The following is a 140,719-nucleotide window of genomic DNA, read 5'->3' as shown; positions in this document are numbered from 1 at the left end:
TAATCCATTCAATAGTTGTTGTGATATTACAGTCTGGACCCAAAGTGGTGGACCCACCACCGACTGACATGGCCATCCCTAGAGCCATGGTAGCACTAGTATGGCTAAAAATATCAAATAAATGTTGCACAACAATGACCAAACAACAAGGAATCGGCTACACTGTACATCAATTATACAAAGATTTACATATGATTGCACATGCACATGAGTACTGAGCATGAGCCAACTTAGCCAGACAGTCAGGAAGTTTGAACATGACAGGATGTGTCAGCCATGATGGTCTTTCCATCAGAGAGAGGGGAAACACCTGGAGGGGGTGACATCACTGCCAGCGGACACAAACAGCAGAACTGGAAAGTCCAGACTGGACTCCAGTTGTGGCCGGGATGGTGCAATGTTACCCTCTAATAACAACCATGTCATCTGGGACTATTATCTGCCCCCTACATAACCTGGACTACCACCACCTGTCCCCACCAGAACAGATGACATGTACGACATTGTCAGTTACAACTTGTCTGGGAATGAGACGGGACATTTGGGATTACAGCAGTCCCGGATGAGGTTGACCTGGTCTTGTAGTTATGTTCACGGCTCAGGGTATGACCTTCCTCTCAGCAGTCAGAGCCAAGGCCAAACATCCCTCAGCTATCTGTCCTTCCCGAATGGAACACAACAGTGGAATAGAGACATCTGCCTCCAATGATAACCACACAGATAGATAGCAATGCCAGGGAAAGTCCCACACTATGACAACTGTGTACCATATTGAAGAACGTGGGGGTTGAGGACGCAGCTCCTCACAACTAACTTTCACTTGAATGTCTTTGCTGCATTTACATGACAATGAAAGTGTTTTAAAAAAAAGGATGCCTAGAAATCAATAGTTCGCCTGTGCTCCCGACGAATTTAGCCTGTCAGACAGCCCATGTTTCACCCTTTGTAGGATCTGTCCTGTTGATCTAAGCAGCTCAGCACCATCAATTAGAGGAGAGTGAGTACAGTTCAGTGCATTGGTACACATGCCACGACTCTACTACAAGGCGCTCATTGTGCACTCCGCCTCTTTAAGTGGTATGTGCTGTACAGTGTTGGTGCCCTGAAACAAAACGCCCACCTCCATTAGCAGTCAGCCTGCTTTTAGCGAGACAAAAAATGTCTCTGGGCATTAGTCACTGTTGCACCCGGGAGGAGAAGAATAACATGGTGTTTTATTGGAGGAAAGCTAACAATGGGAGGAAAGCCCTCACTACATAGTTAGGACGGACCAGCACGTTTCTGTTCAGGTTCCCAAGGCAGAAAAAAGTGGTAGTGACAGGGATAGTGTTTTGAAGAACAAGTACTCAAAACATGGCAGAGACTCGAGCTCAATGATAAATAAAATGCTATTCAACCTGTTGCACAGGGGTGGCTGTCCATGTAATCCTATGCCACACAAAAAAACTGCACTTCTGAGCAAAAGCTGCATAAAACAATGTTTACATTCAGAGCAGTGGCAAATATACATTACGTCATCAACGTGTCGATAATATCTTACATAAGGTACAACATATATAGCTTTCCATTGTCAGGGAGCATTTGCAGCTTTTCAAAAAGTGTCACCTGGCTAATGGGAGACATATCTGCATGTCTCAGCAGAACGACCGAGCTTAGCCACCAGAGCCGAGCTTCCCATCCGCTCTGAGCCACAGAGGAATGCGGTGTGTATGGTTGTGTATGTCTAGCCTCAGACCAGGACAGGAGCAGATTGGGAAGTCCCACCCTTTTCTGATGCCAGGTCTTTGTAAGCGGCCGCCTGTGTGATGGAGGACTGAGGTGGTAATTAATGGCCTCGAGCTCCAGGTAGGACACTTCTGTCTGCGGCGTCAGTAAACCAGCTGTTCAGAAGGCGCACAGAGCCAGTAAGCAGACTAAACGATGGGGGTTTTGTCTCCCAATAAAACAGGAAAACGCAGATGCTTGATTCTCTTTAATATTAAGGTATGGCTGAGTTTGAAATAAATATTGCAATGCAAGTGAAAGTTTTTAAGCCACTAAAACGCTGTTATGTTTTAGGTTTTTTTGTAGCTTTTCCAAATCATATGAGACATGAAATATTCCATGGGCAAATGTTTCATTCACTCGTAACTCTAAAAGTACAGCACCTTTTAAAGCATGTGTCAGACTGCAAAATGGAAGAAGAAAAGAATCAAAGTCAGAGGGATAGAAAAAGAGAAGGGGTGCATCACAGAGAAAGAAAGAGTGAGAGACCTACAGAGACAGAGAGAGAGTGAGCAAGAGGTGGTCACTGACACATTTAGTGGGTCAGGGACACAAAAGGCGCTGCCTACCAGGCCTCCAGTGGAGCATGAAGCCACCAGGGGAGTGTAACAGGAGAGCACTGGAGCCCCCATACAGGCTGCTCACTAACCAACCTGCTAACAGCCTCAAAGGCAGCGAGCTGACAAAGGCCACAGGTTGCTCAGACCTGCCCCGCTGCCAGGTGCCAAGACACCAACAAAAGAGCCCAGTGAGACCTTACCATTGAACCTGCAGTTTGATTCAGCTTTTGATCCGTACCAATAGAAATCCTATCTTATGAGAGGAGGAGAGGTGAGGAGAGGGGCTGGGATATGCAGTCAGACAAAAGCTCTGAAAGCTCTGTGCTAATAACTCCCAATAAATGTAAGAGTAACCTTAACCCAAGTAAATAACACTACTTAATAATAGCAGACAAAGATCTTCGTTAAATCAAAAATATTGCTCTATTCACTTCTGCTGTCTTGTGTCTTAGCTTAAGACACATACTTACATATCTTAGTATCAAATTCAAACACACACGCATACGACGTCACAGATACATCACACACAAGGATACTCAATCTCCTTCTCTGTATGAACACCACAGAACACGCTCTTCAATGGATAGCAGCATAATATTAGAATGACATAGTAAACAGACACTTTAGTAAATGCTCTAATGTTATCTCAGCAGATAAACTTTAACCCCCGAGAGGCCCACACTGATTGTGTGACAAACACAGCTAGGTCTGTGAGGTGACAGCGAGATCAACAAACTGGCCCACCCACTTGTCTACAGTAAAAGTTAGTATTTTTAATTTTCCTTTCCTTTACATTTACATTCATATTTGACTGTAATACAGTCATCAGGCTGTAGGATGTGTTGTAAAATGTAAGGCTTTTTTCAAGCTGAATCAATGAAAAGTATAACACACAAAAAAGATGCAAGCTAAAAGACAGCAAGATAGTGCTTCCTTTTTATATAAGACACAATTAAACTGTACTCTAATGGGGTGATGGGAAAGATTTTACAGATTCCCACGCTGGTTATCAGAAAGACTTGATTTCTGTCAGTAGGAAACTAATGACTTTGTCCTGCAGGATGTAAACAACATTGACAGGATATTGTTCTTGAGCAGCCCTGACAGACCTCGCCGACCCTCTAGATAGATGTTGTACTGTATACAACACACACTCACACACACTCATTCACCTATTTGATTAGGCCTTTGCATAAACAAAAACCCGACAACAAAAAGTGAATGGAGGTCCTTCAACCAGTCAGAGCAGTGATGAGCAGTGACAGAGGAGACAAAGGAGACTAACAAAGTCTGTTGATACCTCTGCAGGGTAAATATAGCATGGGAGCATACCAAAATAAGTGGGAGAAATGATAAAGGAAACTGACTTATCAGAGAGGATACAAAGTTGTGTATTTCACTGACCCCAGAAATGATAAATAGCACCTGCATCAAATCTTGTTTTCATTCTCTTTTTTTTTTTAAAACCCACCATTGTTGATGAATGCACACAGCTGATGTCTATCTACGGAAGACATAAATTAAAGATTTGAAATACATAACATTTATCTGGTCCTCCTTGTCAAGACTGCACACCTAATTTGTCTTTAATCACCGTAGAGATTCACCATATTCAGTTGTAATTGTCATTCAACAGATGGAGAGCATGTTGAGGGGCCATCAATAACGAATTACACTCCCCATAGCCTTCGAAGTGAACACAGAGTGCTACAAACAGGCGAGTATCTGACAGCAGCAGACACGTTCTCTTACTGGAAAAAATGAGAAAATACAAGCATGAAATAAATGAAACAGAATAAAAATATACCAAGCTACAATATAATGCTAGATCAGCACAAACATTCTTCTTCTCCCTCACTTTATGCACGTATAAAAAGCTGCCTGATATGTTTTGGCTACAGAGCAAGAAGTCAAAATATCATCTGTCTACATGCTGAGACAAAAGCATCCATCCCCTGAATGTGCACAATAACACACAGACACACACAGACAGACAGACACACACACACACACACACACACACACACACACACACACACACACACACACAACACAGTCGCTGAAGGTTCCCAGGAAGCCAGGTTTACACTCAATACAGAAGAAAAAGGAAAAGACACAGAAAGAAACATCAACTTCAACAGTAAAACTATAGAACCCACATTTCAAGCTCGTACCTTAATACTCAGGTAGTTGTCACAACTCCGGGACTTTGCTCTGGAGTGCATTTTTCCCAGTGACATCATTTCGGCACCAGACAAAATGCCAAACTTAAGTGTCATCAACTCCAAGCGCTACAATCCAGGGTACAATCCACTCCGTAGGTGCTGTAAGTCATTGCTGTGATATCAACAGGTCCTCTGCCTTTTCTCTCCAGCTCCCTCTCTCTCTCTGTGCTGTGGTGCAGGCAGCTGGAGCAGACTAAACTCCTGCTGGAGCGTGAGAGAGGCAGCGCGCTGGCTTCCCCGTCACTCACCCTCCCTCCCTCCCTCCCTCCAACATAACCTCCCCCGCCCTGTTACTGCTCTGCTACCGAAGCCTCTTCCAGCTGGATAAATGCACACGGCTGCAACTTCAGGCTCATCGTTCAGAAAAGAAGAAGAAGAAAAAAAACACTACCTGACCTGGACGCCCCCAGCACCCCCAATACTGCACCCAGCAGGGGTCAGACTCTGACTAACTCCTCCCTGCCCCCCCTGACCCCTTGCACCCCTACCTCCACCGGCAGCTCCCCTCCACCCCTCCTGCCACAATGGTCTCTCTTTGTCCTGACTATACAAATGGACTAGGGTTTCAGCTTATTCTGCTGCTTTTCAAAAGGAAAAAGAAAGGAAGACATCAGCATAGGATTGGTGGCTCAGGTCACTCACTACAATGACATTCCCCTTAAATATTGTCATGGGAATACCCAATCCTTTAACTGTCCCTTACAAACCACTGACATATGTGGGACATCCTCCTCTTACATAAGACAGATATGACATCTTCAAAACAGATTCTAAAGCAATATATCTTCTTTAAAAAAAAGCCTTTCAGAGCAGGAGGTCTTTGAGTTAAAGACATTAAAAAATAAACCCATGTCATTATTAACATTCCTTGATGATGACATCTGCCAGGCAACACAAGAAAAACCCTCACAAGACACAAAAACACGAGAGGTGAGCGTGTTTTTACTGCTGGAATGCAGCAAAGTGACAGTTTGTTAGCGGTGAACAGAAGCTCCTTCCCATCTCTTCCTAAACACAGGAAATCCTTGTTCAGAGAAAACATGCTCCGTGAGAATGCACGCTTTGTGTGAAAATGGGAAGATCATATTAAGCCAGCCTGTGTAAACAGAGAAGGCAGTGAGGATAGGTAATTGGGTTGGTTTATATTTAGAGAGAGGTGCTAGATTCTTGTCATTAGAGAGGCAGACATCACAATGACCCGACAGAGACAAGAAGACACACACACACACTGGGCTGCAGTCACACAGCACACGTGGGCTCACACAAACACACTGTAGTTACTCCCATGTTGACAAAAGTACCAAGAGAAACTTATATTTTGATGTTGTACACTTCTGGGAAGCACAAAAGGAGAGACGTTTCTGTAAACTAAGAGGTAAGATCATGAATCAGTAACGGCACGCATTGTTATATATATACAGTAGATCTACATTTAGTCTTATGTGTTTATCTACTGTATAATCTGCTATATAAACAGGCGCACACATACCTTACATATGCACTATGCAAATATACACTCCACTCTCTCCAAGTCACATAATGTTTGTGCCACAGCTGACCCTATAATTTCTGCCTTTCCCTCTGGGCTGGTTTCACTGTCAGTGAGGCCAGATTTTCTTCTTTTATGTTCCCTTTTTTCCCTCCTTTTCCTTCTTTTTAATTCTTACTTATCTAATTGGGTTGAAATTACGGCACATGAGCAACAAAACGGTTCAAGTTGAAGTCAACAAAGGTCTCGGGTCGGCACATGTCCAGGATGCAGGCACGTCAGCCAACTGAGGCAGCAGGATGCCCACTGAAGCAAATTTTAGTCGGTGCTGTATAATTTTGGCCAAGGAAGTGAGGCTTGCAGCCCTGTCTGTCGTGGCTGCGTGGTGAGTGGTTGTGTTTTTAAGATTTTGAAGTAAATGAAATGAAGTTGACAGCAGAGAGATGACAGGAAATGAGTGGGAATGACATGCAACAGAGGTCCCCCGAGGATCTCGTACTGGGAACGTCTTGTTCCAGGCCGGCGCCTTAACCCCCTATAGGCCACCAGGGCACCCCGAGTCTGTACTAAACTGTGCTCCAAAACTGTACAATCTCAAACTTTATAACCAGCTTATGGTTTTTAGAGATGATCAAACAATGTTTCAGTTGTTAAAGTAAATTATTACACTGCGCAGCTGCCATGTTAGGTGTATACTGGGTTTCAGTACTGACACAAGGGATTTGGAACGATGGTTTAATAGATAAACAGATAGATAGACATAGATGATACATGACACAATAGTCAGCTACTCCAACATGCGTGTGACTGTGATAAAACTATATACTTAGCTGTATACAAAAAAAGTAAAAAAGGCTCCAAACACCTGTTTCTTGATGATATCTGTAAGGCAATGTTTTAGGTTCCTCCTTCCATCTATATTTTCCCCTCTTTATGTGTCCTGTTTGGGGTCGTAGGCATGTGGTTCCTCTGAGGCCACTCGAGGAGGCATCAGTGTGTGTTTGTGCTCCTGGTGATTTAAGTCAGGAGCAAGCCCTACTGCATTGTACGACATGTATCCTGGAGCCAAAATTTGGGGTGATTTAGTCCACAGTGCTTATGTCGTTCCATCATACGTTCTTATCTACAGTGTGTTTAGATTCAAATCAAGACAGCAGCAAAGCTGTGGACAGTAAAACATCAGCTCCAATTTAACTAATATGTTTGTCGAATTAAACTTTTCCTGTTGTTTTTCCATGAGCAACCATAAGGTTTAAAATAGCCTCGTTTGCGCAGACTTGCGGTAAACAATATTTATGTGATCTGAAAAGGCAGATAGGGCACAGTCCCAGGGGCGCTACGCGATCTGATAAAGCTATCGAGGGAACAAATTAGTCCGATGACATGAGAGCTGTAGTTTCATCATTTTTCATCGTCATATCTTACCGTAATAAGACAAACTTGAGGGGGAGGATGGACACAGTGGTTGTTTGGACTAGGATTGAAAGATTTTTGCAGTCCATTTCAGATGTGCACATGCTCACGCAGACAACACACACACACACACACACACACACACACACACACACACACACACACACACACACACACAGGTTCAACCACACTTTACCCAGAACATGGAGGAATTCATTGGGGGCTGAACTCCATCTTAAATTTAAGCAAGATAAGATCAAGTACATGCTCTGTTGTAAAGAGATGGGTGGTCATTTGTGATGAACCCACACACACACACACACACACACACACACACACACACACACACACACACACACACACCAAACTGTGGAATGTGACACCTTGCTCCTACCTCACTTCATACCAACCTCACAGTGCCACACAGGCCACCCAACAACAGTTGTTATGAAAACTTTAAACTTTTGCAGTTTAAATTTACAGCAGCATAATGTCTGTTAGATCCATCTACATAAAACAAACAAATGTTGTGGTGTCATTACTTTGCAACAGCTCAGATATCCAAGAAATCCATGCCAGCTGCAACTAACAATTATTCTCATTATTGATCAATCTTTTGATAATTCTCTCAAAAACAATAAAAACTGAAATCTTTGAATGTCTTGTTTTGTCTGACCAACAGTCCAATGCCCAAACATATTCAATTTAGTATAATGTACGACCATGAAAAGCAGCGAATTCTCACATTTGATAACCTGAAACCACCAAATGTTTGGGATTTTTGCTTGTAAAATGACTTGAACAATTATCATCATCAAATAGATAGATCTTTTTTTCCCATCGACTAATCGATAAATTGATTAATCGTTGCAGGTCTAATACCAACACTCCATTTCAATGTCTGAGATGTATATATAAATATACGTTCTTGCTCACAACTCTCAGTGCCAGAAATGAAAGAAATGACACAATTCTGACAATTCCCATATCTGACTCTTCTAAAAGAATAAAGCAAACAAGAAAGTCACTGTTTGACCTGGAGGACCATAATGAAAAGAATTGCATTTTGTAAGAAGCTTTATACTTACAGGTCAGTTCTGGACTGTAAAGAAGCCGAGTCCATATAGAGGACAGAGTGGACGAGTCATCGCTCTCCGTCTGTCCGCCTCACACAGCCTTGAGAACTCACATCCCATCACCATCCAGGTTCACACAAGCTGAGCTACTGAGCTGAGCTAATACCCCCCCCCCCCCCCCCCCCCCCCCGCCCCCCCATCCTGCCCCTTCTCAGAGCCAGTCCCAGCGGGCGGGTAAAAACAGTTACTGGGGTCTCTGACTGAACCATTCCTCCTCTCACAGACAGACACAGTGGTGCTGTTGCACTCTTGAGGCTCCGGGATTCAGAGTGATTACCTCGCTACACAAATGCACACAGCTACACAAACACAAACACCCACATAGCACCCCAACCCCCAGCCTCCCACTGCCATGCAAAGAGTGCACTTTAGACTTACACCCCAATCTGTATGGAGACATGCATACATTGCACATTTAAAAAAGAAATGCGTCTGCAGTTACATATCGAGGTGCAGTTCCTGTCTTTTTCTGATGTCTTTGTCAGGATTTACCCCCACCTCCATGGCAGTGTGGTGCAGCTGTTCCCCCAACAGCCCGACCATATTTGTGCTCTTTAATGCGGGGAAAGCACAGGAAGAGTATGCCACCTGTCATAGCCGCCTAATGTACCTTAGCCCCCCATGCTGTGCGGACGTCTCACTCCAACACAAAAGCCAGTGTTTTCTCTGAGCACGCGAGCACAGGTGGCTGGAAGAGGCAAGGTCGAGTTACAGCAGCGGCTCCCACAGTTGAAATCATCAAGAAGTCAAGGAGAGGACACGCTCAGTCTGAGCAAGTATACATGTAAAGCAATATGTACTGTGGACATGCAGTATATACAGTGAAGTAAAACTTAAACTTCATCATGTAGAGCATAGGTTTTATACGGATTCATGAGTAATCAAGCTTTCCTCCCCGTTCATGTCTAATCTAATTGAATCAAATCTAATCTGCGCTGTAGGGCCGAAGGACAGGTAAGTCATGAAAAAAATATTCCTATATTAAACATACTGATGTTAGAATTTACTATCCTTGAACAGACTTGCCTGGGTACCCACGCACCATTGAATCTGTCAACAAGAATGTAATACAGACATCCACTAAATACTGTAGAATGACTTACTATGTCATATAATGCATGCATTTGGGCTGTTTTGAATTGCATTTATTGTATTTGTTACTGGGTGGTTGATATATGGTTATCATTATTGTAAGATAATAGAAACTCTTCCAGCCAAAAGAGCAGAGTACAATTACATTTCTATTCACTGAAAATCTGGTCACGTGAGAGGTCAAGCTAATAACAGAGGCCAGTAATACCCTGCTCTTTGGTAATTAAGTGTAACATACATTTCTACTTTAATAGAATCCAAATTAACTTGAAAACAATTTCAACTCTCTAAACTGTCAACAATGGCTGCCATCCTCAACATGAAACACTGTATAGCAACAATAATGCTTAACTTTGCTTTGCTCTTGGATTAAGTGCAATTAACAATGGCTGCTGCTCTCCCTTAAAGGCACAGGTTTAATTCTGAGAACAAATAACACACATCCAAAGACAGAACAATGCCTCAGAAATCTGACAGCAGTGAAGAACTCCCAAAGACCACTGAGCGTAACTTGACTCAACAACCCAACACAGAATCCAAATTAATCCCGGCTAAAACTGTCGAATTGTTTTGAAAATCAGCACTCACCTCTCTCTGCTCTCCCGCTTTGAAGTCTCCAACAACACATGGAGGAGTCGCTGGCTCTCTGGGCTCTGAGGGGCTGACAGCTGTCTAACCAGAGGAGAGGACCAGCCCCCAAGTCCTGGAGGAACCTGACATGTTCCATCAAACGCGCTGCTTTGTTGACTGAGGAGAATCACAATATTAAGGCTAGCCAGGCAGAAAGTTTCCCAGCCCCCCAGGCATCCCAATTCCTCGGCGGGGCGTAACCCAGTCGTTTTATCTGCACCCATCTCCCTCCTGTGTGTACACTGTGAGGGGGAACCGAGAGCAGTGCAACTCAACTGGCCTGCCATGTCAACAAAGTCTAGACAACTGCACTTTACCTGTGCTTTCTGTCCCCAAATGTCCAATTCGCTCTGCTTAAATGTGCAAAAGTTTTGAATGAGGGTTATATTATTTTTTTTTACGAATCAGTTCCATAACTTTGTCACAATTTATGCTCATTTAAGAGACTCTAATCATCTTAACACCCCGTGAACTCTCTATTCTGCTGTCAGTAATAAAATTAAAGGATTAAAGACAAATGTCACAATAAAGAGATCACCAGCATCACAGCCACACTGATCTCTAGAGACAATGCCTGTCAGAGCAAACTGCCCTGAGTGCTTCTGATGGCACCAGATGTCAGTCTGCATTGTTATATGGATTACTAGAGCCACTCAGCAAACACCTCCAGGTGTGCATTCCACACCAGGAAGGGGAAAGGTGGGAGCCGCTCCTCTGAATCAATAATAAGCGCTGACGTTTCTCTCTCTTGAACTCTGCGTGCCTGAGCAGAGGGAGAGACTGTAGGAGTCGGGCTAAGTGCTGGTGCTCCCCTTTTTCTGGACAAGTCAAGAGAAGCTTCCCTGCTCTGAAAATATCATCCGTGCACCTTCACAGAGACGGAGAGCGGTGCAAGTCGTTCACGTGGTCTAAGATGAAGGGAAGTGCGATGGGTGGCTAATCTTTGGTCTGAACTGTACACCTGGTCTCTGCAGGGTCTTTAATCTTTGGAGGAAGGAGCAGAAATTAGAGGCCCCTCTCCTGCATCCCTCACATTGGGTTAAACTACCGAGGGCGGGTAAACATTCACCACAAATGAATCACTGGCAGTCAAAGCCAAAGCACTGGGATGCAAGTCAAGCTGAAAGAGTTCGGGAGGGTTAAGGTTTCGACACTGTGAAATTGCAGTATATGTCATGTTAGTGACAGATATCATGAAGACTCAGAAAATAAACATGTCTGCTTACTTATATTTGCCACAGCATGACAACTAATGATCAAACCATTAGCCAATTAATCGACAATTCCACATTAAATGTTTTATCAAGTGATTATTCCAAACAATGGGTGGTGGCAGCTTCTAAAATGTGACATGTGGTTCATTTTTCTCTGCTTCATATCAGTGTAAATTGAATGCCTTTGTGTTTCTTGGCAGTTAGTTTTAAGGTGCCACTTTAATGATGGAACATTTTTGGCAATATATAGACTAAAAGAAATCTACAATTGAATCTTTAATGAAAAAATAAGTCTTCGTTCTAACGAGCAAAGAGATGAGTGCAAAAAATTTACATCTTGTTAATTGCTTTCTGGGAGAAAAAAAATCAGGCGCAAGCCATGTCCTGATTTCCAGTAAACCCAAAGATGTAAGACACACCGATAACCATCACAGGACTCATTAGAGGCCTCACTCCTCGTCTCTGCACCTGATAATTTGTACAAATAAAAGCACATCTGAGAAGAGAGAGAGGCATAGAGAGACGGAGAAAGAAGGAGAGAGAGAGAAAAGGGGGTAGAGAGAGGGGGGGAGAGAACGATAGGGAGGGCGAGGTGTTTCCTGTTTCCATAGCTCTAATTATACCTGTCTCTGGAGGATAGGGCCTGTCAGGAAGAGGGATTTTGTCATTGAGGAACTCCTCAATGACAAAATGCTGAGCTTCTACACTTTCCTACCTCTACGTTTACATATCTGGTTTAGATAAATTATTACAGAAATTAGCAGAACACGGAAAACACAAAGAGCCTAGAGATGAGTCCATGCTGAGCTTTACACTTAACTTAAAGTCTAAATGTGTGCAAGAAAATCTCATCATTTTACGGTTTAAAACTTTATATCAGAAAATAATTTAGAGGATAAATGTAGCTGTTTCTAAGTCGACCAGTTCTGTGAAACACTAGCAAACGGCTTTAATCCTCCTTTAAAAAAGAATCCAGAAAATACTAGAAACAAACATCACATTTCCATGCTCATTACACTGATGTGGCATCATGCTAACTGTTGGTGTATATGGTCTCCTTTTGCAATTGAGAGCGCCTGTTTTTACGTAAACTAAACACTCCATCTGTTTGTGAGTTGTTGTCAGAGTAATGATTCCTTCCTGTTTAAAGATGCAGTGGAGATAGACTGAAACCTGAAATGATGTGGCTCGTGGAAGATGCTGAGTCCGGGGCAAAGTGTCTGTAGGTCCCAAAGATATTTCACTAACATTTCATCAGAGCACATAACAGCAAAAAAACAGTTAAAAGTAGGTCTACTACTCCACTCTACCACTGGGTCCACTGCTTCTCAACAGAACTTGAACACTGCCCTCCTCTGGTGGACAACTTAAAGTTAACTATCCTGCAGAAAACAACAGGACAAACACATGCACCTGACTGTAAATGCAGACTGGTAGACTTTCTGTCTACTGTATTTCACAGCAAATTAGTGAGAACAATAAATTTAACAAATAACAACAGAGGACGTTCCCATAAAGGTCTGTCCCTCTAAACAACGCGGAGAATATTAATAATCAGTTTGACAGCCCCGGTTTGTAATCAGCCTTTGGTCCATCTATTAGTATGCAGAAGAGGAGAGGCACGCTGAGAGGAGAGGTGGGGGGTTGCGAGACAGAAAGAGATGGAGAGAGCAGCATGAGGGAGAAAAAGAGGCATCCGAGCAGCCTTCATCAGCAGCTCGCTCACATTGCCCGGCAACCTCACCACCAGACAGAGAATGTGTACAGTGGTCTGTGGGCTGCGTACTCTCACCGATAGAGATAAGTGCTTACAAATACTGTTAAAACCAACAGCGGGAAATGGATTTCAACTTTAAAGTGCACTGTTTTGGGAGATATTTGAGCTTGCAGCAGCAGCGGGAGGTTTCTGAAGAGCAATAAAGAGCCACTCAAAGAGGAGCTGTCAGGGTTGTCATAAACTGCACTGGTGGCATTCACACCAGTTGCTGAAAACTGGTGTCCGCATCGAAATAAACAGCCTTTTAACTATTGCCCATGCATTTTTATGGATTGTTACACATGCGTGATAATGCATGCTTGATAATAAACATCTGCTTTGGTCAATAACATTCTGATTTTGGTGTAAAACAGCCAAAATAGCATTATGTTGATACTGTCATTATTCAGTAACAACTTGCAGTCAGGTACATTTGTTTTAATGTACAACTGGTGTATTCACGTAATAATGAATCGGATGGAAGGAGCTATAGGGGTATCAGTATGCAGCAATACATTTGTACATCAAAAGGCTGGAATAACAAAGCAGGAGCTGAATGATTAAACTGAAAATATGAAAAACTGCTTTCAGTCGCCTGTCACTTCTTCTCCCTCACATACGCTTGGTCCGTCTATATTTGTCCAAACAATGTGGTTTTCAACCCGGCAGAGAAAACTCAGCTGTCAACTTATTGAATCAGACTCAAGTTAGGACGGAGAGAGCGGTCTTCCTCTTTTGTGTCAGACTTGAGAGTCAGAATTAGCGAAGCATTTTCCCTCCAGATTCAACTCTGCTCACTTTAGGGCTTAATCAAGTGGAAATAGGGAATAGGGGGTTGTGGGGGTGGCCAGGGTTGGGGTGCAGGGTAGAATGGAGCAATTGTTCAGATAAAAGCCTCATGTTGAGTCTGCTTTGATGTTTCTCTGGGGGGATATGCTGGGATTTTACAGTAACATTTCACTGCACTTTTCCTCACCACTGGCAAACACTTGCAGGCTGCAGACAGGATGCAAAATGGGGCTCAGGGTTGATTTCATTGCTATTTTTACCAAATGTTTTCTAGTCAACATTTAAAATGGAACTGCATTTTTTGGGATTCAACATTTCTCAAAATGTCGTCTGTTTCACTCACATCCAACAATAACAACATTCAAGAAGAGATTCCCCTCCGTTTGCCCCACGCCTTTACAAGCAGACAGGCTCCCACTGATCTATTATGTTGCAAAGCCTTTCTCATGCATGTCTTGAATGAAAGCCAGCGTATCGATGGTCTGAGGATAATCACGTTTTCCTGGGGCAGGCTTAGCTGCGCTAAATAAGCCGCACAGGAGAAAAAAAAGGTGGGTCGAACTAAATTGTTGTATATTGGGAGAAAAGCTCCCAAAAAGTTTCCCTTGAAACTTTCGTACAGACATGAAAAGTAGGACTGAGGGCTGCAAACAAAAGGGGGGGTGGGTTCACTCTTGAACGTTGAAACTACTAAAAGACGGACTTTGAGAGAGTTAAGGAAGTCATTTCTCAATAGTTAGTGGTGTTGGACGCCATACCTTTCCGACCTCTCTGTCGTGTCCTTCAGCAGGTGCACTGGGCGCCTTTCAGAGATGCTGCAGCGTCCTGTCTCCGGAAACCGTCTCCTCTCCGCCTCCGCACTTGTTGCTGAATCAACGACGCCTCCATGTAAGAACTTGGTCCGCAAATGTGCGCAAAAATAACAGCGACAAGTGCCAAAAAAAAAAAATCTAAGCTGTTTTACAGTCAGCGTCTACAGTAGCTACCCACTTCGCGTGGAAGTTGGTGGTTGTCAGTGTTAAGCGCAGGTTCTCCAGGGCGCACAAAGTGGATATTTGCATTAGGCCGACCCTCCCCTCGCCTTTCATAGCTGCCATTGTTTGTCTCAGTCGGGGCTCGGACTCAGTCCTTCCCTAAATCCCTGACGACCGGAGCAGGGAATGCTGCTTTCTCTGAGCTGAGCTGGCAATTAACAAAAGCGCGTTGATATGAAGCGACACAAAGAAACTATTATGACAACAGTTTTTATTAGAATACATTAAATGATCTGGTCCTTAGGAGTAAAATCAAGTCTAACATAGCTGAGAGCTAGCCTCCATCTCGCTGCGGTAGTGCTCTGTGTTTTACGTGAATGACAGGTGGGTTTAGGCTGTTGCATCTATGGTCAACAGCTGAACTTGACCTCCTGATGGAGGTGATGGAGACACCTGAAAGAGCTGCATGTGGAAGATTGGAGGACTTTCAGGCACCTAATGGCTGTTGATCCTCATTTCCCAGAGGAAGGAAACTGTGTATTTTTTCCATTTATGTTGAAACCATACATTAAAATGATATTCACCTAAGCAATTTGTTTCAATGATAAATTAAAAATACATTTTGTGGGTTCACAGCTGATCATAGCTCTGTTTTAATAGTATGTTGTTTACATAAATACGTACTGCTCTAAACAAACCAATAACATTATTAATAAGTTGAGGTTCAAAGTTAACTTTTGACTTTGGACACAGCAGTTGACAAATCAGTCTCCTCAGCACAAGGTGAATTTGGAGCTTTTTGTTTTTCATAATAACCAAAGGCTCCAGAGCCGCAACTAAATGGACCTTAAGGTGAGATTGTTTTATCGACTGCTGTTTCCAAGGTCAAGAATGAACACTGAACCTCATCTGTTAAAGCAACATGAATGAGAAGTCCTTAAAGTGCTCAGAAAAGATTAAAATGTGAACATCTACAATCCCATGACAACCGAGCAAAATCTATCTGCCTGAAGAAAATGTGGTATGATTAATTACCAGATTCAGCTTGTTGTATCAAAAACCAGTCAGTCGATTTGAGAGAGACAGCTGATTATAAGATCAGTGGCTATAAAATCACTTTATGATTTCAACAGATCTGGCCTGTGGCCCTACTGAATTTCAAAGTATCTTAAGGAACATTTTTGGACATTAATCTCCCACATGTTTCTTGTTTCGTTCCATGTCTTATCTATTAAGCAGCTCCATACATTCCACATTATATCAGTATATTATCCAGGACAATGGCAATACATGTCTGTGAAGTCTTAAATGCAGGTCCATTAAATCAGCTGGTCTGCGACAGCAGCACCAACATCACTAATGTCTTTCTACTGTATATTGTATGTACCATTGATGGCTATTTGTTGCCACCTAGTGGCTGATTCAAGTCGCTGGTGAGACTGGTGACCAGCTTCAGTGCCCCAGGTTCATGGAGAGACAATTGGTTTGTGGGCCTTTTTCAGAACAAGCACAGAGGTAAATAAAATATTTAAAGATGGTTGAATTCCATTTAGCTGCTTCAGTTTCAGGGTCCTGTTATTGTGCATGCTGGCTCACTGTCACACTGTCATGTTATAAAGCACCTGTGCTTTTCCCAAGTCAAAATGTCTGCTGTGAAAAAAAACCCATTGCAATGAGTTTGCTAATATGCACAATTAAAATACAACATCAACTAAAATATTAAGAGGCTGGTCTTACATTATTAATTAACTTGAGGCCCTGTCTTAGAGGAGCCCTGTCTCAAAATCTAGTCTAATAAAATTACCACACACTAATTGACACACAAGAGGCCAGACGCTGCTTTCACCAAAGTTATAGCAGATTGTAGTCACTACCATGTGATATAAGACTATTCCCTGGGCTTCCCTCCACTTGGCACACAGAACCACCAGGGGGAAAGTTATTAGTCTTCAGTATGAACCCTGTAGGGAAATTAAGCACAGTCATGTATTAAAGCTCTCTTCAAGTCACCCAAGTCTGTGTTAAGGCCTTATACCGACTCATAGTTCACACTTTTAGCGTCTACCAAAACAGCCAGGCCTCTGTTCTTCTGAAAATGAGGGGGAAGTGCACACAGAAAGAGACACTTCTGCTTTCAAAAATAAGGCCTTTCTGTTATAGTCACCTTTGTGGCCAGATAATCGTGCACCATCTGGTAACTGTAAAAGCATTAAGTATTACTGGTAGATAGTTGCTGCTGTTCTCACAGTATATTTATGTAGCTGATAGTCATTTAGAGCTTTTCATTTGCTGATGCTGACCAAAATCAGCTGTCTGTCTCTAACCTTAAATCACACGCATGCCGGTTCTTCACCTCCTTGTGATAATTACAGCAAAACCATCACTTGATAGTAGGTTAATCATTTTACTTTCTGATCAAATGACTGCAAATCCCTGAAAAGACATTGTTCTCATTCAGTCAATAATCAGAAAAGCATCAGCCTTGATTCCGATTTCCCCCCATTCATTTAAAATGACCAGAAAACAAAACAAGCTACCACCAGGCTCTTTTCTTTCTATTCTAAACCACAAGTAGAATTTAGTTATCATATTATTGTCATTTAATGTTAAAGTAGCATCATACTGAGTGGTTTTGTGCTGTTGTTGCTCTATTTATGTCCACACAGTGGCAGCAGACACACCATAATCAAGTGTGTCATGAGCAGAAATAAACAAACTGTTACTGCAATAATATAAATGAACTATATAATGTTTATTAAAATATATAAAAGACAAAATACATATATGCATAATTATATCCATGATGAAATATGCATATACAGTATAATAATTATACAGTAAAATGTGTTTACATTTATAGATTTTTTTATACATATAGCGAGATATTTTTGCATTAAAACTGGCAGTGGTGATTTCATACCCCCCTTCCCTTAAACAGGAAACCCCTCAGTCCACATCAGGCCTCCCAGAGGAAGAAGCCTCTGTGAAAAGCTTGAGAGTAGCAGCACCTTTACACCTGAGATCCATGTTTTGGAAAGGTCTCACACAGAACAACACACCTACTCTGACATATAGCTTCCAGGGACTTCGACCTACAGCATCAGGAGGGAGAGGATGTTACGTCAGAAGTCCTCTGACCTGTTCCTTTCTGGCATCTGTACCCTTACTGAACATTGGTAACGATCGCAGCAGTCCCAGCAGAAAATCTACAAAAACTCCAAAACTGTGCCACACATCTTTTGTTATTACACAGTAACTTCAGAAAAAAAAATCCTTCCGGTCCAATATCATCTGCCGTCACACTACACGATTCCTCAATACATCTAATCTGGGGATATATCTGTATAGCTTGTGAGAGGAGAATACAAAGATCCTGGACAGAGCATGACACACTCGTGAGATGACGTTAAGTCCTTCAGACTGGTGTGGTTGGTTGTGGTTGGTCCTGTACAGTTTCAGTCACTGCACACTGAATGCGGTCATGTCTGATGGTAATGATGATAGTGGTGGTGGTGGTGGTGTTCGTGGTGGTGGTGGTGCTCATGACGCTGGACGACAGGAACCACAAACCCTGGGCTCCCAGGCGGGCCAGACGCCTGCTCTCTCTCCAGGCTTGGCAGTACAGAGGGAACAGGGGGTTGCTGCTGGGGGTGGGACTGAGGGGACAGCGGGGTTTTGGATGGGGACATGGCCTCTCTGGCTTTTGCCCTAAGGCGTTTGCTGTGACTGTATTGCAAAGGGTGCTGGTGGTGGCCGGAGGATTGGGCTTGGTGTGGCAAGTGGTACACATCCTGACCCCCATGTCCTGCTGCGCTGCCACTGTGCAGCATGGTTTGCAGAGGCGGGTGGTGGCCGTGACATTTAGTGGATTTGCCACCTCCGCTGCCTCCGTTATTCCCTCCGCTTCCCTTGTAGTTTCCTTTGGGGGATTTCAGAAACTGTGTGCCCTTGCTTCGAGACTCTGTAGGGTTGTAGCTATCGCCGATGACCTGTGAGCGGCGCTGGTGGACAACTTGGGTTTCTGGTTCCTGGGAGCGTGAGCGGCTCTGGCTCTGGGAGCTCCGAGCATGAGCCTCTGGGGGAGGGCAGGCAGGGGTGGTTCCTGGCAGACAGGCCAGAGACACAGGGTCAGTGGTTTATTCAAATATGATTTATAACACACATTTATTCCCCCACAGCATCTGCATAGTAAATTTCAACCTGCCATTGTAATATAATAATGTAAATTTGAGTCTATATAAAGACACTTACCTTCAAATCTGGAGGTGTAGTTCTCTATACCAGCCAGGTCCAGGTAGTGATTCCTCCTCTCTGTGTTCTCATCCACACAGTAATGCTGACCCTCAGTGGCCGGCGCCTCATTGCTCTGCCCTCTGCTGCTAAAAATTATTAGTGGACAAATGAGTATACCATCAATTATTTACACAATTTAATCTGCAGGAGTTATTACAATATTACAGCCTCGAAGCAAAGTATACTTTATGTGTACTGACCTGATGTGGGAGGACAGCCGCTTGTCAGCTGAACGCCCCTCTTCCTGGTGACAGCGATCTGAAGAGAGAAACCAAGGAGCAAGTCTGAGAATCAGAACCAACACTACCCCCCAAATATACAAATATACAGGGAATACATAATAAATAATGACTGAGGTATGCTGCTGTTTTTGTTTTTCATTTACCTGTTCCTGTTTCTCTTCTGTGGCACCTGGGCTCTGGAGTGACAGTCAGTTTGACACGCAGAGTCTTGCTCTTATTGTGGCAGGAGTGATTCACGGAGGCGTCCACCACATCATAGATGGTGTGCATCAGACTGGACATGTCCTATAGTGACAGATGAACAGTAAGTACAGTCTGTAATCCTGCCTTTGACAGAATAACATGTGAAAGGGATAGATATCAATATTAAGAAGACATAGTACATCACGGAGCACAGTTAGAAAATAACACTGCTGTCTAACACACACACACACGCACCTCTTTTGTAACTTTCCCACTGTTGTCAAAGTCATAAAGAGTGAAAATCCACTCCTGGCGGTTGTCATCCTCCACAGAAACGTCACATTCCAAGTCCTGTGGACACAAACATGTTCTTAATCATAATTAATACACACAAACAATTGGAAGATTTCAATCTGCATCTTTTTGTCAATGATGAACAAAGCAATAATACCTCTATCATGTATGTCAAAGACAAAACACAGCAGCTTTTATGATAACAGGGGGCAGCAAAGTATGTCCAGTTTAATCGTCACAGCCACTGTCTGTCTGTCTGTGTGATTCATAAACATTTTTCGAAAGAAAATTAGTGTAGTTTTCCTTCATTCTGCGTGGGAATTTACTGTTAACAAGAGGGATTCGCTATCCCCTCCGATCACAATCAAATCAAACCTTGCATTAATCAGCATGTACATTTAAAGTCTGCCTTCTCCGACAAAAAAAAGTGTAGGACGCTTAAAAATATTTTTTTATGATTCCATACATCTTGAGAGCAATAGAGCAGAGGCCAACTGAAAATTAGCTTTTCAACATGTAACAACAGATCTTTACCTTGTGCGGGGGAGCACGGAGAAAAAAGTCAGGACCACTATGACCTTGTCTTTCTACTTTCTTCCAGGAAAAATGAGCGCAAGCAGTATTCTCAATTACAACTTTTTTGGCAGTGACTTTGATTCAGATGTATCTGGTAACATGGCCATAATTGGAAAAATAAACATCTGGAATATAGGCCCTGCTGCAGGCATGGTGGAGAGCTGACACTGCATGAGAGGTAGTGTGCATTTACAAGGGAGGAGACCCCAGGGAGAGAGGCAGCCCTTTATGGTTCTATAATATCTCCTCAGCTCACGTAACCAGCAGTGATCATCAAAGGGCAGATCTAAGCAGTTCTTTAAAACATGCACGTCTAAACATTGCAATCTATATATTCAATTTATTGGTCTCTAAATTCAATCAGGATATGGTCTGTAGCAGTGTCAACATACAGACAGATGTTCTGTGCACAGGGTGAAGGCAAACAGCAGTGGTCAGGATAGAGGTTACCCACCATGCATTTATTTTTTTTAAACCTATGTTAAAATCATTTTCACTCACTGAAACTGAAAATTTCAACACTCAGTTCTCTTGGAAAATCTCTTAGTAGAGACCTTTTTCTGACCCCCAAAAAATCCTGTTCCAATGTTGACTCACCACGTCCAGGCCCTCAGCCCACCGCAGGGCTAACACCGATAGAAAACAACTCAAACTCCCATTAATAATTATTGCCAATTTAGACCCAATCCACCTGAGCATGTGGTAAAAGTGCTAACACTGGCTGAACATGCACCAGCCTACAGAACAGGCCTGCATAGCAAATTGAACCCTGGATGTTTTTGCTATTAGATGAGTCCCTATACCACCCCTTTGTTATAAACACATGAGTTGTACTGTATTTGGAAAATAAACCATGGTACAATGTCATATAACTGCTTACATCCAGACTGATGCGCTTCTTCCCGGAAGCTTTGGTCGCATCTCTTAGTATCTCCCGCTCTCCATCCTCTGAGTGCAGGTACTGCAGGTAGCTTTCACAGCCCTCAGCCTTCTCTGGAGGAAGCACCACTGTCAACACAAGAGGACACATCTGAGTTAGACAAAACAACACTGATTTTTCACACAGAAATTAGGCAACATTTTGTGTAGTTCAGTAGTTACACATCTCAAACTCTCACAAGATCTTAAACTTTACTGAGATGTTGATTGTGCCTTTGTTTAGAAATGTTGTATCCAAGCATGACAGTCCATTCCTTCCAATGAGAAATGCTCACCACACGGCTTTCTGTTCTTTTGTGCCAATAACACATGTGCATTACTGTCGTTCTCTGGCTCCACATTTGTGTTCTCCCACAAAAATGAAACCGAACTATCTTTATATTGGACTTTGTGCCTTGTAATTGTGCAGACTATGACTACAGAAGAGAATACAGAGAGATTTTTAAACGTGCATGTGATGCTCAGACATTGTTCTTCATAGTATAGTTTTACAGGTGTTTGTTTTGTATTGGGTATTATGTGGCCACTACTTTAAAAATCTATCCCTGGTCCATGGAGTTTGGTATGCTCTAATGAAAGCCTGGTAACAACCCAAAATGTCTACCCAATAAACATCACATGAAAGACAATGCAGACCTATTAGTTAATCTGACTGATGCATCCACCAGAGGAGAAACCAACAATATATTTTTATTTTTAATCAATCATCATATATATTTAACATGGAAGTATCTTGAAATAATAAATGCATACAGTGATATCATACAGTTCTACATATACCAGCTTTCAGGTTGAATTATTTATTGAATCATACATGCTCATCTATCATACAATGTTACATCTGCTTTCTGCCGAATAAAATATTTATATTAGTTTAGCATAAAGCTTAGCAGTGAGTGAGAAGACATCCTTCTCAACCTACCCTCTAGGGGACAGTGTTGATCTGTGAATTGTCCTTCCTTCAGCTCACCCCTTGGAAACTCCTGGGACAAGAAAAGAAATGAAGAGAGAGAGAGAGAGAGGAGGGGGGTCAGAGATGTAAGTGAATCTACAGTTCAGACCACAGACACAGAGAAAACAAACAGTTCCAGCTAAAGCATTTCCTACTCAGATGAGAGGGAGAGGGCTGGAGGCTCCAGCGTGGCCAAACACTTTGAACATCTGCACGCTTATTGTGTTTCACTGTCTGGGACACAGCAAGCGCAGCCACGGCCAAGCTTTCAAGATTCCTCCAAGCCCTTCAAATGGACCCCTCGCATCCATCAAAAACTCCATAATGCACTTCATCATCTGAGCTCTCTCTCTCTCTCTCTCTCTCTCTCTCTCTCTCTCTCTCTCTCTTAGCCAACCTGTTTATTCTCATCCTGCTTGACATGGAACCCAGTGAGGAGAGTTTGATGGACGAAGCCCAGAGTTTAGGGAAAAAAAACTTTTGTTGTACTTCTCATTGAAACCTTGTCTCTGAGCAGTTTGGTTTATGTAAAACAAACCTCACAATGAGCTCTCAGCAACATATGTGTATTTATTTTGAATGGGGAATAATTGCCAGATGGAAATTTCCATGCAGATAGAATGGGGCTGATTAAATGCACAATTCAATAGCCGTAAAACAAAAGCAAGACAAAGGGGTGGAAGGGAAAAAGGCTCTGCTGTCATATGTGAATAATCTATATCCTGCATAAAACAGAACCACAGTGTGTTCATAACTATCCCACACATGTGCTAATGGAGAGGCACACTGAGGCAAAGGCAACAGGGCCTCCATAGGCGCGTACACATACACACACACAGCCATTCTTTAATTACAACTGGATTGTGGAAACAATGAAAATTAAGTGCAGCACAGGCCCCTAACCACAAGTATTTAAACAACAAATGATTCATCTTATTTACGTCATTCTCAGTCCTCTAAGCTGCTCCATGCACACTTTGAAATAAAATCTCATCAGATTGAATCAAGGGGGCCCACTGAAACGAGACAAATAAAAAACAGATAGATGCTAGAAAACAAAAGAACTCCATGTACCTTCAACAGAGCCGAGGCTCAAGCGAGAGTCTGAACATCTGCATGTGTTTAGGTGAACGAGCCCCCCTTTCCTTTCCCCTTCCCCTCTCTCTCTCAGAGTAATGACAGCGCCAGGGCCTGTGGTTCTATTTAACAATCTCAGAGCCCGTGATTATTCCTCACTTCAGAGGATGATACCTCCAGCCTGTAATCTGGCCCTGACCTTCACCACTGAAGGGGGGGGGGGGGGGGGGGGTTGAGTGTCAGGGTCAAGGCTCGGACACCCCCTGTAAATTGGCCACCGGAGACATTGAGAGAAAACAGCAGAGGAATGGGAGTCGAAGGAAACAGGAGAGGGGCAGGAAGTAAGCAGGAGGAATAAAGAAGAAAGAAAGGAGACGAGGAAAGAGGGCACAAAGGGGGAAGATAGGAGGGAAGGAAAGACAAAAGGAACAAAGATGGAAGAGGGGAGAAGCAGATAAGAGTAGAAGCAGAGGAGGATGTGGTTTGTTAAAGAGGAGATAATGCCTCTATTGCTTACTCCAGCCCCTGTGAGCTCAGTGGGAGAGGTCGAGGTGGGTTTTTACAGACTCTGGAAGGCTTTGGGGAAAGGTGGAGACAACTGGTACCGCTTCCCTGGGCCCCAAACAAGCTGCAGTCTTTAATCACCAAACACACACACTGAAAACCAGACTAGTGTAAAAACAAAACACACACACAGTTTCCATCTTTTTTTGTGGTTTCTGTAGCCAAGTTGTTGTTTCCTTTCTGCACTGGATGCTTTTATCTTCCCGCTTTGTACCGCAGTCCCTTAATGAAGGGCAGCGTGTAAGGAAGAGGGAGCTCACACAGACACACTGTTCTGCAGCTCAGAGGAACATCAAAGACAACCATTGATTCGTTCTCTTCCTCGCTCCCATGAGGGTGCAGAGCAAGGTATAAGCACCTCTAAATGAAAGACAGGATTCAGCGTTAAATATAATGAAACAAATCAATCAACCAACTGCCAAAAGTGAATCTTGTCTCTAATTAAAATTCAGATATCAGGGGACGTCTTGCTGAGTGCACAAGGAGGGGACCAGCAGGGCTTGTGTTGAACACATGGCTCCCCCACCACCACCACCGCCACCTCCATGCTCATTACATCCATTGGGGGAGCTAATGAGAGAGCAGGCTGGGTCTGACCGCAGTCTGCAGTTTAACGTCTAAACACATGGCATCTCCATTCACATCGCCCACAGTGCCGGGCTCAAATCTGCCCACCACATGTGTAATTAACTGCTTTCTGGCATCTAGCAGCTCTCATTCTTTCACTATCAGATCACAAACTGCTCTGTAGGCTACGCAAACGTGTTAACATTTTGGAGAGCAAAGTGTTCCTTGTTTTCCACCAGTGGCGTACACCTGAAACCCAGGATATCCACACCTACACAGTGTGTGACGTTAGGGGGGGACGGCAGATGGATAACCACATGTGTGAGACGCTTCAATGAAAATGACATGGAGATGATAAGGTATTAGATCTCCGTTGTCTTAAAAAAAACGGTGCATCGGAAATATTCACTGACAGTGTTCCATGTAAACAGGTTATGTCTCCCAGACGCCTTGACATAAGAGACAGACAGAGAGGTGTGTGATGTTTGTTCCTGTTTAATGCAGCACTTCTGCCAAGCTTCCCTAAAGCCTCAGCCTACTGCCAGACTTTTATGTGGGATAGGGTAACCAGGGGAGGCTTTCATAGCTCCCTACCAGGTGACATCAGACATCCCCCAGCAGTCTCTCTCTCTCTCTGCCTGCCTACCACCCATCCTCCCGCTGGAAAACACTGCACATCTTTGTTCTCACCCCCCCCCCCCCCCCCAGCTCACCACCTAAATATAAGTACACACACTTCTTTTAGTCCATTCTTCAAACCATATGATGCACAACTGATGTTGAAAATCACATCTTCAAAAACAGGGGAGGCTAACATGAAGATTGTTTACACAGTTCCTCTGGCCTCAGGGTATGAAATATGGCAACATGATAAGATGTCTGGATGCGTATCCAAGTACAAACATATGCTGGGAAAAAAATACAAAAACAGGATCCTGTCTGGATGCTTCTTCACATGATTTAAAAGCTGTGGTTTACTTGAAATACTTCAGATAGCTTATTTTCTTTTTACATCAAGTTTAGTTCAAAGACGACCTTTACAGTACAGTAGGTGCTACAACTGTACATTTAATTAATTTAAGTGTATTGTACCTTGCAGTTCCTTGTCCTAACCAGGCCAACAATCTCAGTTATTTCCTTAATTTGATGCACAGAGTGTCTTGAGAGTCAAATATTGAGCAGCTAACAGTGGGAGTTCTCCAGGATGTACACAGTTTCTAGAAATACAAAGTCACCTGGATCTGACACTTAGGAGGGCGCCACAGGAAAACCTTGATGACCACCAGCCGACCAGCATTCCTGCTCCCACTGGCCATTAATTGGGGATGATTGTGGGTTCCCCAATGATGAAAATGAGGATTGAGTAGTATCGATATAAAGAAAGGAACACCAGTTCGTAAACAAATTGAACACTCCTCACCGCAGAATGAAACTGGAGAGGGAGTGGGGCCATTGAGAAATAAAAGCCCTCCATTCCAGAAGAAACCAACCTGGCCTTGACTCAAAACCAGATGTGAGCGGTTACACTGAAGAGACGCAGAGTAAAAATTAGGGAGATGAGGGGTGGAGAGAGGGGGAAGGGGCTTGGGCTGAAAATATGGGGAGCTAAAGAGAGAAAGCCAGTTGCACAACTTCTATCTCTCCTCTTGCAAGACACTGAAAGAACAATAAGTTGGTCTCTTGACGGCTGAACAGAAAGCTCCCTCTCCCTTTTGGTTCAGTCCAAGTCAGGGTAATTATGGTGCTCAGAGTCAACACAGCTAGTACTGAGTGGCAATATTAAAACAAACAGTACTGCATATACTGCTGGATTTGAGTTAGCCTGCCTAATAATGTTCATCACAATCACAATATAAACACGTGTTTTTATGATTCAATTTTTAACTGTGCACTGTTAAAATGACTGAGCCAAGGACCCTCAGTAAAGGTTTGGAGCATTTTCAAGTTCATCCTCAAAAACCACAACCTTACCCTTGTCCATCCTTGTCTTTACTAGACAGCTAAAACATGCCTTTGTCCACTAATTAGGTATTTTATCTATGTATCAGTGTGCCATGACATGTCTTTCTATGAATGGAAATGAGATCAGAGCAGAATCCCATCCTGTCATCTGGACTGGCCCCATGTGGCCAAGATGGCCCAGATATGGCCCTTTCAGGGTAGTGGGACTCTCTCTCTCTCTCTGAGGTCAAACAGGAGGCAAGACCTCTCCCTTGGCAGGACATGAATCACTGGGGCGAAGCCTCTTCGGTCCTAGTATAACAACAGCTGTGGGGAGAGATGAGCATGCTTGCCTGTCTATGTGAGAGCAGCACGTAAACCACAGAAAGTCACCCGCTCCCCTTCAATCAGGAGAGAAATCTCCTAAACTCTGCACGCCCCTCCAGTCCCCTCCTCACCCTGTCACTGATCTTTCTCTCACTTTGATTATGACCTGCTGGATGGCATAAACAAAGATTAGCATCACTGGCTGACCACCCTGCATCTGTCACCGGTGCTGTAATCAGCTTGCCTTCATTAAAGTGGGCTTTGATAGGAGTCTGATGTAATGTAGTGCCCTCCTCTCAGCTGTCACACAGGCAGCTACTGTAGGGACTTGGAAACCATGTGCTTCATACCAGTGACTGGAATCACACTCATGAATCTGGGTTAGGCAACTGTATTAAATTATAGAGGTAGTAGATCATAACACTGTTAATGTATTTGATCAGTCACTGGAAAGAGAAAAGCACAAGTGTCTGTCATGGTTCACTATATCCAAAACACAAAGTAAAGCCTGAAATGTGCTGCCACACACATTACGACTGCACCACAGAGAGCATGTTGTTTTAATTCAGAGGTAACAGGGCTTGGTGGTGTAATGCAATAGTCTCTGCGTGGACTTTTATATGACCAATGCCATGTGTTATATGCACTCAAACATTTAATGATATACTCCAACAAAAGTTTAGTAAATTGGGTTCTTTTAACAGTCAGAAGTGACGATGTCTTCTTACTTTATTTCGTTGTGAGATTTTAGTCTTGAGGTAAAAACTCAAGACTGAATGTTTTTGCATAAAAGTTTCAACTCAAGTCTTTAGAGAGTGAAGTCTTGCGGTGGTCAAGTCCATGTCTCAAGTCTACATGTCTCGCGATGAGGCATACTAGTTAGAGAAAAGGAGCAACTCAGCTGCAACCAGCAAATGTTTTGACGAATATGCTTAATAAGTTACTTAAACAATTATATCAATTATCAAAGTTTTGGCAGGTTATTCTCTTTCAATTGACTAACAACTATGCTGCAGCACCAGACGTTAAAAAGAACATGTACACAGGAACCAGACATGACATACACAGTCCACATTTCAAACATGCACACACCCCCTGACAAACAAGAAAGAAGCGAGTGCACAAGGCGGCGGCATATCAAAGCCAGTGTGGGACAGGCGGTTAGACTCAAACAGGATGTTCCTCTGTTTCTGGCCTCCATGTGAAATTCTGTAAGCTCCCGCGCAGGCCCCTGGCTCTTAAGCCCGGCCAATGGGGAGCGCGCCCAGGCCGATAAAGCTGAGGGGATTTGTTCCACATTCCACAGGCCCTTTAAACAACACAGTGGATCTCAGAATGCCAGGTTGTGGGTGAGGTGGCTGCGACGCCAATCCCATTATGGTCCAAAGCGACTCCACCTCTCGCGCAGTCATGCACTCTCCACAAGTGTCCAGCTGAGTGGTATTTGAAAGTGATCAGCTGCAATGATCTAATGTAGCCAGGGGTTTAGCATATATCAACTCCTCAAACTGTTTGTCTGTCAGTTACAGTCACCAAGGCTTTGTAAGCACCTCTCTGCCTTGTCTGCTTCTGCTGGGTGAAAACCATTTCAGCACAATCACTCTCACCTGTAAGGGCGCATTTTGTGTACTGTAGTTAGTGTCAGGTTGCAGCTGTCTGTCTGCTATTGAGATGTCAGTTATAATTGCTCTCACCTGTGAGATAACCACCAACAACACTGTTTTCACTGCTCGTTTTGTTAAGCTGCAAAGGGATTTGAGTCACAGCTTTGAAAACCAGGCCTGGCAGTTCATAGGGGCGAGGCTCTGCGGTTGGAGGCTGGTGGAGCTACAGGCGTTACAGTGCTCCTGTGGGTGACTGAGAAATGTAAACAAACCATGTTGGGGAAGGACAGCTGCGCGCCAGTGTGGAAGAGCAGCAACATTGCCCAAGCTTTACATGTGGAGTGGTTTCCAACCTTTTTGTCTGATGTAGCCCCACAGCCCTGTCAGCTGAGCTCAAGTACCTCTTCATCAACTCTATTTTTTGCATACTTTATTACTTTTAGCTAAGATTTTCAACTTAACCATTCATTTTAGCTAACTATTCCACTGTTTATTTATACATTTTAGCTATTTCAACTTTTTTTTTATTACTTTTAGCTATTACTTTTCAACTGTTTATCTATACAGTTAACTAACTAGCTCCACTGTTTATCTGTCTTTTCGCTATTCCAAAAATGTTACTATTTCAACCATCCATCAGTGTGTTAGCTCCCTATTTCACCCGCTCTCAATTGCAACATGTGGTGAACCTGGCTCAGGTTGATGGGCAGCTTAAACATTAAATTTACTAAAAATCACGACCACACCAATTTATAATCGGAGTGGGCTAACTTGAGTTAGTTGACCTTCTCAGATACCCCCCTGGAAAATGCGTAAGCCCTTGTAAGGACCCTTGGTTGGGAATAACTGGAGTACACACTTGAATGATGCCGTCTATCTAACTTTTTGGCTGCTCACTTAAATCTGAGGCACTCCTGCTGTTAAGTCCTTGTTGGATGGTGGATGAGCTGCCTGCTGGTTTCCTGAACATGTCTTCAAGCAGGATAGGAACAGGTTCAGGGTCAAAACCACAGCTCTACAGTCCACTAGTTACTGCTCCCTCTGGGTAACTTGCATAGAGAAGTACAGATCCATGTGACTGCACACGATAAGAGGAGCTTTTGCGGCCGTGACCAATCAGCCAGTAATGTAGCATGAACTCTCAACACATTCATCTGGGAGGCATATTGGGCAAACAGAGACGGACGGCTGTTGTACTGTACTATTATTACATTCAGCCCTCAGGGAGAAACAGGTCAGAGCCAGCCAAAATACAGAGCTCAGTGCAGTAGGATGCAATAAATAACCAAGGTATACAGGCAAGCACACAGGAAGAGCCCCTATGAACTCATCTATAGTCTAACTATTCTCAATGACACTTGCCAAACCTCGGGTCCTTGGAGACACCACTTGTTTGCATAATTGGTACTGTTCAGCCTTACTATGAAGGCCTCAGGCCATCCTGCCAACATTGTTTTGGTAAGAAAATGTCTTGGCTTTGCAGACACTTTTTTTTTTTACACTAAATATATCAAATCTGACATCTAGAAAAAAAAGAGCTGCTGCATTTTCACAGTGGCTGCACCTCTTTTATCTCCTATCTCTCTCTGCTGTTGTGCAACTCTCTCTGACTGTCCGGTACCGCCGTCTCCTCCAGCCGATGGGGATTGCCAGTCTCAAAAGACCACGAGAATTCTTGACACTGCAAGAACAGGCTTAATTCCAAGCTGTGAAGTTCCTCACAGGCCTGGAACTGGACAGGGGATCATTCCAGGGTCAACACCAAGTGTTTTCCTGAGGATTCCTAAAAATACACTCCTGCTGGGCGCAGGAAGCAGAGGAGACTCCGTGATCCTCAGACGATGTGAAGGAAGCCGGGGTATGTAAAACGGACCACTGCTAAAGGGCCACTGGCTGTAATGCTTTGGCATATGAGACGCAACTTCCCATGAAAAAGGGGACAAAGTTGAAAGCTGAAGATGAACAGATGAGATGTAGAAAAAAGAAAGTAGCACATGGGCCAATTACTGATGCACCAAAATCATGCAAAGCTCATTCAAATTTCTGTTGAATTATTCTCAAAGAAAATTACTGGTCGAAAAAATAAAAAGGATATGAGGGTATGCGTATGATGAATTACTTTTGAAAACGTGACTACAAGACAAGAATTTTAAAGCCTCGTGGTGCAAACCATGAATTATAATTTTTATTTGTGACACATCACAGAAATATGCCAAGTAGAGATTTTGAGGCCACAATCGGCGAGACGGCAACATCTGTGCTTCTTCCTTTTGGACTGAAGCTGCCATGTGTGCACTTTAGTGACCTGACAGACTAGCTGTGTGTGTGTCTGAAACACTGTTCCCCAGTGTGAAATTCTGCAACGTAATTCATCCATGGCACAAGCACAGATCAAAAGGCTATGGTGCAGAGGGCAGCCCAGCAGAGCGCACAGAGAGCTGCTGCTTTCTCAGCCATAATTACTGGAAACCAGGACTGTGAGGCTATATGAAAGAGTACTTAAACATGAGCTGAGTTGGCTTAGCTTTGCTGCTTGTATACTCTTATCTTATCTCAGGTATAAAGCTACAAGTCTGATGGAGTCTTGTTTTTCTATCACACAGCAAGTCTGGAGGCGGTCCACTTAAAAGCACAAGTGTGACACTTAGTGTTTGATAAAAGTTCTTGAAAGACGATTTGTGCTTCAAAAAGCAGAAGGGGCTGATGTGCAATAACACCTTAAAAGCTATGAGATAATCAGGTGCTGCCAGGATTTCTCAAAGCTAAGCGCATGACACTGTGGGTCAAAGTTCAGATATTCTGATACTCCGGCATTCTTGAAGTGATAGGATCTGTTAGCCCCTATCAACACGAAGAAGTAGGTGCTGGTTATAGAGAAAGACCTTGCAGAGCAACTATATCTAAGAACTGTATTTACCTATGGGAACTTTCAGCAGCGGATTTTGTATGAGCCAAAGGTGTTTTTTTATCTCTATTTTAACACAGTTTTAACACATTTTGGTACACTTTAAGCTGAGTACTGTTTTTGTAAACCAACATGAAATAAAACATAAAACATAAAATCCTGATTTAGAAGAGTGCGTTTTCTTTGTGAAGCACCTCCTCTGAGCAGATGGTGTCTCTGAAAGGCTTTCAGTGAGGGGGGCAGGCATCTCAAGGAGAACTGCTGTTTATTTGAAATGAGCCTTTAGGTAAACATGTTACATGGCACACAGGGCCAGGTCAGCTTTTGAAGTGGATGGGCTCAGGAAAGAAATGGGTGGGGGAAGAAAAGAAGGCTGCCTTCAGAGGAAATGAGAACAGTGGCCTCTTTCAGCACTGTTTCATCCTGTCCCTCCCTTTCTGTCACATATAGAAAGAGCACAAAAGGTGTTTGGGTATATAAATACACCAACGCAGAATGTGAGAGCTGCTGAATTCTTATTTCCTCTGAACACACACGCAGAGTCAATTCGGCAATCCCTATTTAAATTCCCCTGAAAAATGACCACCCGTGACAAAAATAAACCACTTCCTTTTAATTGAGACCCGTTGAGGTTTTTGATGACGGGAACAGGTTTTGTGAAACAAAAGCAAGTTTGCCGCCATTCCCCATCGGAGAGGAATGTGATGTGCAGAAGGAGGGCCAGGCCTGCGCTGTCTGCAGAGCCTGGATCCGAGCTTTTGAAGCTGCTAGTGTGTTTCAACAGCTAACCACTTTCAGATGGGACTGTGGCGTTTTATGAGCTGAGTAATAGCGATACCTACACATGTGCAGGCTTGGGGTCCCAAAGAGGGGGAGGCTCAGCTCACAGCAGAGAGAGAAAGATGTCTAACTCCTCGGGGGTCTGGGTTTGGGTGTTTGATAAATCTTGTGCTATGGTATTCTGTACTGCATATGAAATTGGAAGACAGGATGATGGATATTGTGTAAAGTGTGTTGACCTATGAACACAGTTCTGCTATAAATTCCACACTTTCTTCCAGGTCCTTGAACATCAAATTAACTTAAGGTACCGACTCCTTGTATGGAATGAAGACTCAAAATCATGTCAATACTCTTACCAGGGACACGTGGAGTGTATATGGTAAGCATATATGTAAAGACTATTTTGAAAAGCAGATGTTTTAAACAGCAGAGCATCACAACAATGAGTAACAATGCCAGCAGCTCTGAGTGCCCTCTGCTTTGTTTTTCTTTTTTTTTGCATACAGGAAGCCAGGGTTTGTGGTGTGTGGTGTTTCACTCTCCAGTCTCAAAGCTAGCAGGGCGTCAGATTCAGGAATGTGGAGCAAGGATGAAGTTTCTAAGCATTCATCAGTGACTCTGAAGCCGTTTTTTTTTTAACAACAATACAGAGGGTGAGTGTAATCTACCAAAGGGCCAAAAGGAGATGCACATGGCATCACAACCTGAGGAGTGTTGATGAGTTTCTCACGCGAACAACAAGTGTAGAGGTATTCATACTAAAGATTTATGTTCTAAGTCATTCATAGCTATCTGTATTGTGCTGCACACTGCTATTTAGTTTCCCTTACGCTTGTATTGTGGAATATATGTCAGGTCAGCATCTGACCTTTGTGGAGACAATCTCAAGTTTCCACTGGCTGAATTCATAGAATAACAAATTCGTGTCCAAAAGAGGAATCCCCTGTCCTCTTTAAACAAACAACCAAAACCTCAGTCTCCCTTTCAGTCTGCAAACTTTAAAAGAAGCAAAATATTGATCAAAACAGATCTGCAATGTCTCCTCTGATAATGTTTAAGTTATACATTTAGTCTCAAGCATCCCGTTTTCTCCCTGAACTCCTCACATGCACTACACTCACTGAAGATGTAATGTAAACAATGTAATCAATTAACAGCGGCCATAATGACAGCATATAATAACACCACCAACAACCATAACTGAAAAAATATGATATTCCCCTGGCTGCTCTAAGGCTTGCGAAATGAATTCCACTTGGAAAAGAGCTAAAGCTTTCTAAGGGGGAACAGGGGTTTATGTGGAAACATACCTTACACACTAAAATGTAATAACCTTTGAGTCTCCCGGTGTTTTACTTGGCTGGGAGAAGCATAAGATCAAACACAGACTTGGATCCAGCAGCCTTTGCCAAAAATGTCAGCGCTAAGCACTGGGCTCCAGCTTCAGGTATTTTCTTACCCCTGGCAGGGAGTGAGAGCAAAGACACAGACCAGTGTTAACCCTCGGCGGGGCTGCCCCCAAGCGCCACCAGCGCACCAACCATGAAGGGGAAGTGAGGTCTCCCTGCTGTCATCGGTGACCACGCACGTCTAGGTCATATAGTGTCACTGAAAATCTGGGATGTGCTCCATTCAGGAAGTTCAATTGCACGCTTGATGACTGGCTTGCAATCCGGTCCTGCTACTCTGATATCTCTGAAGTACACAAACAGATATCTCATAAATATCATGAAAGGCAGTGACGTGAAGTGACTTCAAAGCGGCGATGATGGGACTGAGATAGCTCCAAAGGCGACAGAGCTTCATTCCATATGTCTGCAGAGGAGAGCTCCAGTAACGAAGGAAGTTGAGCGACTGTCATTTCTCTCGTCTAAATATATCTTATTCTCTTTTGAGCTGTAGGAGAAATTATAATTATCATTTATGCCATCAAATATGTGGATAAAATGCTGTTGTGGTACGACAACCGTTTGTCACTAAAACCAAAAGAGCCAGTTAATAAGAAATAGTCTATTTTGATATTTTTATGATAGTTGTGGCAAAAAATAGGCATTAAGTCTGCTACTTACGTGCTTATATTGATTGATACCACTTTCACGTCTGTACAATAATATGAAGCTACAGCCACGAGATGGTTAGCTTAGCTTAGCACAAGTACTTGAAACAGGGGGAAACATCTAGCCTGGTTCTGTCCAAGAGTAACAAGATCTGCGTACCAGCTCTAAAGCTCATAATTCGCACGTTCTCATGGGGGACTATTTTTTGGCGGGGTGCAGTGACTTCCTAAACAAACAAGATATAAGATGTGAATTAATGACCTTTAGCGGAAATCGAAATCAGCAGGGGGCGGTGCTGGTGTTGCTTCAGGTACTGCTGAGACATGAAATTCAATCCAGGAAGTACAGTTTGAGTAACAGATCTGTGAATTTGAAGCCTTCTCGTATGACAAAACACAATACAACAGTTTTTAATTCTCTGACACAGGATTTTACAACTCTGACAACAATTATTTAATTTTTTGTCGGGAGGTAAAAAGCAGAAATACAGTGTTCACGTTACAAAGCAAATGTAAACTTGCATGTATGTGATTGGCCATCTCAGCACCTTGTTGGATGACATTGCACATCAAAAGTTGAGGTTCAGCTTTTTTGCCACAGCCCACTGTGTTGGACCCCCACTACGCCACCAGACTAGATCCATTCAAATGAATGACAGAGCTGACGCATCGCTTCTGTCAGGCCGAACCTTCACCTTTGAGGCTCTTTGCCGTCAGAGCTTATGATAGTTCAACTATTTCAACTTGCCACTGTGGCTCGCCTTATGACCATGGCAACTACTGAAACCATAGTGAGGGAAACAATACAGGAGTTGATTTTACTGAGTTTCCCTGAATTATTCACTGTGTCACCAGCAGAGATCAAACAGATCAATGAAGAGAAACAGTGGACGGTGGAGAGCAGCAGCCTGTGGTGTACAGGCCAGTAGGATCAGAAGTAGTCAGAAGCCGCCGTGACGGCATTTCGCTGATTCAAAACACCTACGTTCCCAGGCAGCAGGAACCGCTCGTCTTTAAGCTAAGCTAATCTGCTAGCTATAGCTTCATATTTACTGTACAGACATGAGAGTGGTATCGATCTTCTCATCTAACTCTCAAGAGAGCGATTAAGCATATTTCTCAAAATGTCAAACAATTTATATATTTATATTTGAGACAACAATTACCAAGTGGGCAAAACAGGTGACTGCCCCAGGACTAGAGGCCTCAGGTTCTCTGTGTGACAATTAGTGTGTAGCAATTTGATTATTGTAACTGCACATTTGTTTAGTAAAATGCACCACAAAAGCACAATATCCACCAAAACATTAAGGGACTTAAGGTGGCTCCAGGATTTAACTAATCTTGGGCCCCGTGTAAAAATGTATTTTGACCCAAAAATCAAAGGTGTGGGAGGGTCAATAGGGCTCACAGCTCATTTTTTCCCCAATGCCATCTAGTAGGAAGTAGGTTTGTGCTGAAGGATTGTGATGGCTCTTTGATTCCTCCTGATGGCCAGAGAGAGGCCTTGCTCCCTACATGAGTGCAGGTCACAGGGGAATTAGGGTTAAAGTGAGCAAACTGCTTTAAAGTACTTCAAACAGTATAAATATCCTCAGAAAAATAAACATTCAATCTGCCTGCAGTATTCTAATGTCTTTCTCCATTAGGCACAGGCCACACAAACCACTCTTTACCTCTCACTCAGTCGCTCACATACAGACAGAGAGTGAGAGAGGGACTCGACCTCTGGCCCTGTTCACACCTGGCATGAACATGCATCTTGAGTGATCCGATCACAAGTGGACAGCTCTAAGTACAGGCGTGAATTCACCCAAGATGCATTGAATATGCATTGACATCCGATCGCTCAGACCACATTCGGAGGTGGTCTGGGCCACATATGACCACATTTTTTTTAGCAGTGTGAACGCCTACTCAACTGAAAGTACGTACTAATTTGCGCGCGTGTGAAACAACAAGAAGCAGCCACTACAATAAAATAATTGTATTTATTTATTTATACTTTTAATTACCGGCAGACAAGACATGAGAAGTGCAACAAGGCATTTGGTCTTTGTAAACGGAAATGATGTATGTGTTTATTTCCATATAGAGCTGGGAAGTGAGATCCAATCACAAGTGGTCACTCGAGATGCATGTAGAGACGCATGTTAATGCACAGGGCCGAAGCCATGTGGTGGTACATACTCGAAAACACCCCAACATGAAAGAATGGATAAAACAAGCATTTTGCACTTGTGACGAGGGTGGAAGTCAACCAGGTGATGATGTTTACACTGACAGAGAAGTGAATGTTTGTTCTGGACAAATGGCAACCAACATAGAAAAAGAGTCCCAACACAGCGGTGTGATGTGCATGTTTAACAGCTGTTAAAAGTTAATATAGAAGGTAAGGTGAGATCAATGGTCAGCTCCAGCATCTCCAAACAATGCAGTGGACAAGGCAGATGAGGCTCTCCATTACGCCCCTTCCCCCACTACCTTTAAAACCCCTCAAATATCTCCCCCATGAAAAAACACACCCTTAAACCCTCCTCCTCCTCCTCCTCCTCTTTTCCTCTTCCCCGCCACCCTCTCCCACCCCATTTCCACCACTGCCCCTCTCCCTGCTCCAGGATTTTGCTGTACAAACCAGGAACAGATGTCTGCCGGGGCTGTGCTGAAAGACCCCGCTGTTCTGGATGCCAGCCACATGCTTTTCATTCAGAGATGAAGGCTCACAGCTCGCCTTCTTGTGAAGCCAATTTCAAAAAAAAAAAGAGGTGGAAAAAAACAAACTCTCCAAATGCCTTCAAGTCCCTTCAAAAGCAGTACATATATGAGGACACCTTTTTGTCTCCTCTCCACCATGTATTGCTCCCTGCTAGTGCTGCATCAGCGACAGGCTTTTTTTTTGTCATTTGTGGTTGTAAGAGAGGCGGAGGTGAAAAGGCATGCTATGTTGCTGACAAGAATATTTCTTAAAAGAAGTCTTCAAGTACTCTTCAGGAGCTTGTATCCACAACACTCAACTCAAACGAAATGACCTCCGTTTTAAACTTGTGGCTGTGTACTGAAAAATAAAATGGCATTCAGGGTCACAGCCTTAAGGTTACACATATATCCCGGCCTCAGATCCAAATCAAATAGCGCAAACTCAAAATTAACATGGTGACTAGCAGATATACCCAAATGGCCAGCGGCAAAATTGTCCAAACATAACATCCATTTGAGCAGGGTCGCCAAATGAGGATTTTTATATAAGGGGAAAGTCTTATTCACAGATTCCAAATGAATGTTAAAAAAACATTAGCTTACAATTAGTTTAGTGAGCTGCTTGGGAACTCTGCTCTTAAACTCAATTTATTATTGAGGGGTGAGTGCTATGTAACTCTCCGTAAGTCAAAATAAATTTGCGTCTTGGAGCTTTTTGGCACATCATTACATCCAACTGAATCCCTAACCGAGCCTTTTTACTTCAAGTGTGATATAATTAACCTTTCAAAGTGGAATAGTAAAGGTCTTTGTTGTGGAACTGAAAATGTTGACACACTCCCTCTTCACATGGCCAAGTCTGTGGGAAGTTTTGAGACAAAAGATGGTGCTGAAAGGCTGAATTAGCCTGTCATTATTTGGGCACCCAAGCATGTCTGTTTGAAGCTCCAAAATGAAGCACTGTGGTTGTGTGTGTGTGTGTGTGTGTGTGTGTGTGTGTGAGAGGGTCTGGACTGTTGATGTGTTGATGTTTCCAGAGGTGAAACACAGTGAACCTTCACAGAGCTCTTCCACTAATGAACACAGGTTTGGATAAGTACAGGGTTAGGACATTTCTGCATTTTACATATTCAATAAATACAGGCTAGGCTCATTTTTTGGGGGTGGGGTGGGCGCTTAAACCTTGGACTGGCACTTTGATCTCACCTGTAATATTTCTACAATACACCAGGTGCTTTAACAGTTAAGACTTGTCTTGAACACCTGCAACAAAGTGTCAAAATGATGATCGTAGCCAGGATGGCTTGGCTCATCCTGCTGAATCACGCTCTCTTTGTCCACTCAGACCACACTTTCAGGAGCCTATAGGATTACAATCTGAGGGCAGCCTGCCAGCTGTAATCTTGAATCATTGCTCGCAGCAATATCAATATTTAAACAGATTTTTGCATCCTTTCATCTTTTGTTACTTCTTGCTCAAGCCCAGCAAAGGATTCACAATGTGTTGGCGAGAAATGACTGCTTCATTGAGGAGATTCACATGTTTACAAAACTGATGGCATGGGCTCTGTTTTTGTTTTTTTTCCCCCCTGGTTGTACTCCATCCCTCAGCCCATCCCCCAGGACAGGGCAGGGGGATAGAGGGGTGAGGGTTCGGAGGCTCCACTGATATCAGAGCCCTTTTATAACTCCCAGCTCTGCGCTTTGAAGTCGCAGCCAGACAGCTCAGGAATCCTACTCCCCCATTTGACAATGAGGAGGGGGATGGTCAAAGCTAAACAGTGTTTTTGGCCAATCTCCTCCTCTATGAAATCATAAGTGATTTTAACTGTCCCTGCTGCTCATCAACCAGGAATAAGTGGTGAAACTACTATCTGGTGAGAGTCGTATGCTGAAACACTCAGGAGGAGAAAAATGTGGCTGAAATTGATCTAAAAACTTCAAATCCCCTAAAAAAATCATATAATTGCTGCTATTTTCTATTTGACTTGGGCTTGTTTAATCATGGTCTGCAGCCCAGACATCTAAGAACCCGTAATCCAATAATTATATCTGGAAATGTGACAACGTAATCCGATCCTAGTGAAGAATTAATTAACGCTATGTGGGATCAAACGAGGAAATGGCGTTACTGTCTTACAGCAGAGATCAATTCTATCTGCTGTTGAAAGTCAGTCTGTGTGATGGGAAACTACATGGCATGAAAAAACCTCCCTGGGGACATCGTCTATCTTTACATTAATGTAGGCAGAGGCTCATTTGAAACAGCTTGAATAGAGCTCTCACTGCATACAAGCAGGCAGTCACATATTGCCTCTGCCATACAATAGTGAGTATGTATGCAACATATCGTCATAGCATCAGTTTTATTCATGATACTGGATTATTTGGCATTTGATACTTCATCATCAGGGCTGCAGCAAACCAATAGTTTCATTATGGGTTAATCTGCCTATTGATCATATTAAGTGATGTCTTCAAATTGCTTGTTTTGTCCAGCTAACAGTCCAAAACCCAAAGATATGTCACATTAGACAAAGAAAAGAATCAAATCCTTGTGATTCAAACACTGGAACTAGAGAAGGTAGTGACTTAAACGGTCTATCAATTAATCATCAAAGCAGTTGTCGATTCGTTTTCTGTCAATGGACTGATCAGTTAATCTACTCATCATGTCAGCTCTACTTTGCATCAGGCTTTGGGTTTCCACCCAGCACATTATCACTGCTTCAAACTTGTGATGTAGAAATGTCACTTCAGTTCAAAGTAACTTGTTACACGTACATTTGTTTCCCAAAACAAAACAAAAAAACAATACTGAAAATGCTTTCCTTTCTTTCTTTCTTTTTTTTTTGGTGATGTCATAATATAAAGAAATCCAAAAACTCTATGTAGTAGAATATATAGCCTGAATGATATGGCAAAAAGATAAGTAAATGTTATTTCCTGCCTCAAAAAAGCCTTACTTTCTATTTAAATATATACGTATGAGGACCAGTATATGCTGTAACAGATGTGACTGCATTTTGTTTTGTCCACTTCCTCTCAATAAATCCTCAGTTAGTCTCAGAGGAAGCAGGAAAAGTGAGGGACTGCTTAGTTAAATGCTGATGAGTTCTGGTCTGTGAACAAGCTTCTAATGTAACCAACTAATGACACTTAAATAAATCAGGCGCATGACTTTGATAGAAGTGAGGGTGGGACCCACCTACTAATAAGTGTCAAGCTTATGCCTTTGGTGGTTTCCCTTCAGAGGAGTGTGAACTCAAACTCCTCTGAAGCAGAGTAAAGTTCTCCTTTAATTTGCCATGAGTGGGCGGTTTATAGCCCTGATATCATCTATAACTCTTCCACTATTACAACCACCCACCTCACAGATTGTCAGTGCCTCTGTGTGAATTTCCGCAGTTTCTGTCTGAGAGCTCGGGACTCTTGTACCCCTCAAAAAACGACGCGCTAATTGAAGTGATGTAATGTTATGCCACAGAGGGCTGCCCACTGGGAGCGCGCACTAGAATGGGAGGCATTGAGGAAAAAGACACAGCCCTGAGTCATGATGCCAGCAGCCACAAGAGCAAACTTTATATCCCTCAGTCTGAGAAACGACTACCTTTCCATCCAGCCTGTGTGTGTCTGTGTCTGTGTGTGTGTGGGTGTGTGTGTGTGTGTGTGTGCTGCTCCTGCCAAGCCGCTTCACACACAGGGCTCATGGCTGTCATAACCCATCCAGTGATGCTGGCAGGAGAATAACCGCTGCAGTGTTGTGCCGGAGCCAGACATGACAGAAAGAACAACAAGCTACAACTTTGCAAAGACATCGGCGTGTCTCCACACCTGCTTTGTGAATACAGTCTGCTTCCCTTTAAGTCAAGACGTTCTCAGCTCATCTTTCAGGAGGAGGAGGGAATGTAACAGCTTCAGCCAGACAAACTTTGAAGTTCTTGACAGACTCATCCCATCAGCACATGCAAACACACACACACGCACTTACACATGCCTGGCACACTTTTTTTGTTCCAATAATGAATTATGAATTTTGTTAATGTAAAACTGTTAAATAAACATGAACATTGCACATAGAGCATATAACAAGAGGGACAAGTGCAATGATTATTTCTAAGAGTAACAGTCAACATTTTACCATTTAAACAGAACAGGATTAAAGAATCATCTCTGCCAAAATAAATCAGAGAACTTCTTTGATTTTTATGGAGCCCTAATTATTGTTTTACTCTTGGAAATGCTTCATGGTTTGTATTTAAACAGTCTTACTAGTTATTATGGGCAAAACTCCATAGCCTTCATTTAATACTAATCAAAAACAGGGAATCAAAATAAAATAAAAATGTTGTTGGGCTTAAAACATGGAAAAACAAGCTGTAAATAAAGACATAAATGTCTGATACCTGCATGTTCTTCAGCTTGTGATCCGTCGCGCTGTATCTCTCACATTCCTCCATCCCTCTCCGGAGGAAGGTGTTCACGACAAAACTGTCTCCTGAGACGTGAAGGAAACACACCGATCAGCAAGCTCAACCAATCGTTTATCAGATTATCACCATTTATTAACCTTCATTATACAAAATGACCTGTGCTCATCCTCACCTTCAGGGTTTTCTCTGCGCTTACACGCTTCAGATCCATCAGAAACAGGGATGCAAAAGAGACAATCGTTAGTTTTTGTATAATAAAATCAATGACATAAGCTAATCGACATAGGCTACTTTCAAATGTTGTCATTCAGTGCTTTCAGCTACAGCATTTCTTACCATGCTTTGACTGAAGTTTGCCCATTCTTAAGTCCCTGTTCCCTGGATCAATAAAGGTACTCCGAAATCGGACAAGGATAACACAGTCACTGACTCAACATGGTCACATTGTGTTTGTTTTGCAAGAAGAAAACTCCAACTTCATCCAAAGGCAGGTCATTAAACCGCGCGTTCATTGAAGCATCTGTTGTCTCTGTGCAGAAACAAGACACTTCTGTTAAAAGGATCTATGAGGGAGACGGGGCACACTCGCTGTCTGCCTCCAGACTTCCCTTCAGTCCAACTGAATGTGGAAGCGCTTTGAACACAGCAGAGATCACGCAGCCAGCGTCAAGACAGACGCAACATGCAGGCTACTTCCGGTGGGTGATTTTACAAAATAAAACAACAACGTTGAGGCGCCATCAACAAAGTTGCAACCAGAAATAAAACCTTGAGGAAATGTGTAAAATACTTATGGAATAAAAAGAGAAATGTTTCAAATGAAATAGCAAATATATAGGTTACAAATGTCCTTGAAAATGGCCTTCCAATGGTGGACATTTCTATCTGATATGTCAGATAGATGTAGGTTGGGGTTTCCTGAAGGTTACACACATATATATATATATATATATATATATTATATATATATATATATATATACTTCAATTTAATCATAAATCTGCATAACCATAATGAAGGATTTCTACATTATCTTCTTCATTTTATGCTGATTAATCTGGGTAAATCGTTTGTTCTTATTTATTGATTATTCACGATCACAAAATAATAACAAATACCTAACACAATTTTGCAGATAGGCCAAAGTTAAGTCCTAAAATTGATTATGGCAATTAATAACATTTAATAAACTATAATCATGCTGGTGAGTTTTACTATTTAAACTTTAATTTGGATTGCAATTAATACATTTTAATCAACTACTTGTTAATGTCCTTTAGACAGTATGTATTTTACTTTAACCAAATGTAATGGAACCTCTGAGTGTGTATTTGTTCCTCTACACTTTGTTTTTATTTCTAGTTTTACCAAATGTACCTCTATTTTGAAAAGCACATTCATTCATGTCCGGTTGTCCGTGTTGTTTGACTTGACGCACTGAACACTGGTTTGGCAGCTCATGTGTCGCTGAATGTAAAACCGCGTCCTCTGTTGGTGTAATTTTCCGTGCAGCTCCATTCATAGTTTTCGAAGTAGATTTTATATTTATGACCAGGACACTTTTTAGCTAATTAATTACATTATTTCATTGTTATTAGTCCCATTAGTTTGAAGGCCTATTTGTATCTCAATCAAAGACAGAGGGTAAAGGTCTGAAGTTACAGATCACAGTTCATTAGATCTATATGCACATAGAGACTATATATAAACCAGAATTAGAGCAACATCACTTATGCTGGACTGCTTCACCCCAAATTAGATTTTGGTTTATTAAAGAAATCTGGTTTCCTATACATTGTCTGGCGGGTAGCAATAAACACACAAGGTGCAATTAATAACATTATTTAGCAAATTATTAAGCGACTGGCCTGTGTGCTAACCACACACTGATAGGTGGCCCATTATAATTTCCATTATTTGTCTTAGGTATGTGCTCAACAGATGCTAAAGTTAAACTTTTGTTTATAAAAGAGAACCAGGAAGAACATGCTGTACTTCAACCCACCAGACATCAAAAGTTCTTCAGCAAGTTTTATAGTTTGTTTCCTTTGGCAGGGCGTTAAAGCAGGGCCTGGCCGCAGGACACATGCCAAGTGTTATGAATATTAATTTACTATGGCAACCTTTGACTTAGTATGAAAACATGAACGTGATGTTGGTGTTTTGTAAATATTTCACTCCTGTGCAGATTGTATTCAAAAGGAGGAGAGATGCTACTTTGATCTTTGCACGTTATCAAGGCACAAACTGTTATTATACACTTTGGTGTCAATCGCTCACTCACTGCTCAAAAGTGCTGCTGTCACTTAAGACATAACAGTCCATGCACTAAACTTTGTTATCTTTATCTTTTATTACCTAAACAGATGAGTTCTGCCTGGAGGAACATAAGAAACACTTATTCTCCATGCTACAGGAATAATCATTTACTGTGAGAATGGTGCTGTATCATAGTGTCCCAGTTTAACTACCATAGCTTGATGAATGTGGAGTGCAGCTATATTGCTCTTCCTGTCAATTTGTCTGCCATATGACTTCTCATAGACGCAGGACTCTCAGATCACTGTCTGTGGCTGACAGTATGAGCCGACATTTGCATAGCTCATTGATGGCAACCTTCTTTGATCCTACTTGCCGTGCCTAATTATCACCATTTCTTTATGCAAGCCTGGCTCCCAGGATTCTGCCTCTTTACAAGGTATCTCTCCCTCATCCCCTTTTCTCCTACTCCCTCTAACATCCCACTTAAATGGATGACATACATATGGGAGGCAAAAAGAAAAATGTCTGAACTCAAGCAGAAATGACAACTATTCGTACAGTTCAGACTGGGAGCAGAAACAGAGAGAGAGAGCTGGATTTGTCTCTTAAGGGCAACGTTCACTTGGATACAAGTCCTGGTTTATCATCAAAGGCTGTCATGTAGATGAAGAATTGAGAAGCACTGACACAGCTTGAGTTTTATGGGCTCTCGTTATGTATTTGTACAGAAGATGTGGATCATTATACTGGCAAAAGTGCAGGGTTACACTAAAAACTTCAGTCAATAAGTGCCGTATAACACTTTAAAATCATCTTAAAGAGCATATCAATGTAAATCATAACCTCTTTACAACCTGAGTTTAATCTGTGATTTTATACTCAGAGAAATGAGCGATAATTTCCATGGTTTTGTGTGCAGCTCTGTTCGGTTTCTTCTTAACATGCCTATAAGTATGTGTGTAAGTTAATCCCCTCCCTATGTGAATCACCATTGGCACATGCAATGATATTCCATTGCTTTCAGCCATGTACCTGAACAACGGTTGAGAGGATAAACATCAGACTGTTTGTTTTCTTTGGAGTTTTCTGACATTTTTAAACTGGTTGAAACAGTGATAAAACCCTGTAACAATAAGGCTTTTGACTTTTCTTCCTTCTCCGTCTTGATTGCCTTTTAACAGCTGCCTGGTTTTGGACCAACTACAGTCAAAAGAAAAGGGCCTCCAGACAGAGCAATTATGGTTTTATTTACCATGCCCGTTCCTACAGCTCTCCCTTTCTCTATCTTCCATTTTTTTCTCTCTCCACTTTGTGATCATTGATCAGATTAGAGAAAAGTACAGCTTCCTCGTGCGATTCATCTCACATAAAAACTTCATTGGCATATGAAAATAATGGACGTCAAACAATTAGGTGTAAAAAGATACTGTGGCACTAAAGGAGTAATTCAGACAAACAACAGTTATGCTTCCTTGATAAAATGAGCTTTGTGTGTGAGGGGAAATCCATTCTGGGTTTCTTGTAAAAACCAATAGTTAAGAAAAATCTGATTAGAGGATGAAGAGAATATAAATCTTTTGCTTGATCTTAACAACAGACAGTAAAATCAAATCCACCAACATTTCATGTGAAATGTGCTGAAACACCCAAGAAAGGTCATTTTTAAAGGTGACAGTGATAAGAGCAGGAAAGAAGCGTGTGAATGAAGATGAACTCCATGTTTGCTTTCCTTTTACATTCAGGAACAGCCTACATAATCCACCTTTGAAGTGGAGTGAAAAAGCTGTTGCCCAACAACAAACAAAGGGCACATTGTCTGAACCCGGCAGCTGACATGCAAAGCAGCAGAGCATTCACAGAATGCAAAACATGTTCATACGAACAATGGAGCCACTGATCTGTCCATGTAAACTGTGTGTATGACTGATACATTTCAAAACTGAATCACCTTTCAACTGTTGTTTTTAGTTCAAATTAGTGGCAAACACACTGTCAGACAGTGTAATATAACTTTGAGTCGCCATGCAGGGCCCGTCTCATAAAGGACTACAATTAGCTTGCACAATTGCACATATAAGTAAAACCTGGAACAGCCCTTTTTACTTCCAGATTTGCAAATGTACATTTTATATTTTGGGGGTTTCTGGTTTTACTCGGCAAAGTTATTTAGATAACTTAAATGACACGGGCTCAAGGTCAACTGCAATCTGGTTTTATGGCAGTGGGCATTTTTACTTACTGCCCTTATTGTGATTATCATGTATCTCATAAAATACACTATATGAAATCAGTCTTTCCATGTGTAAAACTGTAGGACAGCATCTGTACGCCACCAAGTGGTGGCCCAAAGGCTTCGTTAAAATCTCCAAAATGCATCTACTTAAACTGCAGCATTTCAACAACACACACAAACATAAAGAATATTGTTTATTACAATGTTATATACAAAATAAAGTTGTAATGAGAGTTTAAAGAGGAGTTGTTGTTGTTGTTAGCATAAATATAGAACTGACAAATATAGCTGAACATTTTTAACTGATGGTCTATGAGGAATATCAATTTTTAAAACATATAACACATGAACCATGTACAAAAAAACTGCATGTTTAAGGGACAGTTCACAATTTTCCACATAAGCTGGTATCATACATGAACATTAGCTTATGCTACAGATCCTGTGGAGTTTAAATGAAATGAAAACCAGTGAACAAAAACACTTTAAACCACAACATAGCAGTCAAACAATGTTAAGCGTCCACAACAAATAGCATCATCTTTACTGTATTTGCCTGTCATGGGACGGCTTTTCATTTCTGCCTGACATGCAGCCATCTCAATGGGATATCTCCAACAAAATCTGAGCTAATGCGTAGGCAGTGATATCAACGCTGATGCCAATAATTCACGCAAATACAAATCTGAACTATCCCTTTAACATGGGAGCAAAAAGAAGGTTAAAGCTGCATGTTACATAAAAATATCACTTTGAAACTAAGAACAGAGTAAACACTTACGTTAATAGTACATACAAAATTCAAGCATTGGGTACTCCATCTTAAACCAAACAGCCGATACTGAAACCAACATGGATTTGGTCTTTTAAAAGGTAGTAGCACCACCAAAATTACCTGAATAAAGACTTATGTTATAGCATAAGCTTATGTTATGCGATAGCATTTGTTAAAACTTGCCAATATATTCAACATATCGCTTCCAAATGAACTGATTAAGCTTTAGAAAAAGATGTAAGGATTTTCCTGCAAACAAACAAGGCATAGGATGGAGAGCTCATAAACAATCGCGTGTCAGCCTTTGGGCATTGTAATAAGTTCAGACACCGTTGACTAGGTTAGCTTTTTCCTCCTTTTGTTTATCCACTGCTTGGTCCATAGCCTCCAGAAACCTCTCAAGAGTCACTGTCGGTGTCTGCAGGCAAACAAACTACATTAAAAAACGATCTGACTCTTTTTTCCCCTACACCCCGTAGAACAAAATCAAATACTTACCTTTACAAACAGTGCGTGGGCTAGAAATGGTAACTTCCTGAGTGCTCTTCCACTCAATCCTTTGCTTTTTCTGGAAATGGAAAGAAAAACAAAGCATTAGCCTCTGGCTGTTTCAGTTCTCACTGGCACTGGATGTTATGATTACAGCACAGAGACAGTGTGATTTGGGTGCTATTGCATTATGGCTGGCTCTACTCACAGAGCAATGTTCCTCAGGCTCAGACTGTGTTCGGACACCTCACTCTCTGCAAAGCCCATTGTCTCGAGCTCAAACAGGGTAAACAGCTGCTGCCGCGGGTAGATGACCTGGCACTGCACATATCACACATTATGAAGCATAGCAGAGAATAGACTGGCAAATGGACTGCATTTATGTAGCCATTTTATCCAAAGTGGGTAACAATTTTCCTTTCATTCACTCATCCAAAACACACTGATGGTCGCAAGCTACCATGCAAGGTGCTGGCCTAAACATTGGGAGGAACTGGGGTCGGGTGTCCTGCTGTTGACCCTCATTTCTACAAAGACAATCCCCTGTGAATTAAGTAGAATCATCGTATCCATAAAATAAACTCCAAAGTTTGAACACGGAGGTAAGACTTGTTAGGGCAGATGTGTTTTGCATATTCAATGATGAATAATTAAAAAAATAATAAAACGATGTTTTGCTAGATTGTTTTGGTCACCTTCATCAGCTCCTCCAGGCAGGAGAGGTAGATGTTGTAGATGCCCTTCTCAGATGGAGGTCCGATGTACTGCTTGATGTCAGCTCTGTCCACAAACGCCAAGTCTATCTTCTCGGTCACGTTGGAGGTCGTCAGGATCACAACGTTGGAATGTCTGAAATGAGACAAAAAGTCCACACAAAACTTGTGTAAATAGGACAAAACAAAAGTCTGATGGAAAGATTTATCAGTGAAAACAGTAATTAGGAGTTGAGATGAGATGAGAAATTGATTGTAAGAATGTAAAACTCGGGCTTCTGGTATCATATGCTACAAGAGAGCCTACTTCCTGACCGTTTGATCTGGTCCAGTTGAGTGAGAACAGAGTTGACCACTCGGATGGCGTCAGAGGGCTCTGTTCCTGCCTGGCAGGCATTCCTAGCTGCTGTCAGACTCTCCACCTAACCACCATGAAACAGGTTCACAAAAGGAAGAGCCTGAGTCACAGCAGAGACACTCCTGAACATGAGATAACTAAGGTACAACAAGTGAACAAGAAGGTCTTCTGTTTTATTTCAGTGAATCTGGAAGCAAAATCTATTAAGGAATGTACTCAGATAAAACCGATTCCAATATCAAGTTAATTTCCAAGAAGCTGATTTTTTTTTACCTCATCAATCAGAACAAACACAAGAGCATCTTTGTCATCAATCAGTTGTTGGATCTTTTGAAACATCTTTGTGACCAGCTTACCACTCTGTAACAAAGAGGTATGATTAGCGATAAAAAATAATATCCGTTCCATCCTGCAACTGAACAATTTGACATAAAAAGGAGCCAGGTGTACCTCTGAGAACCACTTTGAGAACAGGCTGTGGCTGTTTATCTCAACAAATTGCCCATAAGAATACCTGCAGGGAGAGGGAGTGTATTTTGAAATGAAAAGAACAGGTGTAGATACTGCTGAAGCGGTTACACTAAAATGGGGTTTTGTCTCACCGACTCGACAGTCTGATTGACAGCTTCTGGGCAAGAGCTTTGCACAGTGACGTCTTCCCCGTGCCTGGAGGTCCTGAGTGTGGGCATACACAAAGTGATAAATCAGTTATTTTACGCACACTATCTCTGACATGACATCAACCAATAAAAAGGAACGTGTATCTTTAGTTTTTCACCATGAAGCAGCACAACACGGTTCCACGAAATCAGGTTGCTGTCGACATTTTTGTCTGAGAAGTAAATTGTTGTTGTGACATAATCCAGGAGCTGAAGAAAAATGAAAACAATGTGAAGTTTAGCAGCGTGAAAGAGTTATGTAATAATTTCCCCTCATCTCTTAAAGATTCTATGTGGAGTTTTCAGAAAGTCCTTGTTACTAAACCAGGGGCCGTTAAGTGAACGACAGTCAGATTAATACATGTAAATTGTTACATATAGTACCTTTAACTGCTATCATATATATTTTTTACCTGGGTTTTGACTCCACTCTCATATACCAGACTCTCCCAAATCCCATGGAATTCAGCTGTTAAAAAGAGAGCAGGTCATTTTAGGGGATATATTCAGATAAGGTTGAATTGTAATGAGGGAAAAGAAAAGAAGGTCTTTCAAGCAACAAATATATACAACAAACATACAGAATGTTCACCATTCTAATAGATTAGAATTTAAATTATTAAACATAAAGAAAATATGACATGTTTACCATTATTATTGTACCTGTGCCTTTAAATGAATGTTTGACCCAGCCTTGATCTTTCTTTCGATTATAGAATACTTATCTCTTGTAGGCTTAAAAGGTGGTTATAAAACAAGTTTTCGCCATAACATGTTGGCCAGTAAATAACAAGTAATTGCTGTACAGAAATGCCAAACTAGTTTTGAGGTCATTTAGAAACAGTCTCTGTATCAATAATCTTTGTTTATGTTACTTTTTTTTTTTCTTTACCATTGGTCGATATATCATTATCAGATTTTTTTAAACTCTCAAATATCTATGTCAATATTGGCCTTAAAGATCCAATACCAGTCGGGCTATAATTCATACTGTTCATATGTTCCAAACACTCATATTTTTACCACAGGCGCCCCCTTGTGAGCTCGGCAAGGTCATGCATGAGGACAGAGAGAAGCAGTGTATTTTGCCATATTTTGGTGAAAATATGACAGTCGGTAAAATACTGAGCATAAGATGGACAGCATGAACGCATGATTTCAAGCTGAGCACAGCAACTCTTTTTACAGCCAACTTTGAAGCCTACAGGGAGTGCGTTTCATACTTCAATATTTTGAATATCAAGTTATATGACATCAAGTCATACTGAATAATACATTGCATGCCTAAACAATAACCAGTAGGTTTACACTGTAAAATGATTGCTTCCTATATCAAGTGTAGCCTGACTTGAAATAACTGAAAATAAATCAAACTAAGAAAGATTTTCTCATCATGATGTTCTATTCAATGTCCAGTGTCACCTGCTGGCAGCAACCAGTGATTGGCTGCTGAAAGCTCCTCATCCTCCTCCAGACTGAGCATGCTGGGTCCGTCCTCATTCAGAGTGAAGATGTGAACGGAGACAGCGCAGCTATTCAAATCAAGGGGCTGAATGGGGGAAAAAGTTCATAAAAAAGAACAAATAAACAACTGCAAAGCATTATTACTTGTTTTTGAAAAATACCCCAATGGTATAGATGATTGTAAATATTCACAAAGCAAAATAACAGACTTGTGTGACCATTTCCTCGACATCAACTAGAGCCACAGATTCCACATGTTTCTGTAGGAAGTCTTCATCAAACTCGGTCCATCTGTAGTTTCCAAAAACCATGCTGTGGCGATTCAGTAGAGCCAGAACATGCATCTTCACCTCAGACAGTTTAGCTGTGCTGAAATATGAACAAGAATGGAAAGAATTACAATTTTGTTATCATTAGGACAATAACTGCTTATTTTCCCACCTGTGGTGGCTGATAGCATACCAATACCAATATGAATATTCTTACTAAACTCTTATAAGTCATTTCAGGCATTTTCCTAATGCATTTTATTCAGTTGTTGAAGAGTCGGCTGACACAAACTACCAAAAACATGTTACTCATCGCTTACTCTTAAAGGTTAGAGATTGTGGATAGTTAAACTGTATTTAAGCGTGTGTGAAAGCTTTCTGCATTCTTGGTAAGATCTGTGGTTTGTTCTGGACTCCATACGTGTATTCACTGACATGTTTTGACCTGCCCAGCAAACCCACCTGTGAGATTTAACATGGACCTCCACATGGATGTCTTGTTTCTGGTTTCCCACCTCCATTCCTGTAAAACTGTGCACGTCAGAGCAACATTCATTGATTTAAAAGCAGCATTCCTCGCATATAGTGGTTAACTTCGGTAATGTTCAGTCTTGTACTCAACGCATAAGTTTGTTTAACAGAAAGGCACATTTCCATTTCGTTTGCTAGGCAAGTTGGCGATGTTGTTGCTAGCTAACATAGCTGGCTAACGTTAACATCCCTCAAAGATTAAAGGTAAACAGTTTGCTACATCGACAAAACCAAAACCATACCTTACACCATTCACGTTATCAATCTGATTACTTGCATCAACCAAAGTTGTGGTATCCAAGAAACTATCGATGGTCCGCTGTGCTGTCAGAAAGCCGACAGTCACTCGAATTCAGCGCGCTGATTTCTTACACCGGAAATACATCATTTGTTTTGGGTATCACATCCGCCTGCCGCTAGCTTTCTTGTTGCAAATGTTTGTTACAACCAGGGTAACGCAAGTGACCAGTGACAACATAGTTGGAATAAACAGAAGACTTCGGATATAAATACGGAGATATGGGGAAAAAACACAAGAAAAATAAGCCCGAGTGGAGAACAGTTGATGGTACCTGAGTGCACATTTTACTATTAGTTACCGCACCGCTTTTGTTCCAGCTAGCTTTACGTTAGCTACCTTAGCTTAGCTGGCTAGTTCAACTGGCAAATACAGCAGGTTTGCATAGTTTTTTTGTAAAAGATCTACCCAAATATATCAACACGCTACACATCCCTCTGCTCTACTTTTCAGCTGCTGTTGGTACAATGTCCTGCTAAAATCCTGAGTTGATCCGTTTGTTATAATTCTATATATTACATATTCTTTGTTTTTTTTTTGCTGTGCTAGTAATCTATAGTTAAGTCACCAAGTTAGTTAAGTTATATCTGACTGTGTATCTAACTGATTGATGTATTATGGTTTTAAAATTTTGATTTAATTTGATCCGTAATTCATTTCATATCCAGTTCAGCAAAAACACCAGCTCTAGGATTACCTCCGACAAAACAGCTGTGCTGCACAACACAACCTTATCTCAATATACAGTAGAATATTTTCTACAGACAGAGAAGCTGCAGCTTATTACGTCTACTCTTTTTACAATACACAACCTATTTGGTGTCTGAAGTAATATCAGACAAAACTTATAGTATTCCAGCTATACTAATGTCAACATCATTCCACATACCCTCCCACATCTTTTCACCTTGTACCATGATTTCTATCTCAACTATCACCTTGATCTTGTGTGTTGTGTTTGTAGACTATGAGGACAAGGCTCTTGAGAAGCCCCTGAAGCTTGTGCTCAAAGTTGGAGGAAGTGAGGTGACGGAGCTCTCTGGTTCGGGCCATGACTCCAGCTACTACGATGACAGATCAGACCACGAACGAGAACGCCACAAAGAGAAAAAGAAGAAGAAGAAGAAAAAGTCTGAAAAGGATAAAGACAAATATGTGGATGATGAGGACAGAAGACGGCGGAAGGTTAGTATATAAAAGAACATTCTACCTTTCTAGCACCTGCAATTTTGCCACTACAAGTGAAAACTGGCTTTCATCCTTTCATCCCTTCCTACAGGAGGAAAAGAGGAAGAAGAGAGAGCGGGAGCAGAATGAATCTGAGGCAGCAGCTGCTATAGCTGCCACCAGTGCTGGTGTGCCTGTTGAACCTTTCACATTGCCAAAGAGTATAAGTATTGGATTAGAGGTAAGTACACTGCCTGAGAATGTGACCAATACATTCTTAATGATTTTGCTGGCAAGTCCCTCACATAATGACTGTATCTCATCAGCCGGAAGAGAAGAAAAAGAAGAAAGAGCGAGAGAGAGAGTTTGAAATAGAGCCTGAAGTGGAGGAGTTTCACCCCAATGTGAAGGTGGAAGTAGAACAGCAAGGAGACAGGCCGGTCCGATCATGCAGGACACAACAAGGTGAGAATGCCAGTCTGTGAGGAAATTTTTTGGCAAGCAAATATGATGTTATTCATTTGTTAATGTGTTAATAGATATTTGTATTTTTTATATTTGCCCAATGCAGAGAATGAGTGCACTCCTCGTCAACAACTGCTGGAGCACTTCTTGAGGCAGTTGCAGAGGTGAGGAACACTGATTCAGTCTAATTGCCGTGTCCACCTGTAATGTCGGCCTTCTGAAGGCCTTCTTGAAGAGTTTTAACTAGATCACAGTCAATACTTTAAAGATCCAGAAGCATAAAGACTAAGGCTTAAGTAAAGGTTAAGGATAAGGCTGATACTTGTTCCTGAGAATGAATCCTGATGTTTTTGGGGAACCCCTTTTCCTCTAACATGAACATCATTTAGCACATTACATAAGAAATATCATAGATTAATGCATATATTGCCACGAAATATACTGAACACAGTCACACTTCCCAAAAGATAAAGGTTTGGACACTCTTTGAGCTTTCATTTTTACACCACTCTAGGTCAAAATGTCACATTTGCATGCAGCTTGTCCCATGGGCCAATTGACAGATCAGACAGACTTACCTCTAGACCCTGTAAGTGTCTAAGAATAGCAGAATGTGCATTTGTTGTTTGTTCCATGCAACACCTACACGCTAAGTATTGTAGGGTGCCATAAACATTGCGGCCTTTACCGACTGTAGGCTTTTGGTCTTTAGTCTATATGAGCATTTATTATTATGATTGGAACACAGACATGAGCTTTTATTATACACTATTCTTTGAAATAGTGGAGGGTGAGTCCAGTTGTTTAACTTGCGAATGTATTAGCCATAGATTGCTATCAACACTTGGACAACATCTGACCAAACATAAATCAGGCCATGTTACGATGCAGTTTGGTTCATCAAATCACAGCACAAGTAAGATCTATTCATATTGATCATATTGACCTGACAGATAACGTGCTCCGGCATGATCAGAGGAGAACACCTGCACTCAAAAAGACAAGTCTAAGAAATGTAAATGTTGGTGCTGTACTGAATAACACTGATGGCGCATCACTTGTCTTTCCAGGAAAGACCCCCACGGATTTTTCTCATTTCCAGTAACGGATGCGATTGCTCCTGGTTACTCAATGATCATCAAACATCCGATGGACTTCAGCACCATGAAAGACAAGATTAGTGACAATGAGTACAACACAGTTACAGAATTCAAGGTGAGGATACTTTTTCAACGTAAAGAGAGAGTTGAGATGGTGAATATGTATTTTCCTTTGAGAATATTGTAAAGTTTGCCCTCATACCTATTTGAACACTTTCAGGCGGACTTTAAACTGATGTGTGACAATGCCATGGTGTACAACCGGCCAGAGACCGTCTATTACAAGGCTGCTAAGAAACTGCTCCATACAGGATTCAAGATGATGAGCAAGGTAATGAGGCCAAATGGAATGAAAATAATCATTTCTTATACTATATGTTTTTGTAACCCATCCATCTTATCCATTTCACACCAGCTTTGTCGATGTTGGCTGTCTAGTGGTTTGACTTGATTGAAAAGTCATTAACTGAGACACTTCCAAACGAGGGATCTAAGTGATTTGCTTTGTGTTGATCCCTTTAAGAGAAAATATATTTCCATAATTGTGCACTTACTTTGTGAGTTTGAATACGTTCGAGATGAACAGCAGTAATGATGTCACCTAGAGTCAAATCATGGTGCTGCTCCATATACAGTGTGTAATGGAATATATTCAAAGCACTATTGACAAATTCCCAGCAGCTGAGCATTATGAGCCACACATACAAATAAAACTAATTTGGTAGTAACGAAAACAAAGTCAGGTCAGTCACTAATGTCAGTGTCAACTGGCCATGGGTGGATTCCAAACTCCGTCTGCTGTCCCTATCCATATTTTGCCATTTAAGCAGACAAAGTTAAATGTCTCTTTTTCCTCTGCCCTGTGCACAGGAACGGCTGTTGGCTCTAAAGCGCAGCATGTCTTTCATGCAAGATATGGACTACACCCAACAGGCAGCCATTTTGGGAGATGAAGACCTTACAGCTGATATACCTCCGCCAGAGATAATCCCCATCCCAGTGGAATCGGCAAAGAAGTCCAAGAAACAACCAGTCAAAGACATGAAGGAAGTCATCAGGTATTCCTTATTTGTATAAATGATTATGGAGTTAAATGGAGCCAGAAAAGGCCTGTAGGAAATGGTTGATGTCCTGTGATTCAGCATCCTGTCAGTATAATGATCCGGTAACACTGTCTCTTCTGTTATTTCAGTTACCTGTATGAACCAGAGGGAAATGCTTGCAGCTTGACTGACAGCACAGCAGAGGAGCATGTTCTGGCGCTGGTTGAGCATTCTGCAGATGAAGCTCGGGATCGGATCAACAGATACATGCCCAACTCGAAGGTTTTCTTTACTTACTGAGTATACTTTTCCATTCACACATAATGTTTCTACCAGCTATAGGTATGTATGACAAAGTGGTAGTCAGGTCTGACCAAGGTATGTTGTTGAAGCATTTAGGTCTGTGGGCTTTACTTCTTGTCATTGTAGTTTGCATTGTCAATATATTTTCTCTGTTTTGTGTTTTCAGATGGGCTTCTTACGTAAAGAGCAAGACAGTTCTCTTGTATATACTGTTGTAAATCAGCTGGATCCTGATGCAGAAGGTTTGTTATCATTGTGTAGTCTTTCAAAACCCTGTGTTCACACAAGATCTACACTACATTAGTGTTATATGTGAGAAAGAAGCAAATTGTTCTTCGTGTTTTGCAGAAGAGGAGACTCATAAAGTGGACCTGAGCTCTCTGTCAAATAAGCTTCTGCCTGGATTAACAACCTTGGGTTTCAAAGATGACAGGAGACACAAAGGTATGTCATGAAGTGCACTTTTGTTGATTTAATTCATAGTCATTTTAATTGTCTCATCCGATTAATAACAATTGCTGGCTTATAATAGATTGTTCTTTTTTCTTGCTCCGTGTAGTAACGTTTCTGAGCAGTGCCTACAACATTCAAAGCCTTCAGAAGAACTCCGTCTTTCCAGACCTACTGACTGATGAGGTGGACATGCTCTATTCAGCCTATGGAGATGACACAGGGGTACAATGTGCTCTCAGGTAGGGGTGCTTGTCTGTCATAGGTTAAACTTAGGTTTGAAATGATTTAGTGAAAAGAAAATGTTTCTAATGCTTGAAATGTGTTCACTTTCAACCCCAAGCATACAGGAGTTTGTCAAGGGCTGCGGAAGTGTCACGAAGCATTGGGTCGACGGGCTTCTGGACAAGATGACAGCAGGCGATCACGTTAAAGCTGTCAGTCAAATCCGACAGGTATCTGACTTGTGCTTAATATACACCAACATGCAGTTTTGCACACATTACTTCCATCATCCTCTCAGTCTCTGGGGTTGTCAATTCTACAACAGTCTGGTTTCTGTCATGTAGGCCTATTATGTGTGTGTGTGTGTGATGCTTATTTTAAATTTCAGAAAAGAAACATGATGCTGAAACCTGATGAAACCAAATCCAACATCTGTGACATGCAGGTACACTGTAGTTTGTTAAACGGGATGGTACATTTAAATAGCTCCTCGACTGCCTGATTGACACTGTGTGTTTTTGTTCAGATGGCAGATGGCACTGGCCTGGGAGAGAGCGGCTCAGTCCTGGACTTCATGTCAATGAAGAACTATCCTGATATGTCTCTGGACATATCCATGCTGAACTCATTAGGTGGTTATCCCCATCAGCACTCAGAGTGGCTGCATTTACATGTACACCAATAATCCCATCATAAACTGATTAAGGTAGTAAAATTAGTAAAGTGGAATCCATGTGAATGCTTAACTTGCATTATGTTAATGTGATAAGGCTCATAGTGAGCATACTGAGAGTAAGATGTGTGGAGCCTCAGTATTGAAGGGATAATGCCCATGTAAACACGTTAATCCCATTAAAAGTCTCCTATTAAAAGGCAGAGTTTGCAACACGTAGCAGTCAAACTACTTGATGGCAACATGACAAAAATATTGGATATGATGCTCCACTCTGTCTTTTCTGCTTTCAATGGTGGTTGTGACCATCTTCCTCTGAGAAAACATCTTTAAAGCTCTGCTATCTTAAAGCTAGTGTGAACAGGTCAAAACACACATGATTTTACTGTGGTACATAATTGTGGCTGCACATATTACTCATACAGTTTCCCCTTTCCCCTCCTTTTTTTAATGTGTACTTGCAAGCCACAACCTCACTAGAACTCTTTAGTGCCTTGTTCATTTAGTTTCCTACAATGATCTTACCTACGTTCTCTCTTTATCAGGTAAAACAGTGAAAAAGGAACCAGGTAACGAGGAGAACCAGCAGCACTTTGATGATGCAGACAAACTCCTGCAGGAGTTCCAGGAGGCCCAGGTGGACAGAGTCGGCTCCAGACCTTCGTCCAACCTGTCCTCCCTCTCTAATGCCTCAGAGAGGGACCAGCACCACTTAGGTACCTGCAATAGGAGTGAGACTAAAAGATAAGGTGCTCAGAAAGGAGCACAGCTAATGCCTTTTAATTACAATTTACAGTTTTTGTTCATCAAATTATTGTCATTAGTATGATAACACGCCATATTACATCAACTAAATGTTACATCTCCACTTTTTTGTAATATTTTCATTGCTTCCCCCGGATTAGTAACACCAGTGTAACAACATAAGAACCATGTTTCCTTTTGTCCGTAGGGAGCCCACCACACCTGGGCGTCGGCGACCAGTCTGAAATGGTTCATGATCCTTACGAGTTCCTGCAATCTCCGGAGCCAGAGAGCTCAGCCAACAGCTGACCACACACACTGCCATTTTGTTATCCTGGTGTTAACGGCGCTGGGTACTCGGCCTTGGACTGTTTAAACACTGTGGAGACAACAGGATCCTCGGACCCGTTTTAAAGAGTGAATGTGATTGTACAGACTGTTTGTAGTGTAATTGTATGGTTTTGTATGAGTGCAACACTTAAAAATAAATGCTTGCACCTGTATTTATAAATGTGTGTGGTTTAATAAGCAAATGAAAAACTATTATCAGCTGCAAGGAACTGTATACCATTAACATTCATCCATATTTGGTGCGTTTGCAGTTAAAGGATGTTGTGAGATCGTCCAGCTGTAGCAGCAAAACTTCCACCCGTCGACTTTATTGAGCAACGTTTGCTGTCTCAGCATGCGAAGACACAACAGGGAAGTGAGAATAAAGCAATACGCATGCAATATACATTTACATTCAGTGTAATGTTACACAAGAAAGCCGGGACTAAAGAAGGGCTTTAGTTTTGAAAGCAGAAGTGTGTTTATCTCTGTGTTTGCAGTTCCCTCTTGCTCTCATGGGAGAAGAGCATTGGCTATCTTTGAGGAGCTCATATTCTCCAGGGCCTAAAAGCATGACAAAGAATCACAGTGAGTTTGATAGGCAAGCGACATGCGTACTCAGTGAAGAGCCTCAACAAAGAGCTGGGTATCTTGAAGAGAGCGGTACTGCACATGCGCAGCAGAGCAGTTTCCATAGCGCTGCGACGACCTGCTGAGTGAGTTGAGTCTTCAACTTCTGATTCACGTCCTTCGGTGACAAATCCAAGGACGTTGGAGCGCTGTATCCTTGTTTATTGGCGCTTTATTTAGTTGTTTCGCTTTGTCCTGGCGTTGTGTGTTTATTCATCATGTGAATTTTACTTACTGAAGCATCTGCCCGGCAAACAAACTAATCATGGGATATCAAGCGGTTTAAATCTCCGTGTGTATTTAAACAGGAGCGCATTGTTTTCATTTCATGGTCGCTGTCACCGGCAAACGTAAGTAATTCTTAATGGATCAAAGCTTTATGCAGACCTGTTGTCCCGTAACTTAGGTTATTATTGGCATGACTTCATTGTTTTATTTTAAGCCGAAAAAGTATAAAATAGCCGAGTGGGCTGGGTTTGTGAATTAAACACAAAATGCGGGGTGAGCTGAAGCTGACAACCTTTAACATAATGTTAGCTAGCAGCTTTAGTTGCTCAGCAAACCAGGCAACAAAACCCACTATCAGGAAGACAAACAGCCAGGAGTTTCTTGCCTCTTTACTCGGTAACTAGCGTTGAATTTCTCTCCTAGGTTTAATGCAGTGATGGACACAAAGCATTATTATGTGCTTACTTGTTATATTGTTGATTCTTTCCAGGTTTGTAGCTTATTTGTAGAACTTTTATCAAGTGTTGTGTCAGGCATAAGGCCCAGAGCAAAACATGTGATTAACTTGCGAGGGACTTTACAAAGACAGGGATGTTGCACTTTGTGTAACCCCTTTTACTCTGGATCAGCTGTTTTCTGCAGGCTATATGTGACAATATCCTCCTTGTTATTTACATGCAGTGGTGCCTTTTGTAGTAAACTAAGGCTGTTGTATTACTGCCAGTGTATTGTGCACACCTAGCTAAAACTAATGCAGTCTGAGTGTACGTTCATGGGTGAACAGTCACTATCATTAACTCAACTCATTTTCCTAACTCATTTCCCCAGCAAATGCAGCCACACACTGCTGGAGCTAGACCTGAGTGTATTGTGTGTAATGTGTGGATGGATGTTTGAAGCTTTTTTCTCAACTGACTGTGTCTATTCTCCTCTTGTACTGTCTAGATGAACTGCTTCAGTCAAAGGCTGAGACGCACGTCTCCCATGCGAGGCAGCAGTAGAAATGAGCTGGTCCCCTCCAAGCCTCCTAGGATGAACGGATGGTCATGGCCGCCTCAGGTTTCCCAAGTGATTGGCTGGCTGTTGTACAGTTACCTCGCCATCGTCAGCTTTGGCATCTACATCCCTCTTCTGCCTCTGCCATGGAACCATGTGGTCTATGCTGTATCCTTAACACACAGCTGAAGCCTTGCTGTCATTGTAGCCGGCTGTTGAGTGTGCGGCAATGGTTTCTTTCAGATTTGAATATGGAGCAAACATTAGTCTCTGCTGCTTGACAAGACAAGGATGTTGTTGTGTGGGCTGTCTGTAAGGGCTCCAGTCACACCAGACATGACTCTGACTCTGTTTCTGTGCTCTCTAAGAAGCCCAAAACACACTATCAGTGGTGTTTTTGTCACATGTTGAATGCTGCATGATGTCAACACTGGTTTATTTAGCTTGAAGCTTCACTCAGCCATGAGAACAGTCGATTTCTTCAGAACTGACTTTATTTCTTGCACAAAAGATCCACTTGTGTGCAGCAGTTTACAGTTTCTTGTCCATGTATACTTGTATGCCTCTTCTCATTCTGCACTTTATTGCATATTTATCACATATTGCAGTATTTTTCCAATGTCATTGCTATTTTCCTTGACTCTTGTTGTGTACAGCTGATGGGCATAGCATTTATTCTGCACTTTTTCACCCATATCGCTGCTGTGACTATAGACCCAGCAGATGCCAGCGTGAGGGCCAAACAGAGCTACTCCAGTCCAATGCCGCTTTTTGACCGGACAAAGCAACCGCATGTCATCCAGGACCTACAATGCTATCTATGTGATGTCAAGGTGTATGTATCCAAAGCAGTCATTTCTAATATGATTTAGCTATTTAAGTTAATAGAGATTTGTCATTTGGCAATCACGAACAAGTAATGATGTTAACATAATCGATCTTCATGTAGTGGCCCCAAAGTGAAACACTGTGGTGTTTGCAACAAGTGTGTGGAAGATTTTGACCACCATTGCAAATGGCTGAACACCTGCGTGGGTGGAAGAAACTACTGGTGAGACAAAGTTTTGGATTTATTGTTGTGCTTCATGGCTGATATTCAAATGAGATGTGAAATATAAATGAACATCTGGCTTTGTGTGTTGCCTTCAGGTGCTTCTTTGTGGCACTGTCCTCTGCTACACTAGCTGTCTTCCTGCTCGTTGTTGTCATCTTGTTCATATTTATTCAGCATTACCTGGATCCAAACAGCCTACGGACCTCCCCACAGTTTGACAGTGAGTCACCATAATATTGATCTTCCTTTATCTGTCTGAATAGAAGGCATAGAAACTACAAAAAAATATATTTTTGTTAATTGCATCATTAAAAGCTGTTTGTGTTTTCTTTCTTTTGTTCCTTGGTTCTATAGATATGCTGGGGAATGGCACCTGGCTGGTGTTTTTACCCTTAGCACCCATAAAGACTAGTTCAGCTGGTCTCCTTATATTAGCCTTCATAACAGTCATGCTGAGTATCACCTGCCTGCTGCTGCTCGGTCATCTGCTGGGCTTCCACTTTCACCTCTGTGAGTCGCAATCTGCAAGACAGACATGTGATAGGACTCTTTTCCCCTCATCCAGTCATTAATCCTCACCACTGTTTGTTCTCCTCTTGGCTTTACAGTTTATAAAGGCATAAGCACATACGATTATGTAAAGATGCAGCGCCAAAAAGAAGCCAGAAACCGAGACGTTGAAGCAAGAAATCCACATGATGCGAAAATCAATAACCCACAGGTGAGACCTGTCCTCTGCCTCTCACCGCCAGTCACTTGTTCATTCTGTCATGTGTGTAAAACATCTTTTTTTCCGTTTAAAAGAATCAAGAGAGCTCAATTGACTGTGAGCCAGCGTTATCACAGAGTTCAAGGTAAAATGAATTCCTTACAGTTCTAATATTATTATTATTATTATTATTATTATTATTATTATTATTATTAAAGCTAAATGTGTAGCAAAGGATAATTAATGCCACTCTGGTTTTCCTGCAGTACCTGCAAATTTGACGATAAAGGCCCACTCACTAGCCGACTTTCTGAGTCCATATGCAATGAGGTAAGCACCCCTACTTATATACCTCCTTTGAATGATTTAACATGCATCAAATGGGTAATATTGAATTAAAAATCTGTTTTGGTCTAGTTGGAGAACTTTAAGAAAGCAGCAGAAAGAGAGCATAGTTTCCATTATGGCACAGAAAATCCCACTGAGAACACAGCAAGTAAGTATTGGACTGCACTTATCACTACTGTTCACTTTGTGTCGACCTCCATTTACAAAGATGGAGGAGCATCAATTAGAAATGCCTCACAATATAGTACAAACAAATACAACACTACAAACTACAGCCTAGGAAACATTTCACACTAATGAGTACTTCTACCACCACAATTTATTAGTATGGGTTACCAAAGAATATTAGTCAGTTTGTAAATAATACTAATTTCTTCTTGTTTCCTGTGTCCGAAAGGGGAAATGTCTATGAGCGACATCAAAAGCTGGAAGCCTGACACTGATGAAGAGGCTCAGAGCGCCGGCGTGAAGTCTGTTGACAGTGTTCCTGTCGTGCAGGACCCTCTGGGCAGCTCAGTTATGACTCCAGATGATAACTGATGTCTACATGGCAGTTCATCAGGTTATGCTGCTGTGAGGAACTATTTATTATGAAAAATATGCTTCATGAAACTGAGCCACGCAACCATGGACCATTGTTAATGAGGACGGAGGTCGTTTTGGACTTCATGGAACAGTAGTTTGTTTTTTTTTTGTCCAGTGAGCATTTTGTATGCAAACTGAATAACTGTGAAACCGCCATTATGTTTTGTTCCTTTTTATCTACACTGTGTTTTTATGACTGCAGTTAAATTATTTAAAGCATTGTTTTATCTCTCATGGAGAGCCAAAGTCCCGCTTCCAGATTAGCCTCTGTTCCACTACCCTGAGTCAGGATGGATGGCTAGATGTATTTTTTGGCACCTTCCTGAAAAGCTGAAACATGATACTGGAGTTTATTACTCATATTCTAAACCAAATGGGTATCGAGTACTCTACTGACCGTAACATTAGAGCATCTTGTCATGTTATCTGGTGACCAAAGAGAGAACCTTGTACGGCAAGATACACTATTAACTTAAAGTAGTGGAGCAGAAGCTAGCTTGAAAAGTGGACAGCACTTCAGCTCTCTGTTGCTTTTTCATTAACTGTTGATGTCACATAGCTGGCCTTGTTTAGCAACCTTTTTTAGCTAAATTTTGTAGTAAAACATTTTAATTTACGTCTTCTTGTTTGCTCCATATTTTTTCTTTAGCCTACTTGACCACACAGTGGCACTATAGACAGTCAAAGTCCCACCACCAAGTCTCTTGAGTTTCTGTCTATATTCTAATCTGAATGGGTATCTACTGGTTGGATTTGCCAGCAACATATAGTGTGAACATGCAACAGCTTTGTGTATAGCTGAGATTCATGTTGGGCTAAAGACAAAGCATTGAAGAGGGCTTTTGTAGATGGAAATCCAAATAAGGCTTTGGTTAGACCATTAAGCCATGTTGCAATTACACAACTTAGATTTATTATTTTCCATCAAAGGTGAAATTTCGGAGGAGCTCCAAATGCTGGAAGCCTGAGTTGAATTAAGAGGCTCAGAGAAAAGATATGCAGCTCTGTTCATGAAAGGTGCTTCATGAAACTGAGCCTCATGATCATACACCTACAGTATATTTGTCATACAAGGTTGACTTGACAGGACACGTTTGATGGATACCGAGGAACTTCTGTGGTTTTGGCAACTGCGTTAGCCCCACTTGACAGTAAAGGCTGCTAATAACCACAAGGGGGCGCAATTGAAGCAGCTTGAGAGGGACTATTATGTCATCAAGTGGTTACAGTCAGTCACTATACTGAGCCCTTTCTTTTGCTCATAGGCATGCATGTTTTTACCACTTTGAATTGTATATCTGAGAGCTTGGTACTACTATATCATTTGAACCATCAGCAAGGCTAGATGTTACATAATGTCCATCCATTAGGCTGGTTGTGTAACACATTAGTGCACTGGACATGGGACGAGTGAGGTTCAGAGGGCAGTCTTGGGAAGATCAGCATCCTTTTTGAGAGGATGTATTTGTTTTGCCCAGAGCATTTGTCATTTCGATATGAAGTGTAGTCCCTAGAGTCAACTCCCTCTGGCCATCAAGACATCCTGTTCCTGCACATATTTTTATTGCTGCTGTATGTGACCATTGGCCTCTCTGATACATTTCCTTCATTTATAGCCCACGATCACACACAGGGACTCAACACTGTTCATTGTTTATTAATGAAGCTGTAATGATCCTCCATCTGAAACCATCCATGTTCTTTGTTTACGTCTTCCATCTCTACCTCCTCACAAAGCAACAACAACAACAACAACAACAACAAAAAGATGCTCAGAGCTTGAAGTGCTTGTTTATCAGCCCTGTAGCTCCATCACAGCAGACAAGAGCGAGGCAGGAGGAAAACAGCTCGTCGCACGCGGCGGCAGCCAATCAGCGGGCTGGTTTCTCTTCAGCATCTCGGAGGGACTGAGCCATCGAGCAGACTTGAGCTCAGGCAGCGGGGAGGAAAACCACTTCAACACTCCGCGACGCGCAATTATGATTTTGTGAGCTTGACCAAAAGGTGGAGGATTACATCAGCAGGTGATTTGAGTGACTGGATTTGACATTATTAATCTATTGGCAGAAATGAATTGTGACTTGTTTTGGTAGACCTGCATGTTTTCACTATATGAAAAATGAAGAATTCCATGACTGTATGTCAGCCTGCACAAAGCCAGCTGATTCCCGGAGATGCTTTTTGTTTTGTTTTCATGTCTCTGCATGCTTCCTTTATACTGACATTGCAACATAAGACGCTTTCTGAGCTGTAAGGACGTGTGGCAGCATGCTTTGACCATACCTGAGTAAAATTTGAAAGGTATTAATTTTTGTAACCTATAATGCCATGTTCTGCGTTGGCAGACATGCATAGGGGTTGACAATAACAAACTGATCACGTGGACTCTGTGTGAATCTGGCATTTGCAAGTTTATGTAACAGGTTTCGCTCAGACACTGGTGTAACCAGCAGCTGCAGCCATGTCCAGTAACATAAACACGGGCTTTTTTCTCCCCTGTTTATCTCTTAAACGCGGGCTCGATGAAGGCTTCTCCAATAAGCACCATCATTGGTTAGAAAGAATGAGTGACAATGCATCCGGCCTGTGGCTGCAGCCTCCATGCCAAGCTGTTGTGTTACATGTAGGTAGTTACATAATTATGCATGAAAAAAAGAGTATGGCCTCTTTTATTAGCTTCCCGATTCTCTGTGAATTGTGCTCTTGGGGATAATAAATAGAGTAATAGTAGGCAATTTAAATAAATATGATGTAATCTCATTACTGTGCGGTATTGATTGCTTTATAGCAAATTAATAATGTTCAGAATTGAATTAGACTCAGTTTGAACAGTGATAACACCAGTAGAAAAGAAGATGTTAATGCATTGTTTTGTGACAAGTGACATTCAAAGACACCTAAGGAAGGTAATATGTTTATATCTTCTCGGTGGATGGTTTTGTAGCCATGTTCTGCCCATAGGTTGAATTAAGTATGCATGAGAAGAAGACACAGTCACTGAGTTTGTCCCAGATTTCACTGTTATAGGTTTCATTGCACTGGTTCCAAGAGCCTTTGGCTTCTGTCACAAACAATTAACCTCAGTGTGTAAATTACCCTATTTTGTTTTTGTGATGACTCAAATTCAGGTCAGGTTTACAAAATAAAGGGAGTGCTTTTGGGCAGAATGAAGTGTTGTATGGTCTGACAGCACTGTCTTAACTACACCAAACCAAAGGGAGAATTATTTATTTGTGTTGACCTCAACATTAGGGAATAGTTGTCATTGTGTGTTTCACTGCGCTTCATTTTTCAGCATTTGTGGCTGCTGGATAAAGACATTAGATGGCATTTCCATGATATTACAAAGACTTTAAAATTAGTTATCTTCATTAATTAAGTGCGACATTGTACAACACAGTCTGGCTTCTAAAAATCTTTAACCGGACTGTACTCCGGTAGCTAATTTGCTGCTGGCTCAAACAGGCATCCCTCCATCTGAACCATGTCAGGGACGCTTCTGCTGTCTCTGGCATCACGTACTCCTCTCAAATGTGGGGTTGCATAAGGACCCCCGGGCTTTCTTTACTCTGCCTTATACCTCTATTTGGCTTGCTGCTGCTGCCAACAATAACCACTGTAGCTTGTTTCTAACATCTTGTTTTTCTACTGCACAATGCCTGCCAAGATCTTTGACTCACAGAGCAGTTAAAGGGTTTAGGGAGGCGAGGACTGACAGAGACAGCGTGGTGGTGACCTCAGACCCCGGCTGCAGCACACTGATGTCATGCCCTCTCTCCTTGTGTCTTTGGCAGGGAGAGGGAGAGTGAGGGTGGGGGGGCTGTGGCCAAACTGGGAAACGGTTAAGAGGTTGTATTTAGCGGTGTCAAGTGGTACAATCCTGAAGCAATGTTGAGACCATGTTGAAGGATAAGGCTTCCACATTTATGTTATTATCAACATATTCCTCGAAAAGACCAAAACCAGCAATGTGTTTGCTGTCTGTCAAATATATTGTTTGTTTTTTTTAAATGCTAAGTAACTTCCTAAAATAGCTGGGCACTGAAGTTTTTAGCAAACTTGAGTAAATAGGGCATTTGTTGGGGACTATTTTCAGCCGTGGAATAATACACCCTTGGTGCATTAGAGAGTATTTACTAGTTATATTTTTTAGCCTTTCTTATATTATTTTCAAGTGGAGATGCACAGTGAGAGAGGGGACTCACTGGAATACTATATTGTTATATATTATATTATATGGCACAAATCTTTAACCATCATGAACCCAGTAGGTCGTTGTATGTGGGATTAACTCTGAAGGAACATGTCGCCCAGTGCAACAGTGTGGTTCATTAGGGCTGAAACTAACTATTGCTTTAATTATTGTTAACCGATCATTTTCTCAATTAATCAGTCAATCATTTGGTCTATAAAACATCAGAAACAGTAAGAAATGCCTGTCGCTATTTCCTTGAGACCAAGGTGAGGTCATTACATTTCTTGTTTCGTCCAAAACCCCCAAATATAAAATGTTTTATAAATAAATTCTCAAATTTGAGGAGCTTGAACCAACAATGGGCAACAACAGAGGTTTATGCACAAGTATGCATAGCAGAAAGGTGGCAGACATGGTGTACTATAGATGGAGATCAGTCCTGAGCAGAGTCGGGGGCTTCAGTGTTGTGATGATGGTCTCTTTTTTAGGTTGTGATTGAGTGACACTGTCACATTCCAGAGCAGCAGCCTGGAAAGGAAAGGACACTGATCTAGATAGAAAGCAGATGGGATCTCTGCGTGCCCACTCACCACGATGGCATGATGGAGGAGTAGGCTACTGTTAAACACTCTCTCACACACACTCACACACATCGCATCACTCTGACAACAGTGTCATCGTTTTGTGGGTTAAACACCATCTGCTAAACTAACAGTTAAACACATTTTTATTCTGTTTTGGGGTATTTCTGCCTGCATGTTGTCTACTGGCTGATCTCCTCCCTTGACAATGAATAGAATGTTCCAGCCATGGCTGTGGCGTATTGTTGCTATGAATAGATGCAGTTCAAAATGGGTCAATTTATAGTTAAAGCACTCATCTGTGCAGTGTACTGCCAGAAGGAGAGTATATGTAAGCATGCTGTCATCCAGTCACAGATTTGTCTCTGGAGATCTGCCCTTAACCAAATGGCTTCTCGTTTGTATGTGGCAGAAAGTGGGGCAGAAAAAGCACACAGGACAAAGCTGTTCTAAAATGATGGTTGTACTTGTCTAATTTCTTTATACGTCAGAGTAGCAATTTGACCAGAAACACCATATCTGCAATGTTTACTGTACCAAATGGTACCAAACCATACAGTCTATAATGATACAATTAAAAGATCTGTCTGAGCACCACATGTCCTTTCATCTCAGTATGTGTTCTACTTCAGGCCACTGAACTCAGTGCAGTGTTAATGCCCTCTCGCTCATGTATTGAACATGATGTGGTTTGAGGAGGCTTGTTGTACTGAGGACTCAGGCACTTGAAACTATTGACTATAAATTGGAGGAGTGAGTGTGAAAAGATCCCTTTGTTTCGCATGATTTTTCTGCTGTCATTGAAGCACAAAGGGAAACCCACTGCTAGTAGCTGATCTGTTTGAAAGGATGTGGATCCCCACCGAAAGTAAAGTTAATGATTATGGAACCTCAGTGTGTGTGTTACAGGAAGCTACTGAGAACATTAAAACCTACATCACATGAAAATACAAAGTAAATAAGTAAATGTAAATGTTTTCCTTCCTTTGCATTATAGTGTAATCCTATTGATTATAGATTAGTAAATCCCCCACAAAACGTATAGTTGTGCTTGAACTATACTTGGTTAAAAACTCCAATGTGTATGATGATCTGAAGAGAGTGTTATGTGATTAGAACTTCCTGCTTCCCTGTTTTATATGATGTTAAATTGAATATCTTTTTTAAATCTAATAGTTTTTATAGATATGAATATCTTTTGGGTATTGGACAATTGGTCATGCAAAATATGTAAATTGAAGATATTTTACAGACTAAATGATCAAGTGATCAATGAAAAGAAATCAACAGATTAATCATGATTTAAAATAATCGTTAGTCGCAGCTCTAGATGTTATTGTATTTGTCACTGTAAGCGTGCTTTGAACTTTTTCTTCCACATGAATCTTTTGAATATAAAATGATGTAAAGGGTAAATTATTGGCTAATTTGTAAATATATTCCACTGTTATAAAGTTGTGGAACAAAACAGGCAACCAAGAAAAATAAAACTGTACCATTTATAATTACAACATACCCATATGATTTAGTGCAAATGTACACGTATTCACAGAGAAACTCAAAGATACAAAGATCGTTAATATAGGATTTTAATAATTGATATTGGATAACTTAAATCTGGAGATCCATTTTTTACCCAGTTCTATTCAAAGTAAAGTAAATAAATTTAAATAACGTTTGACTATACTTTGTAGTATAATACTGTGGACTTGTGAGTTATTAGCACAGCAAATGGATTTTGATTATGAACTCCTTCGTGGCGATATGTAAATGTATTTTACATGCGTACTTCATCGGTGATATGTGTAGTTGAGAAATAAAAGATTGAGGCTTCAACAACCTCAGTAACTATCTGGATTGTCTTGGCCTGAGTCCTCGATGACGTATGACTACAAAACCCCTGCCATCAATAGTGGTACTCTGCGATGTCACCATGTATGTGTGAAGACATGGCCATGGGTCAGACAGAGAAGCAGTGCACAATGGGTTCCCAGTGTCTGCGGCTCTGAATGCCATTATTCATAGACATTCATAATCTCTTCTTTTTTTCCCATAAGAATTGATTATAATGGCTTTATGCAGTGTCAATCTGGGAACCTTTGGTACCCATTTAAGTGTCGACTGTACTTAGCAAGGTCACATTTGTAATTGTTGGCCACAGGGTCGTAGAAACAAAACCCTTCGCTTCACATGGTGTCACTGGGGGTGAGTGAAAGCTCCTTATTGGCAACTTGAGGGACATACTTGACGGTTCAGTCCACGGGACACGGCATCTTTCTCCAGTTTATGTCTTGTTTGTAACTGTTTAAACTGTAGCAAGTGCAACTACTGGGCAATTGTTTTAGAGACTTTGTTGGGGTGTACTTTGCCATGGCAACACACGCCCTTTAAGGATGCTGAGCTAAGTATGGGAACAGCTGAAAGGTGAGCAGAGCACCATCACTTGCTACAAATACAGTAACATTATCTTAATAGAACTAGCAGGAGGGCTTTTTGTTTTGCTATTTTTGTATGTTAGTAATTAGTGATTTTCCTGCATCTTACTTAACGAATAATGACCGAGGTAAGCACTTCAGATGTAGTTCAAGTGTGAGGCTGAGTTGAGAAGGTGAAATGCTGCTGCTCTGTACATAGAAATGCAAATCAGGATGATGTTATGTCTGGAGAGGAATCTCTGAATGAAATCATCTTAAGCAAGAGCGTGCAAATCTGACCTTTTAAAGATGTGTCACAACAAACAATAACTAGCATACAGACGTTATCTGGAAGGAATTTGGTGTTAATGATGATGAAGAAGATTTTTATCTGGTTCCTTTTGAAGTTGGGGTTATTATTCACTTAATTCTGAAGGGCTTTCCTTACATGTAGCTGTGTGTGTGTGTGTGTGTGTGTGTGTGTGTCAGACTGGATTAGACGTTATGCCATAAATAACTGTGTTTTTATTGGAGCATAATTAAAGAGTGATGAGGACAAGAGTGGAATATTGTACTTTTTGTGGTGATGCTGCACTCATTGCTTTAATTGTATTCTTTTCTTTGTCATGCCTTCCACTCTCTGACACTCACATGTGTGCAGACACATCCTCTCACAGTATTCACCTGCATTCTCATCTTCTCCACAGCACAAAGAGAAAACAAAAGTCAGCTAATCCAAGCACTGCACAGAAGGAGCCAAATTCCAGCGCAAGCATGGCAGACCAGAAGTAAGTTTTAGGAAGAAATGTGTCTGTCGCAAGTCTTGCAGAACAGGGTTAGATCAGATGTATTCCTGCCAAAAATCCTCTTCCTCTTTTGACTGACTCCATTATCTTTTCCTGTAAATCTTATAGGAATGATTTTGTTGTTACTTAACCTTATATACCCCAATCACTGCTCTTCTCAAATCACTTGTGTTATTTTGCAGACCTCTTGTATTCTGAATATTCAGTAGTGTGGTTCGAGTGGCTTCAGTGCATGCACTACATTTTTATATTACCTCAACAGAAATCTGCCTTGTATACCTCTTACATCACATGGATGATCAGATGATGTTGTATTTTTTGTCCCTCTCAGAGACAACATAGATGACTTTAAAGTCCAGACAGCCAAGCATCCTAACATGAGCTCGGCCCCTTTACGGCCGCACAGTGAACAGTCTAAAGACCGGGTGTCCAAAAGGCTTTCATCTGAGTCTAATGGGACCAGCGAAGGAGGCTTGGGGTCGTCCACACCAGTGGAGTTGACCGCTTTGGAAGAGTCGTTTCGGCGCTTCGCCATCCATGGTGACACTCGCGCTACTGGCAAGGAGATGCACGGCAAGAACTGGTCCAAGCTCTGCAAGGACTGTGGTGTGATTGACGGCAAGAATATCACCCTCACTGACGTGGACATCGTCTTCAGCAAAGTCAAGTAAGAAAGGCACCACATATATTGTGCACTAAAGGCTAAAATTCTTTTTGAGCCCATTTGGGCTTTTACCAGTCTGTTTTAGTTGCCCTTAATTAATCTGCCAACATCTGAGCCAGTTTAGATCGTAACAGGCGTGCCACTACAGGATTGTGTTCCTTTAGCACATAATTTTACTTTACTGTTGCAGCAGCGGAGATGACTATAGGCTTAGTCACCCAGATCAGCATGCCGGAAAGGCCATTAAAGTGGTGCAGACATGGTAACGTTGTGGTTGTAAGGGCACAGATATGGAGATGAACACTCTGGACTGCATTGTAGGAATGAACGGTTATTTCTATGCTGTTTAACTGTTTAAAAGGCACGTAATTATTGGATTCCATGTTTTCAGGCAGTGTTTCGTGAGAAGACTTTGTTTCTTATATTAAGTTGGCTCAGCTGAAGCTGTCTATCAGAGACAGCAGCCAGAGCAAGAGGCCAAGATGGCTCATCCTTTATCTCCTCAGGCCAGCTTGATTCACCCTTTACTGCTTGATTTAAGTGAAGTAGAGTCTAATAATAAGCTGTGACCTCCATATTATTTCACCAAGGAAGAAAAACCTTTCATCTGTACAGCTCTGCTTACGTTTAGCAAGTGTACTGAGTGTCTGCAAACTATTTGGGCTGATAACACACTGACAGATGAATGTAGATATCTTCCACACCACATCAAGTGTTAGTACTGTTATAGTATTGGCCTCATACAGTAAGGTTCATACAGTTGTATCCTAAGAAAGAAAGGACAGAGCTTTTATGATTTGTAAGGTTTTTCCACATGGTTATTTTGAAGATCTTCATTCATAAACGAAGCAGCTTTGATGGGTTTTTTTTATCCTGGTTGACAGCACCAGAATAGACGAGTATGGCTTGAAGCCACTCATCATCATGTCTTGCTGCAGGAGTTGAGATGCCATGAAATATGTCTGCTTGGGAATCTCATATTGATTTAGTGGATTTTCCATCCTCTGCTGGTGTGTAATCATAGTTCAATCTTAGGCACTTTGTGTACACACTTATATACAGGAGATTCCAAAATGATTTTAGGGTAATTTTTCCTGTTTGAAACTGTTTAGTCATGTCTTTATAACAAAAGAGTGTTCAGGAAAGACAAACTATTTCAAAAAGCAGTTCCAGAGTATTGAAGTCCTAAAAATGTATTTCCAAAAAACTTACAGCGTAAACTATGGATAAAATGGCTGCATTCAGTCCTCAACTGTAGCCTATCAAAGGACACACATGTGGCTTCAGAAGCTAGACACTACACTGACTTACATATGCATGCTTATAATTTTAAGCTTTACATACATACAAAGAGTGTAGAGTATCTTGTGACTAATATAAACAACCCCTACACTCTACTACTGCACATGCCTCATGCTCTAAGATATTTTGATAAGATTTGTCTGCAGGATATAACAATGCAGAATAGAATATGCAGATTTAAGCATATAAACGAGTACTTGTAGTCTACACATTTTCATGATTGGGATTATTTTTGCACTTAATAATGGACATTGTCTGCTGAAAGATAATAAGCAACTTGACCTAAAAAAGTGCCCTTGAGGGTCATGCAGATTTTATAGCTTGTAAAAAGATGTGTGAACATTCAAACCTTCATTATTTCAGCCATCACTTCCAACAGTAAAGCAAAAGAAGTACCCTTGTTTTTCTGGACTTTGAGTCACCCACATCAACACCTTCACAGTTGGCATGGCAATGGGTGTTCGTGTTTACTGCTGTGAACATTTCTCTTGCCAAGACTAGAGAGGGAACTTACAGTTAACTGTGGGATTTAAGCTTGTTTACATCACTCTCCATTGGTGAGCAACATTTACAAATGTGCAAACAATATGGTGTAACCACTTTAAGGATTTAAAGGGAAAAAAAGAATGTTTCCCGTCATACATGCTTTTCATGGTGAATCTGTGCAATGGCGTATACATGAAGTCCTTGGATGTGTGTGTCTGGCCTTTGAATTTGCAGGCTCTGTCGTCTTAACCGTCCAGGTTCTAATCAGAGTCCCAGATAGTCCAGCATGCATTTTGAACTAGCCTCTCGACTCTGCAGTATATTCAGGAGGATAGTACAGTAGAATCAGAACAAAGCGTGTGGTGTGTGTACACTTCAGATGCAGCCACAGGAAAAAATGAGGTACAGACTGGGGGAAGGGCTGATTTTCATGTAGTTTCTGACTCCAGGCATGGCTGAGCCGGGGAGGGCTGCCATGCCAGAGATGCAGATCTACGCTTTCCCTTTAATCAGTGTCAAAGCTCTTTGCTTGCACACGAAAAATTAAACATCTTAATGAGCACTGGCTAATCACAGCACGGCCAAATGAATCCTTATTTATTGCGGGTGTGGAGGTCTGCTGCACCACATTGAGTCTCTACTGTGCTGTCGGCCTGCTTGGAGCCAGAACAACAGGGCATAAACTATGGATGAGGTAGAGAAATCTGGCGTGGGCTAATTAATTACTGGCATGGTCTTATGGTGGCTTCATTTTTCCAGGCTTTGGTTGTATTTCCTCATCACTGAACATAATCGTAGGCGGCACAGGAGCATTTTTGCATGAAACAGATTCAGCCAACTACTGTGTCAGATCCATATGGATCCTGTACTGCAGATGGTTGAACTATGTAAATAAACAGCAGGTTAGCTACCGCAGTCCCCCGAGCGAAATAGTTCCACTCACCCTCTAACCTTTGTCCTGTTTAACCTTATCACAGCCTCCTCAGATTCTGATTTGCTGTTTATTTACACAGCTTAATCATTAGTATACTTTGGAGAATGTAATAGCTCCGTATGCGGAGGACACGCAGTTATCTTCCTTGGACAGAAACGGCTGCTGGAAGTCCAGTTTCCCTTCTGACAATAGACAGCATGGAACAGGCGCAGAGGAATGGAGCTCTCAAATGTTCAACACTCATGGATTGCCCAAACAAAAAACGGGTCACTGGATGAGTCAAATTAATAATAAACCCAAACATCCCTGTTTACTGTAGCTTGTTGCTATGACAGCAGGTTGCCCGGGGAGACTGCAGGCTTTATAGGCTGTTGTTTAGGTGATTTATCACCACAGCAGTGGCTGTTTGTGTTTGTGTTACTATGCACTTTTAACATGGAAGTGAAACGGGCACATTGCCAGTTAAACCACTCAAGCACGCTCAGAAGGAGGATGATTGATGATGATGATCTGTGGTATGGTATCGTCAGTGGTTGCAACACTTTGAGCTTATATATGAGAGTAAAGGGGTTCACAACACCCCTCCAGGTAACTGAGTTGCATTCAGCAGGTCTAAATGTTTCTAGCTGCGATGAAAAACATCAGGGGCTCCGGGTCTTGATTACTGGAGCTGAACTATACGGTGGTAACAACATGATACATGATATGAAGAGACAGTCACATATACAGCCTACAGGTGTGTGTGTGGAGTTGCTCAGACGACAAGTAATGAGACACACTGGGAGATGAGATCCAAACAGCGAAAGTTTTTCTCATTGTTTATCTCAGTGGGATACCATCTCCATGCTGTGTCTTACATCTGCCCTGTTGAAGTGATCACACATGGCTCTGTGTACACTACAGTCTGCTCTCGTTTTAAGCTTTCAAACTCTACTGAGAGGCTGTAGAAAAGACCTGCTGATAAGGCAAACCTAAATCCACCGTTTCTATCCCAATTGAGCAGATACATTATGAGGGGTTTTATGTGCCATACTGTGACAAGTGTTATCCCATACTTAAGCTCCTTTCCCACCTACATTTCAGGAAGAAATCCTGTCGCAACATCACATATGATGAGTTCAAGGTTGCACTCGGAGAGCTGGCCAGGAAGAAATACAAAGACAAGACTGGAGAGGAGGCTGAGGCCGAGGTCTTCAAGCTGATTGAGGGGAAGGCACCTGTCATCGCAGGAGTCACGGTAAGACTCGTAAGCATGAATAGAACTGACTTCATCCCAGCGATTGCAGAATAAACTCAAAATGCTTTAAAAAACGTCCTCACAGAGAGCCGTGGCTTCCCCGACAGTGAGCCGTCTCACGGACACCACCAAGTTCACGGGGTCACACAAGGAGCGCTTTGACACCACCGGCCGTGGGAAGGGTAAGGCGGGACGAGAAGACATAGTTGACACTTCTGGATACGTCTCCGGATACAAGCATCGAGGGTCATACGAAAAGAAAGTGAATAAACCCTCCGAGGGCAAACCCATGTGAGGGTGAGAATGTGGAAATAAACATTGATCAACTACTAGGATAATTTTCTATTAAAAGAGTACTCAAAGAAAGCACAAAATAATAGGATTTCATATATTTTCCCACCCATCTATCTTTGTGTGTGTGTGTGTGTGTGTGTGTGTGTGTGTGTGTGTGTGTGTGTGTGTGTGCGTGAGAGAGAAATGTTTTTGAGTTCCTCTCTTTGTGAAGTGTGAGAACTGGAAAAATGTTTACATCTATTTTTACAAAGTCATCACCAGCTGGTACATTCCTGTCAAGTTACTGCCAAACGCTGAAGAGAACAAACGAGAGAAACCGCTATGCTATGAATATTGAAGCTTTGTTATGATAGGGCCTTATAATATTTATTGAGCACAATTGAAACATGCCAAGAAAAACAAAAGTGGAACAGTTTGATGAATTAACAACATTGCACTTTTTAAATGGAAGCTTTTCTATTCCCATATTTAGCGGAAGAGATGCATTTTTCATTTGTTTTTGCAGTTTCAATGATAATTGGCACATTTTTTGACAGATATTTTCAATGTTTATTTCTTTTGAAAACTTAACAGTGTTGTTTGTCTGCCATCCCCCACTTGTCAACTGTTGTTAAGTCTAAATCTGCTGTTCATTTTTTTATTTCATAAGCTCACACTGTCATTTGAATAATTTACCTTCAGCTCAAACCAAGAAAATACATAAAGGGTTTTGTTTATGTTCTAAATATTTTGCCAAGATACAATGTAGTTCACAGTTAGACTGAACATTTTTCACCTCTGCCATATCTCCTCGATTTTGTGAATATGTAAAAACAAAACTCCTGCCATGCAAATGTTTAAATCAAAAAATAACATAACAGGAGTTCCCTGCTTTCTTTTACACTGTTATTCAGACCCTCTTGTATCAATCTAAAAAAACATTTTGCCAACATGCATTTTGAATTTTTGAAAATTGGTGAATTCAGCTGAAGGAAGCTCCAACCACAGCAGAAGAGCTCAGTTGTACAAGATTGTATTTTTAACATTTTACTTATTCTAATATTTCCTCATCAGATTTCTATACAGTAGTTCTAATATATTTGTGGTAAGATTGTGTATATTCTAAAAGGTTATAGCCACATGGCTTAATTTATGACACTGGCTTCATATGTTGTTGTTTTTTCCTGTATTGCTGTACTTTGTGCATGTTATGTATATTGCATTTGATTCAGAAGCATATAGATGACAGTAGGAGTTTGTCATATCTTATCTAAACTGCTGTGAGGACAGACTACTGGACAGACTTAATTTCTTTTCTTAAAACAATATTGGAATTGTGGGATCATGATAAAATCTTGTATTGCTTGAAATCAATATGTATCAACCTGTACATGTACAAAGTCAGCTACGCTCCGATGCTATTATATTTGTTGGTAAAGATTTAGAGTACCTTTTTATGTGTGGTACTGTCATCCAAGGCACAAATTCAACTGAAAACAAAAGCAGGGTTTTACTGTTGTATTAAATACTGTACGAGATAAAGGGAAAATTGCAAACAGGTTTTTGTAGATTATTTTTGCAACATAGTGACAGTGTTTTTGTCACACACTACCTGTAGCCTCAGCTGATGAAGAATCATGCATCAAGTGCAAAACTAGCAGCTATCAGTGTGTCTTGTCTGCTGCAGTAGCTCAAGTATGATCCGTTTTCTGTGCTTAATGCCAAATACTGTGCACCTTTAATGTGGAGGAACAATATTGTCTGTTTCTTTTTTTTTTTTTCAAATAACTCTTAATGTACTATTGTGCCCCGGTGCATGCAGTGTGTTTCTGTTCTTGTTCTTTAGGCCTCTTTAATGTGTGTTCATGATTTGTAGTGCATTATTGAAAATAAAAAAACAAAAACAAAAACACACCCCAGAACCTCTGCTGAGAAGTTACAGGGTGTCAGCCGAAACACAATGTTTTATATTCTTATGGCTTTTTCAGGAACACTGAAACTCCCCACCAGTAAAACCAACCAGTGACCTGTAACATTCACATTAAAACAACAGCTACATTCAGTTTATGTAGTAGCATCCGCGTTCTAACCTGGTTTGCCAGGTCTTGCATTAGTGTTTGTGAGCGGAAAGTGTGTGCGTGCGTGCGTGTGTGTGTAGCTCTCCAGCCTTAAGGCTGAGGTATAAATAAAGTCACGGTGCAGCTGGAATCTGGATGCATTCATTCCACTGCAGCGTACAAAGCAGATGGAGAAACAAGTGACCTAAAAAAAACCGGGGGAAAACAGCTAAGAGAGAGACACAATCTTGCCACAGATCCAGGAAATATTTTGACCTAATCACTAACATTTTCCCCCTTATACATTGAACATAACTGCTCTGTCACACACTTATACACAAACCTTCTTGAATGAATTGCCTTTCCCCGTTACTGTTTACATCAAGCAAACACAGCCTACACATATGTTTTGGAAATAATAAACACTATTATAACACTATAAACACATAAGGGCTAGGAACTTAATACACACAAAAATGAAATGTACACTGCAGTGACATAAAAGTAAAAATTAATTAAAAACAGTCTGTAGCTGCTGGACCGCGTGCAGCAAATGCAATTCTAATATGACCCTCGGCATTGTCTTGCTTTGATATTTTCATCCCGGTGTGCATGTGTCAAATTCTTCCTTAAAGTTCCCCACTTCCTTTCAGCTCAGCCAGCAAACACTCGTTGGTAGCCACCAGGGACCTGCAGTACATACACAGACACAAATCACAAGTAGCCAATAAAGTAGGGTGTTTAGGTGTGAGAACACCATTGTTGTGGGTATATATATATATATGGCAAGAACCAAGTGTCAACACTAAAATGGCCGCATCTTCTTACCTGTGGCTTTCTTGCAGCATATTTGACAAGTCCTTGACTTTCTCAGCCTCCTGCACTTTCTCCCTCAACCCTTCGATCTCTTTCCTCAGCTCCTCCACTTCTGTCTGAGCCTCTGAGGATGTGCAAGCACAAAGTGTGAGAGCTTGTAAGGAAAACAGCAACATGTTCACTCATATCTCCCACTGGCTTTTCCACCCACCTTTAATCTGAGTAATAGGCGAACTTTTCATCATAGACTTGAGATACTGTCGTTCTAACTTGATGAGCTGTTTCTGTAGAGTGACATTTTCCTCCAAGACAATCCTGAGCTGCTCATTTAGTTTGCCCTGTGTTAAAGTAAAGATACAGTGTGCTCATCAGAACTATTAAGGTCTACTAAAGTTCAACATTGTTTTCTAGAGCTGAATCCACTCACAACTGCATTGCGAGCTTCCTCCAGCTGAGCAGAGATGTTACGGACTTCAGTTTTGTGTTCTTCCTCTCGCGCAGCCGCTTGAAAGCTCAGTGCATCAGCTTCCCGTCTTAAGGTCCTGACCTCAGCCTCTCGGCTGGAAATATCGTTTTCCATCATAGAGAGGATCTGGACGGCCTGAGCTAGAGCCAAAAATAGAAATGATGAGAAGACAGTCATTATCTCAGGCTCCTGTAATCAGATACCACATTCCCCAAACCAAACTCCCAACTCACACAGGAAGTTGTTGTTATGATGCAGTGACCTCTCTCCCGTCCAGTGTTTGTCCACGAGGTTGAGGAGCATCTCCAGGGGTTTCCTATAACTACCCTGGGAAGTGAATTCAGAGATAGGCATATATGAGAAAAGACACAACCTCAAATGTGATTTTAGTAGTAAGAACAAAAGAATAACGAATCAGTATATAAAATAGTAAATAGACTGAATTAACTTCCCACCCTTTTTTTCTTTTCTACTTGCTGCGGCAGGCTGGAGCCCCCTTCTGTCTTGTTGAAGCTAGAGTAAGTCAGTCTTGGAGGATGTAAGATGGGGTTGGAGGGGTCCGATAGATTCAAACCAGGACGACGTGGACTGGGAGGCCGGATATTAATAAATGAAGAACTATGACGGCAACTTTGATCTGGAAAATGTTGAAAACAAAGTGAAATTTGGTATTTGTGGATGTGTATAACTTCTGACAAAGGATTTTATCAAGTACAGACATTCAGCTCTTACCAGGATTAGGGGTGTAATGTCCCTTGGCTGCATGTCTGGTTTGTTTGGGGAGGTCCTTTTGCTTTTGTTTTCCTGGCACAGGCCTGCGTTTCTCTACATAGGGGCCAAAGGACACCTTTGGTCTGTCAGCCACTTTTAATGAGGTAGAGCTTCTTTTATGAGATGCTTCTTCCATGTATGGCACTTTGGACTCTGTGTTATCTGGTCAAATACAAATGACATAATAAAACACTGATATTAATTTACCTTCGGTAGACACTGTGTTCATAATTAAAAATACAACAAGAATAGCCTCTGTCTCCACCTAGTGGTGGTTTTACAGATTGTCAATAGCTGATAAGACGGGACTGACTGTAAATTAGTGCCCTTTCTTTTACTATTTCAAGAAAATCAATTTATCCTGTGTTCACCCAGATCTGATTATGTATTCTAATGACCAAATCAAAATTACAGATTTCAATTACAATTACAAAAATGCTGATTTTTGATAAATCTCTTATGGATCATGATGTCTAAAGCTGGGACTAAAGAAGACAGAATTGCCATTCAACCACAAAGTATTGTTCCCATCATATCAACTCTTGCAATCTCTATCCTCATAATAAACACTAACATGCACTTGACTAACTCTACATCTCTAACTGACTCTGTACAGAGAGCTGCAAAAACATACCATGCTTTGTGGGTGGATACCTGAGGATGGACTTGGCAGTCTAAAACACAAAAAGTACATGCAGTATATATCATAATGTAAATGTACAACTGGTAATATTGTTTGATCCACAGTGAAATAGAAATCACCTGTTTTGGAGTCGAACTCCTCTGTTCTGTAAAATCTTTTGATTCTTCCTCATTGGGTTCTGAGACAGAAGACAGTTTGAAATTAAAAGACATTTGAAAACAAAACATAAATTCCACTGGTTTGGTTTTGATTTGATAATTAGCTTTTGGACTTTGACATCTTACCTTCTGCCTCCTTGTGAGCTGAGTCACTTTGGCCTCCATGATTCGTCTCAACAAAATTCAACACAATATCATCAGTGTCAGTCAGCAGGGAGAGCCTCTTGGTTAAGCGGTCAACTGAAGCCAGTCTCTGATCACTGCATCTGGGAACCACCAGCAAGACAGTAAAGATACAACTCGAGCAAATGGTGGAAAGGAATTTATTTTAATGATGGTAACTTTTTATGGGGGTTTCTGTCACTCAGGGTTACAACACTTTTGTCACTTAAAACACAACACTGATATGTGTGTAGCTGCTTTCTTCAAAATCAAGCAGTTAATTATTGCAAGAATACATCCAAGTGATGGGCATTTGTGAAGTCTGATGTGTAGTGTGGTAAAATAATTAACCAAACAATGTCTTTATCCTTCCTGAAACTATTCTAGACCCAACAAACGGTGCGTTTTCCATGTTCTCGAGATTTGGTGGACCTTCTATCGAGTCAAAGTTGATACACATAAAAAACTCTTTAAAGTTAAGCATATGACAATCTGTGTACCTTTGGTCAGCAGCCTGATTCAAAGATGAGCTCTTCTGCTGAGGTAGAAGGTCAGAGGAGAACTGCATTATAGCAGCTTTGCGCTCTGTGTCTCTGACTGCACAGCCATCTAGAAAGCAACGGAAGACACTCAGTTATGCTGGAAACTGAGCTGAGATTAGCACAATCTGGGCGACATGGCTATATCTTACCTAGTTTGCGCAGGTTGGGCATTGCATGCACCAGATAAGGCCGGTAGTGTGGGTGACTTTTGGTCAGAGGGTTGAGCCTGAGGTCCAGCTCTCTCAAAGCTGGCAGCTCATACAGCACTTTCACCTCTTCAAGGGAAGGTATGCGGTTATAGTACAGGATCAGCCTCTCCAGCACTTTCAAATGTTGAACCCCCTGGGGAGGAAACAATACAACACAATACTTTAAAAGAGGTCAGGCAACAGTTACTAGCAGATTCATTCATAACAATGTCACTCACATTTTACGTAAAATGCTTGTTGTGGGGAGGGAGTGGGGGGAGTGATGGGTGAAGTGAGGCAAGTGTGTTCTCAAATGAAATTTCCATCAGTTTCATGTCTTAAAGTGTACTTCCAAAGAGGTACTCTAGGGTCATGACTTGGAGTGGTTACAGTGGGTCAATTGGTTGGTTAGTCAGTACAAAATCATGCTATTCAACCAAACATTTTTCAAACCCACAGAACTTACCTTTTTAATGATATCAAATATGTCTGAAATGATGAAATATGTGAGTAAAATGATGCATAAGACACCTAGACATCTTGGATTTGAATATTTCAATCAGTGTATACATCAAAAAGATTCAATGAGGAGTTGTAAGAAGCCGATACATATTATAAATGTGAAACGGTCAAAAAGTGTGGAATAAGATGATTTTAATAACCATAAAGCTACTTAAAGAAAAATAAAAGATAACTGGGCCCTTTACAGTTGCAACATAGTTCCATAACTGTGGAATTGTATCGAACACCTACAAACACGTTTACAGCTCAAAAACACGACAAAGAGTTTAAACCTACATTAACGGAGACGAGGGCGTTGCAGGAGAGGTCCAGGGACTTCAGGCGAACAAAGTTATTCAGTGCGTTTCCCAGATGTCTTATCTTCTCCTCATATGTCCCCGGGAGGCTCAGTGAGCGGACATCACCTGTTTAAAAAGTATAATATATTTATAAATTAGACTGCATTGCATTATTTGCTTCTGATGCTTCGGTTTGCAGCAGGTGACAGGTGGCTATGTTAGCTGTCGTTAGCTTAGCCACCGATGCTGAGGCTTGGGAAAGCAACTAGCTAGCTACAATTGTTTTATATAACGAAAGCTAAACGCCACGGCTTGGCCGTTAATGTTAGCTAGTATTTATGCCTACATAACGTTTGTATTAGCATGATATAATATTACCGAGACAGGGATGTTTTAATTGTAATCTGTCCCGTATCCATTGCTCCGTTACTGTTGTCAAACACTCCGCCGCCATACTTTTCGAACTTAAGTTGCCTTCAGGTACTGTCGGAAAAAGTCAAGATCTGATCTTCAGTATTTGGAAAAAAATATGTTTGCCGTACTGCTAGATACGACTTTTTAACATTGTTTTTAATTCATATTACTGGCTAAGACGAACCGAGTAAACATTTTTTTAAAGGTTTGGCTCAGCTTTTTAGTTTTTCAAGTTTATTTGTAGAGTACAGTCTCATTCTACAGCCTATAAAAGCAAGTAAAAGAGATTTACAGAACGATAAAATGGAAGATATAAATACTCAAGTGATTCACAAAAGTTACGCTTTATCCTGCCGGTACAGTAGCAGAGTTTACGAGGGGCTTTGAAGGCGTCTTTTGGGGCCTGCGCACTCTCCATATCCGGACTTGTCACGTGTCAAAACAAACGTGCAAAAGTGTTCCTGCCTGAAGTTTGGTCCTGTGTGGTCTGTGTTTAGCTGTGCACTGACTTCATAAAACACGAGCATACATTCAGATTCATGGTACAATTGTTGTAGCTTAATTAACTTCAGACACTTTAATTAGAACCAACTTTCTTTGTTGCCGTTAGTAACGGTTACGTTGCCAACGTTGTGGATGTTTACAGGATTGTCACTCGTCCTCAGGATCAATGGCGTCCTGTGTAGCAGAGTGGATAACATCCTGTTCCAACATCATTTTGTCTGCCACAGCACTGCACTCTTCTTACAGACTCTTTAAGGTAGGTGTCATTCAGTGTCAATAAAGACAAAGATCAATTTTACTAACATTAACTTTTAGGGCTGAAACTATTTGTTTAATCAATTAGACGATCTACAGAAAACTAACCTACAAATTTTGACAACCACGAAACCACAAAAATGTAAACATTCTCTGGTTCCACCTTCTCAAATGTGAGTATGTCTACAACTTATATATTAATCAAGGAAAATAATTGGGAAGTTAATTGATACTGAAAATAATTTGTTACAGCCTCATAAATTTGAAGCTGCGTTCACTGCTTGGTTCGAGTTTTTTATCTATTGGATATTTTGCAGCTTAATTGCCATATTTATTTGTAACATATAATTAATGTATGCTTTCCTAACATCCTGTAGCTGACATCTCCGTTACTTTTAGTTAAATAATCAATAAATACATGTAAAAAATGTCTCACTTTGTAATTTTGCTGCTGCCTCTGCATTCGCCTCTCTCTGCAGGATCACAGAGCTCCCTCAGTAGGCCTCTTCCTGCTTGGACTCTCTGCAGCACTTTGCGTCTTGCGTCCCTCCGGCTCATACCTCACCTCCATCCAGAGAGAAGCAGAGTGGGCCGGCGAGGTTCTAGCTCCAGCGCTGGTCTCCTTCGACTTCCTGTGGCTCAGTGAAGACCACAACACAGCACATATTCTCCTGTGTGGCTCCTGTCTGCTGTTGGGACTGTGTGACTGGCTCTCAGCAGATGCTCTCACAATGATGACACGCTGCCTGGGCGTGTCTTCCCTGTCCTGCTGCCTGACGGTGTGTCTGTTTGCCGGTAATGCTTTAGGGGCCTTGGGCGGTGCGGCCCTCAGCCTCCCGTTGCTTGTGGCTCAGAGGGTCGGAACAAACACTTTTGCTCCACTCATTTCTCCAGCTGCGACTGAGGGACTCACCAAGTGGCTTTTAAAAGGTTCCATGTCTGTTGGCTGTTGGGCCTCCACACAGGCCCTCAGAAAGTTTCTGTTGGATGTGACTGACCGATGTAATATAGGCATTTAGTAAATCGGTAGAGATCTGTGTGATTAGTCAGGATCTGTGTATATTTATGGAATGTCAATTGACAAATTGGACCTATGCAAAAAATGTGCCTAACTTTTACTAAGCATTTCAGGACGATTGTGAGGAAGATTTGAGTTAACTTCATTGCCATTGCCATTAAAACAAACGCTGTTAGGAATTTGCCTTGTTGAGCTCATAGTGCAACAGAACAGACAATTAATTCAGCAACAGAACATTCCAACAAAGACAGACAACAGACTGATTTTCATATTCATCACGCTTGTATGATACCACGTCTGCATGCTAATGGAAGGTCAAACCGGAGCTGGAATTATTATTAATTTATTATTAAGTATTTCAGAAATCATTCTGAAATCTGATTTAGTCATTTCTTTGTATTACCACATCCCATCCCACTTGGGTTGTTTAGTTTTACTGGAATTTACAGTAGCTGCTAACAAAGACCTTATGAACTTCATAGGATCTTAATTTCAATAAAAGCACAAGTTGAAACAAAATTCAGATACCACTGAACTCATTTGCATGAGAGTATGTGTCCACAATTTACACCTGATTCTGCATCACTGTGGTGTGACAATAACCTTTTCATATAGTGGAAGTGCCTGAGTGACATTTACTAAACATTTCAGTTTAACTATGATGTAGCTGACATGTGGGCATTTTCATTTCTTTTGTGATCATTTCCAAGGATATCTAGCCAGCCGTACTTAATCTGAGGCCATTGACATCCTGCACACATCTCTGCTTACAGTTTTAGTGTTGTGGATACTAAAAACATCCAGCTGCCTCAGAGTCTGGGTCCTATTTGTTCTGCAGCCTCAGCAGTATCACTGTTTAAATATCTGCAATGGCCAAAGCTCTTGGCCCCACTCTTACCTCATCATGCCCATTTGATACTTAACATTGCACTCTTTTTTTTTTTATTACTTCCTTGGTTTTTAGTGGTAACAGAAATGACCTCATCTTAAACCATCCTCACTTAAATGAGGTCTGTATAACTGTGTTTGTCCACAGCGTTGTCCTTGCAAGATGTTACTGTTCTTTACAGAGTTGTGTAGTGGGCACTGCAGTTTCTCTCGCAGGATTTCAGAGTTGTGAGCAGCTGCCTCAGCAGTTTTGCTGCAGTATACGTACAAGCATTTGTGGCTCCGTGCCTGTTTGTGGGTCAATACCTTTGTCAGTCCTCAGAGCACAGGTGACCAGGGATAGTTTCGTGGTGTTCAATCATTTTGTGCACATCTGTGAGTTTGGGATGCCGAAATGATCATGATAATTGTGCTGCCTGTGTTTTTTTTTGTCATGATTTATCATTCAGTTCATGTCTTTTTTTGGCAACGTGGAAGTGTTTTAAAAATGTCACATGTACTTTAATTTATTATTGTATTTAATTTCTTTTTGTCGTTTTTTCCCCCAAAAATTATTAATATTCACTAAAGGAAGATAAAGTCAACAGTCTGCAGTTTCTGATCTTTATGAGCACCTGGAACACGGCACATATCATACACCTCTGTCTCTGAACCGGCCCCCAGTCCAATCAGTCTCCATACTGTCACTCCACCACTGCAGCGGATCTGGAAACTGCACTGAGCATGCTCACCACAGATGCAGCCTGTAGATGGAGCAAAGTGGAGAGGAGGGGGAGAAGGTGGAGAAAGGGGAGGAGAGAGAACGGCAGAGAGGGAGTCACACAGGAGTCTCACGCTGCAACAGCATCCCAGCGCTGTGTGCAGCTCTGAGAACAAGGGCTGCATGAGAAGATTAGTCATTGACAACACAGATGGAGTGTGAAAGGGGAATACAGATGACTGGAAAGTCAGATTGTCATCACCAAAGAGGAGAAGATATGTGATAAGGTAAAGAAGATAAAGCATTATGCATGGCGGGATGGGCTGACGGTTAAGATAGAAAAAAAGAAATTGAATTCTCTGGAGAAGTCGAGACCAGTATCATCATCATGCATCCTTTGATTGTCAGTATACTTGTGTGTTATAATATTATCAGGGTAAGAAATAAAATGTTCTCTGCTTTTCTGCAGCGTGATAAAGGTATATGTTATTACTGAGTTCATCTGTCATTTCCAGGGACTCTTGGACGGCGTGGAGATGTACGCCTTCTACTCCCTTTTAGTCTACATCTTCTACACTGTCTTTAAGAAGGAGGAGGAGGAAGCCTTGGAGGGGGCGTATGGAGCTTCCTCAGACGTATGTCTAGCCACATCATGTCCAGCCTCAGGGGTCTTCTGTCAGGGGGGGAAAAAACATTTTTGCGGGGGAACATGCATGCGTCACCTACCACCTGACAGTACAATATAGTCTACGTCATAAAGGATGGAGAAATTTGTGGTGTCATTTCATGTCACATCTGCATTTTGTGTGAATTGCTACGCATTCAATGTGTAAATATTTTGCGTTTGTATTACCGTCTGACCCTCATGTATGTTGCTGTGCTCAGGAGCCAGGACCTGTTTCCATGGAAACAGGGAGCAGGAGAAGAGATGGCCACACCTCCAAAGTGGGGAAAAAGGCTTGTGCTCGGCTTAGTGATTCAAGTGAGTCCTCAAATAGCTTTTCAGAATATTTATAGGCCAACATAAAGGCTGTTGTATGATATAGAAGAATGATACAACATTTATGATGTGGTTAGTTTCTACTAATTGATTGATTAGCACATACATTCCTTTACTCTTTATTGTTTATGTGATTTGTTGTCACCCAGGCAGTAGCAGTGACAGTGATGAAATGTCTCTGAGTGATGAAGAAGAGAAAGATGGCCCCGACATCCCAGCCTGCACTCCTCTGGCTGCCTTTTTGTCCTTCAAGCAGGAGGCTGAGAGGAGGAGGGCCTCACAAGTTCAGCTGGAAACAACAGGAAAGGTAGCAAAACTGTGTCATCACTTTGACCGAGCTGCTCACCTGAAACATAAATGAGCAGTTCCTCAAATAGGAGCGTCTGCGGTGTTACTAAGCTTTGTGTATGTGTGTGCGTTTGTGCTGCCCAGTTGTCAGAGTCTCCCCTAGTGGCGGTGATGTCCCACTTGCTGACTTTTCTGGAGCAGTACTCCCACTTCCAGCAGCTGCAGCAGCAGGCTGACCAGTACCGGGTCCAGCTGAAGAGGCACCGTGTCCAGCACCGCCGCCAGATGAAGGCCCTGCGAGCGTCCTACCGCCAGCGCCTCAGGGACAAGAACAGCATCATCAGCAGCCTGGAGGAGGCCATCAGCCAGCAACAGACCCCCAGTCCACTGAGCGAGGGTGAGGCAGAAAGGGGAGGGTCGCAGAGGGGGAGGAGAGAGGAAAGAAGGGATGGGGGAGGGTGAAATTAAGGTGCAAGAGGGGATGGGTTTACATTTCCATGTGGTGGGTGTGAGGATGATGAAAGACAGAGAGAAATGGTTGGTGGAGAAGAAAAAGGCCCAGGGGACTAAAGGTAGATTTAAATCAATATGAGACTTCATATTGGATGAGATCATCTGATGGACCAGGAGGACAATGAATAAAGAAAGCCATATTCACATGCTCTTCATAATATATGTAGGTGTATATCCTTCGGGTTTTGTAATATAGATGAGAATGTTTTGTGCTCTCACTTACACATGTGGAAATCCTTTTTTTGAGAATTTGAGAAGCAACGATCATTCAAAGGGAGTAGAGGGACTGGAGTCATCAATTCTTAAGACAGTGTCCTACGTAGTTCACTTCAGTGTTTTTCCATGCAAGATTTGATTCTATTCAACCAGGGACACACTGTACACCTTTTTATAGAAGAATACAGTCATCATTAAAGGAGCAGACTGATTAGATTTATACAGGTGTAAGTCTAGTGATGTCACAGAGGCCAGATTAACACTTAACAGCTGCGACTGACCTCAAAGCTTCAGATGTCGGTATCTGCTGTGTTTCAGATTTGACCAGATGGTTCTTTGACCTCAGAGCAGAAGAGTAGATGTAGCAACTGCTCACATCACGTTTCTGTGTTTTATGTACAGCATTTTAACAAATGCATGACTCCATGAAGCTGCAGACAGATCGGATTCCTGTCCTTAGGCTGCCTGGTACAGCCTCACAGAAATATGTCAATATGGATGATAACGTGTATAACCAGACCGGTTTTATATGAATCTCAGTGTGTAAGCGTGTGTAAGCAGACATGCGCACTGACTCTCATTAGTCCCAGGACAAAGATACATGATTAAGTGGCGAGGGTCTTTGGTACTTGGATAGTGATTCTGTGGCTCTCTGTCATAAATAAAGCATGGTGGGAGTGCTGTTTTATTCCCTGCAAATGCACTTACAAGGTCTGGCACATGCAAGGCTCCACGTGTACTTGTGTTGGGCTAAAAATAGCCCTGGAGTCCATGTCCTAGGTTTACAAGGCTGTTTGGTCTGTTTGTTTACTGTAATGCAACGTGCAGGCCTAAGTGGAGGAGTGATGCTGTGCCACTCGTGTTGTGATCTTCTATTCAGTATTTGATTCGGATGAATGGCTGGTGCTCCATTCAGCGGTCACTCATCAAGACTTTAATCTTTATCTTCGTTTTTCAGTGAAATACATTTTCTTGTATCATCTGAAGCTGCCGTTTTAAAATGTACAAAGCTATCTATCTCCCTGCCTCTGCAGACCAGAACAGCTCATAGACTTCACGTTTCTGGCAAGCACGTTTCTAGCAACATCACTGATGCACAGCTGTAGCCTCTCCTCCATGTTTTTTATTTATTTTTTTGTTCCTGGCACCACCACCTCACCCTGCACCATTATGACACAGCAAACCTGATATGCTGATATGAATTAGCATAAGGCCCTGCAATGAAAATCAGAGATGACAGAGCCTGATAAATCATTGAGGAGGAAGAAGGTGATTATAATGCCGTTGGGCATGCTTCTCAGGTTCCTGATGAACAATCAGGTTGTTGCATCGTATAAGTGAATCTTGGTTCTGCACTCGATCCAGGCCGCACGTGTCAAGCTGCAGTAATCCTGCATAGGTCTGTGAAGTTTCCCTGGAGATGTGAGAGTGAAAACACGGCAACGCTAATGTTAACTTCACTGCAGTGCATGGTGACTACATGGTGTGTAAAAGAGCTTTAAGTGCATACTTAATTTTCATTAATATTAAACACACTCATAAGTATTCAAGCGTAGTGTGGAAATTGGTCATAATTGAAAAGATTAAATATATAAAACAGGTCAGAGGAAGTTCAAAGGATGTTGGTTGGTACTATTTATGGGTGGCCTAATATGAATATGGGTCCAAAGATGAAGGTTATTTTGCTGTTAGGCTGACGATGAGGATGGAAAGGCTGATTATAGTTTTGCTCATTTATGTCCCACAAGGAGAGTCCAGCAGTGAAGCAGGGATACAAGCTGGGGTTCGCGGGCTGGTTGAGTCTCTGTACGGTCTGCAGGGTGAGCGGAGTAAGCTGAGAGGAGAACTCCGTCTGCTGCACTCACAGCTGGAGCAGAAGGACAGAGACAGACACTCTCGCATACAGGCCTTTCAACAGCAGGTACTATGCTGCGTTTTAGTTAAACCACAATGCTATATCCATTTTAGAAAAAAAAGCCTACCTGAAATGTAGTCATAATTAATTGAAACAAAGAGGTCTGTTAAAATGTGAATTATTTATTACGAAATCTCCAAAAATGACGTAATTTATCAGAAGGTATGTTATTATTTATTTTACGTCCATAAGTATTGAGAAAAGAGAAGGTATCATAGTTTCTAACTTACAGAAACACACAACCACTTGCATATCTTCATGAATGTATGATGCCCCTCAGGTGATGGCACATGCTATTGTGCATATGTATGAATGTTATAAATGTTTTATGTGACTCTGTGTAATCTACCCCTCGCTGCCATTTTGGCCACGTCTCTCTTGCAAAAGATATAATGTATCTCAAGAGACTTTCAAGTTGAATAGAAAATAGCAGAATTGTATAACTTCACATTGTTCTACAAATAATGGAATGAAATAGAGAGTTGATTATGTCTATATTCTCAAATCAAACCTGTGTTTGTAACTTTCTTGCACAGATTGATGAGCTGAAGAGTTGCATAGAGGAGCGCGAGGAGGAGCTGTCAAGACTGAGAACAGCCACCGTAAGCGCTGGGAACTATTGATTTAATCATTTGTCAAGTCTTAGTCACTTTCCCTGTCATCAGCAAAGCTGCCACAGTGTATTCTCACACCCAGTGATTGAAATACCATACTGTAAAAATGCCTCAGCATGACTTTTATAACAGCTTAATTATAAATCCAGGATGAGGAAACACTCATCTACAAGGATATGTATGTGAGGAATTCACATGGCAAAAAATTCAGGTTTTAATGCATCTCTCGTCGTTTCATTTCCTCAGGGGGCCACGGACTCAGAGAAGCGGGTGCTGTGTCTGTCAGCAGAGAACGAGAGTCTGAAACAGAACCTGAGTGTTACCCAAGGCCTCCTGCAGCAGCTGTCAACCATCCCCTCCCAGTCCAGCACCATGCTCATCAAGGTGAGGCGCACCAGCACAGCTGAGAGAGCTCACCAATGTCCTACCAAGGCAGCCATAAGTGACTGCAAACGCAAATACTTCTACTACTAATTTACTTTGTTTTATGTCCTAGGAGAATGAAAGTCTCCGCAGCAGAGTGCAGCAGCTGGAGATGTCCCTACAGCAGCGCGCTGACCAGCTGTCACACCTGGAGCGACAGAGCGAACAAAGCGAGTGGAGGAGAGGAGAAGAGCTGAGGAAACGAGAGGAACGAGTGAGGGAGCTGCAGCTGGAGCTGGACAGAGAGAGAGGCAAGGAGCCAGTGGTGAAGGTACGCCTTATCTGAAAGGGCTATTGAAACAGATTTGAACATTATAGAGTGAGCTGTTAAATTAGAAAGCAGCTTTTTGATGGATTTCAGAGTGAGTTTAACTGGAAACGCATCAGTGTTTATTATAAAGAAGAAATAATTAACACAATTGCATCAAAATACTCATTGCCTCCTTATTTTGTATGTTATTAGAGTAGATGACCTGAATCAGGTGTGTTTTCTCTCAGTATGTCACCCAGACTGTGGAGGTGGAATCACCTGCCACATTAAAGCATCTGACTAAAGCCAGACAGAGGAATGAACTGCTGTCCGAAAAGTTGTCCAATCAGAATGAGCGGTGCAAACAGCTGGAGGAACAAATCAGGAAGTCCGATGAATACAGCTGTAATCTGCAGCACAAGGTAACAGAGGCCACAGAATTCATGCTTAACTAGTTTGGCGGGAATTAGTATCTGTCATATCTGCTGTAAAATAAACATACACAATGTAATACACACCCACACACACCCACATGGGCTGAATAAACTGGTTTTAACATGCAATATGAAACAGTTTATACTTTGGTGATATATATGACCTGTGTTTTTAGAAGTAGATAGTTGTGCTCCACCAGTTTTTGAACATGTCTCAGGCAGCAACAAGCTGGACATAAATTGTAAGATGAACCATCATTTGGGCTTTTGACAATAATGCCCCATGATGACGCTTAATATCCATCAGTACATAGATTAGTTCTGTTGGCTGCTGGCCACTAAGAGGCAAGGAAACTGGCAACAAATCCCAGATGGTCCTCCTGATGCGTCAACTTTGATTTAAAAAAATGAACGAGACAGAATTGACAAAGTCCAGAGGGGTAAATAAACCAGACCACGTTTAGAGAACAGATGATTAAAGGAGAGAAAATCAAAGGCAGAAGGAGGAAGGTTCCCACATCGCTGCTGGAAATTCACAACCTGGATCAATTTCATTGACAGATGAACTCATTACAGAGCTGAACCTGCACAGATTGGACCAGTCGAGCTGACAGATTGACAAATTGCTGTGCTGAACCTTTTTACAGATTGCGGCGTATGAGAGAGAAATCAGTAAACTGAGAGAGGAGTTGTTGAAAGAGATCGGCCACTTGGAGGAGAGGAAGGAGGAAGCTGTGAAGGCTGCCGCCAACTGCTCAGCCGAGCACTTTCAGAACCTGCAGGACCAATTCTTCTGTGAGTTACACCAAATAATTCAACCTCCAAACCCTCTTTTTAGAGGGTCTGATAGGGAGGTTTTGTTACCTTTGGACAGAGTCAGGCTAGCTGTTTCCCCCGTGTTTCCAGTCTTTATGCTAAGCTAAGCAAACTGGCTGTTGGCTGTAGCCTTATATTTAACAGACAGATATGATAGTGGTGTCAATCTTCTCCTCCAACTCTCGGCAAGAAAGCAAATAAGAATATTTCCCAAAATGTCAAACCATTACTTCAAATAGATTTACTGATACAAAACTCGTGATTCTACATGTTTTTTTTTGTCAGGCTTGCAGAAACGTCTGACAGCACTCCCTCCAACTTTACGCTCCATGAAGACAGACTACACCAGTCTGAGGAGCCAGGTCCGAAACTTCTCAGACTTTTACGGAGCAGCTATTAACGATGCAAAAAAACAGGTATGTACAGTGACATCATGTTGTGACTTAAATAAATAAAATGTAAACAAATCTGACCAAATTGACAGGCCTAGTAAGGAGTTTTTGTCTGTCTTTGACAGATTTCAGCAGCTCTCAGTGAGATGTCTGAAGCCAACAAAGATCTCCTGGAGAAATATAGGAAGGAGGTTGCACTGCGCAGGAAGTACCACGAGCAGCTGGTGGAGCTTAAAGGTACGCAAAGACGACAAAATAAAAATCCACTGCAGAAAATAAAATCTGTCATTAACCTGGCCTTCTGTTTTCAGGCAACATCCGCGTGCTGTGTCGTGTGAAGCCTGTGCTGAAGGAGGACCAGCATGAGGAGGGCCAGTCTGTGGTGGTGACGATGGACCCCAACAACGAGTCCTCGCTCAATGTGCTGAACAAAGGAAAGGGTCGGATCTTTGAACTGGACAAGGTCTTCCACCCTCAGGCCACACAGGAAGAGGTAGTGAAAATGAACAGCATGTGCAGGAAATATAAATCATGACAAGAGCTCTAAGCCTTCGTTTGGTTTCACCAGGTCTTTCAGGAGATTGAGCCTCTTGTGACGTCCTGCATCGACGGCTACCATGTCTGCATATTTGCCTACGGACAGACTGGCTCTGGAAAAACTTACACCATGGAGGTATACTCTCTAGTTTAACAGCATTATTGTAGCTATAGAGAGACGATCCATAATGTAGGCTGCAGGCTAAGTCTCCTCTGATTTTCAGGGCAGTGTGGAGAACCCAGGCATCAACCAGCGAGCCCTAAAACATCTCTTCAGTGAGATCGAGGAGAGGAAGGACATGTGGTCTTACACTGTCACTGTCAGCTCTGTGGAGATCTACAACGAGGTGCTAAGGTACAGTATGCTGCACTTTTCTTCAGATAGCCTAATTTACAGTACAGCTACTATACATTGGTTGTTTTATTGTTGATGTTACATTGTGTTTCTTAGAGACCTGCTGAGTAAAGACGGGGAGAAACTGGACATAAAGATCAACCCGGACGGAACGGGACAGCTGCATGTGCCGGGCCTCAGGGTCATCGAGGTTAAGAGCTTCCAGCACATCAAGAAGGTGACACAGTGTGTTTCAAACAATCCATGCTTTACTTTAAGAATAAATCTTTACATTAATGCTAATTATTCTTATTGTCCAGATTTTAGCCACAGCCCGAAGGAACAGGATCACCTTCGGCACTCAGATGAACCAGCACAGCTCCCGCTCCCACGCTCTGCTCTGTATCACCGTTCAGGGCACTGACCTCGCCACCGGGTCCAAAACCACAGGTCAGTCACACATGCATTTCTCCGTCTAGTGTTTAAAAGGCCCCTTATTGATACCCGCTATATATTTGAATCAGACTTGGCATTCCTCATTGAATCCCTCTCTGTTTTATTAAAACTGAGTGCAGTCTAGTCCTAGTGCTGAATCACAAACGATATTTCTCAAGGGACATCATTGTGAATATGTGCAGTCTTTAAGCTGAAGGAAGGTTGAGAAGAGAGAGAAAAAGCACAAAAGAGAAGCTTCTGATCAGGATTCAGTCAGGCACATGCGGGTCCACAGATGACTGTCTTCATCGTTCCACCATTAACTTTTCTTTCCTCAGGCAAGTTGAACCTGGTGGACCTGGCTGGCTCGGAGAGGGTATGGAAGTCTGGTGCAGAGGGAGAGAGGCTGAAAGAGGCCCAGAACATCAACCGCTCCCTGCTGGCACTGGGGGACGTAATTCAGGCACTGAGAGCTCGGCAGACTCATATCCCTTTCAGGAACTCCCGCCTTACGTACTTATTACAAGACTCCCTGGGCAAAGGCAGCAAGACTGTCATGGTGGTGCAGGTGAGATTACTGCTCCACACTCATAGCTTTTCAGCCTTAGAAGTTTGCAGTAAATTTCATTTGAAGTCTTTGTTGATTCCTTGTTTTTGTTTCAACCACTAAAGGTGTCCGCTCTGGAGAGTAATGTGGGAGAGACATTGTGCTCACTGAAGTTTGCCCAGAGGGTGTGCAAGGTGGAACTGGGTCCTGCAGCCAGGAAGATTGAATCTGGAGGACAGTGCGACTGACTTGAATCAGCCACTTCCTGTCCCCAGTGATCACCAGGAAGCCATGAATGCACCAGTCAAGATTATCACCCTACCAACCAACCATCACGCTACAGTATCAACAAGATCAACAGCAATCGTGCTCAAGGGCTAAATCTGTGGAGGTCTGTGTGGCACCCGAATGCCAACCTTTGATTGAGGTTAGGTATTGAGGATTTTGGCCTCCTCCTTGCCATTTCCTGCTTCTGACAAGTGATCACCATTCATCATTAGATAATCTGCATGCGGGAGTATTTATTCTTCCACTCTGAGTGCCAAAACATCCTCTGACTGCCCCCGCGGCCTAAGATTTGATGCTTCCTTGAACTACAATAGCTCGGTTTCCTTTTATTAAATACCAAAATCCAGGATTTATCTTCTCAGCCTCTTGAGGCTTTTCTCGTCAATCCTCATATCAGTATTTAGAGCAGCATCATGTTCAGACAGGCTCCACAAGCTTCCAGAGCCACAATATCAACACTTCCATTTTTGCAGTATTAATCATCTTGCTATAAATGTCTGTAGTTTGTGAGCGTCATCTCAAATGTCGTATATTTTTGACGGTTGTAGTGAGTAGGAGAATCTGTTTTGTAGCAAAGGTATGGGCTATTAACCATTTCAATGACACTTTAGGTCACATATTAGTTTACTTTTTGTGAACTTCAGACACGCAGTAACTGAACGCTTTGTTTTTCTTTAGAGCCTTGATAATTTGCCTTTTGAGAAATTAGAGTTAAGTTGTTGAAGGGAACAGGTGGCCTTGTGTTAAGAGTGGTGATATAATGCCGGGTGCAATATCCTCCTTATTGAGGAGACAGTTTGGGCCTACGTGGACAGAAGATGCACTTTATTGTGAAGGGAGTGTTTCAGTTGAGAACAGGTATTAAGGTGCTTGCAATAGATATCACTTGTGAATGTCATTCCGAAAACAGCTTATTGTTATCTGTTCATCATTGTTCCTCTATTTATCACCCATTGAATCAAAACTAGCTTTTGGTTCAAGTGTAGCAAGACATTAATGTTGCAGTGAACTAAAATAGGTCACTTCATGATGATTAGAGAGTGAGTTTTCAGATTGTTTTCTGAATAAATATGATGTATTCTAAAAAGTGTCTTTTCTCTTATTTGATGCTCAGCAACAAAACAATTAAATAATTAGGGATGCCACGTAATCACAACGTCCCTGGTTCAAATCTAGCGGGGAGGTTTGTCGCATGTCACCCCACTTCCTTACATTTCCTGTCTGATTCTTCACTGTACCACATCAAGTAGGGTTGGATGATATGACAGAAATGTCACTGTGATTAAGTATTTTTCCACAAAATGTACTATATCACAACATATATCAGTATCATGACATAAAATTACATACACCATGATTGAGGATTTTATACATATCACCCACCCCTACTTTCAAATAAAGGAAAAATGCATGAAAATAATAATCAGGCATTTGAAAAATTCACATTTTACTTGAAAATATAAAAAATTACAACTAAATATTGACGGTTACATTAACAATGCTCCCCAATAAAGCACATAAACAGAATGTACTACTACATATTCATATGTAATAATGCAATGATACAAGGCAGGACTCACAAAGGAAAAACCTGACAGAAATCATTACTTTACTTCCTGCAGCGATGACAGTAGCCGTCTCTCTGAGCACAACACAGATGTGATGGTACAGTCCCAGTAAACCGTGGCCATCCCTCTGTAGTCTTTTTGTTTTTTTAATCTGCCACATCTTGGATTCAGTCCGAGTCTCCCTCCTCCACTCCGACTGCTCCCACCACTCCTGCCAACTCCTCCTCACTGCCGCGGAGACGATCCCCTGGGCACACACAAATAGTCCGGGTCAATCTGATACATTCGTTCACTTCAATCACTAGTTAAATGTATGTGTAGATCCTGCATATTGACCATAACTCGGGTTTTATTTAGGTTGAGTGGATAACATGCACCATTGACACCCTGTAAACAAGCATCCCTGTTGTCCCAGCAATAGAGAGTACACTCTGCTTACAGGCTGCACAGTCACTTCTAATGCAGAGCAAAACAAACAAAGTTGTTTACAGTAATAGTAAATACCACCCACTGCCATGTTTTAATTTACATCAAAGTGTAGCTGTAGGGCTGTCTGAGTTTGCACAGAAGGCTAAAACCGAATTGAAAGGAGTGACTGTTTGTTTATGTTTACAAGCCACTTTAAACTGTAACATGTTAACATGACCTGTGATCTCAATGGCAATGAGGGCAACTAGTAATCACTGTCACTCGGGAAAACCTTTACAGTTTAACCTGTTTTGTTCTCCATGAAGGCTCATGCCTATTTTTAGAGTGTGGATCACACATCAGTGGAGGAATCATACCACTGATGTTATCAGATGGCTTCAAGCCTCTGTGGAGTCTGGAAGCCACAAAGCAATTAGCCTAATAATTCACGTCTAGCTCAGACATGCTTGTCTCTGTGGTGTCAGGAAAATTCAGTGATAAAATGCAAAAACAAGAAATAGGAAATACTAACGGATGAGCTCAGCGATGGCTCTCTGTGTTCTCCTCTCCAACTTCTCCAGTTTCTTTGCCACATCACGCTTCAGATCCCTAAATTCAGAATCACGATATCAGTAATTAATTATCTTTAATTATACCAAGGTTTTATGTACTGTACAGGGTGAAAGATCATTTCCAAAAAGGTCTTACCAGTCTGGTTTTCTTGGGGCGAGGTTGGCCAAATCCTGAGGAAAGAAAACAGCTGTATGTGAGAACTACAACTACTATCTTCAACAAAGGAAATCACATCTAGACAGAAAAGAGTACTCACCACTTCTTCAATGATGGGCTCTGGATTAGCTGCCTCTAACTGGTCTTTTACTTTATCCTCCACTGCAAACAAAGAATATTTTCCATCAGCCATAAATGATATGTGATATGCAATACTCAAGTAGCTGACCATGTGCTATGACCTTCCTAGAGGCAATGTAATGACAGCACTCCAACAGAAAAGGCGCTATAACATGAAAACCATCTGAGTTAATGTTTTATGAAGCTCGTCTATATTTGAAGAGTTCTCACCAGATGCAGGTTTGGCTTTGGGCACCTGCCTCTCCTTCAGCTCTTCATCCTCTGGGGTGTAGTTCCTCAGCTTCAGCTCTCTGGGGTCAGAAACACAGAGTAATGTGAGTCTACTTCTAGTGGTGGGACTGATAAGAGAATACAGAAATGCTGAACGCTACATTATGAGTCAACAATACTCCCTCCACACTCTTGTGACAGTCCAGGAGGTGGCGGTGTAGGCAAATATATTCCACCAGAGATTAAGGAGCGTAAAAGACCATCTGCAAACCCGACACAGCTGCACATCTAATGTCTAGAGAGGGTTGGGTATAATGTCCCTCTTTATTCCTATGAACACGTCTGATTAACATGTTCCACCTGCCCCTGGGCACGGACTTGAGGGGAGCAGCAAACAGCTGAGGAATTCTTTGCTTGCTGTTGATTTACACAGTCTTTCATCACATCTCTATACAGAGGAATTCTTGGCAAGCTTTGCTGACATCTCTGCAGATTATACAGAAAGCACAGAGGCAGAGGTAAACTATTGTCTAGCATGGACCAAGAGAGTTATCAGCTGTTGTGAGCTTAACATGGATTTGTGATGAAGCTCCAGAGGGTGCACTCTTGATACATTCATCACACCCCTGCTGCCAACAGACAGACCGATGCCTTGTATGGGTATGGGCAGGAATGCTAGTCATGTTCTGCCTTTGGCTAACTGAGGTCCACTCCAAGTTCACACATCTCAATCTATGCCTCCTGAATCTCTCCTGAAGCGGCTGTCTCAGCAGAGGAAAATGTCCTTCTATCCATCCCATCCTTAAATTGAATTCTAATGCCACTCATATTGCCCATGGAAATGTCTGCCATCTAATTTATGGATGGCCCTACAAAGCGTATGACAATATCTACTGCAGTCACAATTAATCAAATAAAAACACTTTATTGCATTCATTTGAAGTGAAACGAAATCTTCTGTAATATAAATATGACATGAACTGAAACACTAACTATAATAAAATGAATCAAATAAACAGACCGATACATCAATGGTTCTCAAAAGAGGCCAACAAAATTAAATCAACCAAAGCTTCACAGTCAGCAAGTCACACCAAGTTTCTCAGCGTGGAGTTTGGAGTAGCCAGAGGGCACCTGTCCAGGACGAATTACAGGCCACCATTCATCAGCCTTCAATAGATCATATTGTGATGAAATAAAAACAAATTCCCATTATTCATCTTTTGTACAAATTGATATTTTGGTCTAAAGATGGTCCTCTGGGGAACACGTTTTGGTGGAAACCCCATAATAATGTGTTCATTAGATTAGAACAAAAGATCAGGAGGTCACCAACATCATTGGGAATCATCCTCTGTCAGATACTGAAAAACATTGCCGTCTGAAGTCCCACCACTAGCAAGACAAAAAGACAGGACAAACAGACTGTACATGTACATTTTCTGCCTTCAATGTTTTTTCCTTAACTGTCTGTTAGTTTGATGCGTCCAAACCTTTAGAGTGTGTTTACACATTACCACTTCAAGCACACTGTGGCATCAAAGACAGCCAATGATAAATTCAGAGCACTGACCCAGGTGTGGCCTTCTCAAAATGTTTAGAGAGATCTGTGGTGGAGGAGGAGGTGCAGCAGCTGAGTGTTCAAATGTTTACACTGATATCAAGCAACCTGCACCATTCACCAGGTCAAAAATACCTCCAGACAACCATCAGCCTTTTCATTTACACATGGGGGATTGTTAAAGCTAACATGCAATTTGTCAATATTTTAGAGGCTTTTGAACTTCCTTGAGTCTTATTTGCCATTTCCACTAAGTCTACTTACCTATCTGCCCATCTTAAAAGGAAAACAGCACTCTAACAACACCTAACAAGATGTAAGAAGCTGCATGGTGTGGTTTGTGCCTTTTGTGGAATAGGCTTGGAGGAATGTTGTATGATAACACACAGGGAGTTTTACTGTTTTGACATCTAAAACTTGTGGATCATTCATTTGAATAGCAATAACTTTACTAACATGCTGATTGTTGTGTTCTTTGATGCCTTGGTTTGGCAATTTGATCTCCCATGAAACTTTAATACCAATCACAAGATACATTACACTCACACTCTGCTACACGTGTGTCTTGACTTAGCAAAACACAGACGAAAAAAAAGACCAAAGTACCCAGAGTACTTTTCTCTTCACTGACAAATGTCTAAATTAGGCCTTTAAAATTCTGCAGCTATTTTCATTCTCATGAGAGAGATCTGTCCTGTTGGACTGGCGGAAACACAGGGGCACTCCCTCAGTGTCGTCAGTGCACAGTCATTAAATATAAACAATGGAAAAAGGGTCCTGTAGGACAGGAAAGATGGCTGCTCCTTCCTACCAAATAACACACAAAGTGGAGTACGCTGCAGGATATTTGAGCACCTAATAGCACCAGGCTATGATCCAACCCAGTGTAAACACTCACGACCTGCACTGAGACATGCACCGTGTTACAAGACGATGGTGTTCAGATAAAGGACAGATAAATGCTCTGATGATGTACTTCCATATCAGTTTCAGTTCCGTTTGTGCAGCTTAAAAAGCCTCAGCTAAAGGGGCGAGCAACAGTGAGCAATGGCTGAAGAAATCATGACAAGCTTTTATGAAAAATATTATTAAAATAAATAAATAATATCCATTCATGTGTGTGGTGTGATGAACCAACCTGTGATGCTCTTCAGTAGTCTCCCCTAATGACGCTTTTTTCTTCTCTGGCTCCCCATCCTCTTCTCGCCCCTGATAAAATATCATCACGCCATCATTAAAATAACATGAATTTACCATTCAGAATTTTCTAGTAAAAACACCACTCTTCAGTCGATGGACTGGTCAGAATTAGCACAGACTAATATTGTGTTCTGCCATAAATAATTACTTAATTATTAAATAAATACTGACAATGACAAGAGACATTTCAGAACTCTTGCACAGTAAAGATTTAAACATTAGGATAACATTTGCATAGGAAAATTAATTAATACATTTTGAGAACTGGGTCTAATAAATTGCTCCAGTACTAGCTGTTTCAACAAAGAAGCTAACATGGTACTTGACCACAGCATTTCAGACTATGGCCTACCCTAAACTGTCCACATATAAACAACGAGGGAAACATATCATGAAATAGGCTTGCAGAAATGCAGAAAAAAAATAATATTGACCCCAAGTGAAAAGTGGTAACAAAGGATATCGAACCCCTCCCATCTAGCATTTTCCTGAAGAGGCTTCCTGTCCACCTGCTAGAACAATTCAGGGGACTGACTCACACTTAAGTTCAGCACAAAAGGAAAACGACCCAAGGCTTCGGGAATGTCAACAATCGTTTATCAAACCTTGCTAGCCAAGCCAGTAGGCCTCTGTTCAACAAGAGCTTAGTGCAACACATTCTGATCTAACTGCCAAAAACAGTGGCTCGCACATTGAACAGGGTTTCCTGTTGCAAGAAGAATTCATATCCTATCATATGAAGGATTGTCAAAGTGGAGAAGAATAACAGTGTAATGTTTAAATGTTTCAACACAAACAGCCACCCTACTGAGGAACAGTTGAAACTCTGGTGCAACAACTCTGTCCAGCAGAATATGTGGGTCAAGACAGGTGTGTGTTGATATGACATTTTGATAGTACAGTTATCATGGGCAAAGCTAGCTCAGCATACAATGACATCTTGATAATAACTGATAACATAAAACTCTCAAATATTTCTTACACACCTTCAATTTTACAATACAGTGTGTGGTGGTGGCCACAGAGATGTGCTGTTATTTTGTTGTGCTGCTACTTTAAAACATTTTTTCACAGATTCTAATAGTTTTTCATCTGCACATTTCATGCAACTGAGGCGTCTCCATACTTAATTCAAATCCCCTTTTACTGCAGTTAAAGTTCAGTTTTCTGTTCTGTCTTTTGACTAAGGTTTCTCCACCTTCCATCATAACAAGTGTGTTTGTACTGACCACAGTGTCCAATTTACAACTGTATGGCAGAGGAGGGTCTTTCTGTCATGTTCATTGTTGGCTGCTGAGAAACTAAAACTATCCTAAAACTAACCTATGACTAATTGTTACATCAATCCTTCTCCTGTCAACAATTCAGTGATAAATGGCTGTAAAAAATGTTGATGATGGTCGTTTTCCTCTCTTTCAAAGAGCTGAACACAAATAGATAAAATCAGACCTGGTTCACTCACACTGTGGCACTGATGTCAAATGTATCACCTCTTCCACAACTGTAGTCAGGCTGGAGGGCAGAATTTTTAGTGAAAAATGAAAAAATATTTATTCTTTCTAGTTAGTTATTGTTCTCTTCAACTTAAGAAATGTTGATGATCAAAAAGTTGACGAACGTCCCACCATGGTTGGGCTTGGGCAAAAAACAGCCGTATTTAATGCAATACATTTGTGAAAAAAGTTGCAAAATAAATGTTATATTCTTCAACTAATTTCCCAATCTGAAAAACATCTCTCTGTGGTCCATGATCTTCCGAGACCTTTACAACCAGTGCCGTTACTATATATCAGGTCTATATCAGAGAAGCTGCGCTTTTACACTGAACAAGAGACACTTTTTCTGTTAAAAATCAAATGATCCCTATCACCGTGAGAGAGCAGAGATCCTTCCATAAAGACAGTGTCAGAGCAAGAAGTTGAGAGGCTTGTTTGAAAATGTAACCACGATCTCTCATGTATTCTTATTATCTAAGATTTAATTAAGATATTAACTTTGATACACGACTAGAGGTTAAATTACTTATTGTCTCTTAGAAAGAAGTCCACAGAAGTTAGCTTCAGAAATTAGTTGCACAGGCAAACCAGATACACTTTAACTACAAAAGCACTGTAACAAGTAAATATTGAACTTAACTACATCTGAATTAATTATCGAAGCATACATCCTCTCAAAACACAGCAACAAAGCCACGAACCAAGTTTATGACTGACTTGCTAACTAGGTTACATGAATGTGCTAAGGTTAGCTACAAGCTAAGTCGGCTAACGTTACCTCACTATCAAAATGAAGCGTTTCCTACTGGCTATGTTGCATTTATCAGAAACCAGGCATCACCAGACAAGACACTTACATGAAGTTGTTTATCTCTTAGTGCTTTTAGCCTCTCTTTTCTCTTCAGGGCCTGCTCCTGTAGGGACCCAACATTTTTCTCCATGTTTATCTCCACACGCCGCTCAATTCCCTCTGAAATCCATTGACGGTTCTGACCGAGGAGATAAAAACGACCGTCGAGCACATCGATTGCAGCGGCCTGTTTCCTGGTCATGTGATATTATTATTATGTTGACACATTTCTTCAAAAGCAGTAATTAGATTGATTAAATTTGAAGCATTATTATTTAAAAATCGAATACCTACTTAGAATAATGAGATTTTCCTAATTTTAAACAGACAAGCTTATGTTTGAGTCTATGTTGGATGTTTTGGCACATGGAGCAGCTAATATTGAATTGATTTGACTTTCAGTAGCTTATAGGCTATTTTTGAATAGCATATTTAAACATACTTATGGATTATTAACAGACCTTTACATTAAGAGGTCAGACTGGTCCACTGTCCCATCTGTTGATGGTCACACTGTCAAGTCCTGATTAGGAATGTAGGCCATTGCCATGGTAATACAGCTGCCTCAAGCTTCACTGTGTCCATCTTTACCAATGACCAACATTAATGTGTGACAACTCAAACCTGGTTGTGTTAAAGATGCTAACAAAGTCATGAAGATCATAGCACTAAAAGGATAATACTAATAAATCAATAAATTACCCATTTACCCATCAACAGACAGAACTCCTGTCATAGATGACATATATAGCCTACCGTGGCATATAGGAAAAAGTTATCTACACTGACACACCACTTGTCTGGAGAAAAAGCTAATTTTCTTTAGTACAATTTTGAGCAACAGACACTTTACAAGTTTTTCATACAAAAAACACACGTTACACATACGATAAACCTGTAAAATATGATGCTTTGTTACCCAACTGCATGCAATAGTTGGGCCCAGAAACCTGACTTCTCTTGCAATAAGTGTCTGTTTTTTATATAATTTATCTAAATCAAATACAACTCTTCATTCTCAGCATGTGCGTCTTATTCAAGAATAATAATGTTTTTGTTTCAGAGAATTGAATTTTCAGAGAATCCTGAATTAACAGGAATATAATGAAAATATGTGCAATCATTATTTATTAGAGCCTATTAAGGCACCAGGAACCATCACAAGTTGCTGTTGGAGCCTGAAGTTCAATTGTATGTTTTCATGTTATCAGTGCTGAATGCTTCATGTGACAGCTTCATCCCCAGTCTACAGAAATCGCACAACAAAGGCTTTTTATTCAGAAAACTATGATCACTTGCACATAAACGGTCATAGGCTGCCTAGTCTGCCCCTAAACGCTGCAGCATTTATGCTTTATACTTTCTTTATGTAGCCTATATCTTTTATTTCTTTTTTAAAATTAATTTAAACCCAATCTTTGTCAATGCATGTGGCTGGACTAGCTTTCCTTAATCAGTTAGGGGAGTAGCCTACTGGATGAGGCTGTATCTGTATGTTTACGTGTGTGTGTGTGTGTGTGTGTGTGTGTCTTTAAGAATATCAGCCTACCTGTGAGCATGATCTACAGGCAACTCTTCACTGTACGTCTTGTTAACAGAGTCAGACAGTAGTTGATGGTAATTTGCTCCTGCTCATCACACATAACACAGGACTGGACACCTCCACTGACAGCAGCGCAGTCATTTCTTGGTGTTGAGCGGATGGCATCTGTCGCTTCCGTGGGAACTCTCTCCAATAGGAATCATACAGCCACAAGCTCGCTTTAAACGCGGACATGGGTGTTTCTCCAGACATGCATTTCCACGCATTTTTGTTCCTGGTTTTACAGTTTCGACAGTGATCGCACCGTGGCCACATTCACGCCGTCATGTTTTGCTTTTTCAAGCCACTCAGATAACTTTGCGTGTCGCCACCGAAAGCACTTTTGCGTGGATTATTGTGCCTGGGTTTGCAGGCATGGTTCACAGGAGCTTGTCGTGTCCCGCTGCCTTTAGGAAACAACTTCAAACAGCCCTGGCTTTGACCATGCTCACCAGTTTCATGATTTATTAAAGGAAAAAGGGAGATAATGAGCAACCATAAGGGCGGCGGGATGGCATCGAAGGAGCGGCTGTATGAGCTGTGGATGTTCTATTACACAAAGGTGAGTGCAAGTGCGGAAGACCTGACGGTGACACCTGTTGTTGCAGCAGCTCCTCAGCCTGAAGTTTCTAACATGATAAACACATGATCATGGTGTGTGTGATCTGTGCTGCAGCCCTGTAGTGTTTCCTGTCTCTGTCGTCTGTTGGAAATGGTTAGGCTACATGAGGAAGTCGCCTATTTTGTGCCTGTTTGTGCAGTGGCTGTTTATTTACCTAGTGGTGGAGGATGCCCTGCGCGTACTAGAGAAAGATATCATGTCATATCGTATCACTGAGCCATTGGAGTTATTGAAAGCACTGAGTAATAATGGTAATTGAGGCAGATTAACCCACTTAATGAAGTGTGCTGGATTCTGTACCTGCGATGCAGGTGTCGCTGAGGCTACTTCCTGTTCCTGTTCCTCCCTGGCTCTCTTCCTCAGTCACATTTTAAACCACGATGGGATTAATGTTGTCATAGAGCCTGTTGTATTGTTCTCCTGGAACATATGTTTTTTGACCTGATGCCAGCAGCACAATGCCTATTACTCCATAGTTCAAATATTAAATAAGAAACGATATTGGTGTGAAAACCTAAACTAATTTGGCACTATCCTAAATTGAGAATCACATTGTTTCATGTGGTATTTTGGTCTCATATGTTGCTCCCCCTGTGGGTGTGACTGCAGCTCCTTCCTGAGGTTGTTCATTAACAATATTGAGTGCAGATGCTTTGCCACGCTTTGCAATATCTTATTATAATAAGTAATAATAATCAAAACAAAATGAATAGCAAAAAAATATTGTCCATGCCTTCATGTCATGTCCCCTCTTGAAAGAGACAGTAAGTTTGGCTGTGAATAAATTACATATTACTATTTTATGTGTTTGCAATCTGCTTCCATGCCTGAGGACAGAGAAAACAAGACGAGACTTCTTTCCAAGTTTGCATGCACTTTATGTTGGGGCATAAGATTCCTCTCCTATTATCACAGTGGATCTAAAGGGCTGGTTTCTTGACAAGGTTATGGACCTTTTTCATTATATGTCTCTTGAATTTTGTTTTGATTTAGGACTAGGCTTAATCCCAACCTGGGAAACCAGGCAAATGCTTTAAACAGTGCAGAAGTCAACGCTAGAATAACTGCAAAAATGTGCATCTGTGACACAAGTGAACAAGAAGTGTATCGCCTCTTACAACATTTATTATCAAAGTAGTTATTGTGGTCACTTTGGGCACATCCCAAGAGGAAGTGTGCTCCTAATCTGCCCTGTTACTTGTCCTCTGGGCTGCAGCTGTATGTATGACTGTATATTTACTGAACTTTCCTGCTTATGTGACTTTAACGACTTGTCTTTAACAAACAAAACAAGTTGGAGGCGCTGTGACGGAGTCATTAAGTCATTTGTGTGTGTGTGTGTGTGTGTGTGTGTGTGTGTGTGCCCTGAATCTGACAGTGACAGCTGTCTAGCATCTCCATGTGCGAGACCACTTCCTTATAAAGCTGTAAGGTTAAAGGAACAGACGTTATAATGGTCACTCTCTTTTTCTTTTTTCTTTTTCTTTTTACACATTTCTCACCGGATAGTGACACATAGATTTCCAAGTTTTCTTGGAAGTAGAATTTGCATGTGTGCGCAAATGACCTGCCCGTATTGCCAAGTTGCGATGAAGTATGGCTGAGGAAAGGGATTTAATTGAGCCCAGTATTAAACATCAGCACCTTATGTGACTCAGAGGGACACAACAGGCTGCTGAAAGGCGGCAGAACCACTTCAGGGAACAATCACTTGCCTCTCCTATGGACATCAACATGCCACTTTATGTGATGCTTTTGTTTTCTGCCTGTTAGTCAAGTTGGCACAGACAATATCTTTTTTTTTTCTGGCTCAGACTCACAGTCCTTGTTTTCTGATTCGTCACACATCAAGGTTTGACTATTGCAAAAGAGTCAAACAGGACAAGAGACCTGCGCTCTATTTAATAGGCTTCTTGTTAGTCCTGTAAACAAGCCTTAACTTATGTGGCAAGTGGCAATGGCCTAAAACTCTCCGTTCGAGAGACAACAAACACACCCAGGCAGCTGTCTTTATACCCTGTAAACCCTGTGTATCTGAATTTAAGTCAGTAAATGTTTCAGCCTTGTGTGTCTCCGTTGAGTTTCCTCAGATGTTTTTATATATTTGTTTCAGGCTTTTTTCAATCAGCCTCTAAACGTATGTATTAGATTATGGCAGTTCACTGTATATAATACAGCTGTGATGAATCCTAACAATTGATTCGACAATTGAAACGTGTTGAGTACATACCGCCATCGTTCTGTATCTGCAAAGCTTGCTCAGGCTTGTCGTGATAAAGGAGCTCTGCTTCCTCCGATTGTGCAAGAAATCACACGCCCCTTGCAAGGCTTTCAGATCAGCTGAGGTTCAGGACTGATGTGAAACTTTGAAAACTCATTGTGATATCAAAGTGTCAAAATGAGGCATTTTCTGTATAAATGACCAAACAAACAGGCAGACAAATGTTAGATCAATTGATGATTTTCTGAATAACAGCAAGTTATAGACCAGAGGATTGAGGCTTTGCTACAGTCAGAGACATTATGTCACCATACATGCATTTATTTCATCACGTAGATCTATAAACACCTGTATTGACAATGTTTTTTCACTGAATGCTTCTTGGTTATCAGGCTTTTACAGTTGTAAATGTGTTGAGAGCATGTTTAGCCGGGCGATGCTCAGCACAAATCAAGACCTTCATACAAAGAGCAGAACTCGTCCGTCTCTTTCATCTGCAGGAGTTAAGAACCATCTCACTGGCACAATTTCAGAGCTCCATATCTCATATCTGAGAATGCTTTTCAGACCATCATGAAATAATGCCCATGCCTGACAGATATGGACATACACGGAGGAGTCTGATATAATCACAGAGGGAGTAACACAACTTGTCAGATCGTGTCTGAAGACACCCAGAAGGGTATTGTTTTTGGATGTGCTTGTTCTTTTCCCCAAGTCATAATACAGTAATACTTTTAGACTGTACTTTGACAACAGGGTAATCAGTTTTGTTTGGTTTCATTACATGCCTGTTGCTGGGCTGCAACTAATAGTTGTTGCTGACAACATCAGTTGTTGCTGATGAATTTCGCAATTAATTAATTGGTAATTTAGATCAAAACTGTGACCAATTTAGTGACATAAAGTGTTGACAAGTTACCAGATCCCAAAAGTTAAGTCTTCATGTTGCCTGTTTTGTCCCAAAACAGCTCAAATTAAATTTATTTAGGACAAATCAGAAAAACAATCAAACCCTCATATTTGAGAAACAGGAAATATTTGGTATTTTAACAGGATAAATTATTAATAATATAGTGTTGAAATAGTCATAGTCAATCAATTCACAACTTTCCACAACTTTTAAATATGCAGGAACTCAGGGATGCAGCGAGAAAGCGTTGTGCAGTGAGCTCATGTGGTCAGCACAGTGTCGACTGACCTAAGGCACGCTACACTACAGCCCTTCTACATGTTTCTGGATGAAAGTGAGTAAACAACAGCGTGGATACAATGAGCTGTCAGGCTGGCAGAGAAATAGTGTGTGATTATCCCGTGGTCATTAGCTTGAGAGGCTGTTGGAGGGACTAATTAAAGCCTTTAGTGGTAGAAAAGGACCACAGTGACAACCTGACTGCCACCCATCGACACAGCTGTGAAACCACCTCTGCTCACTATGAAGAGAGAACAAGTCACATTTCCTGGCTGTAGTCGCCACGCCGTCAGTCACCCTGCTGTGTATCTGTCTCAGTTACTGACCATGGTATGATTAACGTCAATGCACTGAGACATGCAACAACAGCAGCCATCTCTGTAGCTCACTATATCCTATGTCCTCACTATGTCCTGTGAGCCCTAGGATTGAATACCCTTGTGTGCCCTGATCTCCCCTGTTTGCCAACAGAATGGGCCAACCAGGAAAATCAAAGTGCTCTTTGCTTTCACTTGTGCAGGAAGCTGGAGCGAAGCAGAATGCCAAGCAGCAGAGAGCAGCACAGCTGCTTGGCCATGTGCAGAGAAAACAGAGACATGACACAGTTTATAGGGGTCTGTACCACATGGTTGGTTTGTGACATCTGTTCTTATAGTTCTTATAGTCTTTAATTTGCCTTTTTTTATTTTGCAAACACACATTGAACAAATCCTTGAGCTGGTTTCTGTGGGCAATGTTGAGAGAAAGAAATTGATTGAACTGAAAGTAAATGGTTTGTATATCTTGGTGTTAATCAATAGTAATTTTGTAAGGGATAATTTGTAAGAATTGTGCAGACATAAAGCAGGTCTGTACAAGGTGTCTGAACCAATTGAACCAATTTTGCTGCAGATAACCTTAATGTATTTCCTCTGGTTTTACTTCTCATTAGCAAACCAGATTCACTTCCTATCTGTGATCTAATTTTTTTTAAATTATACACTAAACAATCTAGCTGTCGCAGTTACACCCAGCTTGAGTATGCCTAAACAACACGGCAAAGCATCTGCACTCGAAAGGGAACAGAGAAAATGATATGTCCTTCCCCATAAAAACTAAAAAGGCAAAGCTTACTTGCTATATTTAGTCACGCTCTGTTGAAAAATGAAGGATGTCGTCATGCTGAGTAGTAAACTCTTAAATTCCAAATTGCGTCACTTAATTAACCCCTGTTACTGCGTTTCCTTGTACATTGTGAATTCCAGTAGAATATTGATGACGAGTCCCATGCAGGGTATCATCATCGACAACACTGGATTATTAAGTGAACCTATTATTACATCCTCAGTAATGTTAGGGAGGGGTCAGTCATTCAGCCACTGTTTTCTTTGTTGGTAAATAAAGCAAAGCTGAATGGGTGTTGCAAATATGTTTCTGTTGCCTCTCCTACTCATGTCTCAAATACCTGATTGTCCAGATGTTGGAGGCTCACAACAATAGGTTAGTTGCAGTTTCCTGTTTTCACAGAGTGCATGCAGAAAGTTTACACGGTTCGTGTGATTAATGTCATTTTATTATCAGATTTTGTGTGTGAAGCTGTACAGTCACGGGGTAAAGACATATGAACTAAACTATCTGCAGCTGGAAATACAGTATTCCTCTGTTTGTGTTCTTACACAACTCAGCCAGCTGAAATTCAGTGTTTCTTCTGTACCATCTCTTGTTGCTGTGTTAAATTTAGAAAGCAAAAACACAGTTCCGGTGCTTCATTGTTGCTGTGGGACATTTTTATAGAGGCCTCCCTCATATCTGCTCACAAGCACTAGCAGTGGAACCAAAAGAGGAAGGGGTTTGATGAGGCCGAGTATGAAGGAAATAAACTTCGGTTAAAGTGACTTGTCATTTCCTGGTTGCTCGCTTGACGTTTGGAAGACAAGAGAGGAGCGAGTCAGACGCTGGTGCTGGTTAGGAGTGATGTGCAGCTGCTGAGCTGCCTGCTGAGGACCTGCACCGAAGGCTCATCTGAGACTGGGTTCGCAAGAACCTGGCACCCTGCTCAGCCACATACAATGAGAGATGGACTGGCTCATAAGTCAATGCCAATTGGTAATGTACTTTTACCATTAATGCAGCATTAGAAAGAACGTGGTTACACAGTGTTTCCACAGTTAACTGCATTAGATTTACATTTACATTTCTCTTTGAGACAATTAGCTACGCATTAGACATGCAACAAGCTCAAACATTAAGTCATTAGGTGTGCATGTTGGAGCTCTGTAGTTGAAGTTTTTGTCATGGTGCAGCTTTTAAAGTATCCTACATCAACTGGAGCTGCACACATTTGCTTGTTGGCTAAAAGGAAGTACCTGAGTGATTGTTATACCATGTGCTGTTTACGGTACTGTTATTTGTGTACAATGAGTCAGTCAGTCTGAAGCGACTCATGTCTTTCCTCACACTGCCTGCTCTACAGAGGCTGCCTCAGAACCCAGGAACAGTGACTACTTGCACAGTCAGCTAATCAAAATGTTCAGGTTGTTCCATCACATCAAGGAACATTTCTAGATGTCCTTGCGTTCTGTAATTAGATTTTAGAACACTGGGTTCCCACGAGCAGCACCACTTGTCTGAACCGTCAGGACTCGCTGATGATCATTCGGCTTTATATAAAATGAATGTATGTTTAAAAAAGATCAACAGAATTCAGTTTAAACAGTTGGCCTGTTTCTCTGGCTTATTTAGTCTATGTGAGATTGAGAGACTGATGTGAGGAGGGAAGAGTGGCAGGATACGTTGCACTGCAGGGGCTGATCAAAGCAGAGATAGCGACTGTTGTATGTAAACATCCTCGTACAATTGAAACCACCTTAAATGATATTATAAGGACGCAGTAATGCAGGAGTATCTCATGCTTGCGGTGAAAAGTTGTTATTGTATGTTAACTGCTGAGTTTACTGAATGTTTGGAACTTAATGACTGAAAAGGACTTAAAAGAAAAGAACGTGTTGATTATCTTTTTTGCTTTTAAACTCCCTGTTTTGAAAAAGGAAAGAATTGGTGTTGCATTGGTGGGGAAAGAATTGGTGTTGTTTTCCTCTCTGTGAGTGACATCTCTTTGCAACATCCTGTTACAAAAACAGGTCATATGGTTTAGTCAGTGCCATGTTTTCGGCCGCATTGTGTCACAGTTAAACACTCAACCTTTTTAGATGGTAGATCACAAACCAGAGAGCATATTCCACTGATATTACTTTTGTAAGCATGCACATTTTTCACATACGGCATTGTTTACGAACACTGCATATGCCTGCTGGCGACTGTATTGCCTCACATGTTCTCTCCTCTCTCCTGCAGAAAGATGTGAGCTATCTGCAGCAGTGGCTGGAGGCGTTTGTGGCGTCCTTCGAGAGGCTCATTGATGTGCAGTCACTGGAGCCTCGGAGGTGAGTGGTTGGTTATTTATTTTAAACAAACTACATAGCCAGAGGCTCCCACCGCTTTCCCCAAAGCAGGATGAACTTTGACCTTCTCTGGAGATACCATTTTGAAATGTTTATGTTATGTGTAAACGCAGCCCCTATTACTACGCCCTTTGCCTCTTTGCTACTGCCAACCCTCCCCTCTCTTCCCATCCTCCTCTCCCATCTCCCAGGCTGGAGGAGGGCGGCTCGGAGGTGCCCTTGCTCCCCAGGGAGGTCCTGGTGTTCCTCGGCACCCAGCTGTGGCAAAGTGCGGTGCACCTCTCCGGCGCCGCTGAGCACAACGGAAGCACCCCACACCCTCTGCTCCTCATCAAGTCCTTCATCATTGTCTGCAGGTGAGGGCCCGGCCTGCTGTGTACACGCTTCATTATCATGACCGTAAACATGTTGCGTAGTGGAACTGTTACCATGATAAGAGGCAGCAGACAATGATTTAGTACTGGTCATTTAACATTTCTTCCCTAGGGTGTGGTAGTACTACTTGTAGTAATAGAAATTAGGCTGTTGGATGTATTTTTTTTAGGGATAAAACAATATTCAGGCAGTTACCATAGCCTAAAAACATTTTTTAGTGTAATAATGTTTAATATAAATGTACCTGAGTTGATGTAATGTACGCAATGACGTATTTATTTCTTATCCCTTATCAATTTCCCTCCTAAATATGAAATCTGTACCAAGAACAAAAGAGGCAATGGTAATAAAGGGAACCAGATGAATTACAGCTTTTTAAATTTTTCCAGAAATTGCAATGCAGATTGTGCAAAGTGGCTGCAACTCAGTGGTTAGAAGGAAGTCGTCCCTTTACATTCTGTGCATTCACTACATTTGTGTCTTAGACGGCCGTATTTGGTAAGCATCAGGCAGATTGTCTTAACACTCAATTGCACGAGTTTCTCTCTACTCCTAGGAATATGGAGAACATCGACTCTGACAAGACCCCTGGTTTTGTTTTCGAAACCATCAAGCTTTTGAGTTTCTGTTTGGACCAGGTAAGGCCATTATAAAGTGAAGCTCAATCAGGACACAGATATCAGTAATTTATGGTGGGGCTTGGCTCCACTGCATGCTCAGTATATCATGCATGCTAAGAGTAACTGTGCAGAACTGTGATATACAGTAGGGAGACAGTGAACTTTATAGAGGGTGCATAATGTTTACAGTTTGTGACATCCTCACACAGAAGTAACAGAACTAGTTTACAGTGAAAAGAGAAGTGGGTGTGTAATGACCTTCTATTCACTGGAATGTGTTGTATTAGTTGTATGTTAAGTGATCGTCAAAAACAGGTGTATCTGTGCTGAGGATGACTTACAGATGAATGTGTGTCTAAACTTTAATTTTGTACATGTTGATCAGCTAAAGACGGGACAAGGGGAGCAGTCATCTCTGCAGCTGGTTGTGCAGTATGGACTCGTGCTGTGTGAGAGTCTGTTTGACCCTTATCAGACGTGGAGGAGACGCCTGGCAGGGTGAGTGTGTCCTGCTTCGCCCTGGAGATCGCCTGCGTGAATGTGTGGGAAGTGGAATTCAGGCACACAAAGGCTGAAAGACTACCTTATACATTTAACATGTTGCCCAACCTTTTGCGATGCATAACACCCTGCTTTGTTGTCCCTAAGCAGTTAAGTCAAGCTTCATTAGTGCTAGCAGTACTAGTGGCAGCCGTAGACTGACTAGGCGTGATGTGAGTCAGTGCGGTGACTGGTGGCTTTGTGTGTTGCAGGGAGGAGGTGAGCTTGCTGGAGAGGAACAAGTATAAGTTCTCCCCGCTGGCCTTGCCAGAGGAGCTGTCTGCTCTCTTCCACGGTGAGACACTCCCTTTCATTTGCTCTACCACTCTAAGACCTCACATACCACAAGAATCAAACTGTTACCGCCGCTGCCCAAACACAGCTTAGATCTGTCATCTTTAACTCGAATAACAGTGACCTTTCATTTTGTCCAAACACCATAGTAAATCATTCTTGTGTTCTTTCCTGTATTGAAAAATGACTGGTCAGTCCAGTCGCTCAGTATTTTAGGTTTTGGCAAAAAAAAACTTAATTATTCAGCATCTAATTATCAGGTTTCAATCACCAGAGTCCAAGCATTTCTAATTATAGAAGCGCCACTTGATCAGCGAGCACTAATCTATAAGCCATGTGGGAAATCTCAGCCTGGGCAAGTTTCAGTATGTCCAAATTTTAGGAGGATTATGCCGTAATAGCATGCTTTATGTTTAAACGTTAAGAGCTAATTGTGTAATACCTAGCCAATTTGACTTTATTATTGACGTAACTCTGAATGACAGAGGTGGCATGGCAGGGACATTTTTTGCTGAGCCATTTACCACATTTATTATCATTTGTTTTTAAATTTCATTTTCTGTACCCACTTATCGTGTTCATAGTGTCAGGGGGCTGGAGTCAGTCCCAGCATGCATTAGCAAAAGGGAAAAAACATACTAGAGAAGCTAAACAAACAAAACATTTTACTTTATTTGCATGCTATTTTGACGGCACTGTCAGTGATAGCTAGTCTCGCATAACATTGTTTCCTGACTTGAATATGTGTTCACAGAAAGTCTCAAGGAAAGCGAACAGATTCCAGAGCTCCTCACACTCAGGCTGGTTCATCTCCAGGGTGCTGTCATCAGTGGAGGAAAGGTCTGCTACCCTATCAGTCTCTCTTCATCAGCAGTCTGTGAAAACATTACAAGTTCAAAGTTAAACTTTTTCTATATATTTATTTCCAGAAGAATGGCCTTCTCTCCATCACCCCTCACTCTGTTGACAACCTGTTCTCTGTTCTGCGAGCGTGGTGCTGCCGGACCTCCCCTGAACCCAAGGATACGGGGCTCCCTCGGCTGACCTTGCAGTGCCTGACCACGATGATCCACCTCCTGCACTCCAGCAGCCCTGCGGAGCGGCAGGTGGAGATCAGGACGATACTGGAGGGCTTCTTCCAGCTCCTCAACTGGAACCGTCCTCTTTGCAGTGAGCATCAAGACAGACAGAGCTGGGAAGACAGTCTGATCTCCCTCCAGAGGCAAATGCTAAGTAAGAGCACGTCCACCAGGTCTCACGTCTGTCTGCGTAGAAAGCATTCCTTTTTCTGTTATCTGTCTCAATCAGTATGGAGGCCAAATAATCGATTTTCTCGGTGTCTGATGAGTCAACACCCTCCTTGTTTTAGCTGCTGTTCCTGAGATCCTGCAGTGCTCTGACAGACCAGTCCTGCAGGCTGTGTTCCTCAACAACAACTGCTTTGAACACATTCTCAGGCTCATTCAGAACAGCAAGGTCAGACCCCTGTCCATCTGAAATGTGTCAGTCTGCTCTGTCAGCTCTTTGTATCTGTCCGTCTGTCACCTTTTTTATTTATGTCATGTCTGTTTCCTGTTATGTGCCTTAATGCTACATCTGCTGTCTAACCTCCTTCTATTTGTTCAATGTGAAATATCACACAAATGTACATGCTTCCAGCTTATGTTTTACGTTTCCTGCTGCTGCTGCTGTAGAGAGACCAGGATCAAACCTGTCTCCATTACAGATGACTTTTTTTCTAATTGTCTGTCTTTTTGTTTTGTGTGTGTGTGTATGTGTGTGTGTGTGTGTGTGTGTGTGTGTGTGTGTGTGTGTGTGTGTGTGTGTGTGTTTGTGTGCGTGTGTGTGTATGTCCTGTAGCTCTTTCAGAGCAACAGGCGTAAGCCGGAGCGTGAGGTTGTGTGTGACCTCACTACATGTTTACTCACAGAGGTCGAAGTGGACCAGGTACTTTCCCCCACTCGGTGTTAATATTGAGTCTGTCAGCAGGAAACTCAGCCTTCTCTCCACTCGTTAGCTGCTCTGAGCTACTTAAACAGGAAGCTTTAGGCAGGAAGTCTGGCTTACACTCATTTGTAAATAAAACAGGTAGCGCGGCTATACATGATAGTTGTCTGGAGTTCCCTTTTTTATCTGTCATATCTGTCTGTCTGGAATGCAAGTTACTCACAGCATCTATGACTGACTGTTATTTTGGGCTCCTGTTTGTTCTGCTTGAATCAAATTTGAAATACACACTGACGTTAGCTTTGTGCACATTAAAAAGATTCAGATTATCAACTGGAGGATTGATCTTTGCTTATGTGGGAGTGTTGATTTACATCACACTCATAATTACAGGCTGAATTCCCTGTTGACAACACTGGGCCAGAAGAGCATGCTGTGTTTTTCTTATTGCATGAAATGGTCGTTTTTCAATGCATGTCTTTCCTTCTTTTCCTCGTATTTCTGGCCGTTCTGTCGCGTGACCGGTTTGCTTGACAGACCTGGCTCGTGTCTTGAGGTTTGATGTTGCCTAATTTCCAGCAACAGTTAGGGATTTTTCTTTTTTTTGTTTTTGGTGACTTTGGTTTTTTTGCATGCTGGGATCAGTAATAAACAAAGAGGTGATTGTTTAGTGACTGGTACAGCAGTACCCAGTCTGCTCCAATAGTTGGTGGTGTGGAAAAAAAGAAATGCACTGTACTTCCTCTTGCACTTTACAGATAATCAGAACAAAAAATCTTTCATTTGGTGAAAGATTTCCTCAGTATTGGTTAGTTTTCTTTTTGCTCTAAAATGTTCACCTTTTCCTGGCTTTTGGTGTCAACTCATGATGATGCACATTTTTAGTTCTGCAATGTCTCGATCAACTGTACCCCCTTACTTTTATCATGTAGGTTTGGGAGAAAGGATCAGACAGTATTACAGTTCATGCCTTAGGAGTCCTCACAGCTATAATGAGTAATTCAACCTCTGCAAAGGTAAGGCCCGTTGTGATTGTCTATGGTCAAATTATATATCCTTCGTACTTCTGTACATGTATTAGAAAGCTTTTTATACTTCAGGATAATGGCTACAATGCCAACAAAACATAGAGCCTGATGAGGAAAGCTGCTTTCCGTTCATTTAAAAAATCTCATTGTATTTCCTTCCAATGTATGGAAGTGTGCCAACTAGTTATCCCCTGTGGAGCAGCTTTCTCCAGCCTATTTCTGTCTCGTTTCCCCTCAGGAGGTTTTTAAAGAGAGGATTGGCTACTCCCAGTTATTTGATGTGCTGAAGAGTCAAGGTCAACCCACCAAAAGGCTGCTACAGGAGCTGATGAACATGGTGAAACACACATTTCCTCATTATCCCCACAGTAAAAGTCAATTTGCTCTTATTCATGACCTTGTTCCTACTTAATTTGTGTTGCTACCTAACCTGAAGTTATCTTATCTTCATTCTCTGTCGTGACTGTTTTTGTCCCTCTCTGTCTCCAGGCAGTGGAGGGTGAGCATGCCCACGCCCATCACCTTGGCATTAGTAACGACCAGCCTTTGCTGCTGCTCCTGCAGTGGCTGCCGGACCTGTCTGGTCAGAGGGACCTTCAGCTGCTGGTGGCTCAGTGGCTGGCTACCGTCTGCGGTGGCTCCTTGTCCTGTCGCACCGTGGCTGTGGAGGCAGGCATGGTGGGGGCTCTGCTGCAGGTGCTCTCACAGCCCCAGAGTTTGGACAGGCAGTGTGCTGACGCCCTGCTGGGCCTCCTGCAGGACCTGGGCTCCCTGTGTCTGAGACCAGAGGAGCTGAAGAGCCTGCTCAGACTGCTCAGGGTGGATCAGGACAATGGTGCAGTGGTGGGGAAGGTGCACCCCTACTGCACTCGCATCATTCGAGTGCTCTCTGCCATGGCAGCCAGAGAAGGCCAAGACAGTGCCTTGCAATACTTTGATCTTACACCCCCCATGGCAGGTATTATGGTGCCCACAGTCCAACGCTGGCCAGGCAGCGGGTTTGCCTTTCACGCCTGGTTCTGCCTCAACATGGAGTTCTCAAACAACCGCAAACCTTCTGTCAACTCTGGCACAGGGGCTCAGCATGACATGGGGAAAGGACCACGCAGGAAACAGCTCTACAGGTAAAGGGACAAAGGGAAGATAAATTGAAAGCTTTTGTATATACGGCTATATTGTACAACAATTTTTGACAGAATGTGTTTTCTTTTGTAAAGTTTCTTCACAGCAAGTGGAACTGGGCTGGAAGCCTTCTTCACCATGGAGGGTGTGCTGGTGGTGGCTGTTTGTACTAAGAAAGACTACATGGCTGTTGCGCTGCCTGAGCACCCACTAGCTGACTCATGCTGGGTGAGTGTGGACACACATAGTACAGCTGGGAGTTTGGCCAACATTTGTCCTCATTTAGACTGTCCTAAATAAAAATAGATTCGATCAAGGAGAAAATCACACATCATTTTTCTAAGCGGTGTTGTCTGGGCCTGTGACCTTAATTATTGCAAAAAAATGAAGAGTGTCCTCTCCTGAAGAGACAAGTAGCTGTAAGAACTAAATTAGAATTAAAAGTGTGACTTCAAGACTGCTCCAATTTCTCAATACAAAAATGTACCTTTGTGCTGTAAGCACTAAACTTCAAGCAACAAATTTTGCTGTGTTGACACCTGTAGAAATGTGTATGTTCTTCGATATCATCCTCATCACAGCATTCAGTGGCTGTAGTCCACATCCCGGGCCGTCGTCCATTTGGTCAGAACCTGGTCACCATCTACATCGATGGCGAGCAGCGCAAAACTGCTCAGCTTCGCTTTCCGTCTTTCAGTGAGGTAACTGAATCGGGTATCTGATGTCTCCTGGACGTATTATTTTATTACTGTGTAGTTCCTCTTTATCAATCGAACCTTCTCTGTTTCTCCCCCGCCTGAACATGACTCCTGAAGCCTTTTACCTCCTGCTGCATCGGCTCTGCAGGCCACCGGACCACTACCACCACCACCTCCCCCAACCTGCCCATGTCCTCATCCCTCAACCTATCATCTGAGTTTGCCTTCCCCACCCATGCCCCCTCCCTCATCCGTTCCCAGTCCTTCCCAGCCTCCTTTGCAGGGGGCCGCTGGGGGTCTTTGGGAGACTCCCCAGTGCACACCATCCCAGCAGGGCTGCAGGACACAGAGTGGGGCACACCCACGTCTCTGGATGGGCTCCTGGGCACCGCCTTCATCTGCCACGAGGCTCTGCAGCAGACACAGACAAGAGCTCTGCATGCGGCAGGTAGCTCACACTCTGCTACAATGCAAATGCAAAACATTGTACCCCTTTAACATTTAACTTTTTTAGCATTTAGCAAACAAAGGTGCAGGAAACTAGTAGTAAAGAAAATCACAGCGCCCGAAAAGTTGAAAGAATACTCGTACAAGTATTTTTTTCATGCACACCAAGTAATATTTGGATATTTTGAGACCTACATTGGTTTCTGCTTTCCATCACAGGCCCCAATCACGTGTCCTTATTCAAAGCGGATGGAGAGTTATCTGATCTCAACAGCAGGCTTCTGCTCTACTACACTCCACAGGTGATATGTTTTTACACTGCTTGTATCATGTAAATTATGAACAATACCAGCAAAGTCTTCTTGTTTACATGTGTATGTATGTTTTCTTCAGGCCTTCAAGAGCCAGATATGTCTGGACCTGTCGCCCAATCACCTGTATGATGGCAGGCTTACAGGACACAGGGTAGTGAACTGGGACATCAAGGTTAGATATGAGGCATTTGTGACCAAAGTGAGAAGTGAAATATCAGTCAGGATGTGTGCTCCATGTTATCTGCTTATGACATTCCTACTCAACTGCTGCTGACTGGTTCAATACTGGATTTTTCCAAAAAATTTTACTCCTTTTTTTCCATTTGTCATTATCTTGGTTTTCCTTTTTTTCTATTTTTCTGCTTCCTTTTTGGGAAAATCGTCTTTGTTAATTCAATTTCTGATCTACATAGGTCTAACGTGGAAGGTTACAAAAACACTGTGTGTATGCATGTTTTTGTTTTTCCCTGCAGGATGTTGTGAACGTTGTCGGAGGTATAGGGGTTTTGCTGCCCCTGCTCGAGCAGGTTTGTGAGGCAGAGCCAGTTTCCAACGGCAGTCAGGAGACCTCAGACCTGCTGGGACCAGAACTCACCTCCTCCAGATGCCACACTGCCATGCTGCTGCCACTGAACAAGTCCGCAGGTCAGGTCATGTTTACCTCAGATGTTCACAGTATTAGATGTAGTTATAGTGTCATCATGAAAGTGTCAGTCCATCATCTAAATTACAGGGACATTTTGTCTGGACAGAGATGTTGCTGTTGACATTTTTTAAATGTAATTTTCAATGCTGTGAGCATGAAATACCATTCACCTTCAATGTATTGCTGTGGAGGCTGAATATTTTTTTGTAATTTTGCTAAATGAACCTTAAGTATCATGAATATATTTTCTTCTGCATATACTTGAGGGCTAACTGTGTTGTTGTGTCACATTGCTTTTGTTCAATTTAAATCCTATGCTAAGTGCTAAATGCTAGATATGATTTTCAGTGCAGTTCGGACTCAGAAGACGTTTTGAATAGCAGTGAGTCAGAGTCTACACGCTGTGCATGATGCAAGGACAAACAGGAAGTGCTAGACAAGAGGCATATACGATAATATACAGACAAACATAGCAAAAATTGCAAAATCAGTGCTAATAGGTTAAGTGTCACAAGCAGCATGGGCATATTAAGTCAACAGTTGCTTGAAGAATTGCAGTTCGGTGCCCCAGTGCACCTTGGTCTGCATAAATTCTAACATGAACAAAACGAGATAGATGGAACAAGCAGTCTGAGACAAATACCCCAGCTAATGACTCATCCTGAGATATGATAATATCAATAAAGTGCTTTGTAATATATAAATACGACTGTGGGTAACACAGGAAGTCTTAAAAGTTGTTTTGCCCTATTTCTTTTCTCTCAGAGGGCAGACTAGAGAGAAACAGCGTCGCTGCCTTCCTGCTGATGGTGAAAAACCTGATTCGTCACCACCCTGTCAATCAGGAGGGCCTGCTGCACTGCCATGGGCCGAGCATCATAGGAGCCATGCTCAGCAAAGTAAGTGCCCCTCACATCAGTTTGCCCCAGCAAGTGGGAACTATTTGCGGTAAGAACTGATTAGCATCTGAAAGTGTGCACTTGACCTTTTACATTGTATTGCTGCTGTGTAATTGCTGTGTAATGAATGGGTATGGTGTTATTGAAACAGCAGTGGTTCTCTCAGAATGACAGTATCACATGCTTGTGTGGGGGAATTTATGCAGATTTTGCCATTTATGCGAGGTCTCTCCGACTGAGAACAAAAGATATCTGCTGTAAAATCTGTTGCTTGAAAATGTTGTGTTGAAATTATATGTAGATTAAAACAAAATCAAAAAGTACAAATCATATAAAAGCCACAGTTATTTGTTTCTTAACTGCTGAGTGAGTCTCAATCAAGCAAAACAAACCGTCTTAGGCCTAATTCAATACGGCATCCATAGTATAAATGATTTCTCCAGATTCATGATAACATGCTTACATTGTCACACAGTGTTGATAGATGTGAATCTTTGATGGTCTCAGCCAATCAGGCGTCACGTTGGTGCAGCACAGACAAGCTTTTTGTCTGACAGGATATGTTGAAATATGTGATGTTAAGGTGGAGCATCCTTTAAGGAAACTATGTCCTAATAATCACATAGGGTTCAGAATCAGAATCAGGTTTGGCAGTGGCAAAGACAGAAACACACATACAGTATATACTGAACACAAACTCGTGTACTCTATATGTAGATACTCAACTGAGTACTTCATCGGCCTCCAAGTGTTACTAAAATAGACGCTACACAAACCCTTGTACACAGATAAATCCAAATAAATGGAAACTCTTGTTAAACACTCACCCTCCTCTGTGCTTCTTCTACTACAGGTTCCAGACAGTATGATGGACATGAACGTTTTAATGGCATGTCAGCTGCTGCTGGAGCAGGTTTTCAACGAGGGCAACAGCTCACTTCTACAGCAACTCTACCAGCACCTCCTCTTTGATTTCCGCATCTGGACTAAAAGCCATTTTGCTGTTTGTCTGGGTAAGGCATAAGCAGCCCTCGTGTTGTCGAGAAATGCACCTGTGAACCTTTTCATGTCTGCCGAAGCTGTTTGTGTCCCTTTTTATATGTATATGCAAGCTAAAAGCAGCGTAGAGCAGAGATAGAATACATTAATGTTTTGAGTTCAGGCTGTGCCAAGGATTAAAAAGGAAACTGTGCCTGAAGCTGCACTTCAGTACCCTGTTTTGTAAATGAATGCACTTCTTCAGTACAACCTCGCATATTGATTTGACATTTCTAAATGTCAAACTGAAGGGAGATGACAAAAGTATTCTTTTTCTTCCAAAGCCCACGTGCAGTACCTGTCGTCTGTGATAAACAAAGGCAAGCAGCGCATGAGGAAGAAGTATGGGGTCCAATATATTCTGGATACCATTCGCACGTACTACAGGTGAACCTTTGACATCCACAATATATATTTAGAGAATTGCAGGCAAATCTAATTGAAACTGCAGTTCAGTGGTTTAAAAGTTAGTGTAAACATAAATCTTTATACTTGTTATTATTTATTTTAAACCACGATCTTACCTGTTCATTAGAAGATCATTTATTTATTTCTTTTCTAATATTTTTGGTCACAGTGTGGAGAAAGATGGCAGCCCTCTGTCTGATGAAAAGCAGACAATTCAAACCTCTCTGTTCGCCTTGCTGAAAGACTTTCTCAAGTCTTACACACCAGAGGAGCTTCACAGCGTCCTCGCCTACATTCTGACTGTAGGAGAGGAGCAGCAGGTATGTTTTATCTGGGTTTCTTCAGGGAGTTTAATTCTGTTGTCATTTGACCTTTTCAGTGTGATATTTCACTTCCAATCCCCAAATGAACTCCCCCTGATCCTCCACACTTCCTTTTTTATTCTCAAGTTTTCAAACTTTCTAACTCCTCTTGTGATCACTTAAAACGTTACCCTCCCTAATCCATATTTCTTGGAACTTTATCCTCCTCCCTCACCTCTTTCCTCACGATACTCTCCTCCCTCAATCAGGCGGTGAGGGCCTTGGATGTGCTGTATGAACTCTTGAGGAGCAGCCCTCCTCGTGAGCAGGTGCAGGCTGTGCTGCTGGAGTGGGGCGTGGAGCAGCTTTACTGCTTGCTGCTAACTCCGAGCTTCGGTGACGAGGCCAGAGAGAGGGTCTTCAGAGTGAGTATAACCACCTGGACCTTCTCTTTACATAACTGATGTTGCCTTTTATTGCAAACTCCCATGTGATATATTGTCAAAACAGAAAAAAACAAACTCTTACACAATTTCCCTTTGATGTTATAGGTTTTATACAAAATTCTTAAAAGCGAGCGAGTGTCTGAGCGCAACAAGCAGCGCATCAAGCTGAAGGATTTCGGCTATCTTGGCCTGGTGTGTTTCCTTGATGACATTCCAGTGACCATGACCACCGTGCGATGTCTGTACGAGCAGGTCCTTGCTACAGGTAATGCCGAAACAGTATTTCTCTATAACATAACATTAAATAAGCAAAAGTCAAAATTCAAGATAGAAAACAAACGTCACCAATTATTATACTGGTTAAATTTGGTAATGCTTTATTTTAGGGGTCCATAAAGTCCTATTAACTTCCTAAAACATTTCCAAAGACGTTTCCAGGAAAGAACTATGTAATTTGGCACTAATCAAATGTTACACTTCCATTTAATCAGGCCAGTAAATCCTAAACTAGCATAACCTTGAGTCTTTTAGCCAGCTGAACATGTACCGATGTGAAGTTTGTCTACAGACATGCGTAGAATTCAATATATATGGAGAATAAAGTTTCCAGTGATAAATGAATAATGAGTTCATATGGGTTTAAATGGAGCAGTTCTTTGAAGACAGTTCCCCTGGAAATCAAAAGCTGCTTATAAGCTCTTTCTTCTACATGATCTAGGTTCTACAGGAAACTTTCAAGACATTGTAAAACCTGTAAAATAGAGTGTTTCTTTTAAATTCAGACTGGTGCATGTGGGGAAAATACCTGATGCTACCTTTCAAAGAAATGAGAAAGAAGAAACGTGAAAAATCACAAATACAGAAATCTTTCATGTGAATTAATTTTGGGAGATGAGTTTATGAAGGATCCCAATGAAAGCAGATTAAAAAATAGGTTTCCAAGGACTTCAGAATGAAATGAAATTTGCTGCTGCCCCACAGATGCCAGCCCTAACTTCAGAGACCTCCTGGCTGTGGTGTGTCTGTCCCATCGAGCTGAGCTCACTGTCCGCTTGGACGTCTGTCGCAAGGTCAGTCTGCTCACATGATTAAACTCTGCTAAAACTACCATAGTTACTGTTGAGTGTGAAGTTTCATTTTAGGCATAATTATCATCCCAGTAATGAAAACAAGCTCTTCCTCTGTTCCCTCTGATATTACCCCAGCTCTTTCATCTGATCTACTCCAATGAGGATTACGTGAGGCAGCTCGCCAAGCAGCCCGGCTGGCAGGACGTTCTCACCAAGCTGTATGTGAAGGAGTCCTACGAGTCCCACGCCGCCAGCATCGCGGGCTCCAGCACCCACAGCTCCTTTGAACCAAACTACCGGCCGCCGCTGCACAGGGATCAGGCTCTGGTCATAGAGGACACCAACACGGAAATCTTCCTAAGCTACCGCAACTCGCAGGACATCGAGGATGAGGAGGAGGATGAAGGCGGTCAGCGGGACACCTCTGAGGGATTCTCTGATTTATCCCAGTCGCCTCCAAGTGGCGGTGGTGGCCTGCATAAAAACTTCACTGGCTCCCTCCATTTTAAGTCGTTTGATTCAGTGGACCAGGGGAGCCACTCATCCTCCATCTCCAATCCGGTTGATTTTGTCTCACCTCGTCCCGACGAGGAGGGGAGAGACTACCAGCCCCTATCTCCCTTTGGTACATCGCCCTTTGATTTAGAGCTGGGGGGAGATGGCCCGCACACTCCGGCAGGTAGTCTGACAAACACACCATCTCCTCTAGAGCACAGCAAACCCTTTCCGCCGCTCAGACCCAGGAAGAGCTCCAGTCTGTCCAATGTGCTGGATGATACCAGCTATGGGACAGACCCTCCTACTGGAGATACAATCTCCAACACGTCCAACCCACAGGTATGGTGCTTCCTCAGAGTTTACTGATATATCAAGCTGATTTTAGGAGTCCATTATTTGTCTTTTTTCATGAGAGTTTATAGTTTTCGATCTTTTCTGTAAGGATTTGGACTGAGTGTTGTTTGTGTTATAGCAGACCCCAGAGGAGGAGCTTTGCAACCTGCTAACCAACATCGTCTTCTCTGTGCTGTGGAGCCGGGGGGCAGAGGGGGCAGAGGATGTGGTGTGGAGAGAGAGAGGACAGGTCTTTTCTGTTCTCACCAAACTTGGCTCCTCCTGCCAACTGGTCCGCCCTCCCGATGACATCAAACGCAGGTCAGTGACAAAGATTTCAAATGTATTTCCAAACTCATTGAATTGGCAGTGAAGCGGCAATGGAAAAACAAATTAAACCACACCTTCAGCTGTGTCACCTTTTGTCTAAATATCCAGAAATGTTTTCATGACATACTGGTGTGATGGATTCAAAGTCTGTTTGTCAACTCTGTGTGCCAGTCTGTTGGAGATGATGCTGGAGTCGTCTCTGTCAGACCTGAGGGACGCCCAGGGAGTGTCTCTGCCTTTCTGTCCCAGTCTGGTTCGGCTCCTCAGGCTGCTGCAGGACTTCCTGTTTGCTGAGGGCACAGACAACCACACGCTGTGGAGTGAAAAGGTAAAGCACATATCCCACCTAAAACATATGCACCGCTGTCACGTTCTGGGTAAATTCATGACTATCGTACGGCTTGCTCCGTCTTGATGAAGGTTGGTTGGCTGTGAAAGGAAATAAGCCCAGGATTTTATCATTTTGTCAATTTTACAACTATATAAGAATATTATGAGTAAATCAAACCAAACCAACTGATGATATTTCAGCAGTGTGGATTTGATAACGTGCAACACGTGAGATCTAACGTGTTAATTAGAAAGCTTAGGAGGTGCTGGTAGGTGGGTTTTGTTACCTTTGGACAGAATAGGCTAGCTGTTTCCAGTCTTTATGCTAAGCTAAGCTAACTGGCTGCTGGTTGTAGCCTTATATTTACTGCACAGACATGAGAGTGGTATCAATCATCTTATCGAACTCTCAGCAATATAGCATATTTCCAAAAAAATTTTTCTATTCCTTTAATTTAGTTTGTTGGGTCTGGGTAAGGTAGTGAACCACAAATCTTCACCATGCTGCTTATCTTTTTGTAATCTTTAGGCCTTGAGAATAGCTTACATTAGTAATACAGAAGCAGTCGTGTGACTTCACTATCAGTGCAGGATGGACTGTGGGAGTACGCTACACTACATACCAGTGCAAGGCAGGCTGCACGTTTGCTTTCTATAAATACTCATCACCAGTGGAATTTAAATTACTGATGAGTTATGAATGCTCCGTCCTCAGAGCAACAGTCCACTATTTCTTCACTCAGATCTCTTTCTGCTAAAAAAGCAATGCAGCAGATTTCTGCAGTGACTGAGCTGGAGGCACACGTTGCAACACTGTGTGCAGAACAGTCAAGGGTGTTGTCTTCCAAGAAATGGTTTCATTCTACTGTAGTATTGTCTCTATCAATGCAGTATAATTTAATGATGTTAAACTCTCTCATAAAACACATAAAACCTTTTTTTAATGCGGTTAGTTTAGTCATGTGACATTTAAAAAAAACTTAAAAAAATTTATGTTGCTACAAGGTAAAAATATTAAGATAACACAATAAATCTTTGAATGTCGGACTACACTGGCAGGATGTGATTATGCAATTTAGTTGGTTACATTAGATGAGTAAAGGAAATATTAACAATTATGTTGATATTAAAGGCGTCAGAGACTTGAGTCATTACACTCTGGGCAGCTGGGTGTGGTTGTTGTCAGTTACTATGTTTAACGTCAGGGTAAATGTTCCTGTTCTGCCTTACTGGAGGGTGTAGAGTCATGGCTGGGTGTAGGTAGCTTCTGAATCACCTTTTAAATGCAGGTGTATTTAATGTACTGAATGGCTTTAGGTAGTCGTAGATGCTGCAAGGTGTGGAAACAGGTCGAGCCCTTTTTTGTCAAGTCCTTTTGTTAACAGTTGTTGTTGTATTGCAGATCTTTGAGGGGGTGGTGAACCTGCTGGACAGGTTGAAAGCCTGGCATAGCACCCCTGGCAGCCCCGGGAACACCGAACTCAAGGAAATGGCCCAGATCGGCCTGCGCATCATCACTGGATACATCCAACAGCAGCACTCACCGGTCAGCTGCACCCGCAACTTGTCTTGTTCATCACCCAGTCACGTACACCAAGCATAAATGTTTCTCACTGTACATGTCCTCCACAACCTGAACACCTGTGTGATTACAGCAAATAAATTTAAAGGGGTTTAAGGTATTATTATACAATAAATATTATTTATTTAACTTGATAAGCACACTCAGATAAAGCCAGTTTAGAAATGCCAGGCCTTCTATGGGTTTCTTTCAAAGACATTGCAGTCATTCCTCTGAGGGAGTGTTCTGTATGAAAGGGCAGCTCCTCTCAAGAGTTATGACTGCTGCTGCCGCCGCTGCTGCTGGAGGATTGTGGGATAGAGCGAGCGGTCATAAATGAACTGACCATAAGGCTTTCCATCACATACTGCTGGTTGTGTTCAACTCCAAAGTAGTACAACTCCCCCTTAAGCTATTTGTTTTTCAAAATGTCTGGCTTGAAATAAATTAACTTAATTGCACGGCGACATCACAGCTGTGGGTCTCTTGGAAATAAGAGTGAAGTTGAGTGAACATACAAATTGAAATTAACATAGCTATATTAATTCCAATGGTGGAATGTAATTAAGTACATTTACTCAAGTAATTATGAGGGACTTGTATTTCAGATTAACACTGCTGTATACTTCTACCACACTACATTTCAGAGGGAAGAACTGTACTTTACCTCCTCTACGTTTATCTGACAGCTGCAGATGACGTGTTATTTTTTAATTTTTCATACAGAGCATATGATTGGCTTATAAGATATAATGCTATGTTAAAGATTAAACTACCAAACATTAAAAAATTGCGCTCCCTTGACATAATACATCAATATTTTTCCTTTATGAATATTTTTATTTCTGATACTTTTGAGCACATTTTGCTGACAATACTTTTGTAGTACTTTTAAGTATTAACTTAAGTATAAGTTTGAATACAGAACTTTTACTTTTAAGGAAATGCATACTTCTACCACCACAGATTAAGTCCTCCTTGACAAAGACGTTAAGACATAAGGGGTGTAGGACTGGAAAACTACGTAACACATCATTACATATGTACATATGTATAGATATGTTTGATTATCTGATTATCTCTTTATGGACTGAATGGATAGCCTCTCAGTTAGACACATAGCAAGTGATTTGCCTCTTGTCTCTCTTCAGGTGTGTGAGATGGCCTATTTGAAGCTCCACAGTCTTCTCCAGACTGTGCTGTGCCTGAGCTGGGAGGAGGTGTGCTTCCTCCTGGGGCAGCTGGGCGCCCCCCTGTGGCCAGGAGGTGCAATGGACGGCACCAACTGTGGACAAGCAGAGACTTTCCCCCAGCTGGTGCCCATTGTGCGGACGCTGCTCGACCAGCATGCCGACCCCATCACCCTCCAGAACCTCCTACCAAACCTGCCCGTCACCAACGGCAGCACCACCTTCGCCCAGGACCTGAAGGCTTATTGCCACACAGCGGAGTGGCAGGGGTTTTACCAGCAGCAGGTTAGTGTTTTGGCTGGCACTGTGCATTTAAAAATAGATGTAATTTATCTTTTGTTTAGGGAGTCTAGAGAGTGACTAAAAAGGTATCATCAACAATCCACTCTCAGATACTGCTGGTTCTGTTCTTTGTAACATAGTGTTACCTCCTGGCGGGCGGCTGAGAAACCTAATCCAAATGTATGAAATGCTATCTGAAAGTTTATAAAGTAGAAAAACAACCCCAGACTTCCACGTGTTTTCTAGCTGACCTTCATGTATGTATTTTAAGCAGAGATCAGTTTATGCTCAGACTTGAAGCTGAGATATTTTATTAACGGATGCCAGACGCGCTAACCACTAGAGAGGTGGATTTATCATTGCTCCGTGTGACAGTGCGTGTTCATAAATCTGTTTTGTTTAGATTACTTTTGTATACGGATCCCGCAATACATTAGCCAGTGAAGCATAACTTTGGCTGCCATGACAGCTTTGAATCTTGGCCCAGGCTGATTTCTCAAGCATGTATGTCTAAGTGTGTTTGCAGTTTAGTATTTGTTTTAAATGAACATATAGGGTCGTTCTATAACTTAGAGTACTTTGTATACAACGCATTTTTTAGCGTGCAATGGTAAATCAGTAAGAGGAAAGAAAAGACAGCAGATGAGTTTAAACAGTGCAGTAGTTGTAAAAGTATCTCCTCTACCGCAATAAATGAATAAAGGGAAACTGTTAAAGAAATGGGGAAGTGTGTTTCCATTGCTGCCTCTCATTTGGACAATGAGATCCTGTTTTATACATCCAACATACTGAATTCTATTTGTCATAAGTTACCTTTGCATGTTAATAAATAATTAACAACCACATTTTTAAAAAAGACCAAATTATGGTTTATGGGAATCTTATAAATGTTAGCCTATCATCCAAGCTATAGTTTGTATGTGACTGATTTTATTGGTGTTAATATATTTGTTTTGTATGTAGCCTAATGTCACCCAGCATCTTTGCATAGAGGTTTCTTTACTTTGTTGAGTTGTCCTTGACATTTTTGTAGTTATGCGTGTGTGTTAATGTCCTCCATCTCAAAATCTGCCTCTAGGTTCAGCCCACCATGGAGCAGTATGAGCTGGACACATTTGGGAGGAGCCATGACATCATGTCCAATTTCTGGAATTCCTGCTTCGATGACTTAATGAGTACCGCCTTCAGACGGGACAAAGAACGATCAGACAGCAAGTCTAAGTTTCAGGTTATAAAACTTTCAGGCTCCTTGCAACACACACTGTCATATTACCTTTCACATTACTGATCTGACATTTATGCCTGCAGGAAGTGATCGTGGACCCCTACCTGAAGCGGGTCAGAAGTGAGAACAACAGGTACTTCAGTTGGCAGAAGCAGATCTCCAGCCAGCAGGGTGTGGTGTGGCAGCACTGGAGATCTCTGCGCAGGCTTTTGACCAGTAAGAGAGGAGCATGGGCCAACAGGTATGGCAACCTCTGACTTTTAATTAGCCATTGAAAGGAAATGAGAGGGAAAAGTGTTTCACTAATGGCCTCAAAGATCTATTTTGCCCTAATTTGTACAAAATAACAAAATAAAACAAACAAAATGTGCTGAATTGTAATTTTTCCTTATTTTTGACAGAGTTCAACCAGAGGTGAAATGGAAATTGTCCAATGCAGAGACTTATTCAAAGATGCGTCTCAAACTTGTGCCCAACCACAACTGTGATCCTCACACTGAGGCCAGTGCCCAGAGGGACAACATGGGTATGTTTCTGAGCATAAACATATTAACTTTGCTCCTTTGTCACATAAGAAATGTGCACTAAAAATGTTGTTGGTTTGTGTGATCTTCAGGAGCTGACAGCCCTCGTAGCTCTGAGCCCCTCCCATTGGCTGTTGCAAAGGAAGCAAAAGTAAGCGACATGGAGGATGATCAGTTAGGAGAAGAGGACGTCGTCTTTTTGGATGACAAGTGAGTCTCCAATTCACGCCACTCTTGTGTCAGTGTCTGCAGCTTACAGCATGTTTAAGTTTCCCACGGACCATATAAACACAAAGAAAAAAAGTCACGGACCAGGCTCACCAGTTTTGAAACACGAAAATATTTGAAAAGTCCTTGAATATTATGTCCCAGTGAGTGTGAATAGTGTAGAAAATGTGAGGGTTTAACTTTTTGTCATGCCGTCAGGGTGGAGGGAGAAGATGAGAGCCAGAAAGAAAAGCTGGTTCTGTCTGAAGACTGTGAGCTCATCACGATCGTGGCGGTTGTTCCGGGTCGTCTGGAGGTTACCACACACCATCTTTACTTCTATGATGGCAGCAGTGAGAAAGAAGAGACGGAGGAAGGTACGAAAATATGTGATCATGAACATTACGCCTACTTTTTACTGTTCTACAAAGGATCGTTACAGTGAATAATGTCTGTGTCTTTAGGAATCGGGTTTGATTTCAAGAGACCCCTGTCTCAGCTCAGAGAAGTCCATTTGAGGCGCTACAACCTGCGACGATCTGCACTGGAGCTGTTCTTCATAGACCAGGCTCATTATTTCATCAACTTCAGGAAGAAGGTGATGCTCAGTTCAGATTAAACTCCTTCGGCTCTATATTTAGAGCGGATGTTTTTTTAGATGATGGGATGGCTTGAATTCTTTTTGTCTGCCCTTTCAGGTCCGGAACAAAGTGTACTCGAGGATTCTGGGGCTGCGGCCTCCCAACCTGTTTTACTTTGGCTCTCGCTCCCCCCAAGAGCTACTGAAGGCATCGGGGCTCACACAGGTATTTGTTTAATTCAGTTCTTTCTGTGAAGTTGAATTATTGTGATGTGAATTTTGCTTTTTGTGTTGGACCAATCTGATGTTGATGCGTTGAACAGAAATGGGTATGCAGAGAAATCTCCAATTTTGAGTATTTGATGCAACTGAACACCATCTCTGGACGCACTTACAACGACCTGTCACAGTATCCTGTGGTAAGTATACTCCATCGCCCCTGACTGTGTGTACTACATGATCCTTTCATTACAAAAGACGATGCACTTACAGTGTGAGGAGGCATCATGTTGCCATTGTGTTTTATTGTTTCTCTTCAGTTCCCCTGGATCTTGTGTGACTATACCTCTCCCATTCTGGATCTGGATGACCCGTCGGTTTTCAGAGACTTGTCCAAACCCATAGGAGTGGTCAACTCCCGCCACGCACAGAATGTCAGAGAAAAGTAAGTGGTTATATAAACATCTGATTTTGGGTTGTTTATTGTATTAAAAGGGTTGCAGATCAGTAGCCAAGTGTCAGTGTTAAGCAACAAGGATTAGTCTCTGCATTACCACCTGAAGATGGCATAATGCTGATAATGAAAAATATAAAGGCAACAAAATGTGATAGATTACAAGCAGGCTGATTGTTGATTGTCGTGGCTGCATGGAAGGTAGGACAGATTGATAGATAATGGGCTAAAACCTGTAAAACCATCAGTCTGGTGCTTTAGTCAATGAGCATTTTCTCTGTTTGTCACTAGGTATGAGAGCTTTGAGGACCCAACAGGCACCATCGACAAATTCCACTATGGCACACACTACTCTAATGCAGCAGGAGTCATGCACTACATGATCCGCATGGAGCCCTTCACAACTCTGCATATCCAGCTGCAGAGTGGCAGGTGGGAACGCTGAGCAGTGCATAATATTATTATATTTCATGAAAGTTTCCTGGTTATCTGTGGTCTCATATTGCTACATGTTGTCATCGTTTAGGTTTGACTGTGCAGACAGACAGTTTCACTCAGTGGCAGCAGCCTGGCAGGCTCGCATGGAGAGTCCAGCTGACGTCAAAGAGCTCATCCCGGAGTTCTTCTACTTCCCAGAATTCCTGCAGAACATGAACGGTGAGGAGGACTGCACCTTTGAGCAAACTGACAGTTTGAACAGCGAATTAATCTGCTTTGTTTTGTTGCTGCTTGATTGTTGTAGGCTTCGACCTGGGACGTTTGCAGATATCTCAGGACCCAGTGACAGATGTTCTGCTGCCTCGCTGGGCCACATCAAGAGAAGACTTCATCAGGAAACACAGGAAAGCCCTCGTGAGTCTACACAAACCGCCAGTATCTTAAAACTAACAGTGTGTATTAAGACAACTATAGACTGAACTTGCATCTTAAATTCTAGGAAAGTGAGCATGTGTCCACTCACCTCCACGAGTGGATTGACCTGATCTTCGGTTTCAAGCAGAGAGGTGAAGAGGCAGTGGATGCCCTCAACGTCTTCTACTACTGCACGTATGAGGGTGAATACTCTTTCTTACTAGTGATGGATGGAACCTGCTTATCTTGTGAAGGCTTTGTTTCAGTAGTGTCCCATATCACCCTTCAGCCTTGACGCATGAAAAAGTGTTTTTCTGTGTTCTTGTATGAGGCTCACTCTTGCCTCTTGTTTGGCTCCTCTGCAGGTGCAGTAGATCTGGATGCTATTGCCAATGAGACGGAGCGTAAGGCCCTGGAAGGCATCATCAGCAACTTTGGACAGACTCCGTGTCAGCTCCTTAAGGTACTGACTCCCAGACTAATTCACAGCTACTTTTAAAGCCTGAAGAAGATTATCAACAAAATGCTGTTGTGTTCTGTTTAAAAAGGTGCTGTTTTATATCACATTCCTATCTCCAACCAGGAACCTCATCCTCCACGTATGACGGCTGAGAATGCAGCTAGGCGGCTGGTCCGCCTGGACACTATGCCCCCGAATATCTTTGAGCAGCTCAAAAAACTTCGGCCATTTGTGGAGGTGGGTTCAAAAATACTTTTAACCCCTGTTATTATCTAACTTTCCTCTAAATAAATAATTCCTATTGTGTTGGTATGTATGCATGTGTTTACGTGTGTGTGTGTGTGTGTGTGTGTGTGTGTGTGTGTGTGTGTGTGTGTGTGTGTGTGTGTGTGTGTGTGTGTGTGTGTGTGTGTGTGTGTGTGTGTGTGTTGCCTCAGGTGGTAAGTGATGGCCTTCCTCTGGTCCAGGCTGTGGTACCAAAGAACCAGAACCGCTCCTTCATCATACAGGGCTCAGATATACTGGTAAAGTTCAGTTGGACACTTTCACAAGGACCATATATAAAACTCAACACAGTCACAACAGCAATAAGACATTTATAATTTTTGCATTATGGCATTTTTCCTCTACAGGTGACTGTGAGTTCAAATGGGTTGATAGGGACACACAGCTGGCTGCCATATGACAAAAACATCGCCAACTACTTCACCTTCACTAAGGACCCCACCATGACTAATCCCAAGTGAGTGCCCTCAGAAAACGCCCCATGTAAACCCTGTCTGTTTTGTTTCTGTTTACCAAAATCTCCTAGAATTGTCCCAAACACATGGGTCCCATCTATAAGGTGCTCATTGTGTGTGCATTAGTTGGTGCAGCTGAATATTGCCTGGCGCTTTTCTCTTTTCTGAGAAAGAACTATGAAATACACCATCATTAGTGGACCCATCATTTTTTTTTTTTTTATATTAAATATAAATTTTTCTTATGGATGTTATTACAGTGAAAACTCACTTACTTCTCATCATTTCAAAAGATGCATAAAAATGTCCCGACAGTTGGCTGGATGCTTCAAAGTGTGTTTAATTAATTGAATTTTGGTTTAATGGATCTTATTTTAAACTGGCCTTGAACATGGATCACATAAACACAAAATAAATCACGATAAGAACCATTTGAACACTGGGTTTCACGCAGGTTGTAATTTGCAGATGTCATGACAGTTTAATGCGCCGATTATAAATCTCCCCCACATTTAGGCCGCAGCTTACTCTCGCTTCTTCTTTCTAACTTGCTTTGATCTTTCCAACCCTGCTTTGTGGTGCAGAACGCAGCGCTTCTTGAGCGGGCCTTTCTCTCCCGGGGTGGAGATCAGCGCTCAGGTGCTGGTGGTGTCCAACGACGGCCGCCTGCTGTTCAGCGGAGGACACTGGGACTGCAGTCTCCGTGTCACCCAGCTGGGGAAGGGCAAACTGGTGGGCAGGATCTGCCGGCACATTGGTGAGCTCCCTTTTGTCGTACTGTTAAGTTATATGCTTTGTTTCAATGTTACATATTTATTTGTTTTTTTGTGTGTTCCACAAAGATGTCGTTACTTGCTTGGCTCTGGATCTCTGTGGCATCTACCTCATCTCTGGATCAAGAGACACATCCTGTATAGTGTGGCAGGTTCTGCAGCAGGTAAACATCTTCAAGGGTCTCCGTCTTCATCTAGGCTCTCTCACATGTTTGTTCACATATGCACCGACCGTGCATGCAGCCTGTTACAGTAGCTCCTGTTTGTTTTCTCATTTTTTCTTCTTCTGATTCTGATTCTGATTCATAATTACAAGCTGCCGTCAAAGTTATGGCTTTTTTGTCCTTCAGGGTGGCTTCTCCAGTGGCCTGGCTCCTCGACCAGTGCAGGTTCTCTGTGGACATGACCAGGAGGTCACCTGTGTGGCCATCAGCACTGAACTGGACATGGCTGTCTCAGGGTCAAAGGTCAGAAATATCACTTTCTATGGACAGTTATAAGCTTTATGTAGGGCGGAAACTGATTCTTTTCATTATCCATTAATCTGTCCTTTCGTTTTGGTCTATGAAAGATCATAAAATAGTAAAAAATGTCTTCACAATTTCCCAGAGCCCAAAGTTTTTTTTCATCTGACCAACAGGTTTGCATTGTGAAACTAAAAAAACACAAAATACATACACAAAAAATGCAGAAAAGGTAGAGAACAGTTTACGTCACAGAAACAAAAAAAGTGTATGTTTGTTGTTCTTTACTGACTCTCACTTGCTGTTCACGGTGTGCCAGGACGGGACTGTGATAGTGCACACTGTCCGACGAGGTCAGTACCTGCGAACACTGCAGCCTCCCAGTGATAGCTGTGTACCTGCTCAAATCTCTGAGCTCCAGGTGGGCATGGAAGGCCACATTGTGGTACAGACCTCGGTGGAGGAACGTGCTAATAGAGCGGTACGTTATGGTACAGTGTACACACAAACACAGATAGAAAGACGCACTCAAACAAGTTTCGCAACCTATGCCAATACCAAAATTCTGCTTATTCCTACAGGGCAAGTACTCCATTCTTGTTTACTCAGTAAACGGCTGTCTGCTGTCCTCCTTCACCATGGAGGAACAGGTGACTGTCCTCCACCTGGTGTCTGAATACATCATCCTGGGGACCATGCAGGGCAGCCTCCACATACGAGATTTATGCAGGTAAAGAAATTGAGAACACCACTTGCAGCACTTTACTCTAAGTTTAAAGTTTTGTTCTTCCATTCTAACTCTTCTCTGTTTGACAGCCTGGACGCTCTGGTGACGCCCCTGGCCTTGAAGGTTCCTGTGCGGAGTGTGTCTGTCACCAAAGAGTGCAGCCACATCCTTGTGGGACTAGAGGACGGGAAGTTAATTGTGGTGGGGGCAGGGAAGCCAGAGGAGGTGAGAAGCAGGACATCAAGTGTTTGTGAGATTCAGGGTGGTGGTGCATGTTTGTATGTGTGAGTGAGTGTGTGAGGAGGTGGGGGGGGGATTCATATGCTAAGTACTTGTTGAAAACCAGGTTTTTCAGATGATAATTGAGTGACTTTAGTCTAACATCTCCATTTTAGCCCTCAAGTGAAGATTAACATGTTATCCCTCCTGTTCTCAGGTTCGCTCAGGACAATTCCACCGTCGCCTGTGGGGCTCCACACGCCGCATCTCTCAGGTGTCGTCAGGTGAAACTGAATACAATCCCACTGAGAATGCTGGCAACTGAGATGAGCAATGTTGGAGGAACTCTGAGGACTCTGTAGGCTGCAGATACCTGCACCGCCAAGATGCTCACCAGACTCAACAAGGGCCTTCCTTCCTTTACATGCTGGGAAACTATCCTCCTCAGCCACTGATCTCTCTGAGAGAGCAACTATACACTGAGCACTTTTTAACATTTTTATGTTTTTGTTTAGTATTTCATTTTCAGCTGTGTACTGTTTTTAATCAGCATCATTCCAAAGAGTGGCCTTGTTTTGTGGATGGAGAAGAGCTTGGGGGTTTGAGGTTGTGAACTGCTGTGCATACAGTGAGTCATATTTCAGGGATGTGACTCACATGCAGCCTCAGACATAGAGAGAAGTAACGTTGTGAACTCCCCAGACTCCGTGTTCTTTGCTTCTTTCCTGTCAGAGGAACGGCTGTGATACCTGTGCTGTTGAATGTCCCAAAGCCGTTGAATGGCACCTTCTTAAAACTCCTGGAAACTTGAAAACTACTTTAGATGTTGCTCGAGATTTCCGTATTGTAATACTGGTAAATACCACAAGGGGGTTGACTTTGTAAAGAAAGACACAGGGGGTACTCATCACTAGTGATCCTTGCACCAGACGTGCACCACAATACCACAGTGTATAATTCTGCATTCCTTTAGGCTCTAAGCAACGTAAAACTGTTACAATTAAAGCAGCAACTGCTTTAATGGTCAAGTATGTGAAATATATTCACTTTTTTTATCATGATTGTGGAGCCTGGATGCAATGAAACTCAAGAGGAGAGCCTTCTGATGCCTTTACAAATGTGTCTATACTAGTTTTGTCATTACTCTGTTCATCCCATGACTATATCTGTTTTATTTGATCTGAAAAAAGTGCCTTTTTTTTAGCTTGTGTCTTGAGCCATGTGTAAACACTGAATTCCAATCATCTATTTCTAGGTAAGATCACTATATGTCAGATTTTTTTTAATTTTTTTATCCCTGCTGGTCTGATTTAAACACACCTTACTACTCTACTATGACTCAGATGTGGATAAGATGTTGTGAATGAACTCAGTAAACTGTTGGCTGGATGCACATAACTTGCCTGTACTGGTATTGTACTGTTAATGAAGCGCTGAAAGCATCTGATGACTCTGAAACACGTGAGCAAAACGTCTGTGAATGAGCTTCAGAGGAATTCACTTCCTGCCAGCTCCTTTTACTGTGGTTGGAACAAAGTGGTTGTTATGCAGTGTCATGACGGGAGAGAGACAAAGGGAACTATTTGGGCGAATGCAATACCCATAACATGGTGCACACATACAAACGACTTAGTCTTTGTAAGTGATGCTCAGAATGACCTTAAGTGTAAGTTTAAAAGAAACTATATTTGAAATGTTTACTTATCAATTCATATTCTTTCCACCCTGGAAATACACAAAAATCACAATTTATATTCTAATTACACACCTGTCTCACAAAGTGTGTGGAACTGAGAGTCTCTGATTATAAAGGATTGTTTCCATAAGCAGCTGTTTAAGTACACATTTGGTAATCTAGACTATCCATTCATATAACACTGCTCTGTTTTAATTAATAGAGGCTTCCTTTCAGAATCGGGTCTTTGCAATCAGTCATATATCAAAAAGTTGGTTGAAGTCATGCTGTATATAATGTATTTGATATTATTTGTTGTTCAAATGTCCTGATTTTAGATTCAAAGTGACACAAAAAGCCTTAAGTGAAGGCCAGCACTGCCTTGGATTTGGACTTGATCCATTTTTCTTTAACCACTATTATTTAGCCTTTATATTGTTCTTGGAAGATGTTGAAAATACACTTTTACTTTTTCAAAATCAAGCAGCGTGTGCTCCTTGTGACTTAATGACAATGGGAATCATGATTGTGTGTGTGTCTTGTCTGTTTCCTCTCTCTGCTCCATCTTTTTCTATCTGAAGTTGACTCTTGAAATTGTCCTAATATGGCCAATAATTGCCGTCAAAGACTTGACTGCACACTTATATCCAGGAATCCTCTTTTCTGTGAACCACGGCCCATATCCTGAGGATGAGCGCCCATTACTGAAAAATGAGCTCTGATTCTTGTGTGTGAACCACAGCAGGAAGGAAACCGATCCGCTGCCACAACGTAGATCATCCAGCTCCTCTACTGTAACCCCAGCCTTGCATGCGTCTGTGATGTTAGCCCTATTAGAGTTGAAAAGGTCACAGTGAGCAACAGCACTAAGAGGAGACTTTGATCTCATGGTGGGCCGAACATCCTGTCAGCCTCCCCATAAACACCTCCGGGGGTACAATTCAGAGGGTTGGGGAGGGGTGAGGCGGGTGATAAAACTGACCTGTAGACCCCCAGTCAAATACAAACCACAGAATAGTGAATAAGGGAAGTGGAGGAGGAGGATGAAGAGGGATGCAGTCACTCTGATGTGGCCCTGTTGACAATGGTGGGAGGGGTTGACACCTCACTCTCGGTTATTGGCAGTATCTCCCTCTGACCTCTCCAGACCTGAGGGCTGGCTGAGGGGATGGATGTCGTGAAACGCTGCAATTTTGGTGTTGTTCAAGTTGTTCCTGCCAAGAACCGCAACAACCCTCAAACAGGCCTCCGTCAATGATCTCAGCCCCCCCCCCCCAGTTAATTTCTCCTCAGGCCTGTGGACAAAATCATGTTTTTTTTATAGCTGCCTTATCGTTCCCACCCATGTATGACCACGGAGAAACCCGGCCCTCAGATAAAGAGCCAGTGGCCCTACAGCAAGATGATAGGAAGAATATAGAAGTGACGGGAACTGTTTATTTGTCTGACTGCTGATAAACTTGTGTTTATTTTATCATTTGTTCGATGTTTGCTCCAGTGCACGGAAAAATCTCCATCTTACAGGGGAGTTTTTACTAGCCATTTTTTCTTAAAGAAAGTGGAAAAAAATGTACCAGTGTAACAAGATTACAACCTGTTTTCCAATAAAAATCCGCTTTAAGAATTTTGTAGACCTGAGTATCAATATCTTGAAGCAAGACAGAATTAAGAAAAATGACTCTTGATTCTAAAAAAAATCTTGAAACAAGTTGGTTTGTATTGGAAACAATATGAACATATTGAAATAATAACGTAAAAAACTTCGAGATGGAAATTTTTGCAGTGCATTGAAGCAAACATCAATGAATGATAAAATAAACATTAAAATCTACATAGAATTAAAATATAAAGTGAATTTTTTTTAACTTGTTTTGAGAAAATAAGACTTTTATGACCCAATGCTGAATAAAAGTCACTTGGTAAGATAAAGATTTTTGCAGTGTGGATGATACTTAATCCATGCAAACTCATCTCTAAGGGAACATAAACTGACATAATCAAAATAAAGAAGACTTTATTATCTGTCTGTGTTTGAATGAGAGAAAAGAGAATTCCTCGTGTCTGAAATATGGCTTGAGGTTTTATCAGAGCAGGAACATCCTCTCTGTCTCCTCTCATCCCTCGGCAGGCTTTGAAGTGCAAGTAGTATTGTGTCTGAGAGATCTCTCCATTTGTTTTCCTCTGAAGTCTCCAGGCCCCCCTGCGATGCATTCACTAGAATTTACAAGGTGTGTAATTTACCCTGCGTTGGTTTTCTAATCTTTTGAGTTGCTGAGATCAAACATATACTTCTTCTTAAGAGCACCTTGTTTGATTCACATGCTCTCTTTTGTTTTCTGATAACAACTGATCACAACTCTCTGTGAGGATCTCTGTAGGGTTGTAAAATGGTGTCATGTCACAAACATATATTTAATAAGGTTTTATCCTGGGATCCACATATGGGTTTGTTTTTTAAACTCACAATTCACTTCTAGAAATGTTGTGGGGATATACCAAAAGTAAAAGTACTCATTGTGCAGAATGGCTAGTTTCAGAATAATATATATTACATTATCTTGTGTCATAATTATTAATGCATTAATGTAGGTATTGCTTTAATGTTGCAGTTGGTAAAGGTGGAACACATTTGAACTACTTTATATAATGCTGGGTCGTTGAATTTATAATAATACATCACAACTTTTGTTGATTATGTTTTGTATTAATAATCTGAATCTGCAAAGTAACTAAAGCTGTCAGATAAATGTAGTGAAGTAAAAAGTACAATATTTGCCTCTGAAATGTAGTGGAGTAGAAGTATAAAGTAG

At 41.9% G+C, this 140,719-nt stretch overlaps 9 protein-coding genes across 15 annotated transcripts; 5 read left to right on the top strand and 4 right to left on the bottom strand.

Annotated features, from left to right (window-relative positions):
* Window positions 1-17,928: 17,928 nt before the first annotated feature.
* nkd2b (NKD inhibitor of WNT signaling pathway 2b) lies at window positions 17,929-41,950 on the bottom strand. Its single transcript, XM_070912358.1, has 10 exons — window positions 41,812-41,950; window positions 41,648-41,674; window positions 41,449-41,540; window positions 22,492-22,552; window positions 21,511-21,638; window positions 20,016-20,111; window positions 19,721-19,862; window positions 19,536-19,593; window positions 19,294-19,421; window positions 17,929-19,144 (listed from the first exon to the last, which is right to left on the bottom strand). Exons 1-10 carry the CDS (start codon window positions 41,834-41,836, stop codon window positions 18,522-18,524), a joined length of 1,380 nt encoding a protein of 459 aa, XP_070768459.1. The 5' UTR covers window positions 41,837-41,950; the 3' UTR covers window positions 17,929-18,521.
* A 4,983-nt stretch (window positions 41,951-46,933) lies between these two features.
* trip13 (thyroid hormone receptor interactor 13) lies at window positions 46,934-51,218 on the bottom strand. Its single transcript, XM_070912426.1, has 13 exons — window positions 51,160-51,218; window positions 50,638-50,797; window positions 50,387-50,513; window positions 49,378-49,433; window positions 49,084-49,174; window positions 48,908-48,980; window positions 48,756-48,819; window positions 48,579-48,665; window positions 48,263-48,369; window positions 47,930-48,083; window positions 47,443-47,555; window positions 47,244-47,313; window positions 46,934-47,163 (listed from the first exon to the last, which is right to left on the bottom strand). Exons 1-13 carry the CDS (start codon window positions 51,216-51,218, stop codon window positions 47,068-47,070), a joined length of 1,257 nt encoding a protein of 418 aa, XP_070768527.1. The 3' UTR covers window positions 46,934-47,067.
* Window positions 51,219-51,664: 446 nt separating this feature from the next.
* Window positions 51,665-58,185, top strand: brd9 (bromodomain containing 9). 7 transcript variants are annotated; one of them, XM_070911911.1, is made up of 18 exons: window positions 51,665-51,796; window positions 52,491-52,711; window positions 52,806-52,850; window positions 53,071-53,158; window positions 53,265-53,322; window positions 54,229-54,373; window positions 54,479-54,589; window positions 55,129-55,316; window positions 55,375-55,410; window positions 55,451-55,583; window positions 55,771-55,846; window positions 55,953-56,048; window positions 56,164-56,296; window positions 56,398-56,509; window positions 56,668-56,713; window positions 56,813-56,911; window positions 57,498-57,668; window positions 57,905-58,185. In XM_070911911.1, the coding sequence occupies exons 1-18, from the start codon at window positions 51,748-51,750 to the stop codon at window positions 58,003-58,005; spliced, it is 1,908 nt and encodes a 635-aa protein (XP_070768012.1). In that variant the 5' UTR covers window positions 51,665-51,747; the 3' UTR covers window positions 58,006-58,185. The 7 variants fall into 7 exon arrangements, with proteins under 7 accessions (XP_070768012.1, XP_070768014.1, XP_070768011.1 ...); XM_070911913.1 differs by lacking the exon at window positions 55,375-55,410 and having other exon boundaries at window positions 55,192-55,316; XM_070911910.1 differs by lacking the exon at window positions 55,375-55,410.
* Window positions 58,186-59,829: 1,644 nt separating this feature from the next.
* Window positions 59,830-62,531, top strand: zdhhc11 (zinc finger DHHC-type containing 11). The gene is made up of 10 exons (XM_070911853.1): window positions 59,830-60,048; window positions 60,537-60,715; window positions 60,830-60,931; window positions 61,030-61,154; window positions 61,289-61,444; window positions 61,543-61,655; window positions 61,739-61,788; window positions 61,910-61,973; window positions 62,061-62,139; window positions 62,389-62,531. Exons 1-10 carry the CDS (start codon window positions 59,830-59,832, stop codon window positions 62,529-62,531), a joined length of 1,230 nt encoding a protein of 409 aa, XP_070767954.1.
* Window positions 62,532-64,511: 1,980 nt separating this feature from the next.
* LOC139289894 (tubulin polymerization-promoting protein) lies at window positions 64,512-77,247 on the top strand. Its single transcript, XM_070911555.1, has 5 exons — window positions 64,512-64,600; window positions 70,474-70,554; window positions 70,904-71,239; window positions 75,042-75,195; window positions 75,281-77,247. The coding sequence occupies exons 2-5, from the start codon at window positions 70,541-70,543 to the stop codon at window positions 75,488-75,490; spliced, it is 714 nt and encodes a 237-aa protein (XP_070767656.1). The 5' UTR covers window positions 64,512-64,600; window positions 70,474-70,540; the 3' UTR covers window positions 75,491-77,247.
* A 775-nt stretch (window positions 77,248-78,022) lies between these two features.
* On the bottom strand, window positions 78,023-82,525 carry cep72 (centrosomal protein 72). The gene is made up of 14 exons (XM_070912615.1): window positions 82,450-82,525; window positions 82,070-82,197; window positions 81,233-81,425; window positions 81,042-81,150; window positions 80,506-80,645; window positions 80,341-80,399; window positions 80,213-80,252; window positions 79,540-79,740; window positions 79,263-79,444; window positions 79,041-79,134; window positions 78,769-78,947; window positions 78,553-78,679; window positions 78,354-78,465; window positions 78,023-78,215 (listed from the first exon to the last, which is right to left on the bottom strand). Exons 1-14 carry the CDS (start codon window positions 82,523-82,525, stop codon window positions 78,155-78,157), a joined length of 1,701 nt encoding a protein of 566 aa, XP_070768716.1. The 3' UTR covers window positions 78,023-78,154.
* A 3,861-nt stretch (window positions 82,526-86,386) lies between these two features.
* LOC139290256 (kinesin-like protein KIFC3) lies at window positions 86,387-94,812 on the top strand. The gene is made up of 19 exons (XM_070911978.1): window positions 86,387-86,485; window positions 86,736-86,832; window positions 87,000-87,157; window positions 87,283-87,535; window positions 89,616-89,788; window positions 90,319-90,384; window positions 90,643-90,780; window positions 90,893-91,090; window positions 91,318-91,491; window positions 92,151-92,298; window positions 92,605-92,735; window positions 92,837-92,948; window positions 93,023-93,204; window positions 93,280-93,384; window positions 93,473-93,603; window positions 93,700-93,820; window positions 93,903-94,032; window positions 94,356-94,585; window positions 94,690-94,812. The coding sequence occupies exons 1-19, from the start codon at window positions 86,387-86,389 to the stop codon at window positions 94,810-94,812; spliced, it is 2,769 nt and encodes a 922-aa protein (XP_070768079.1).
* Window positions 94,813-96,341: 1,529 nt separating this feature from the next.
* On the bottom strand, window positions 96,342-103,117 carry ccdc12 (coiled-coil domain containing 12). Its single transcript, XM_070912357.1, has 7 exons — window positions 103,023-103,117; window positions 100,608-100,678; window positions 97,909-97,988; window positions 97,658-97,719; window positions 97,537-97,571; window positions 97,361-97,437; window positions 96,342-96,667 (listed from the first exon to the last, which is right to left on the bottom strand). Exons 1-7 carry the CDS (start codon window positions 103,104-103,106, stop codon window positions 96,588-96,590), a joined length of 489 nt encoding a protein of 162 aa, XP_070768458.1. The 5' UTR covers window positions 103,107-103,117; the 3' UTR covers window positions 96,342-96,587.
* A 1,967-nt stretch (window positions 103,118-105,084) lies between these two features.
* nbeal2 (neurobeachin-like 2) lies at window positions 105,085-138,392 on the top strand. Its single transcript, XM_070911539.1, has 55 exons — window positions 105,085-105,159; window positions 111,966-112,054; window positions 112,264-112,428; window positions 113,004-113,085; window positions 113,453-113,565; window positions 113,820-113,902; window positions 114,656-114,741; window positions 114,831-115,134; window positions 115,271-115,377; window positions 115,762-115,848; window positions 116,781-116,864; window positions 117,115-117,213; window positions 117,366-118,000; window positions 118,094-118,226; window positions 118,580-118,699; window positions 118,814-119,144; window positions 119,363-119,445; window positions 119,537-119,629; window positions 119,931-120,102; window positions 120,869-121,002; window positions 121,856-122,015; window positions 122,325-122,427; window positions 122,618-122,768; window positions 123,020-123,175; window positions 123,302-123,461; window positions 124,178-124,266; window positions 124,402-125,103; window positions 125,237-125,418; window positions 125,599-125,755; window positions 127,160-127,303; window positions 128,470-128,793; window positions 129,869-130,018; window positions 130,099-130,256; window positions 130,417-130,541; window positions 130,632-130,749; window positions 130,966-131,123; window positions 131,211-131,344; window positions 131,445-131,552; window positions 131,650-131,745; window positions 131,866-131,990; window positions 132,291-132,431; window positions 132,526-132,656; window positions 132,742-132,851; window positions 132,937-133,054; window positions 133,217-133,314; window positions 133,435-133,548; window positions 133,749-133,835; window positions 133,944-134,053; window positions 134,636-134,808; window positions 134,894-134,988; window positions 135,175-135,291; window positions 135,608-135,769; window positions 135,870-136,018; window positions 136,105-136,240; window positions 136,452-138,392. The coding sequence occupies exons 1-55, from the start codon at window positions 105,085-105,087 to the stop codon at window positions 136,557-136,559; spliced, it is 8,424 nt and encodes a 2,807-aa protein (XP_070767640.1). The 3' UTR covers window positions 136,560-138,392.
* The last annotated feature ends 2,327 nt before the right edge of the window (window positions 138,393-140,719 follow it).

This window comes from Enoplosus armatus, chromosome 9 (assembly GCF_043641665.1).
Source record: "Enoplosus armatus isolate fEnoArm2 chromosome 9, fEnoArm2.hap1, whole genome shotgun sequence".
NCBI classification, from domain to species: domain Eukaryota; kingdom Metazoa; phylum Chordata; class Actinopteri; order Centrarchiformes; family Enoplosidae; genus Enoplosus; species Enoplosus armatus.
The sequence above is the reverse complement of the archived record's forward strand: the minus strand, read 5'-3'. Positions and strand labels throughout refer to the sequence as shown.

What these genes read in the sequence shown, in the direction of transcription:
- nkd2b (XM_070912358.1), bottom strand. Translation starts at nt 41,836, where the DNA reads ATGGGCAAACTTCAGTCAAAGCATG. An exon ending in ACAAGCTGAAGAACATGCAG is followed by an intron (nt 22,553 to 41,448) that starts GTATCAGACATT and finishes TTCTTGTCCCAG; the next exon opens with GAGTTTCCAAGGGGTGAGCT. An exon ending in CTACACCTCCAGATTTGAAG is followed by an intron (nt 19,145 to 19,293) that starts GTAAGTGTCTTT and finishes CCTGTCTGCCAG; the next exon opens with GAACCACCCCTGCCTGCCCT.
- trip13 (XM_070912426.1), bottom strand. Translation starts at nt 51,218, where the DNA reads ATGGAGGTGGGAAACCAGAAACAAGACATCCATGTGGAGGTCCATGTT. An exon ending in AGAGTGGAGTCAAAACCCAG is followed by an intron (nt 49,175 to 49,377) that starts GTAAAAAATATA and finishes ATTTTTCTTCAG; the next exon opens with CTCCTGGATTATGTCACAAC. An exon ending in TCTCAAAGTGGTTCTCAGAG is followed by an intron (nt 48,666 to 48,755) that starts GTACACCTGGCT and finishes TCTTTGTTACAG; the next exon opens with AGTGGTAAGCTGGTCACAAA.
- brd9 (XM_070911908.1), top strand. Translation starts at nt 51,748, where the DNA reads ATGGGGAAAAAACACAAGAAAAATAAGCCCGAGTGGAGAACAGTTGAT. An exon ending in ACACAGTTACAGAATTCAAG is followed by an intron (nt 54,374 to 54,478) that starts GTGAGGATACTT and finishes GAACACTTTCAG; the next exon opens with GCGGACTTTAAACTGATGTG. An exon ending in CTGTCAGTCAAATCCGACAG is followed by an intron (nt 56,510 to 56,667) that starts GTATCTGACTTG and finishes TTTAAATTTCAG; the next exon opens with AAAAGAAACATGATGCTGAA.
- zdhhc11 (XM_070911853.1), top strand. Translation starts at nt 59,830, where the DNA reads ATGAACTGCTTCAGTCAAAGGCTGAGACGCACGTCTCCCATGCGAGGC. An exon ending in GGAACCATGTGGTCTATGCT is followed by an intron (nt 60,049 to 60,536) that starts GTATCCTTAACA and finishes TGTTGTGTACAG; the next exon opens with CTGATGGGCATAGCATTTAT. An exon ending in TATCTATGTGATGTCAAGGT is followed by an intron (nt 60,716 to 60,829) that starts GTATGTATCCAA and finishes ATCTTCATGTAG; the next exon opens with TGGCCCCAAAGTGAAACACT.
- LOC139289894 (XM_070911555.1), top strand. An exon ending in ATCGTCTTCAGCAAAGTCAA is followed by an intron (nt 71,240 to 75,041) that starts GTAAGAAAGGCA and finishes CCTACATTTCAG; the next exon opens with GAAGAAATCCTGTCGCAACA. An exon ending in CTGTCATCGCAGGAGTCACG is followed by an intron (nt 75,196 to 75,280) that starts GTAAGACTCGTA and finishes ACGTCCTCACAG; the next exon opens with AGAGCCGTGGCTTCCCCGAC.
- cep72 (XM_070912615.1), bottom strand. Translation starts at nt 82,525, where the DNA reads ATGGCGGCGGAGTGTTTGACAACAGTAACGGAGCAATGGATACGGGAC. An exon ending in ATTAAAACATCCCTGTCTCG is followed by an intron (nt 82,198 to 82,449) that starts GTAATATTATAT and finishes CTTTTTAAACAG; the next exon opens with GTGATGTCCGCTCACTGAGC. An exon ending in GCCCAACCTGCGCAAACTAG is followed by an intron (nt 81,151 to 81,232) that starts GTAAGATATAGC and finishes GTTGCTTTCTAG; the next exon opens with ATGGCTGTGCAGTCAGAGAC.
- LOC139290256 (XM_070911978.1), top strand. Translation starts at nt 86,387, where the DNA reads ATGTACGCCTTCTACTCCCTTTTAGTCTACATCTTCTACACTGTCTTT. An exon ending in CCCCAGTCCACTGAGCGAGG is followed by an intron (nt 87,536 to 89,615) that starts GTGAGGCAGAAA and finishes ATGTCCCACAAG; the next exon opens with GAGAGTCCAGCAGTGAAGCA. An exon ending in GCTGTAATCTGCAGCACAAG is followed by an intron (nt 91,492 to 92,150) that starts GTAACAGAGGCC and finishes ACCTTTTTACAG; the next exon opens with ATTGCGGCGTATGAGAGAGA.
- ccdc12 (XM_070912357.1), bottom strand. Translation starts at nt 103,106, where the DNA reads ATGGAGAAAAATGTTGGGTCCCTACAGGAGCAGGCCCTGAAGAGAAAA. An exon ending in ACTACTGAAGAGCATCACAG is followed by an intron (nt 97,989 to 100,607) that starts GTTGGTTCATCA and finishes TTCTGACCCCAG; the next exon opens with AGAGCTGAAGCTGAGGAACT. An exon ending in AGCCCATCATTGAAGAAGTG is followed by an intron (nt 97,572 to 97,657) that starts GTGAGTACTCTT and finishes TTCTTTCCTCAG; the next exon opens with GATTTGGCCAACCTCGCCCC.
- nbeal2 (XM_070911539.1), top strand. Translation starts at nt 105,085, where the DNA reads ATGAGCAACCATAAGGGCGGCGGGATGGCATCGAAGGAGCGGCTGTAT. An exon ending in AACTTCGGCCATTTGTGGAG is followed by an intron (nt 133,549 to 133,748) that starts GTGGGTTCAAAA and finishes GTGTTGCCTCAG; the next exon opens with GTGGTAAGTGATGGCCTTCC. An exon ending in TGGCTGTCTCAGGGTCAAAG is followed by an intron (nt 135,292 to 135,607) that starts GTCAGAAATATC and finishes ACGGTGTGCCAG; the next exon opens with GACGGGACTGTGATAGTGCA.